Raw genomic sequence first — 143479 nt, 5'->3', positions numbered from 1 at the left:
TGCTAACTCTGTCTGAAAATTTCCTCTTTTTTGATCTTGTCTTTTGATTTCTCATTTCTGAAAAGTCAGACAGCGGTGTGACTCATTTTCACACATCTCTTTTGTTGCCACCGAGGTTATTGCTGGGGCTCAGTGCCTGCACCAACACCAGTCCCGGTGGCTTTGCTTTTAAATTTTCTTTCTTGGGGGCCAGGCCCTGGCGCACCTGGTTAAGTGCTCACATTCTAGTGCTCAGGGACCCAGGTTCAAGTCCCTGGTCCCTACCTGCAGGGGGGAAGCTTCATGAGCGTTGAAGCAGGACTGTAGGTGTCTTTTTGTCTCTTTCCCTTTCTATCTCCTCCTCCCCTCTCAGTGTCTCTCTAGCTCTCTCTCTTTTAATTTTTTTTATTTATAAAAAGGAAACAACAAAACCACAGGACAAGAGGGGTACAACTTCACACAATTCCCACCACCAGACCTCCATATCCCATCCTCTCCCCTGATAGCTTTCCTATTCTTTAACCTTCTGGGAGCATGGACCCAGGGTCATTGTGGGATGCAGAAGGTGGAAGGTTTGGCTTCTATAACTGCTTCCCCGCTGAACATGGGCGTTGACAGGTCGATTCATACTCCCAGTCTGTCTCTCTCTTTCCCTAGTGGGGTGGGGCTCTGGGGAAGCGGAGCTCCAGGACACATTGGTGAGGTTGTCTGTCCAGGGAAGTCTGGTCAGCATCCTGCTAGGATCTGGAACCTGGTGGCTAAAAAGAGAGTTAACATACAAAGCCAAACAAATTATTGACCCATCATGGACCTAAAGGCTGGAATAGTGCAGATGAAGTAAGATTCCCAAACAGATTTTATGGGCCTAGAATTCAAATAAATCTCTCTCTTTTTTAAAAAAAGATTTTTAAAAATTTATTTATTAGTGAGAAAAATAGGAGGAGAGAGAGAAAGAACCAAACATCACTCTGGTACATGTACTGCCGGGGATCAAACTCATGACCTCATGCTTGAGAGTCCTATGCTTTATTGTGCCACCTCTCAAGCCGCCACAATATCTCTCTATGTCTATCCAATAAGAAAGAATAAATAAAATAAAATGTCTTTCTTTTCTGACAGAAACAAAGATAAATGGATGTTGGAGAAACTTCCCCTCTGCAGGTGGAGACTGGGAGCTTCCCCTCTGCAGGTGGAGACTGGGAGCTTGAACCCAGGTCTTTGTGTGCGGTAACATGTGTATTCTACCGGGTGTGCCACCCTTCCCAGCTGGGTGAAAATGCACATTTCACAAGGGTTTATGAAATCTGCCTTCTTGCTGAGAAATACTTCTCAAATGGCTAAGCCTGAGAATAACATTTCTAAATCAGTGCTTGATGACCAGCCCCCGTGACAGACTTCACATGACGGTGTGCGCACAGCTGCAATGTAGAGCTTTCAGAGCATGGAGCTGGATGCACAGAGGGAATCAGTGTGTGCTGAAACCACCAAGGCACCTGGCTCCAGTGCCGGCCTCCCCCACCAAGCTGCTATGTCACTCGGGAACATACGTCCCACCCCTCAACCTAAGCCCTTTCTCTGTCAAAGGTCGCTGCCAAGCTAACTAGAAGTCCCACTCAGGGCCTGGGTGGTAATGCATGGGTTAAGTTCACATGGCCCAAAGCAGAAGGACCAGCATAAGGATCCTGGTTCAAGCCTCTGGCTCCCCACCTGCAGGGGAGTCACTTCACAAGCAGTGAAGCAGGTCTGCAGGTGTCTATCTGTCTCTCCCCCTCTCTGTCTTCCTCTCCTCTCTCCATTTCTCACTGTCCTATCCAACAAGAACAACAATAACAACTACAACAAGGGCAACAAAATGGGAAAAATGGCCTCAAGGAGCAGTGGATTCAAAGTGCAGGCACTGAGCCCCAGCAATAACCCTGGAGGCAAAAAAGAAGAAGGAGGAGGAGGAGAAGGAGGAGAGAAGAAGAAGAAGAAGGAGAAGGAGAAGGAGAAGAAGAAGAAAAAGAAGTCCCTCTCTTCTTGAGTGCCCGTACTCTCCTGGTTCCAGAGAGGGCCATATGGAAGAGAGCGCAGGACAGCTAGGGAGATCAGGACACATTTGGAGAAAGAAAAAAGAAAACAAGGGGAAAGGAAAATTCCAAGGACAAAGAAGGCCAAATGAATTCATTCAGAACCGCAGAACATGAAGCATCAAAATGCCTTAAAATAAGGGAAACCGAGAGCCAGGAAGTGGTGCACTGAATAAAAACTAAATTTGCAGGGGTGGGACCCGGGGCTTGAACCTGGGTCTTTGTCCAGCCCCTCTTTCTTTTCCTATCTCCCCTCCCCCCTGAATTTCTCTTTGTCTGTACCCAAAATAAATAAATAAAAATTCTGTTAAGTCTCTTCTAAAGAAAGAATGAAATGGACCAGCAAGCGTGCAGTCCTGATTCTGAAGCCCTGGTATCACATGTGCCAGAGTGACGTTCTGCTCTGATTCCCTCTCCCTCTCTCACTAATAAATAAAACTTAACAAAATCAAGGATTTCCTGGGGAGGTGGGTCAGAGGTTGAGTGCATTTGCATATGAGGCCCTGAGTTCAATCACTGGAGACATAAGAAGAAGAGGAGGAGGAGGAGGAAGAAGAAGAAGGAAAAGGAGAAGGAGGAGGAGGAGGAGAAGAAGAAGGAGAAGAAGACATTAAGAATGGCAGAAAAGGGGGAGTTGGCCGATAGCGCAGCAGGTTAAGCGCAGGTGGCCCAAAGCGCAAGGACTGGTGTAATGACCCTGGTTCGAGGCCCCGGCTCCCCACCTGCAGGGGAGCCGCTTCATAGGCAGTGAAGCAGGTCTGCAGGTGCCTATCTTTCTCTCCTCCTGTCTTCCCCTCCTCTCTCCATTTCTTTCTGTCCTATCCAACAACAACAACATCAATAACAATAATAACTACAATAATAAAACAATAAGGGCAACAAAAGGGAATAAATAATATATTTTTTAAAATTGACAGAAAAGTGGCCCCTCCCTTTTTATCTCATTTAAAAGAGTGTAAGGGTGATCAGGAAATCACTCACCTGGAAAAACATGTGCCTTGCCATGAGCAAGTTCAAACAACCAAGTTTAAACCCTGGCACCACACAGGAATACCATGTGAGTGAGCTTTCCCCATTTGAAATAAAATAATATAAGCTAATTTTTTAACTAGGTTTTTCTAAGGAACAGTGATATTGCCCAAGAAGAAGATCTGGCATAGCAAAAAAAAAAAAAAGAAAAAGAAAAGAAAAAAAGTGGGGGGTTGGGTAAAAGAAAAGAAGCAGATGGAACGACAAAGACCAACCACGCGGCGCTGCAGCAGCAAGCCGGAAGCAAAAGAAGGAATTGGGTGACTTGTATTTCTCTGGCATTAGGATGGAAGCTTCAGAAGCCAGTCCAACTTACTTCTTGAGGATTTTGCAAGTCTAATGGACAAGAGAACTGGTCTGGAGTACTTTAACTCGGGCCTGCCAGTTGGTTAAATCCAACACACAGTGATTATTGAGTAAGTGGTTGTGGGGCTATGTGTAAGCTTGATAGAGCTTAGGAAGAACTCCCCCCATCCTTGGATGGAGGTCTGAGAAGATGCCCTCTTGTTAGTCTCTCTCAACCGAGATGAGCAAAGGGGAGAAACTGTCTCTCAGACTAAGTTCTTCCCTTCTTGACTCTCAAGCCCACAGAAACCTCAATACCCCTTTCCATTAACTGCAGGCCACATGGCCGCCTACTTTAAGATTCACTTACCCAAAGTTCACCTCACCTTCTGATCACAGAGGAGAACACACCTTATCACACACTTCATCACACACCTCAGACCCCAGACAAGAGAAATTCCAAACTATATGGCCTTTTGATATTCATCTCTCTGTCTCACCCTACTGGTTTAACCACTATGCTTCTCTCAAATACCTTTGGATAATTACGTTGTTTGTGTCATGGAGAATAACTGTCTTGTATCTCATCAATTCCTGTCATACCAGCCCCCTACCATATGGGCAAGCTGACCTTTAAGAAACCTGTAATTTATGACATGTTTGAAGTATGTTCTTTGTTTGGTTTTCTATTTAAACTCTTGCCCATCTGCTAATAAAGGAGATTTTGAGAACACATCATTTTCTCCTCAGTGTCTCTGCTTCGTTTCATCCCTTGAGTGAGTGAGAGAGAACCGGTCGGTCGCCATCCTGCTGGAGATCACCCCACCAGAAAGCCAACAAGTGGTTCTTTTAAAAAGATATATCTGTAATTTTTTATGTTTATTTCTTTTCCCTTTTGTTGTCCTTGTTGTTGTTTTTGTTGTTGTTGCTGTAGTTGTTGTTGTTACTGATGTCGTCGTTGTTGTTAGGACAGAGAGAAATGGAGAGAGGAGTGGAAGACAGAGAGGGGGAGAGAAAGATAGACACCTGCAGACCTGCTTCATTGCCTGTGAAGCGGCTCCCCTGCAAGTGGAGAGCCAGGAGCTCAAACCGGGATCCTTACTCAGTCCTTGCACTTTTGCGCCATGTGCACTTAACCCGTTGTGCTACTGCCTGACTCCCTTAAAAGGATATTTTATTGTGTGCAAGGACTCAGGTTCAAGTCCCTGATTCCTACCTGCAGGGGGAAAGCTTCAGAAGTGGTGAGGCAAGGTTGTAGATGTCTCTCTCCTTATCTATCGGGCCCCCTCCCCTCTAAATTTCTCTCTGTCTCTTATCTAAAAATAAATAAACATTTAAAATATTTTATTTATTTATTGAACAGACAGAGAAATAGAAAGGGAAGCGGAAGATAGAGATGGAGAAAGAGAGTCATCTGCAGACCTGCTTCAGCATTCCTGAAGCTTCCTTTCTGTGGGTGCAGACTGGGGCCTTGAACTATATTTGGGTCTGTAACTGTACATTGTAATGTGTATGCTTAACTGAGTAAGCTACTGTCTGGCCTTGCCTTGCCTTGCCTTGCCTTTCCCCCCCCCCTTTGCCCTTCCCCTTCCCCTCCCCTACTCCTTCCCTTTCCTTTGCTTCTTAACCCTCCCAACTAAAAAAAAGTAAACAGTGCTTTTAAAATTATTATTATTATTACCACCAAGGCAATCCCTGGGACCTGGTGCCAGCACTATGAATCCACTGCTCCCGGTGGCCATTTGTTCCCTCTTTACTTTGTTGTTGTTCTCTCTTTCTGTTTTATTGGATATGATAGAGAGAAATTGAAAGGGAAGAGGAGATAGAAAGTGGGAGAGAGGGGCGTCCAGCGGTAGCACAAGCGCACATGGTGCAAAGCGCAAGGACCAAAGTAAGGATCCCGGTTCGAGCCTCTGGCTCCCCACCTACAGGGGAGTCGCTTCACAAGTGGTGAAGCAGGTCTGCAGGTGTCTATCTTTCTCTCCCCCTCTCTGTCTCCCTCCTCTATTTCTCTCTGTCCTATCTGACGACAACAACATCAATGGCAATAACAATAATAAGGACAATAAAGGTAACAACAAAAAAAGGGAAAATATGGCCTCCAGGAGCAGTGGATTCATGGTGCAGGCACCGAGCCCCAGCAATAACCCTGGAGGAAAAAAAAAAAAGAGGGAGAGAAAGTTAGACACCTGCAGACCAGCTTCACAGCTCAAGAACTGTTCCCCCTAGAGGTGGAGAGCAGGGACTTGAACCCAGGCCCTTGTGCATGGTAATATGTGTGCTTAACTGGGTGCACCACAACCCACCCTGCTAAACAGTGCTTTTATTTTTTATTTAAAGATTTATTTATTGATGAGAAGGATAGGAGGAGAGAGAGAAAGAACCAGACATCACTCTGGTACATGTGCTGCTGACGATTGAACTCAGGACCTCATGCTTGAGAGTCTAATGCTTTATCCACTGCACCACCTCCCGTGGACAACCTGTGGCAGGACCATTCTGGAACGAAGCAGTCAACATTGTGCCTCAGGGCTTAGAGAGAAGACTCCTGCCCGACTCCCTCCAGCCAGGACATTGTCCAGGCCAGGACAGTGTTAGCTCATGGACCCCTGGCTCCCATGACAACGCGGCCCTGTTGGGATGCTGGATGAGTAGCTTATTTTGATCCTCTTGGTTGGCCAGTGACACCACAACACAAACAGAAGGAGCAGCTCTAAAAGACACCGTCACTCCGCAGAGATGGAGGAAGCTTCTATTTTGGGCTTTTCTCCCCATCCTCACTTCAGTCCTCTTCATCTTACTTGTGGGGCTCAGAGTAGAAGTTACCCAGCTGGAACTTCCCCTTGACCCTTCGGGGGTCAGCAAATGCCTGTGTGCTCTGTCTCCTCACAGTTCATGACCCTAAGTGGGAACAATTGTATGAATAGACCTTCAGTGCTTGTGCTCAGTCTTGCGCAGAATGGAAACTAAAAATATTGTCTATTATTCCATGTGTTTCCCTCTGGGGATGGGTTTCCCGGTCCTTCTGAAGAATAGCAAATCTTCCTGGAACAGACCTTCCCACTGGGGGAGAAGGACCCCCAGAAAACCACAGCCCACTTGAGGGCCGGGAAAACTGAACGTCTGTCTGGTAATGGAAACATCCTATAAAAAGTTATAGACAGACTCCATGGGACAGGTTCCAAGTCAGAATCGTGAGTCTCAGAAGTGGGGAGAGCATGTTAAGAAGAGTCTGGGCTGTGTTCCTGGGACACGCTGTGCTCAGTCTCCCTTCCTGCCGCGAGAGACTAGACCTCTGGTGGCTTTGAGGGTATTGACCTTTCAAGAACAACTTCTTCTTAAATCAACTCTCACAGGTTGAGTTGTGTCCCTGAAAAAGATATATCACCAGGGTTTTTGCTTTGCTTTGCTTTGCTTTGCTTTGCTTTGAATAAATACAGCTTTGTTTGGAAATGGTGGCTTTGCAAATAGAATCGAGTTACATGAGGTCACACTGGGTCCCTGATCCAAAGGCTGATGTCTTTGTAGGAAGAAGAAAATTTGCATGTAGATACTTATTTATTATTATTATTGTTATTGTTATTATTATTATTTTTACCAGAGCACTGCTCATCTCTGGCTTATGGTGATATGGGGGATTGAACCTGGGGCTTTGGAGCCTCAGGCATGAGAGTCTCTTTGCATAACCATTATACTCTCCCCCCCCCCATCCCAGAATCTTATTTATTTATTATCTTGATTCTTTCCGGGGCTTAACTGTCCCAGACTGATTTTTTTTTTTAATCAGATAGAGACAGAGGCAGAGATGGGGTGGGAGGGGGAACCCCCAGCATCAAAGCTTCAGTTCAAACCTGGGTCACACACCTGACAGCGCAGTGCATGGCCCAGTGAGCTCTTTCACTGGCCTTTGGACCCACAGACCCTTAGGGAGCCTTGTGGCAGTGAGCAGGCGCTGGTAGTGGTGATGCCGCTACAAGCCTGAAGCAACCAGGGTCTCTGGCTGCCGCCCGGAGCTGGAAGCAGCAGGGAGGACTTCCTGGGAGAAATTTCCTCCAGAGGGAACTTGGCTGTGCTGACATCTCACTGTTGGACTTGGGATTCTCAGGAAGGTGAGAGAATGCACCTTGCTTTTAGTACTATACATACATATATACATGTACATGTACATATACATATATATGTATATATACATATATTCCCTTTTGTTGCCCTTGTTTTATTATTGTAGTTATTATTGTTGTTATTGATGTTGTCATCGTTGTTGGATAGGACAGAGAGAAATGGAGAGAGGAGGGGAAGACAGAGAGGGAGAGAAAGACAGAGACCTGTAGACCTGCTTCACCACCTGTGAAGTGACGCCCCTACAGTTGGGGAGCTGGGGGCTCGAACTGGGATCCTTAACGCCGGTCCTTGTGCTTTGCGCCACTTACGCTTAACCCACTGTGCTACAGCCCGAGTCCCACTATTATTTTTTTTCTCCAGGATTATCACTGGGGCTCGGTGTCACGAGTTCATTGCTCCTGGCGGCCAATTTTTTCCTCATTTTACTGGGTAGGACAGAGAAAAATTGAGAGGAGAAGTGAAGATAGAGAGGGTGAGAGAAAAGTAGACACCTGCAGAGCTGCCTCACTGCTTGTGAAGAGACCCCCCTGCAGGTGGGGAGCTGGGGGCTCAAAGTGGGATCCTTGTGCAGGTCTTTGTGCTACGTACTATGTGCACTTAACCCCGTCTGCCACTGCCCAACCCCTATAATATTTTGTATTTTACATGTTATGTTATTTATTGAATAGAAGCAGACAGAAATCTAGGGGAGAGGAGGAAAGGGAGAGGGAAAGAGAAAGAGAGACACCTGTAGACCTGCCTCACTGCTTGTGAAGAGACCCCCCTGCAGGTGGGGAGCCGGGGGCTCAAAGCGGGATCCTTGTGCAGGTCTTTGTGCTTCATACTATGTGCACTTAAACCGGTCTGCCACTGCCCAACCCCTATAATATTTTATATTTTAAATGTTATTATGTTATTTATTGAATAGAAGCAGACAGAAATCTAGGGGAGAGGAGGAAAGGGAGAGGGAAAGAGAAAGAGAGACACCTGTAGACCTGCCTCACTGCTTGTGAGGTTTGCCCTCTGCTGATAGGGCCTGGGGGCTTGAACCCAGGTCTTTGTGCATTGTGACACATATAGTCTACCAAGTGTTTCAGTCTGGCCCCATGCACCTCTTGTTTTAAGCACCTGGTCTGTGGTGATTTGTTACAACAGCACTGGGGAACAGACACACTGGCCAAATCATCACGTCTCTGTCTCCTCTTTTTATAACATCGTTCATTAACTGACTTGTTTTTTGTTTTGTCTTTTGCTTCTGTGTTTATCGCTGGGGTTGTGTGCTGCACTACAAATCCACTGGTCCTGGAGGCTATCCCCCCTTTTTTTGTTGCCCTTGTTGTTTGTCATTGTTGTTGTAATTATTGTTGTTGTTGTTGGTATTGCTGTCATTGTTGTTGGATAAGACAGAGAGAAATTGGGAGAGGAAGGGACGACAGAGAGGAGAGAAAGACAGACACCTGCAGACCTGCTTCACCTCTTCTAAAGTGACACCCCTGCAGGTGGGGAGCCGGGGGCTCGAACTGGGATCCTTACACTGGCTCTTGCACTTTGCACCATGTGCCCTTAACCTTAACTCGCTGCAGTATCACCCAGTGCCCCCCCCCCCCCCCCCCGTCCACTGAATTGTTTTTAATGCAGCAAATGCACATGCCACCACAGAGCTGCCTCCCTGGTTCCCTCCTTCCCTCCCCTCTCCCTTCACTCTCTCTCTTTCTTCCTTTTCACCAGAGCACTGCTCAGCTCTGGCTAGTGGTGATGCTGTGGATTGAACCTGAGACGATGTCTTTATCATTTCAGTTTTAATTTGAGAGAGAGAGAAAATGTGAAAGAGCAGAGAGAGTGTGTGGGAGAGTGAAAGACCATGGCATTGTCTCTGGAGCTCTCTGGTGTAGTCTCTGATGCCCCCATGTCCTACTGGGACTCAGACACAGACCCTTGGACATGGAAAGTCATGCCCCCTACCAGATGAGCTATGTCCTGCCCCCTTTTATTTTAATCTGTATAAAGTCAGACTAACATGTCTTTGCTCTGAGCAACGTTGAAATTTCTGATGCAAATTCTAATGCAATTATTAACAATTTTTGGTATTACAATGATTATTTGATTACTTACATGTCTCCAGAAGAGAGAGAGAGAGAGAGTGAGAGAATCCAGAGCACTGCTGCAGCACACACACCATGCTAGGGATTGAACCGGGGGGTTTTCACACATGCAAGTTCTGTGCTCTGCCCGATGAACCAATCACTCTAATGATGCCTATTGAGAGCAAGGGAACTTTCTTATGACTGTGTTGGCAAGGGGAGGGACAACATACTGAGTCCGCAAGTCTCTGTGTGGGAGATCCCATCTGGAGATTCTGCTGGGAGAATCCAGGCAACTCCCCCACCCCACCCCCCACACACACCAGTCCCTTGTCAACATCACTATTATTCACTTCTTGCTGCTTCACAAGAAAGCTACAGATTTTTGGCTCTATGAAGGTCGTGATGGAACATCAAAGGTAACATTATTCTCTTTCTCCACCTCCATCATCATCAACATTATTATTATTTTGAAACTAGCTTTCCCTTCCTCAGGGCTTGCTAGTCATATCTTTTTCCCTCGGTCTTTCTTCCCCTTTGAACTTGATAATAATCCTTGTTCTGAGGTTGCCAGTGGACCCACACCTAAGTGAAACTGGTGTTTTTCCTCTGCCCAGGAACCCAGTTTCTTTTTTAAAAATATATTTATTTATTTATTATTTATTCCCTTTTGTTGCCCTTGTTGCTTTATTGTTGTAGTTATTATTGTTGTTGATGTTGTCGTTGTTGGATAGAACAGAGAGAAATGGAGAGAGGAGGGGATGACAGAGAGAGGGAGAGAAAGAAAGACACCTGCAGACCTGCTTCACTGCTTGTAAAGTGATTCCCCTGCAGGTGGGGAGCTGGGGCCTTGAACAGGGATCCTTACACCGGTCCTTGTGCTTTGTGCCAGCTGCGCTTAACCCGCTGCACTACCGCCCGACTCCCAGGAACCCAGTTTCTTTTGATTCGTGCTTGAGCTCACAGCTGCAGCTGAGGAAGATATTTCAGTTGACTGGATCCCCTTGTGAGGCTGTGGAGTTGAGTGTGAACATGCTCCTGGTGCTGCAGGGTTTATTTTATTTTATTTTATTTTATTTATTTTTTGTTAAACGTGAAATCGCCGTCCACCCTGCTGGCCTCACGCCTCCATCTCTCCCACCCACAGTGACTCACACAGAACCTAGGGACCCACAGCCTCTTTGCCTCATCCTCAGTGATAATCTACTTTGGGAGCACCAAAAAAGGGTGTGTTTGGTTTGCTGGAAGGACTACTTTGTCCTGGTGCTGAGGCGGGCAGTGTGTGTGTGTGTGGGGGGTGTGGACTTGTGTGTGTTTACTTTCTGGCTCCACAGCTAATCCTTCTCCAGATTCTCACCAAGATACCCTTTCTTCCTACCCTGGGGAAAAAAGATAAACAGCCCTTTAGCTTGATTTATTTATGATGATTAGTTATTATTATCATTTTGTACACATACATACAACCCTTTGGCTCTGTTCTGGCTGAAGTGTAGACTTTAGATGTTGTTGCCCATTGAGTGCTGTGTTGCTCTGATTGGGTTTTTTTTTTTTTTATGATTAAGAGAAAACTAGTAATTACTGTTCTTGGTCATCTTGCTCACTCAGATCCTGAGTGCTGTTGTGTGTGTGTGTGCTTGGTTTTTTTTTTTTTTTTTTTTTTTTGACCCCAGAAGATATTTATTTGAAAAGATGAAAGGTACATCACCCAAAATGAATTTTGGTCCCTACTCTCAGAGGGGTAAACGGGATGCATTGGATCGACCTTCCCGTGGTGCATCCCGTGAGTACCCATTCATTGGGGAAACTGACGATCCTTCCTAGCCGACTGAATCCACATGGATCCCAGTCACTTTCAAAGCCAGCAACAAGCTCCTGACAGCTTTCAAGCTGTTGGTCCTGCTCTTTGAGTCCACCCTGTCCAACGTTTGACGTCTCGTCGTGCAATCTGGTCTCCTACGCCTACACTGAACTTCTCTGTTCCAGACTCTTGGAAACAGAGCTGGTAGTCAGCTGAGGTAAAGAACAAACACCTCATCACAGACCCCTGTGAGCACCAACCCGGCTTTGACCTAGCACGTTATGACTGGGCCCTCCTCAATCGCTATCGAACAGGCCATGGCCGGTGCGCCGCTATGTTCCATCGCTGGGGAGCCAGAGACGACCCGAACTGCCCCTGCGGCTCCAGACAGACTATGACCCACATAGTCAACGACTGCCACCTCTCCAGATTCAAAGGAGGTCTCGAAACTTTACATCAGGCTCAACCTGACGCTGTTGACTGGCTACGGAAGAAGGGCAAACGCTAGAAGGAGAAGAAGAGGGGTAAACGGTAGGGGTGGGGATGATGACCAGAGGGCTCTGAATTTCAGTTCCATCAGGACTGGAAACGTTTGTCACCAGGAATCTTGTTTTTGTACCATCACTGAAAGAGAAGAGAATCAGGAAAACCCCAGAGGAAGCCAGGCATGGTTCCTCCTATCTGCACTGTGGCCTTCAGAAGCCAAGTGAGGGAAGGGAAATGAAGAGATTCTCCTTGGTGCAGAAGCCGGCACAGCACACCGTGAGGAAGGAGGTGAGCGCCCACGTTAGCACCGCCCAGCCGGGCCACACAGAGGTCTTAGATAACTGTTGTTTTATTTGGCATGGTCCAGCTTGACTGAGGGGTTGTTTTGTTTTTTATTTTCCCCCTTCTAGAATGTCTTGTTCTTCTCATCCTTATAACTTCAAAATCTTGGACCTGGAGAGGGCATACAAGGGTGTGTGTGCATGTTGGTGGTCTGGGAAGTCCCCGTGGTAACAGGCGCTCCTGTCCCTGGGTGCTGTTTTCGGCAAGCAGCAAACTGGTTGTTTCAGATGAGATTGATGACGGACTGAATTTTCCCTCTGTTTTCCTCTGTTAATAAAATATTTACAGGGCGTCGGGCGGTAGTGCAGCAGGTTAAGTGCAGGTGGTGCAAAGCACAAGGACCAGAGTAAGGATCCCGGTTCGAGCCCCCGGCTCTCCACCTGCAGGGGAGTCACTTCACAGGCGGTGAAGCAGGTCTGCAGGTGTCTGTCTTTCTCCACCCTCTCTGTCTTCCCCTCCTCTCTCCATTTCTCTCTGTCCTATCCAACAACGATGACATCAACAACAACAATAATAACTACAACAAGGGCAACAAAAGGGAATAAATAATTAAATAAGTAAAAATTAAAAAATATATATTTACAATATGTCTCTGAAATGATTTTTTTGGAGGGGTAGTGTGTCCCTGGGGTTTCACTGTTTAAAGTCTCTCTTTCTCTCTTTCTTTCACTCACTCTTTCTTTCTTTCTTAGTCCAGAAAGAAATTGAGAGAGATGGGGAAAGAGAGATACTCATAGTACTGCTCCACTGATTATGACCTCCCGCAGGTGGGGACTAGGGACTTGAACCTATGTCCTTGTGATTGGTAGAGTGTGTGCTGTACTGGGTGCACCACTGCCAAGCCCCTCAGGCGTGTTGTTGAAAGGCTATGTGTGACTGCATTCAGGGCCAGCTTGCATAATCCAGGATAAGATCACGACTCATATTTGTGAAGATGCTTTTCCATGTAAGGTAATATTTATAGGGTCTAGCATTCTATTATAGGATTTATGAGTTCTAGGGTTAGGGCCTGATGTCTTCAAGGACTGTTGTCAGCTGGAATTTAGACTGTTCTTTGCTAAAGTGCCAGCTAGCCCCCCCAGCCCCGGCCCCCAGCAGGCAGGCAGGCAGGCAGTCATAGGGCTGAGGACTTGATTTCACCCCTTTACTCTTCTCCACTCAGGGAGGGGTAGAATGCAGTAAAGCTTCTCTATTTGGGCTCTCAGAATATTCTGAGTGAGAACTTCCAGTTTCAGGACTGGTATTATAACAGCATCATTGAGACAATAAGACTTTCATGCCCGAGGTCCCAGAGATCACAAGTTCAATCCCTGGCACCACCACATGCCAGAGTTGAGCAGTGCTCTGGGCTCTCTCTCTGTCTCTCTCTCTCTGTCTCTCTCTCTCTGTCTCTCTCTCTCTGTCTCTCTCTGTCTCTCTGTCTTTGTCTCTCTCTGTGTCTTTCTGTCTCTCTCTCTCTCTCTGTCTCTCTCATAAAATCAAACAAATAAATATTTCAAAGAGAGAAGAAGAAGGCAAAAGAGAGAAGGAAAGAGAGGGATGGGGAATTAACTCCCTGGGAGAATGCATTACACCACCCAGCTTCAAGCCCGGCTTCCACCACACTGGGGAGGCTTTGGTATTGTGGTCTCTTTCCCTTTCTGCCTCTTTGCTCTTTCTAAGAAAAAAAAAAGAAAGAGAGAAAGGAGAAATGAAAATTACCAGTTTCCTCATTTCTCTCTCTCCAGTTGAGTGTCTGTCTCCTGCCTGTGTCCAGTGCTCCTCTTAGTTTGTCTGATGGATATACCTTCCCGGAGGCTGAAGCCCACCCACTGCCTCCCCAAGAACTTGCTACTGGGCATGAAACTGTTGGCTCAGGAGGTGGGGGCGAACTTGGGTGTGGGGAATGAATGAATAGCACTCCTGAAGCACCTCCTGGGACATCTGTAACCCCAGCATCAGTGAATCAAGAATCCTTCCTGACTTGACTTTCACTCCCAGGGCTCCGCAGTAACCGGGAACAGCTCTTTCTTCTGAGTCATTTCAGATGAATGGTGCTATCCTTGAATGTGCTGTTTCCAGTCTCTAAATTTATCTCTCTTTTTTGGAAGGAGGGAGAGTTGCTAGGGCCTTATGCTGGCGAGGCATGTGGCCTAACACCAAGCTACAGCCTCAGCCCTGGCGATTGATCTCTTTGTTGTTGTTACTTGTTGGTTTTATTGCCACCAGGGTTATTTCTGGCATTCGGTGTCAGACTACAAATTCACTGCTTCTAGATGCCATTTCTTCCTCCTCCTCCTCCTCTGTTTTCCCTCCTCCACTTCCTTCCCCAACTCCTCCTTGTTTCTTTCTATTTTTGGATGTGAGGGCAATGTAGTTGCTGCGACATCTGTCACCCCACTGATTGCCAAGGTTGATTTGGCTGATCTGGCTGGGTAGGTGAATGTCCTGTTCCTCCTTCATGGCTCCATGTGCGTCCCTCCTGAAGCTGTGCGCTGGGTCGAAGAAGCCAGCCCGGTAGAGACAGACCAGTCTTAATGAGGGTATATGAGTAGCTGTGCTCTCCTGCTAGGACCTCCAAACAAGCTCTCTGGTTTTTTTGTTTGTTTGTTTTGCCACCAGGGTTATTGCTTGGTGCACCAGAGTTAGAGCTCGGTGCCTGCACCATGAATCCACTGCTCCTGGAGGCCATTTTTTCCCTTTAGTTACCCTGGTTGTTTTACCATTGTTATGGTTATTATTATCGTTGTTATTGATGTTGTTGTTGTTGGATAGAACAAGAGAAATGGAGAGAGGAGGGGAAGACAGAGAGGGGGAGAGATAGACACCTACAGACCTGCTTCACTGCCTGTGAAGTGACTCCCCTGCAGGTGGGGAGCCGGGGGCTCGAACTGGGATCCTTCCGCTGGCCCTTGTGCTTTGCGCCACGTGCACTTAACCCACTGCGCTACCGCCCGACCCCCACAAGCTCTCTGTTTTATCTGATAGGACAGAAAGAAATTGAGAAGAGAAAGGGACCAGAGAAGAGAGACACAGAGCCACACCTGCAGACTTGCTTCACCACACATGAGTGTCCTCCATGCCAGTGGGAAACAGGCCTTGAATCCAGGTCCCTGAGCTTGGTCATGTGTACATTCAGTCAGGTGCACCACCACCTGCCTCCCTGAGATTGATCTCTTAAAATAAAAAGTGTGTGTGTGTGTGTGTGTGTGTGTGTGTGTGTGTGTGTGTGTATCAGCTATGTAATAGTGAACTAGAGAATCACAGGGAGTCACAGTGGGTGGACACTGCTTATCAGGACTAGGGGGACCAGGGGTAGAGCAGGGGACAGAGCCCCTCTCCATCTGCCTGGAAAGTCCACGGGCAGAGCATAAAGAAGTCATTTGCTCCAGGCTGAGCAGGCCAGGCCTGCAGAACACTGGGCACGGGCAATGCTTCTGGTCCAGAGATTGTCCAGGGGCCAGTCCTGGAAGTCTGCTGTCTTTACTGAGCCAGACAGTAGAGGTGCAATCATGAGACCACCAGGAAAGAAGAGGCCACAGACTAGTCTGTGTCCTTTGAATGTAAGGGCCCTCAGTAAAAAGATTTCTAAGCCACATTTTCCTCCCCATTCAAAACAGAACCCCCCCCTCATTTTTTATTTGTGATTAATAGTGGGTTTTTTAATATTTATTTATTTACTTATTCCCTTTTGTTGCCCTTGTTGTTTACTGTTGTAGTTATTATTGCTGTTATTGATACTGTTGTTGTTGGATAGGACAGAGAGAAATGGAGAAAGGAGAGGACGACAGAGAGGGGGAGATAAAGACAGACACCTGCAGACCTGCTTCACCACTAGTGAAGCGACTCCCCTGCAGGTGGGGAGCCGGAGGCTCGAACCAGGATCCTTAGGCCGGTCCTTGCGCTTTGCGCCACATGTGCTTAACCCGCTGCGCTCCCGCCCGACTCCCGTGCGTTACATGTTTTAAAATTACAGCGTACAGTTTCATACCACACCACCACCAGATTTCTGTGTTTTCACCCTTCCATCTTCCAAAGAGAACCACCGCAGCTCTCACAAGTCTTACAAACAGTTGGCTTGCAAGTTCATACATATCATTTCTCTGGATTCCACACATGAGTGAAACTATCCGGCAGTTTCCCATCTTTTTACTTATTTCTCTAAGCATAATAACCTCCTGTTCCATCCATTTTGTCCCAGAAGACACAGTATCATCTTTTTTGATCGCAGAGTAGTATTTCATGGAATATATATCCCACAACTTCTTGAACCAGTCATCTTTAGATGGGCATTTAGATGGCTTCCAAACTTTGGCTACTGTGAGTGGTGTTGTTGTGAACATAGGGGTGCATATGTCTCTTTGAATTAGTGTTTGAGTGTCCTTTGGATAAATGCCTACGAATGGTAGTGCTGGGTCATAAGGTAATTCCACTATTATTATTATTTTAGTTTTTTTAATATTTATTTTCTCTTTTGTTGCCCTTGTTTTTTTTTATTGTTGTAGTTATTACTGTTGTTGTTATTGGTGTTGTCATTGTTAGATATGACAGAGAAATGGAGAGAGGAGGGGAAGACAGAGAGGGGGAGAGAAAGATAGACACCTGCAGACCTGTTTCACTGCTTGTGAAGCGACTCGTCTAAGAACATTGGTTTTTCGTGTTTGTGAGACCTCCACAAAGAACTTAGGTTGTCTCAAATTATTGTTATTTTTAATATTTTCAGAAGACTTACTTTTTTATTAACAAGAGGGAGAAATAGAGAGAGAGAGAGAGAGAGAGACAGAAGAGCATTCCTCTGGAGCCTGCAATGCTGAGGACTGACTCATGACTTTATGCTTTTAAAGCTCTGGCCACTGCACTACTTCCCAGGTCACTCAAATTATTTTTGATTGCACGGAACAGATTGCTTTTACACCCTCAGTGCCACCTGGGACTGACGCCCTGTGTTGTAGCTTTTGTAAACTTCACCACTGCAATCTAGAGTCCTTAATGATAGTCAAGCAGAGAACAACAGTGAGAAGAAAATAAGAAAAAAACTTGAGAAATAATGCACTTTCTTCTGGCAACTTAAACATCCATACCCACTATATTCTCAAAATAGCAACTGTTTTCTAATGTTGAAATTAGAATTTGGGCCATATGTCAAAACTATGTGTGACTGGGGGTCGGGCAGTAGCACAGCGGGTTAAGTGTACATGGCGTGAAGCACAAAAGACCAGTTTAAGGATCCCAGTTCGAGCCCCCGGCCCCCCACCTGCAGTGGGGTCGCTTCACAAGTGGTGAAGCAGGTCTGCAGGTGTCTATCTTTCTCTCCTGCTCTCTATCTATCTCCCCATCTCTCTCCACTTCTCTCTGTCCTATCCGACAACAATGTCATCAATAACAACAATAATAACTACAACAATAAAAGAATAAGGGCAACAAAAGGGAATAAATAAAACAATCTTTTAAAAAAAACAATAAAGTGATTAAAACCAACAATAATAACAACAACAACAAGGGCAACAAAAGGGAAAATAAAATAATTTAAAATTTTTTTAAATTTAAAAATCTTTTAAAAAAATATGTGTGACCACATTTGCAGTCAGTGTCTGCTTTCCCTTTAGGGGTTTTGTTAAAAAGCTCGGCACACAGAGGTGAAGGGAGCTCACCTAGCAGAGTGCATGCCTTCTGCTATATGAGCCACGGCGTGAGCCCCTGACCATCACATGGGAACTCCTGCGTGGAGGAAGCTCCAGGGGTGGTGGAGCGCTACTATGGTGTCTTTCCTTCTATGTCTCTCTCCCTCTCTAGCTTTCTTCCCCTTCTTTGCCTCACTATCTTTCAAGAGAGAATTTTCTGGGAGCAGTGGAATCATGTACGTATGAATTCCAGCTCTAATCCTAATGGCAAAAAAGGAAGAAATAAAGACTTGACAATGCCCATGTCCAGTGGAGAAGCAATTACAGAAGCCAGAACTCTCACCTTCCGCACCCCATAAAGAATTATGGTCCACACTCCCAGGGGGGTAAAGAATAAGGAAGCTTCCAATGGAGGGGACGGGACACGGAACTCTGGTGGTGGGAACCGTGGGGAATTGTACCCCTTACAATCTTGTTAATCATTACAATCTTGTTACAATCTTACAATCTCACTAATGATTATTAAATTACTAATAAAAATTTTAAAAGAGAGAAAAGAAAAATGAAGGAAGGGAGAGAAAGTAAGAGAAAGAAAGAAAGAAAGAGAGAATGAAAGAAAGAGAAGGGATGGGGAGAAAGAGACACAAAACCCCAATACACAGTGGAACACTGCTCAGTGAAAAGAAATAACAAGGTCTTCTATTTTGCTACAGTCAGATGGAATTTAAAGAAATCATACAAAGTAAAGTGAGCCAAATGGAGGAAGACAGACACCAGGTGACCTCACTCATATATGGGACTTAAGAGACAAAGAAAGGAAAAATTCAGGGTGAAACTTGAATTAGCTGTGGTCTACTGCAGCAAAGCCAACAACTCTAAAGGGAAAGGGGCAGGGGGGCTGAATGGGAGATGGGGACCCAGTGTCCCCTGGTGAGGATGATGACAGTTGGTGGAGGATGACGGGTGCTGAGTCTCATGGGGTGACTTCACACGGAGATAAGAAACTGTACCCCTGTGACAACAATCTCCCCAATAGTTATTTGATAAAAATAACTGAAAAGTGGTCCAGGAGGTGGAGCAGTAGATAGAGCACTGGACTCTCAAGTATGAGGTCCTAAGTTCAACCCCTAGCAGCACATATACCAGCATGATGTCTGGATCTTTATCTCCTCCTATCTTTCTCATAACTAACTAACTAACTAACTAAATAAATAAATAAATAAGTAAAATCTTTTAAAAAATAATTGGGGTAGGGATAGATAGCATAATGGTTATGCAAAGAGACTCTCATACCTGAGGCTCCAAAGTCCCAGGTTCAATCCCCTGCACTGCCATAAGCCAAAGCTGAGCAGTGCTCTGGTAAAAACTTTCTTTAATGTTGTAGGGGCCAAACTTGAACCTGGGTCATATGCATGGCCCCTACAACATTAAAGAAAGTTTTGGTGCTGTGGTTTCTTTCATTTCCTCTCTTTCTCTTTGCCCTTCTGTTTCATTCTATCAGAAAAAAAAGTCAGCATGGAGCAGTAAAGCCCAGGAATCAACAAAAGAATCAAACCCTTGTAGAGGTCTACAAATGAAAAGTAAGTATTTATTTCTCAGTAGTCAATAGTGGTTTACAAGATTAGAAGATTACAGGGTACAGCGCAACAAAGCATCCACCGCCAAAGCCCTGTGTCCCCACCTTCCTAGTGATAACCACCATAGTTGTCAACTTGTTTAGAACTTTTTTAAATTATTTATTTATTTTCCCTTTTGTTGCTTTTGTTGTAGTCATTATTGTTGTTGTCGTCGTTGTTGGATAGGACAGAGAGAAATGGAGAGAGGAGGGGAAGACAGAGAGGGGGAGAGAAAGAGAGACACCTGCAGACTTACCTCACCGCTTGCAGGAGCCGGGGCTTGAACCGGGTTCCTTACTCCGGTCCTTGCCATTCGTGCTTAACCCACTGCGCTACTGCCCGACTCCCTTGTTTAGAACTTTTAAAAAGTTATCTTTATTGAGGTAATGCTGTATATTGAGGTAAGGCTCTGTAGGGGTGTCGCTTCACACTTTTCCATGATGTGTACTTCCACACTATACTCACCACCTCCCACCACTCCCCACATAAGTCTGTGGGGTTCTCTCCTCTTTCTGTTTGATGATCTGGATTCTGTAGCGCTTGTTTGTATTTGACTTTGTGTGCCAGAATCATTTTTCTCAAACTATCTTTTTTTTCCCCTTTAATTGAAAAGTAAATGCATAACAGAAAGGAAGGGAGAGACAGCTGGCTTTAGACAAACATGAAATTATTACTGTAAGAGGCTAATTATCTTCTTGCTGGAAGGCGAAAGATTAGCTGGAAGAACATATTTTAATTGTTCATATATACACACACAAAAGAATTACTAAAGCTGGTTCAAATAATAACATGAGTCTTTGACAATTTTGTTGGACTGTATAATTAAAAACTCAATACTTATTAACACAAAAAAAATTTAAAAAAATAAATACTTATTAACCTCACCTCAGCTCCCCAAAGTACAGAAATGAAGAAGATATTTATCCTTTGAACAAAGTAGTCTCTCTTAGATCAATGTGACAGTCTCATGAGGAACTGTCCCTTTTCTGATTCTATGATACTTCTCAAATGAACAATCTTATATATGTTAAAGTGCTCTCCAAAAGTCACTACCATTTCCAATTGTCCTTGACGAAGCTGCGTAAGGCGGGTACCACACAGCTCTTGACACACGTCCATGAGTGACTGATTGCTGACTCGTCAAGTGTAAAACTTTACTTCAGAGTATCTCAGACCTTTTACCTTTAGACCTTTAACCGCATGACTGCTGACATAAGAAATTGGTAACTTCTTGAAGAGAGCGGAATGTACTTTAAAAAACAAAACAAAACATGTGGTCCAGGAAGTGGCATAGTGGATAAAGCGCTTGACTCTCAAGCATGAGGTCCTGAGTTCAAGCCCCAGCAGCACATGTACCAGAGTGATGTCTGGTTCTCTCTCTCCTCCTTCCTCATCAATAAAAAATAAAAAAAAAAAAAATAACCACTATCGGCATCCTGGGAGGTGGCAGTGGAGGAAGTGTTGGATTTGCAAGCATGAGGTCCTGAGTTCTACTTCTGGTACTGCATGTACCAGAGAGATGCTCTGGCTTTCTCTCTTGCTCTCTTTCTCATCAATCATTTTAATCATAAAAAAATCAAATTTATAAAATGCAATAATTTGTTTAGGAGATTTTTCATGTACAGAAACAAGAATGAAGAAAATTCCTGGGGCCAAGTAGAGTGCATATGTGACAATGTGCAAGGACCAAGGTTTGAGTCCCTGGTCCCCTAACTGCAAAGCGGAAGCTTCATGAGAGTTGAAGCAGGGCTGTATGTGCCTGTCTTTTCTCCCTCCCCTTCTCTCCCTTGCTCTCAACTTCTCTCTGTTTCTATATTAACTAAATAAAATGTATTTTTTAAAAAGAAAATCTTAAAGAAAGTTCACATAGACAATATTCAGAACTTTGAACAAGTAGACAGGAAATTACATTCAGTCAAATTTTACTAGTGTGTAATTAGACCCCAACATGTCCAAGACAAACAATAAACCTGACACTAAAGGTGAAATTGGTACTCAGAGGGGAGTTGGGCTGTAGTGCAGCGGGTTAAGCGCAGGTGGCACAAAGCACAAGGACTGGCATAAGGATCCCGGTTTGAACCCCGGCTCCCCACCTGCAGGGGAGTCGCTTCACAGGCAGTGAAGCAGGTCTGCAGGTGTCTATCTTTCTCTCCCCCTCTCTGTCTTCCCCTCCTCTCTCCGTTTCTCTCTGTCCTATCCAACAACGACAACTACAACAATAAAACAACAAGGGCAACAAAAGGGAATAAATAAATAAAATATTTAAAAAAAAGAAATTGGTATTCAGAGTTGAGTCACCCACCTTTATAATTTGTGGACTTAACTATGAGGACACACTTATTTTCATTGGTTTCAGACTGCAGGAACTCTCAGTGACTATCTCTTAGCAGACAAAAAGAGAGTAAGTTGACTGAGAGCACACTGAACTTGCTAGAACCCTTAGTACATATACTTGACTTAGATTTCTAACTTTGTTTAATTTGATTTGTAGGACAGAGAGAAACTGAGAGGTAAGAGGGGTTAGAGAGCGAGAAAGAGACAAACACCCGCAGCACTGCTTCACCACTTGTAAAGCTTTTACTTGGCAGGTGGGTGCTGGGGACTTGATTCTGGGCCCGTGTGCTAGTAATATGTTCACCCAGCCAGGTGTGCCACTGTCCAGGCCCCATATACCTGACTTAATATAAAGGATGTCATACATGCTCCAACCACCAGGGTATTCTAATAGGCAGCCAGGATTGGAACCATGGATCTAAAACACCAGGGGGAAGTTTCAGTCAATTAATCAATCATTTCAGAATAGTGACAATCGCATTGTTTTCTTTACATCTGAGATGGGAGATAGCATAGTGGTTATACAGAGAGACCTTCATGTCTGAGATACTGAGGTAGCAAAGATTCTAGGTTTAAGCTACTGTACCACCAGAAGCCAGAGTTTATCAGTGCTCTGGGACAAACAAATAATAATAATAATAATAAACACCTTAAATCACTAAAACAAAATACTTGTTTTCTTTATATCTGGCAATGTGATTCATTTTTAAAATGCAACGCACTGCAGAACACGCTTTGTAGGACTTTCTCATTACCTATTCACTTTTTTTTTTTTGCTAAAAAAAGTTAGCATATGGTTGAATTCAATGATACATCTGCAATTGATGACTCCAAAGGCTCTCCTTATCCATTTTCCCCCCAGAGCACTGCACAACTCTGGTTTATGGTGATGCCCTGGAATTGAACCTTGGAGCCTCAGGCATCAAAGTCTTTTTTTTTTTCCTCCTCCAGGGTTATTGCTGGGCTCGGTGCCTGCACCATGAATCCACCGCTCCTGGAGGCCATTTTTTCCCCCCTTTTGTTGCTCTTTTGTTGTAGCTTCGTTGTGGTTATTATTATTGCCCTTATTGACGCAATTCGTTGTTGGATAGGACAGAGAGAAATGGAGAGAGGGAGGGGAAGACAGAGAAGGGGAGAGAAAGACAGACACCTGCAGACCTGCTTCACCGCCTGTGAAGCGACTCCCCTGCAGGTGGGGAGCTGGGGGCTCGAACCGGGATCCTTACGCCGGTCCCTGCGCTTTGCGTCACATGCGCTTAACCCACTGCGCCACCGCCCGACCCCCGGCATCAAAGTCTTTTGCATGACCACCATCTCCCCAGCCCAAATCTTCTTTGTCCAAGTTTCATCCTAAGAATGTATATATACAGTAATCATTTCTCTTGACCTTTATGTTGAGGTTTAGGGCGGCTCAGAAGCCACAGTGTTTCTCAGATATTCCAGGACATTCTGTCATCATCAGACTTTCTGCACTATAGAAATTCAAAGAGAAATCAGTGTGGGCTGGAATAAGTAGTAGCGTGACGTTCCTTCCTTTTGTGTGTGTGTGTTCTCTCACTTTTATCTAAACAGAAGGTGAAAAGCACTGTTTTTTCTTGTCGTTTCCTGAAGGCGCCAGAGAACCCAGGAGGGAGATAGAGCAGATCCACTGATTTCTGAAACTGGGAATGTAATTAAAGGTCATTTGACTCAAGGACCATCTGAAACTTAGATCACACACCTGGAAGAGGGAGGACTGATGTCCAGACTCCATTCTATTCACCAGTGCTTTCGAGCTAGACAGCTCAGAGGTGCTGGGGAGAGGCTGCCCAGCCATCCTTGTCTAAATGCATCTCTCCCATGTCATTAGCTTTTTGATGACTTCTCAGGCCCTCCCTGCTTACTTGGGGACAACCGAAACTTCTGAACTCTGCTCCCTTGCTCCTTGCTAGTCGGAGTCCGGTGCAGCTAATGGTGTATATTTCCCACTACTGCAAGCTCCTTGTTGATATGCATTTATTGCATGCTTGCTGCTGGCAAACGTCCCATGGCTGTAAAGAGTGAAACAGAAAGTGCCCCGCTCTGCGGGGAGCTGGCTAGAGCCGCAAACTCCCCCCCCCCCAATCAGGACGAGGAGTGGCACTGCCTGGCAGGCTTCCCTCACGCTCTGCTGCCAGCTCAGCCGGAAGGAGGGCTTCCGGGGCTGGATGCAGGACTTTTGCCAGGGCTGGGAGGGGGGGAGTAAAGATATCCCCATCCCCACCCTCATAGGAAGCGAGGCCCCCCAGTGCTGCAACCCGCGCCCCGAAGCAGGCTTCCATGTTAGCCCAGCCAGGCCCGGGCTCAGCCCCGGCCACCGCCGGAGGGAAGGCTGGAGGGGCCGGGAGGGTAGCTGGGGAAGAGCGGGAGCTGGAGAAAAGGGAGGAGGCAGGGCCTAGCGAAAGGAGCCGCGAGGAGAAAGCGGCGGGAAAAGGGAGGGAAAGGGGCGAGAGGTGGAGGGAGGGAGAAGCTAGGGGGTGGAGCCTTAAGGGGGCGGGGTCTGATGAGCAGGGCGGGGCCAGGTCCAGGCAACATCCCGGCAGGGGCGGGGTCAGCAGGGGGTGGAGCCGGGAGGGTCCGGAGGAGGAACCGCAGTGGTGGATCGTGCGGGCTCTGTGGGTGGAGCCGAGCGGTGGGCGGAGCAGGAGACCCCGAGGCGAGGGTACACCCGACCTGAGCGGAACAGGAAGGGGGCGGAGCCTGCGGGTGGGGCGGAGCCAGAATGGAGGTAGGTGGCTTCGGAGTGGAGCCGGCAAGGGGGCGTGGCCAGGAGGGGGCGGAGCCGGGGAGCGGACCGGGAGGCCGCGGCCGCCGCCTGGACTCGTTCTCCTCCCGCCGCGGGCGATCCCTCAGCTGCTGCTCCGCGGCGCTGTCCCTGCGGGTCCGATCGCCGCCGCGCGGGCTGTGGCGGCGCCGACCGAGGAGATCGCGCCCCGCGGGCCGCCGCCGGGGCCGGGGTCTCGGGCAGGCTCGGGCAGGCTCGGGCGCGGCCGGCATGGAGCTCTTCCAAGCCAAGGACCACTACATCCTGCAGCAGGGCGAGCGCGCGCTGTGGTGCAGCCGGCGCGACGGCGGCTTCCAGCTCCGGCCGGGTGAGGTGGGCGGGCGGGCGGGCGGGCCCCTCGGTGCGGCCCTCGGCCGGGCGGGACGGGCGGCTGTCAGGCTCGGGACCCGGCGCCCGCCTCGCTCCCGCCCTGGCTGCGCGGGGACAAAGGGCCGCCCGGCCTCCCCCCCCCCAAAGTCCCAGCGGACGCGCCGCCCCCCACCCCACCCCCACCCCCACCCCCACCCAAGGCCTCTGACACCCCGAGGGTCCCGGGTTCCAATCCTCGTCTCCGAAGCCATCGCGCCCTTTCGGTGGCAGGTCCCGCCGGAGGAGCTTCGCTCTGTCATCTTTGCCCCCTTTTTATCAGTATTTCAGATTTTTATTGTTGCATATGAGACAGAGGGAAGAAGCCTGGACACCCCCTCCGACTCCTGCAAGGCTTGGGGATCGAACTGGCAGCCCCAAGCCTGCAAGTCCTGCGCCCCACCCTCTGAGCTACCTGCCCTGCTTCCTGCTTCCGTATTATTATTATTACTACTATTATTATATTATGTGTTTGTACTCTGGGGCTTTGGCTGTTGCTGTGCTGGGCATGGAAACTGGGGAGGGGGGGTGGCCTGTCACTTGCAAAGCCCTGCACTCCACCAGCCCAGCCATCTGCCCTGCTGCCTGCATCCTTATTATTATTATGCTTTTGTGTTTGTACTTGTGAGCTCCGGCTGGTGCTGGTGCTGGTGCTGGTGCTGGTGCTGGTGCTGGTGCTGGGCATGGAAGCTGGGGGTGAGGGGAGGGGAAACTTGTGTCGCTTGCAAGCCCTGCACACCACCAGCCCAGCCGCCTCCCACCGCCTGGCCCGGGTCCCGTGGCGGGTGCTCCATTCCAAGCCTGCAGGGCTTCGGTCTTGTGGCGGTGGGCACGTGGGTGCCAGGTCAGCTGCGCAGGGATGCCCCGAAATGCAGCAATTCAGGGGTGTTGGGAAAACTAGTCGAGGGTGGATTTTTTTTTTTTTTTTTTTTGCCAGTTTCCTGCCCCTCAGAGAGCTGACAGTCTGGGATCTGTGTGATAACCACCACCACCCCCAAGTTGAGGTTGCCAGTGTTTTTTCCTAATCATCTCAGAGATCTTTCCCGTGAGAAGTGAGATAAATTATTTCAGGAACTACCCAGACATTTCAAATGTATAGTTCATGTATATATTTTACAAAGAAGATTTACCAGATAGGCAGTGAAAAAGAAGGAAAGGTCAAAATAAGCTTTTCTTATCACATCAGTTACCCTAAATAGGAAGAATGATATCCAAGGACCTGACTCCTTATTTTATTATTATTATTATTATTTTAAAGATTTTATTTATTCATGACAAATGATAGGAGAGAGAGCAAGAAACAGACCTCACTCTGGTACATGTGCTGCTGGGGACTGAACTCAAGACCTCATGCTTGAGAATCCAGTGTCTTATCCACTGAGCCACCTCTCAGGCCACTTATTTTACTATTTACAGCCACTTGACAGAGCAGATGATGGCATCATCCTCTTTATTAGATGAGAAGACTGGTGTGAAAGCTTGAGTCACTCAAGAGGTTACAGAGAGTAGACTTGACCCCCAGAACACTCCCTGGCAGGTCTGTTTTTAAGAATTATTATTATTACTAGTCACTGTTGTTATCACTGGGGCTTGGTGCCTGCATGATGGGTCTACTGTTCCCAGTGATCATTATTTTCTTCTTTCTGACAGAGAGAGAGAGAGAGGAAGAGAGACACTCGCAGCACTGCTTCACTGCTTGTGAAGCTTCCCCCACTGCAGGTGGGAACGGGGGATTTGAACCCAGGTCCTTGCACATAGTAATGTGTTGCACTACTGGCTACACCACCCCCCAGACTCTCACTGGTTTTGTTTGTTTTTAGCATAGACCTTAGGGGGGAAATGTGTGTGTGCCATAAAGAGAGAGAGAGACTAGAGCACCACTCAACTCTGGCATGTGGTGGCATTGGGCATTGAACTTGGGACCTCAGTGATGCAAACCTGTGCTCTAGTGCTGAGCTTTCTTGTTCCTTGATTTGCTTGAACAGTGATGGAGAACTTGATCTCTGGGTATACTTATTATTATGCTTTCTTTCCTCTGCTTATAATGGAGGAGAAGTGACTGCACACAGACAGGATTCTTGATGACCCTTGGTCAAAAGACTTTGTAGAAAGGCGAATTCTGACTACTTCCCAGTCTTTTCTCTTTGGTTTTTCCTGTTTTGACCCTTTCATTTCTCAGGCTCTGCTTCCCATCTTTTAATCCCAACTCCCTCAAAGCTAGGTGAGGCTTCAAGTGCAACTTGAAGAAAGGTAGATTGCAGATGTCCCTAGCTATGAGAGAGACTTCTCTAGATTCCAAAATCTTAACTGTGAGAACTGGAGATCTTTGTCTCAATGGACAGAACACTTTTCGGCAGCTGTGAAATGAGGATTGGGCATTTTCAGTCCTTGTGTTGGGTTGTTGGAAAAGTCATAATACGACTTGCATAGAAAACTAGGGGAGGGGATGGGATACGGAGCTCTGGTGGTGGGAATTATAGCCCTCTTATCCTATGGTCTTGTCAGTGTTTCCATTTTATAAATAAATACATTAAAATTTAAAAAGAAAAGAAAACCAGAAAACTATGTCATGGCTTTTTTCTGGCAACCCAGTATATAATGAGCTTTTTGTTTTTAAACTTTAAAAAAAGTCGAATTATCTTTATTTATTTATTGGATAGACACAGCCAGAAATTGAGAGGGTAGGGGAGACAGACAGGGAGAGAGACACCTGAAACCCTGCTTCACCACTCGAAAAGCTTTCCACCTGCAGGTGGAGACTGGGGGCTTGAACCTGAGTCCTTGCTCATTGTAACATGTGCGCTCCACCAGGTACACACGCCACCATCGGCCCCAATGAGCATGTTTTTTTAAACAATCCCAGTTTATTCACTGCTTGTTTAGTATATATCTTGGGGGACAGTAATTGACAAGGTTCATGATAAATACTCAGGGAATGGCCTGGGAAAAAGGTGCAGTGTTGGACCCTCAAGCTTGAGGTCCTGTGTTCAAGCCCTGGTAATGTACCGGAATGATGCTTGATATCTCTCTCTCTCTCTCTCTTGCTCTCCCTATCATTTTATTATGTTAATAAATAAATAAATAAACATAAGACTCTGGGGCAAGGGTGTTCAGGTCCTGGAACTTGATGGTGGGGGGTTAGAGTGTTATGTGGAAAACTGAGAAATGTCCCACATGTACCAATGACTGTATTTTACTGTCAACTGTAAACCATTAATCCCCCAATAAAGAAAGAACAAACAAATAAACAAACAAATCTAAAACCAAAACCAGAGCAAGCAAACAAACAAACCCAAAACCACTTGGGGAATCTCTACCTGGACGGGGAATTGAGGCGTCTGTCTGTCCCCGGGCTGACCTTGTTCCTCCATTTTGAGGGCTGCTCTCTCCTTTCCCTCAGTCCCTAAGATTGGAAGAGATGAAACAAACTGGTAGAATTAACTTCCTGATATGAAGCCAAGTCCCAGAGTCCTGAGGAGGAGAGGATTGTAAGTGAATTATTTTCACTTCTGTTTGGTTTGTGTACATCTCTTGCACACGGGAGGTAGTACGTCCTAAAGGTCGGAAGGGGTTAAATTGCTCCGCTCGTGGGAAATCAGCTCTTCCTGGGCGCACTCTGACCTGATCCTGGACAGCTGTCTAAACCAGTTCCTCAGAGCTCAAGAAGCTCAGATGAACTACAGTCTGACTCCATCAAGGGATATACACAGGATAACCTGGGCCTCCAGTTGGGATTAACTTTGTGGCTTCTGTTACTGTTTATATATCCAAAGTCCAGATCAGAAGGCAAATTAACACCCTCCACACACACTGAATAAAATGGCTTGTAGTCTTTACAGTGAAATTTACCTCACTTCTCAAGATATGATAAACCACAGTTTAAAGCTGACCAGAATTAATAGCCTTTTTAAAAAATATATATACTTTATTTATTTTTTTATTGGACAGAAACAGAAAATTGAGAGGGAAGTGGGAGAGAGAGATGGAGAGAGTCAGAGAGATACCTGCAGTACTGCTGGTATCTCTGGTGAAACTTTCCCCCTGCAGGTGGGGGTCTGGGGCTTGAACCTGGATCCTTGTGCATTGTAACATATGTGGTCAACCAGGTGCACAGCTCCCAGCCCCAGGATACTGTTATTAAACAGTAATTCTTAGGCAGAGGAGGTAAGCAGCATAATGGTTATGCAAAGAGATTCTCATGCTTGAAGCTCTGAAGTCTCAGGTTCAACCCCCATATCACCACAAGCCTGTGCATGTTAGTGCGTGTCTGCACGTGTCTGCGTGTGAGTGCCGAGTTCTGTCTGTGTGTGTTAGTGTGTGTCTCTGGGTGTCTGCATGGGAGTGCCTGAATTCCTCTCTCCCTCCCTTCTTAGTTTCTTTCTGGCTTTTTACAATAAATGAACAAATAAGTAAATAAAAATAACAGTCTCTTTCCAGCCCTACTTCTTTTTATTTATTTATTTATTTTCCCTTTTTTGCCCTTGTTTTTTTCTTTTGTTTTGTTTTGTTGTTGTAATTATTGTTGTTATTGATGTTGTCATTATTGGATAGGACAGAGAGAAATGGAGAGAGAAGACAGAGAGGGGGAGAGAAAGACAGACACCTGCAGACCTGCTTCACCACCTGTGAAGCGACCTCCCTGCAGGTGGGGAGCCGGGGCCTCGAACTGGGGTCATTAACCCGTCCTTGTGCTTTGCGCCACGTGCACTTAACCAGCTGCAGCTACCGCCTGACTCCCTCCAGCTCTACTTCTATAAATGGAATCACTAAAAAGTCTCTTCCTTTGACTGACCTTGGCTTTGCAAGCCAGTCTTACTGTTGTCTGTGATGATAGGCATTTAAAAATCTTTGATGCTTCATGTTTTCGGCTATTCAACTGAGTAGATTGCTGAGCTTTGCTTGAGTCCTTTTCTTTCCCAAAGGGCAATATTAGAATACTAGGGAGAAAAAAAACAAACAAAATAGTAAAAGGCCTACAGGTGCTGTGGTTGCTCTGTTGGCCCCTATCCTTATCTTTTCAGGGCCTTCTCCACTTGGTGCTCACTCTGACGATGTCCTTGACTGCCTCCTGCTCGTCTATTTCTTTCTCTTTCTCCTCTTCCAGTCCACAGTGCATGCCCTCAGGCAGGATTTCTGAATGTCGAGGATGCAGAAGGCATTTTCTCGGTTGAACTGAGTTGAATAAATCCAAGTTGTCTCTCAGTAATAATCGTTGCCATAAAAATAGGATGCTGTGTTATGCTTATTACTCATTTTAGGCCTTGTTTTGAGTTTGTTTTTTTTTCTAATTGGGGTAGAAAATCTCCATCCAGCTGGATGAGGAAATAAGAAGAAGGAGCAGTGCCTTTCTGCTGGGCTGATGTTTTTCTCTTTGAGCATCCCTCCCTCCATCTGTAGGCTAACTCTTCTTCATTGTCTTTAATACTATTTACATTTTCTCTAAGATTTCTTCCTAGTTTAATATTTGAATATTGCTATTTTTCTACTGTTTCCATTTCCTTTTCTTTCTTACTCCCCCCCACCCCGCCCCAAGAATAGCTAGTCAGTGTTCGAACATAGCTCTGTTTTTTTGGTGAATATACGTGCCTATTGCAAGGTGATGGCTGCCAGAGAAAAATATGGAGTTTCATTTTATTGCCTACCAGGGAAAATGACGAAGCAGCATGTAAACATTCAGTCATCTCCTGAGCGTGAGTTTTCCTCTCTGAGACTAGGATTTGTAGTTTAGAAGCTTAACAAGGAACATGATACAGTCCACCACTGGGGAAGGGTGACACGGTTTTATCTCCCCAGTCTGAAAACTGCTTCTTGTGGCCCCTGTGGCTTTATCCGATACAACGGTGTTAACAGGATTTACTGTTGGAGAGTGTGCTTCCTTCTGACATAGAGCCACCACCACAAGATGACATGCATGTGTCATGCGCATAACTTCCTTGCATTCCTAAACTGTGTGTGAAGAGATGATGCTGTGAGTGAAGTGGATGTGAGCACGTTTTAGGGACTGTGGCTAGCAGGGAGAAGTCACGGAAACACGGAGGGTCCCTGTTCTTAAAGTTACTTTTGATGTTAAAATTATTTTGAGTATGTCATAGAGATTTTTGTTTCTCCTCCTCCTCCGTCATCATCTTCTTCCTCCTCCTCCTTTTCTTCTCCTCCTCTTCCTCCTCCTTCCTAAAGTTAATTAAAAAAAAAAAAAAGCTCTGGCTTATTAGTGGTGCAGGGAATTGAACCTGGGACTTTGGAGCCTCAGGCATGAGAATCACTTTGCATAACCATTATGCTATCTAACCCTACCCAAGTTAATTTATTTTTTTAAACAAAAGATCATAGTTATGAAATTCAAGTCCACATTGAACTTTTCCATAAGTTAGTTGGGGGGGGGGGAGTCTTTCTTTTTTGAGGAATTCTATAAAACTTACATTTAGAGTTTTGTCTTACCCAATAACATTTTTTCAAAACTATGTTTTATTTATTTGACAAGTCAGAAATTGAGAGAAATGTGGTGGGTAGAAAGGGAGAGAGAAAAAACGCCTACAGCTCTGCTTCACCACTTGTGAAGCTTCCCCCATGCAGGTGGGGGCAAAGGGCTTGAACCTGGGTCCTTGTACATGCTAATATGTGTGCTCTGCCAGCTGTGTCACCTCCTGGTCCCCCAGTAACATTCTATGTAAAAGTCATGCTTGCTAGAAACTCACCAATCACCATGACCAAATATAGTTAGGCATTACAATAATTCATTTGTTTTTTCTGAATCAGATGCTGTTCTAAACTCGGCATTTGTATCATTTCTTTTTTTTTTTTTTTTTAGGTTTTTAAAGAATATTTATTTATTCCCTTTTGTTGCCCTTGTTGTTTCATTGTTGTTGGACAGGACAGAGAGAAATCTCGAGGGGAGGGGAAGACAGGGGGAGAGAAAGATAGACACCTGCAGACCTGCTTCAATGCTTGTGAAGTGACTCCCCTGCAGGTGGGGACCCGGGGGCTCGAACCAGGATCCTTACGCCCGTCCTTGCGTTTAACCTGATACGCTACTGCCTGACTCCCTGTGTCATTTCTTTCTAATTTCTTTTACTTCATTTTTTGCCACTATGGTTATTGCTGGGGCTTGATGCCTGTGCGACTACTTCATAGCTCGCAACAGCCTGCAGTTTGCTTATTTGATAAAGGGTAAGAGAGAGGGAGAGAGACAGAGAGAAGGAGAAACAGCCGTAGCACTGCTCCACTGCTTGTGAAGGTTCCCCCCTTGCTGGCCAGAATCAGGAGCTTGAATCTGGGTCTTTATCTATTTATTATTATTATTAACTTTATTCTTGTTATTATTATTTTCGAATGTTTATTTTCTCTTTTGTTGCCCTTGTTTTTTGTTGCTGTTGTAGTTATTATTGTTACTGATGTTGTCATTGTTGGACAGGACAGAGAGAAATGGAGAGAGGAGGGGAAGACAGAAAAGGGGAGAGAAACTTAGACACCTGCAGACCTGCTTCACCGCCTATGAGGTGACTCCCCTGCAGGTGGGGAGCCAGGGGCTCAAACCGGGATCCTTCAGCCGGTCCTTGTGCTTCGTGCCACGTGCGCTTAACCCACTACACTACCGCCAACCCCCTATTATTATTATTTTTTACCACAGTCCTACTCAACTCTGGCTTATGGTGATGCAGGGGATTGAACCTGGGACCGTGGAGCCTCTGGCATGAGAGTCTTTTTGCCTCCCCACATGCTATCCCTTGCCCATGCTACTCTACCTGGTGAGCCACTCCCTGGCCTAGGTGTTAGATCTGTTTCCTTTCCTCACAGGGAAGCTCAGGAGAAGGGGCCTGTCACTGTGCTCCTCTTAATAGCTGAGGCGACTGAGGCACAGAGAAGGAATACTAGTACTACTGGGCTCACAGAGTAGAAGTCGAGATTCACAATTCTAATTTTTATATTTTTTTCTTTAAAGATTGTATTTATTTATTAATGAAAAAGATAGAAGAGGAAGAAAGAAGGAACCAGACATCACTCCGGTACCCGTGCTGCTGGTGATTGAACTTGGGACCTCATGCTTGAGAGCCCAATGCTTTATCCACTGCACCACCTACCAGACCACAGGATTCTAATTAAAAAAAATTTTTTTTTAACTTTATCTTACCTGATAGAACAAAGAGAAATTGAGAGGGGAGGGGGAGACAAATGAGGGAGAGAGAAACAGAGACAGGGAGACACCCGCAGCCCCCTGCTTCACCAGTCGTGGAGCTTTCCCCCTGCAGGTGGAGACCAAGGGTTTGAACCTGGGTCCTTGTGCACTGTAATGCGTACATTCAGCCAGGTGCGCCACCGCCCCGTCCCCAGGATTCTAATTTCCTATGTGAGTCTACAGCCAACGCCTCCTCAATTTTAACAAGAATGTTTTAAAAACCTCCTACCAATTCTTGACTTCTGAGTTCCGGGGCTGATATTTTACAGGTTCAATTCGGAGTGTATCTTTGGCTGTCACCGTCAGAGCAGAGAAGCCCAGGCAGAGAACAGCATTCATTACCTCTCAGATGCCAAGGTCCTGGGGCCGAGGGAGAATCTCTACAGAATGTAAATGCAGATCACGGGACTGCTAGTGTGTTCTGTGCCCCTACACCTGCCTTGACTCCTTTCTTGCAAAATTAGTTATACGGTTACAGGGACTATCGTTAAGAGGATGGACTCAGTTTACCGGGCGTTTCAAGTGTATTCCGAGCAGCTGTAGTTTGCGGGAGGGAATGGATACAGCCTAGATCTCTGAGTGGTAGCATTGATAGGAGCTGGATGGGAATGATTTCAGCCAGTGAGGAGCAACCTGAAGCTTTCCCCTGTCTAGCTTTGCAAACGTCCTAGATCTAGTTTCATAGACATCCTTTCAGGACACAGAAAGCCAGGAGTCAACGGAGGAGGAGCAAAAGTCTTCAGGGTGACACGTTCAAAGAGCGGAGGCACCTTTGTGTCATCAGTGGCTTCAGCATAGTTTGTGTTCCCATCAGGCCACAGCTGGCAGAAGCCAGGACTCTCCAAAGGCCTTCGAAGGTGCTAGAATATTGTTATTATTTTTTTCTGCTGTTTCCATTTCCTTTTCTTTCTTACTCGCACCCCGCCCCCACTCCCCTAAGAATAGCGAATCATTTGTGATCATACATAGCTCTGCTCTTTTGGTGATTGCTACCAGAGAAAAATAAGTATTTTCATTTTATAATTCACAGACATTTTTTTTCTCTCTTTCCCCAACTGGCTCTTAGCCAAAGAAAGGGTGTGTTGCTTGTTGTTTTGGTCCTTCTGATTTGTGACAAACTGTTCTATAATAACATTTGTGTATAGAGGGAGTTGGGCGGTAGCGCAGCAGGTTAAGCACACGTGGTACAAAGAGAAAGGACCGGCGTAAGGATCCTGGTTCAAGCCCCCGGCTCCCCACCTGCAGGGGAGTCGCTTCACAAGTGTTGAAGCAGGTCTGCAGGTGTCTATCTTTCTCTTCCCCTCTCTGTCATCCCCTCCTCTCTCCATTTCTCTCTGTCCTCTGCAACAACGACATCAATAATAATAACAACAACAATAATAACTACAACAATAAAAAACAAGGGCAACAAATAACAAGGGAATAAATAAATTTTTTAAATTGCGTATAGGTTCTAGGCTAGAGGAAAACTAAACTAGTTTGGTTAGACTTGATTTGAGTCTTTTTTCTCTGAGCCTTTGTACAATCTCTGTGTGCTTATTTTATTCTTTACTATTTTTTACAACTTTATTTACTGAATTTGATAGAATAGAGAGAAATTGTGAGGGTGGGGGGATAGAGAGGGAGAATGAGTGATACCTGCAGTCCTGCTTCACCACTTGTGAAGTTTCCTCCGACCCGACAGCAGGTGGGGACCAGTGGCTAGAACCCAGGTCCTTACGCATCATAACGTGTACACTTAACCAGGTGCTCCACCATCCAGCTCCATGTTTATTTTATTATTTATTCATATTAATTACTGTTATTATTATTTTTTTTTACCAGCACACTGCACAGTTCTTGCTTATGGTGGTGCTGGGGGTTGAACTTGGCACCTAGACATGAAAGGTTTCTTTTGAATAACCATTATACTATCTCCCCCCCGCCCTGTGTGTGTATGTTTTCATGTAGCATCTTTACAAGCTTTGTTTCTGTCTTTATTCTGTTCCTGCTCAAGCACGTCTTAAATCGTAACCTTTTCAAGTATAGCCTTACAGGCTCAAGTCTGAGAAGTACCAACAATGTCACAGAACCTCTCACAAGTAATTAATTATTTGCTCGCTGGCCAGAGTCATAAGCATTATGTGTCTCCACTGACCATGATTGAGCTGGGAACTTTTGGATCAGAATATGTCTTAACAAAATAGAGAAATAATGCCCCCCCCCTTTTTTTTTATTCCCAGCAGCTGTTAATAATAGATCAAGTGGTAATATATAAATAGTATTTTTAAGTGAGGATAAACACTGAGCACGGAGCATAATTGCACTGTCACAAGAAGCGCTGGTGGAGTCTTGTGTGTGCAGCGTCAGGAAGACTCTTGCTTTGGTTGCTGTGAGACCCTTCAGAGAACCACCTGCGCTCATTCACAAAACAGCTCCCCGTCTTGCTAACTGCCTTTGGGACGACTGACTGGCTGAGAGAAACCCATGTTGATTTTAAGCGGACATCTCTTGGCATTATTCTTCTAAGTGTCACTTTATTTTAATGTCAGGGACCTGTGCTGTTTCCTGTCACACTGGGCCGTGGGTTTATTTGTTTCCCAGCGCTTTGGTCTGTTTCTTGGGTGATGCATTATAAACTTACTATCTAGCAGGGTTTACTAGGTCTTGTTTGAACTGTTGTTGTTTTTTTTTTTAAAGGTATTGGGATTTCTTTTTCCTTTTTTTGCCTCCAGGGTTATCACTGGGGCTCAGTGCCGGCACTGCGAATCCACTGCTGCTGGCAGCCATTTTTTATTTTTATTGGCTAGGACAGAGAGAAATTGAGAGAGGAGGGAGAGATGATAGATAGATAGATAGATAGATAGATAGATAGATAGATAGATAGGTGGAGAAAGAAACTTGTTGACCTGCTTTACGGCTTGTGATGCGACCTCCCCCGCCCCCCCGCAGGTGGAGAGGCAGGGACTCGAACCAGGATCCTTACTCGGGTCCTTGCGCTTAACCTGGTACACTCACCGCCTGCACCCCCATTCCTGTCTTAATAGGAACATTCAGAATTTTAAAAAACATTTTTCCCCTTTTATTTCCTGTGAAATGATGAAGTTTCACATGAGGGGAAGAGGGCGAGAGACCAGAGCATCACACTGGCACAGGTGGTCCTGGGGATTGAACCAGGAAACTCAGGCAGGCAGATCTGGCATTCCACCAGCTTCACTACCTCCCTGACTACTAGGAATTCTTATTTAAAAATAGAGAGACTAGGGGCTGGTTGGTGGCGCACCAGCACACATATTACAATGCACAAGGACCCAGGTTCAAGCCCCCAGTCCCCTCCTGCAGGGGGAAAGCTTTGCGAGAGGTAAAGCAATGCTTCAGGTGTCTCAGTCTCCTCTTTATCTCCTACTTCGCTCTTGATTTCTGACTATTTCTATCAAATAAAGAAAGATAACTTTCTTTTTAAAAAATATTTATTTATTTATTCCGTTTTGTTGCCCTTGTTGTTTTATTGTTGTAGTTATTATTGTTGTTGTTATTGATGTTGTCGTTGTTGGATAGGACAGAGAGAAATGGAGAGAGGAGGGGAAGACAGAGAGGGAGAGAAAGAGAGACACCTGCAGACCTGCTTCACCATCTGTGAAACGACTCCCCTGCAGATGGGGAGCCGGGGGCTCGAACCGGTATCCTTCTGCCGGTCCTTGCGCTTTGCACCACCTGTGCTTAACCTACTGCGCTACCGCCCGACTCCCGAAAGATAACTTTCTAAAAAAATATTTTAAAATCCACTTTCTTAAGTAAAGTAGGGAAGAAAAAAATTTAAAAGCATACACTTAGGAAAAAAAAAAAAGATTTATGTGGTCCAGGAGGTGGTGCAGTAGATAAAGCATTGGACTCTCATGCTTGAAGTCCTGAGTTCAATCCCCAGCAGCACATGTACCAGAGTGATATCTGGTTCTTTCTCTCTCTCCTCCTGTCTTTCTCATGAATAAAGAAATAAAATCTTAAAAAAAAAAAGATTTATTAGCTCACTTACATAGTGAGTCTGGTTTGTTGTTGCTGTTGTTGTTGTTGTTATTGTTTTACCAGAGCACTGTTCAGCGCTGGCTTATGGTGACGCAGGGGACTGAACCTGGGGCTTTGGAGCCTCAGGCACAAGAGTCTGCTTGCACAAACATTATGCTGTCTACACGCAGAGAGTGTGTCTGCTATGTTATGCATGTGACCCAGGTTCAAGCCTAGTCCCCAGCTCAATGGGGGGAAGCTTTGGGGCTATGCTACCTTTTTTTCTGTTTGTCTCTATTTGAAAAAGACCCCTGGAGTGGTGAAGCCCCAGTGACAACAGAAACAAATAAATTCATCAATAACAAACGATTTATTTCATGAGAAGGACAAAGAGGTACCAAAAATTTAGTGCCATGAATCCAGCCCAGGGCCCCAGCCTGAGCCACCTCCCCAGTCACAAGTCTACAAGTCTTGAGACCCATTTCTTTCTCGACCTTTTCTCTCATCTTTCAAATATTCTTCAGGTGCATTGTGGAAATGCATTTCTTTATACAAGGTCTGGCCCACTTTTATGCCAACTCCCTGGGCTATGGGCTCTCCACGCCCTTTATGGTGCTTTTAGTACACCAAAGAGTTGAGATAGCACGGATTTCTGCTTTTGTTGTTGTTGTTGTTGTTATTGATGTGTCGTCATTGTCAGATAGGACAGAGAGAAATGGAGAGAGGAGGGGAAGACAGGGAAGGGGAGAGAAAGATAGACACCTGCAGACCTGCTTCACCGCCTGTGAAGTGACTCCCTGGCAGGTGGGGACCTGGGGGCTCGAACCGGGATCCTTAACGCTTTGCTCCACCTGCGCTTAACCCGCTGCGCTACCCGGACCTCCTCTTTGAAGCAGATTGCTCTGCTAAAGGAACCAAGTGACCAGTGCAGATTCTGCCCAGCCACCTATTGTCTCTCATGCCAGCTCAACCGGGTTGTACATGAGACTCATCTGAGAAGGATGTGCAAAGTACCCACACCAGGGCCCCGCCCAGTCAGTTGAGTCAGGCTCCCTGCGGAGTGGGACCTCGGCCCAGTGTTTTAGTAAACTCCTGGATGCCAAGAGCAGCCATTGATTGAGCTGGCCTTTGCACTGGGAAAACACCGGCTGCTATGGATAGAACTTCCCTCTTCAGCTTGCCTAGGTGCTGAGACATCATTACCATGTGTGAGTTCAAAGGACCGAGTATCCGAGTTTGCATTTATAAGATGCCACCTGAATCAAATGATTCTGTAACCCGTTTTTCCTGGCCTCATTAAATCCTGCGACTTAGAGCGGGAAGCAGCTAACAGTCGGGACTTTGATTCTCTCATTCTCGCTCATCTATTTGACATCCAGCATTGAGTCTTTTCAGAGCAGTGATAATCCTTTGTCTTCGGCAGGAAATGAAACTTCAGTCTGATTATTTATGCATACCCCAGCACTTTGGTTTTTTAAAAGGCAAATGCGGCCAGCGACCCCTAAACTTCAGCAGCTGTGCAAAGCCCAGGCGTGAACCCTGAGAATGAATGACTCATGCTCTATGCAGGCGGGCGGTACTTAATCACTTGTTTGCCATGCACCCGGAAAGGAGGGTACATGAAAATAGAAGTCATGTACTGCCAAAGGGATCTGATGTAAGAGTGAAGATGTTGATCTAGTGGGTCAAACAACTGAGCTTGTCACAAAATGCTCATGTTTTTTGAGAGTATGTTACTTTAATCATTTCACTAAAAGTTGACATTGCTTCTAAAATGCTGTAATTTTATTCCCCACACCCTGAAAAAAAAAAGGTGTCTCTTTCTTATTTCATGAGAGGTAGAGGAGAAAGAGAGACAGAGACAGAAAGATCTGAAGCCCTCACTGCAACCCATCACTACGTGGGTCTTCAAGCAGCCTGGGAGGTGGCACAGTGGATTAAGTGTTAGACCCGCAAGCATGAGGTCCTGGATTTGATCCCTGGCATCACATGTGCCAGAGTGATGCTCTCTCTCTGGTTCTCTCTCTTTCTTTCTCAAATAAATAAATAATTTTTACAAAGTGTGTTAGGGCAGGTGGTGGTGCCGCCCAGTTGAGTGCACATTACAGTTGAGTGCACATTACCGTGCACAAGGACCTGGATCTGAGCCCTGTTCTCCACCTGCAGGTGTCTCTCCTAGGTGAGGGGGTAAGGACTTAGGTGAGGGGGTAAGGCATATTGGACGGCTCCCGCGTTCTGTTTTCTGTAGCTGGAAGGATAGTGTCACCCTTCTGAAAGTCCCACACAGATATCAAGCGAGAGTATTACATCTGAGAACATTTGGTGGCGAGACTCTGAGTGTTAGGAATATGTTAGGCAGAGCTGGGAATGGCAAACTGTATTTTGATTTTAGCAAGCTGTGTGGAGCCTTGGACAGTCACTATCCTTGAGCCAGACCTCAGGTTCTTAATTGCAATAGCAAATCTTTCTGATGAGACCCCATACACAGGACCTGACTTCAGACTGCCCGCTGTTCTGTGTCCCATGGCCACTCACCCCTTGTTCAGCACTCGGGAGCCTTCTGTGTCTCAGGCACACATGAAATAAGATGAGGCGAGGTGTCAGGTCAGGCTTCCTGTTCTCAACCAGCTTCCTGTTTAGTCACGGTGGCAGCAGTCGGTACCTGTGGGCATTCAGCCTAAATAAGGCGTCATGATGAAAGTTTTGAGTGAGGGGTCAGAGAGCCTGAGAGTTTGTCGGGTGGGTGGAGAGGGGAATGTGTCAGGGAACACTAGAGGGCCTTGTGCTGAGTGTGGCATGTAAGGCAGGCAGCGGTGGGTGGGAACAGCATTCCAGACCCTGCTGTGAGCAGTGAGGGAAGGGCAGTGTGCTGGGTGGGGCAGCAGGGACAGGGTGGCCGCTCTGACCAGGTGTGCGCTCTGACCAGGTGTGCGCTCTGACCAGCCTTCCCAAGGAATCTGAACTTTGCTTCCATGGCTTAGGAAGTAGGAGTAAATAATAAGGTCAGTTGGGTTAGCAATGTTTATATTTATCCCCCCCTTTTTTAAAAAAACCTGGTATTTCTCTTTTCTATACTAATATTTGACAAGTGAGATGTTAGAGCAAAGAATGTTATCTGAAATAAAGTATATCCTGATGTGCAGAGCAGTTTACCAGAAATGTAGAATGATCCTCCATTTGTTTCTGCCTGACTACATTTATATATATATATATATATATATATATATATATATATATATATATATATATCCAGGGAGGTAGCTTAATAGTTATGCCAACAGACTCATGCTGAGGTTCTAAGACTCCAGGTTCAACCCCCCATACCACCATAAGCCAGAGCTGAGCAATGCTTTGGTAAAACAAAAACAAGCAAACAAACAAAAATAAAAAACACCATAAGTGACCATCCACACAGCTCATGTGGATAATGCACGTGCTTTGCCATACTGAAAAACAGGTTCGAGCCCAGCCCCCTACTGCACTGGAGGGAGCTTCAGCCTGTGGAATCTTCCCTGATCTCTATCTCTGTCTCATTACCTGAAAAATTCATCACGAACAGTGAAGGCCCAAGGGTGACAAGAGAAAAAAAATAAAAGAATTAAAAATGGTTGGGCTAGGGGAGTCGGGCAGTAGCGCAGCAGGTTAAGCGCCAGTGGTGCAAAGTGCAAGGACCAGTGTAAGGATCCCGGTTTGATCCCCCAGGCCCCCCACCTCTCTGTCTTCCCCTCCTCTCTCCATTTCTTTCTGTCCTGTCCAACAACGACGACATCAATAACAACAATAATAACTACAAGGGCAACAAAAGGAAATAAATAAATAAATAAATAAATATTTTTTTAAATGGTTGGGCTGTCAGAAAAGCCATGGTGCATTTTTGCATAGAAGGACATAGAAAAATACACTATGACTTTTTCAACAACCCAATATATAGTGCAGATATTAAGAAGGAAAATGTTGAGAATTCATGTAAACCGTGATAAGTTTACATAGTAAGTCATCTCTCAGAAACTATTAGGCTCTGACTAGGAGAGTACTCACCTGGTGGGGCACCATGCCTCCTGAGCTGGAGTGGTGACACCTCTCTCTCTCTCTCTCTCTCTGGCTTGCTTGTTTACCAAAGACCTACACAGCTCTGGTTTATGCAGGTGCTGGGGATTAAACCTGCCTCAGGCCGGGAAGTCATTTTGCATAACTATTATACATTCTCCCTGACCCACTCTCACTTTTTTTTTAAACAAAAGTACTGTTTGATTAAGTAATAAAAAATTAGCATAGCAAGTTGAACAAAATCACTTACAAGGTTGACATACTGAGCCCTCATGCCAAAGTCAGACAGCGTATTCACATGTCTGAGGTCCACAATAGGAACTTAAGATCATGGGAGTCGGGCAGTAGCGCAGCGGGTTAAGCGCACGCGGCACAAAGTGCCAGGACCAGCGTAAGGATCACGGTTGGAGCCCTGGCTCCCCACCTGCAGGGAGGTCACTTCATAAGCAGTGAAACAGGTCTGCAGGCGTCTCTTTTTCTCTCCCCCCTCTACCTCCCCTCTTCTCTCCATTTCTCTCTGTTCTATCCAACAACAACAACATCAATAATAACTACAACAATAAAACAACAAGGGCAGCAAAAGGGAATAATAAATAAATATATTTTTAAAAAATCACGGCCTGGCGAACACACACATTGAGTTGTATATATGCATATGTGTATATACACTGGGAGCAAGTTTCACAAAAACAACTCTCCTTACCCAATGCAGTTTTTTATTTACAAAATTATAATATAATAGAGGTCTAATTCCATATGGTTCCCCCCCACCAGAGCTCTGTCCTCATCCCCTCCAGTGGAAATGGGTAGTATTCTCATGGTCACAGATATGGACTGACTATCTCTATCTCTATCTATTGGGGGGGCATTTTTTTCTGTGTTCCTGCCTTCACTTCCTAAGTCACACCTATACCTATTAGCACTCCCGACTGTCCTTTTCTTCTCTTTTCTCTGATAAGGGAAACCACACCTGGCTTCTTCTGTTATTATCCAGATTCGCTTCCCTTTCTGTGATGGTACAAAAACAAGATTGTTGGTGACAAACCCAAAGGTCCTGGTGGAACTGGGATTCAGAGCCCTGACCTTTGGAAGTATGGACCAAAATTCTTTTTGGGGTGCAGAAGGTTGGAGTTTTGGCTTCTGTAATTGTTTCTCCGCTGGACATGGACATTGGCAGGCCGATCCATACCCCAGCCTCTTTCTATCTTTCTCTAGTGGGGTGGGGCCCAGTGCAGTTTTTCTGTTTCTCTATTCTGTTTCATTGCTGTTAATGCTGGTGGCATCATATGAAGTTGATTCCATGCCTGACTAATAACACCCTTAAGTGCTTTTCAAGTACACAACACACAGTCCCTTAACATGCTCTATCCTGGACCCCTCTGCCCGGCTCCTGCTGCTCCCTGTTCCTCTGTTCCTGCTAAAGCAGAGAGGCCTGACCTCCACGGTCACTGAGTCAAGGTCTTCCAGTACTTTCTCTGCTGCTCGTCTCCATTTCTCTATCTAGCCTTGCATCTCTTTTTCCTGACTAGAAAAAAGAAAAAAAAAATCTTGGTGTCCTTCCTTTCTGAGGTTACGCCTATCAATTTGGTTTCTTCAGCTTCTTTTTTTTTCCTTTTAATTTTTTTTTTTAAGATTTTGGCCTTTTACATTTTTCTTTTATTACTGTGATAGAGACAGAGAGAAATTGGGCAAAAAGGGGAGAGAGACTGGGAAAGAGAGAGTGAGAGAGTGGGAAAGAGAGAGATAACCTGCTGTACCGCTTCACTGCTTGTGTTCTGGAATGGCTGATGTGCTCGCAAGGTTCTACATGCCAGAAATTCCAAAAGGTGGCACTACGGAATTCTCAGCTGCCGTCTTCTCCAGCTGGGGTCGCACTCTGCTTGTTGTTTCAGCCTCATTCTTTCTCTTTGCCCGCGTCTGCCTCTCCCCCCCTCCTCACCTCCCGCTATCCCCCGGGAGAGAGCAGACGTGTCACTGTCATCTTTCAGCCACTCTTCTCTGGTCCTTTGAGCTGTCTCATGTTCCTCTCCGCCTTCACCCACTGCCAGCCCCTCTCACCAAGCTAGCTCTGTGCCCATTCAAGCCAGGACACTTGCAGTGAGGATCTAGCCCCTCCCCCACCCCGCCCCGCCCCCCCATCTCTCCCTCTCTTCCGTATGTCAGCCAGTCTGGCTCTGTCTTTCTGCCCTGCCACTATCTCCAGGAAGCACAGACTGCTCTGCTCTTCGGGTCCCTCCACCCTTTGGTGCCAGTTCACTTTTCCCACCCTTATCAGTTCCAGTCCCTGCCCTACCCATGGATGTTCGGTTCTAGAGTGTTTGCTCTTTTATTTTATTTATGTATTAAAGAGCGAGATAAAGAGCGAGAAGCAGAGAGGGAAAGCCCACAGCATCAAAGCTTCCTCCAATGTGGTGGGGCCAGTCTTGAACCTGTGCCTTGCACAAGGCAAAACAGGCACATTATCCAAGTGAGCTGTCCTGCAGGCCCTACTCTTTGATTTGTATCACATCCAGCGCCTGGTTCCTGGCAGGTATGTGATAAGCGGCTCTCTGGAAGGGGTAGATTCCAGACATAGTCTTTCTTGTACGTTCTTTCCGTGATTTTTCTTCCTGCTTTTCCTATGCTTGAAGTTCACTTTTTATTTATTGATTGATTTACTTTCCCTTTTGTTGCCCTTGTTGTTTTTCATTGTTGTTGTAGTTATTCTTGTTGTTATTGATGTCATCGTTGTTGGATAGGACAGAGAGAAATGGAGAGAGGAGGGGAAGACAGAGAGGAGGAGAGAAAGATAGACACCTGCAGACCTGCTTCACCGCCTGTGAAGCGACTCCCCTGCAGGTGGGGAGCCGGGGCTCGAACCGGGATCCTTATGCTGGTCCTTGTGTTTTGCGCCACCTGCGCTTAACCCGCTGCGCTACAGCCCGACTCCCTTTTTTTTTTCTTTTAATCTTTTTTTCCCTGTATCTTTTTTATCTGGTGTTGGTACTGGGGACTGAACCTGGATCCTATCGTGCCTCAGGCAACAGCGTGAGTTGTGTAAGCTTGGTGCTATTTCCCGATCCTTTTCCTCCATATTTCTGGAGCTCGTGTGATACTTATCCAGGAGAATCTTCTAGCTATAGTAGTTTATCTGAGGTCAGGAGGTCAGGATGAGAGTTAGAGGCAGCTGGAACTCTTCTGACCAAAGTTCTCTCAGTGTCCCTTGATTTGTCTGATAACAGGAACTCTGCTTCCCTCTCTAGAAAGAAATCAGGGTGTCTTTTTCTCGAAGTAGCACATGAATTCCAGTGGAATTAGCTTTTTTTTCTTCCTCTTTTCTTTTCTCTTTCTTTCTTTCTTTCTTTTTTTTTTTATAAAAAGACTTTTTAAAATTTAGTTTATTATTTTAATGAGAAAGTGTAAATACAGAGGGAGGGAGAGAGATACCAGAACACTGCTCAGTTCTGGCATATGGTGAGGCTGGGGATTGAACCTGGGACCTCAGAGCCTCAGGCTTGAAATGCTTTTGCACAACCATTATGCTGTCTCCCCAGCCCCTCTTTCTTTCTTTCTTTTTTTATTACAGAGAGTGGCGTGGGAGATGATGTAGTGGCCTTAGTGTTGAATGTAAAAATGAGATTCTCATGGTCTGGGAGGTGGAGCAGTGATAAAGCATCGGACTCTCAAGCATGAGGTCCTGAGTTCAATTCCTGGCAGCACATGTACCAGAGTGATGTCTGTCTGGTTCTTTCTCTCTCCTCCTATCTTTCTCATGAATACATAAATAAAATCTTAAAGAGAGAGAGAGAGAGAGAGAGAGAGATCCCAGGTTCAATCTTTGGCACTACCTTGCCAGAGTGGTACTCTGGTTCTCTCTGTCTGCGTGTTTCTTTCTTGTGTTAATAAGTAAATATTTTTTAAAAATCATAGAGGGTGAATAAAAACTCACTGATATTGGATAAGGACCATTTTAAGTATAAACATGAAAAAAATATAAAAATTATGTTAAAATCCTTGTATAACCTGGAGCTGGGAGGTTGCTTGCCCTGTAGAGCACTCACTTGCCTATTTATGAGGACCAGGGTTCAAGTCCTGGCTCCCTCATGGGGGGGGTGCTGTGTTGCTGGGAGAAGTTCCAATACCGTGGTATCTCTCCCTCTCACCCTGTCTCTCTATTGGGATGAAAATATGACCCGCAAGCAGTGAAATTGTGTGTGTGTGTCCCTGGCACCATACACATACACTCACACACACTTAGAACTTCTTGGGGGCAGGGTAGATAGCATAATGGTTATACAAAGACACTAAGACCTGAGGCTCCAAAGTCCCAAATTCAGTCCCCTGCACCAGCATAAGCCAGAGCTGAACAGCGCTCTGGTTAAAAAAAAAAAAAAGAAGGGGCCGAGTGGTGGCGCTCCTAGATGAGCACATGTGTTACAATGCACAAGGACCCGGGTTCGAGCCCCCGGTCCCCACCTGCAGCGGGAGAGTTTTGCAAGTGGTGAAGCAGGGCTGCGGGTGTCTCTCTGTCTCTCTCCCTATCATCCCCTTCTCTCTCAATTTCTGGCTGTCTCTATCCAATAAAGAAAGAAAGAAAAAAAATTTAAAAAGAAAAACAGAAAAGAAAAAGAACATCTCCCTGAGTGCTAGGGTGGGAAGCGATGTTTCCAGTTCTTTTTTTTCTTTTAAATACACATGACTTTCAGATATAAACAGTATCCTGTTTTGAGTCTTAGTTTGCTAAGAGTTTTTGTCTGTTTGAATTATAAGTAGTTTTGGATGTTTACCAAATGTGTTTTCCACCATAAGACTTTCCCTCTTTGTATTCTTACCTTTTTGATCGTGGTACTTTTGTAAAATGACCTTGGATTCAGTTCGCTAATATTTGGTTTGCGATTCTACATCTATGTTCAAAAGTAAAACGACCATATAGGCTTTTGTTTGTTTCTCCAATTTTATTGACATATAATATATCTCAATTTTATTGAGATATAATTGATATATACGTACATTTTAGGTGTACAACATGATTTGCTACACGGATTCATCACCTCAAATAAGTAGGTTTGTTTCTTTTTGTAACTGTGGTGTAACAACTCTCTTTAAAATTGTAAAATCTGTAATCACGTTGTTAACTATAGTCACTTTACTGGGCATTAGGTTCCCAGAGTTTATTCATCTTTTAACTGATAGTTTATATCTTTTGCCCCATTATCTCCCTGTTTGCCTTGCACTTCCAGTCTCTGGCAGCCACCAGTCCACTCTTTCTTTCTTTCTTTTTTTAATATTTATTTATTCTCTTTTGTTGCCTTTGTTTCTTTTTTTAAAATTTATTTCTTTATTGGGGAATTTTTTTTAAATTTATTTCTTTATTGGGGAATTAATGTTTTACATTCAACAGTAAATACAATAGTTTGTACATGCATAACATTCCCCAGATTCCCATTTAACAATACAACCCCCACTATGTCATTTATCATCCTTCATGGACCTGTATTCTCCCCACCCACCCACCCCAGAGTCTTTTACTTTGGTGAAATATGCCAATTCCAGTTCAGGTTCTACTTGTGTTTTCTTTTCTGGTCTTGTTTTCAACTTCTGCCTGAGAGTGAGATCATCCCATATTCATCCTTCTGTTTCTGACTTATTTCACTCAACATGATTTTTTCAAGGTCCATCCAAGATCAGCTTCTTCTTCTTCTAGCGTTTGCCTTCTTTCGTAGCCAGTCAACAGTGTCAGGTTGAGCCTGATGTAAAGTTTCGAGACCTCCTTTGAATCTGCTGAAAACGGTGAAGTCAACATTTTTTACAGCTGAGTAGTATTCCATTGTGTATATATACCACAACTTGCTCAGCCACTCATCTGTTGTTGGACACCTGGGTTGCTTCCAGGTTTTGGCTATTACAAATTGTGCTGCTAAGAACATATGTGTACACAGATCTTTTTGGATGGGTGTGTTGGGTTCCTTAGGATATATCCTCAGAAGAGGAATTGCAGGGTCATAGCGTAGGTCCATTTCTAGCCTTCTGAGAGTTCTCCAGACTGCTCTTCACAGGAGGTGGTCCCATTGACATTCCCACCAGCAGTGCAGGAGGGTTCCTTTGACCCCACAACCTCTCCAGCATTTGCTGCTGTTACCTTTTCTGATGTATGACATTCTCACCGGAGTGAAGTGATATCTCATTGTTGTCTTTATTTGCATTTCTCTGACAATCAGAGACTTGGAGCATTTTTTCATGTGTTTCTCGGCCTTTTGGATCTCTTCTGTGGTGAATATTCTGTCCAAGTCCTCCCCCCATTTTTGGATGGGGTTATTTGTTGTCTTGTTGTTGAGTCTGGCAAGCTCTTTATATATGTTGGTTATTAAACGCTTATCTGATGTATGGCATGTAAAGATCTTTTCCCATTCTGTGAGGGGTCTCTTGGTTTGGGTAGTGGTTTCTTTTGCTGTGAAGAAGCTTTTTAATTTGATGTAGTCCCATAGGTTTATACTTGCCTTAGTCTTCTTTGTAATTGGATTCGTTTCATTGAAAATGTCTTTAAAATTTATGTGGAAAAGAGTCCTGCCAATATTTTCCTCTAAGTATTTGATAGTTTGTGGTCTAACATCCAAGTCCTTGATCCACTTGGAATTTACTTTTGTATTTGGTGAAATACAGTGATTCAGTTTCATTCTTCTGCATGTTTCAAGCCATTGTTTCCAACACCATTTGTTGAAGAGACTCTGCTTTCCCCATGTAATAGTCTGGGCCCGTTTGTCAAAGATTAGATGTACATAGGTGTGGGGCCTCATTTCTGGGCTCTCAATTCTATTCCACTGGTCAGTGTGTCTATACATGTTCCAATAACAAGCAGTTTTGATGACAGTGGCCCTATAGTACAGTTTGAGATCTGGGAGTGTGATGCCTCCAGTTCTGTTCTTTTTTCTCAAGACTGTTTTGGCAATTCTAGGTCTTTTCTGGTTCCAGATAAACATATGTAGCATTTTTTCTATTTTCCAAAAAAATGTGCTTGGGATCTTGATGGGGATAGCATTAAATTTGTAGATGGCTCTGGGTAATATATTCATTTTGATGATGTTAATTCTTCCAACCCATGAACATGGAATATCTTTCCACTTCTTTGTGTCTTTTTCAATTTCTTTAAGTAGTGACTCATAATTTTCAGTATACAAGTCTTTCACTTCTTTGGTTAGGTTTACTCCTAGATATTTTATTATTTTTATTGCTATAGTAAAAGGAATTGATTTCTGGATTTCAATTTCTTCTAACTTAGTGTTTGCATAGAGGAATGCCACTGACTTTTGAATGTTAATTTTATAGCCTGACACCTTACTGTATTGCCTGATGATTTCCAAAAGCTTCTTGCTGGATTCCTTAGGTTTTTCCATGTATACTATCATGTCATCTGCAAATAAGGAGAGTTTGACTTCTTCTCTTCCAATCTGTATGCCTTGAATTCCTTGCTCCTGCCTGATTGCTATGGCAAGAACTTCCAACACTGTGTTGAATAGTAATGGTGATAGTGGGCAGCCCTGTCTAGTACCGGATCTGAGTGGAAATGCTTCCAGTTTTTCACCATTGAGTATGATGTTGGCTGTAGGTTTGCTATATATAGACCCCACTATCTTGAGGAATTTTCCATCTATTCCCATTTTTTGTAGTGTTTTGATCATAAAGGGATGTTGTATTTTGTCAAAGGCTGTCTCTGCATCTATTGATATGACCATGTGGTTTTTGGTCTTGCTTTTGTTGATGTGGTGGATCACACTGATTGATTTACGTATATTAAACCAACCTTGCATGCCTGGGATAAACCCCACTTGGTCATGATGAACAATCTTTTTGATATACTGCTGTATCCGGTTGGCTAGAATTGTGTTCAATATTTTTGCATCTATGTTCATCAGAGATATTGGTCTGTAGTTTTATTTTTTGGTTGTGTCCCTGTCTGCTTTTGGTATCAGGGTGATATTGGCTTCATAGAAGCTGGCAGGGAGTATTCCAGTGTCTTCAATCTTCTGGAAGACTTTTAAAAGTAGAGGTATTAGTTCTTCTTTGAAGGTTTTGTAGAATTCATTTGTAAAGGGAGTCGGGAGGTAGCGCAGCAGTTAAGCACAGGTGGCACAAAGCACAAGGACCGGCATAAGGGTCTCGGTTCAAGCCCCTGGCTCTCCACCTGCAGGGGAGTCGCTTCACAAGCGGTGAAGCAGGTCTGCAGGTGTCTATGTTTCTCTCTCCCTGTCTCCCCCTCCTCTCTGCATTTCTCTCTGTCCTATCCAACAACGAAGGCATCAGTAACAACAACGATAATGACTACAACAATAAAACAACAAGGGCAAAAATAAATAAATAAATAAATAAATAAATATTTTTTTAAAAAAAGAATTCATTTGTAAAACCATCTGGCCCAGGACTTTTATTTTTTGGGGAGATTTTTGGTAACTGTTTCAATTTCATTAGCTGTGATGGGCCTGCTCATGTTATCCACTTCCTCTTTACTTAGTTTTGGAAGTTGGTAGGTATCTAGGAAATCGTCCATTTCTTCCAGGTTCTCTAGCTTGGTGGCATATAGTTGTTCATAGAAGCCTTGCATGGTATGTTGAATTTCTGCGGTGTCTGTTGTGATATCTCCTCTTTCATTTACTATTCGATTTATTTGCGTCTTCTCCCTTTTTTGTTTTGTGAGTCTAGCTAAAGGTTTGTCGATTTTGTTTACTCTTTCAAAGAACCAACATTTACTTTCGTTGATCTTTTGTATGGTTTTCCTATTTTCAGTGTTATTTATTTCTGCCCTAACTTTAGTGATTTCTGTCCTTCTGGTTGCTTTAGGGTTCCTTTGTTGTTCTTCTTCTAGGTCTTTAAGATGTGCATCAGGTTGTTTATTTGTGCTTTTTCTTGTTTCCTAATGTGTGCTTGTATAGCTATGAACTTCCCTCTTAGGACTGCTTTAACTGTGTCCCAAATATTTTGATAGCTTGTGTCTTCATTTTCATTGAACTCTCGAAACATTTTGATTTCTTCCTTGATTTCCTCTTTGACCCAGAAGTTGTTAAGAAGTGTGCTGTTGAGCTTCCACATTTTGGTACTGTTACTAATCTTTTGTTGATTGTTAAGTGTTAGTTTAATTCCACTGTGGTCTGAGAAGATGCTTGGGATGATTTCAATGCTCTTGAATTGGCTGATGCTGTCTTTGTTTCCTAACATATGGTTTATCCTTGAGAATGACCCATGTGGATTTGAGTAAAATGTGTATTCCAGTTTCTTGGGATGAATGACTCTGAAAATGTCCAATAGTTCTAGTTTATCTATCTCTTTATTTAGCTCCCTTATGTCTTTATTAATTTTTTGCCTGGATGATCTGTCAAGTTGAGAGAGTGGGGTGTTGAAGTCCCCTACTATGATTGTGTTACTGTTAATATATTGCTGTAGCTCTTTCAGTAGAAGTTTGATGTATTTAGATGGCTTCTCATTGGGTGCATAGATGTTGATAATTGTTAAGTCCTCTTGATTGACTGATCCTCTGAGCATTAAGTAGTGTCCATTCCTATCTTTTTAATCTTATCTATTTTAAATTCTATCATGTCAGATATGAGAATAGCTGTTCCTGCCCTTTTTTGTGGGCCATTGGCTTGTATGATAGTTTTCCATCCTTTCACTTTAAGTCTGTGTTTGTCTTGTTGAGTTAGGTGAGTTTCCTGTAGACAACATATTGTTGGGTTGTGTTTTCTGATCCATCTTCCTACTCTGTGTCTTTTAATAGGTGAATTCAGGCCATTGACATTTATTGATATCAAAGATTGAAGATATTTTAACGCCATTCTTGTAGAGTTTTAGAGTGTTTTGATATATGTCCTATTTGTGGTGGTCTGGTTGTTTATAGGAGACCTTTCAGAACTTCTTTCAGGGCAGGCTTGGTGATGGTTGCTTCCTTCAACTGTTGCTTGTCTGAGAAGGTTTTGATGCTTCCATCTAGTCTGAATGACAGTCTAGCAGGATATAGTATTCTTGGCTGAAAGCCTTTCTCATTGAGCACTCGATAGATATCTTGCCATTCTCTTCTGGCCTGTAGTGTTTGTATGGAGAAGTCTGCTGCTAATCTTATGGGTTTTCCTTTGTAGGTGACTCTTTGCTTTTCTCTTGCAGCCTTCAGGATCCTTTCTTTATCCTTATTCCTTTCCATTCTAAGTATGATATGTCTTGGTGTCTTTAGGTCTGGGTTAATTCTGTTTGGGACCATCTGGGCTTCTTGAATCTTTATGTCTTTGATGTTGTCTAGACCAGAGAAATTTTCAGCTATTATGGCCTGGAAAATGCTTTCTTCCTCTCTTTCTCTTCCTTCCTCTGGTATGCCAATAATGCGTATATTGTTTCTTTTGAAGTCATCCTATAGGATTCTGTTGTTGTTTTCAGCATCTCTTAATCTCTTTTTGAGATCTCTTACTTCTTTTTTAGTTGTCTCTAATTCATCCTCAATCTTGCTAATTCTGTCTTCAGCCTCATTGATTCTATTCTCTCTGCCCTCTACTGCTTTCTGGAGTTCATCTATTTTGTTGCCCTGCTCTGATACTGTTTTAGCGTGTTCAGCTAGTTGCATTCTTAGCTCAGCGATTTCAGCTTTCAGCTCTCTAATAACCATGAGATAATTAGTATTTTCTTCCATATTTTCATTTGTTGGTCCTGCATTTCTGATTACAATTTTTTCAAATTCTTTACTCACTCCTGTTATTATTTCCTTAGCTAATGTTTGGATGTTGAACTCGTTGTTTTGTTCTTCACCCTCTGGAGGACTTTTAGCTGGACTCTTGTCCTGGTTCGATTCTCCAATATTTTTTCTTGTTGCTTTAACCATTTTATATATTATGTTATGAGTTCCCTTTATCAGTACTTTTCAAATTATTGATCACTGTTGCCTGGATTGAATTGTGTCTAAGTAAGTTAATTTAAGGGTTCACAGTGGTAGAAGTCGAAACTTTACATCAGGCTCAACCTGATGCTGTTGACTGGCTACGGAAGAAGGGCAAACGCTAGAAGAAGAAGAGTAGTTTCAATCCCTGAGTTGGAGCTCAGTGGTTTAAAAGCCTCTCTTTTTTTTTTCTTCCCTGTAGGCTATGGGAGCCTGAGGGCTTTTAAACTATCAGTAGGCTTCTTAGCTTAATCAGTGACTCCTGACCAAGAGATAAAGCAGGGTGTGGCAGAGACAATCCAGTGGTTATGCAAAGAGACTTTCACAGCCCCTCAGCTATGCCACTGAGGTATAGGTCTTCTCCTGAGTTTCCCCGGTTAGATCTCTGTCCCCTGGTGTCCCTCCCTGTTGCTGCTCCAGATTCTGAGGGTAGTAGCAATGGAGACTCAGAGTTGCACTTGGTGAGTCTCTGGGGAGTCCTCTCCTCCCTTCAGCTGTCCCCTTGTTGGTGGAGCAGATTGGAGGTGGTGTCTCAATTGATAAACTGCTGAACTGTTAGCAGTCACTTAATCTCTCCTTAGGCTCCTCTCTCCTCTCTGTCACCAGCCACATGTGTTTGTACTCACTGGTGATTTACTGGGTTCCTGTGGTCATTCTAGTCCTGTCTTGTTTAGGTCCCGGGTGGTATCCTTTGGTATTCCTAGTTGATGGAGGAGAGGAGAGGAGAGGAGAGGAGAGGAGAGGAGAGGAGAGGAGAGGAGAGGAGAGGAGAGGAGAGGAGAGAAAGCGCTCTGCTGCTCGTAGCTCCGCCTCCGGAAGTCTTTCCAGTTCTTGTATGTGCCAAGAAATGAACCCAGAGCTCTGTGTATGCACAGAACTGCTGACCTGCCTCCTAACTCAATCTGTAGCCCATTACTTCTTTACGGAGAGACCCAGAGAGGGAGAAACAATGATGGAGAGAAACAGGCACAAAGCACCACATGGAACAACCCCTGACCTCAAGCTCCATGCTGTCCACGACGCTCTGCTGTGGTGCCAGGTATTGAACCCAGGCCCTCACGCGTGGAGCAAGTGCTCTACCCCCTGAGCCACTTAAGCTGTTTTTGTTTGTTTTTGCCTCTAGGGTTATCACTGGGGCTCCATCTGCACGGAGAATCCACTGCTCCTGGAGGCCTTTTTTTTTTTTCCTGATTTTTTTGGATAGAACAGAGAAATTGAGAGAGGAGGGAAAGATCCAGAGGGGGAGAGAAAGACAGACACCTGCAGACCTGCTTCACTGATTGTGAAACGCCCCCCCCCCCCCCCCCCGCAGGTGGGGGCGCGGGGGCTCCGACCCTGATCCTTATGTGGGTCCTTGTGCTTCGCACCACATGCGGTTAACCTGGTGCACCGCCGCCCGGCCACCCCCCACCCCTACTCCCACCCCCAAGTGCCCCATGTACGTTTTCAGTTTTTCACAGCCCTGCCTTTATAGTGGGAGTACAGCTTATTTAAAGTGTAAGTACTGTCTTGCCGGCTAGTTCCAGAGGGAGGCGATGTGGCAGCATGGTGCCGAGCAGAGGCTGATTGGGATGCCTGGCACAGTAGGCTCTCAATAAACAGAAATTGTTCTTCCTGATTTTGCCATGAAAGTCACATAAAGGATCAGACACTTAGAGGAAAATATTGACAGAACTCTTTTCCACGTAAATTTTAAAGACATCTTCAATGAAACAAATCCAAATCTATGGGACTACATCAAATTAAAAGCTTTTGCACAGCAAAAGAAACCACTACCCAAACCAAGAGACCCCTCACAGAATGGGAGAAGATCTTTACATGCCATATATCAGACAAGAGTTTAATGACCAAAATATATAAAGAGCTTGCCAAATCCAACAACAAGAAAACTAATGACCCCATCCAAAAATATGGAGAGGACAGGGACAGAATATTCACCACAGAAGAGATCCAAAAGGCCGAGAAACACATGAAAAAATGCTCCAAGTCTCTGGTTGTCAGACAACAATGAGATACCACTTTACTCCTGTGAGAATGTCAGACATCAGAAAAGGTAACAGCAACAAATGCTGGAGAGGGTGTGGGGTCAAAGGAACCCTCCTGCACTGCTGGTGGGAATGTCAATTGGTCCAACCTCTGTGGAGAACAGTCTGGAGAACTCTCAGAAGGCTAGAAATGGACCTACCCTATGACCCTGTAATTACTCTCCTGGGAATATATCCTAAGGAACCCAACACACCCATCCAAAAAGATCTGTGTACACATATGTTCTTAGCAGCACAATTTGTAATAGCCAAAACCTGGAAGCAACCCAGGTGTCCAACAACAGATGAGTGGCTGAGCAAGTTGTGGTCTATATACACAATGGAATACTACTCAGCTGTAAAACATGTTGACTTCACCGTTTTCAGCTGATCTTGGATGGACCTTGAAAAATTCATGTTGAGTGAAATAAGTCAGAAACAGAAGGATGAATATGGGATGATCTCACTCTCAGGCAGAAGTTGAAAAACAAGATCAGAAGAGAAAACTCAAGTAGAACCTGAACTGGAACTGGTGTTTTGCACCAAAGTAAAAGACTCTGGTGTGGGTTGCGGGGGGGTTGGGAGAATACAGGTCCAGAAAGAGTGACAGAGGACCCAGTAGGAGCTGTATTGTTATATGAAAAACTGGGAAATGTTATGCATATATAAACTATTGTCTTTATTGTCGAATGTAAAACATTAATTCCCCAATAAAGAAATTAAAATAAATAAAGAAAGAAAGAAAACTTAAAAAAGAAAAAAAAAAGTCACATAAAGGAACAACTGCCCCTGTGTCCTTGGTAGGAGCTCCTTGAGGAAAGGGTATTTCCCAGACTGTAAGCTCACTACAGTAGTTTCTGGAACATGGGGTGGGGGTGGGGAGTCTCTCCCTCCCTCCCTCATCTCCCCTGTAGTGTGCCAGCCTCTCTCCTCCGCTGCTAGGGCCACAGTGCCCCCTCTCATCTGAGAAGAGTTTCAGAATCTCACTTCTCTCCCTACATCTGTCCTCTTAGCAGACTTAATTCAGCCCTCAGATTTTTTTTTTCCATTGGATAGGACAGAGAGAAATTGAGAGAGGAGAGGAAGATAGGGAGAGAGAAAGATAGATACCTGCAGATCTGCTTCACCGCTTATGAAGCAACCCCCCTGCAGGTGGGGAGCTGGGGGATCCAACCGGGATCCTTGCATGGGTCTTTGTGTTTCATACTATGTGCGCTTAACCTGGTGCCCACTGCCAGGCCCCCCAGCCCTCAGACTGAATGCTACTTCACATTGCTTCTTAGTCACATGTTCAGGTCCGGGTGTTTCCAACTGATATATTTTGGGGATGCAGATCTGTTTTTAATAAACTGCTAAAGGTGCTTATGATGTCTTCTGAGGAATATTTTTTCATGACTCCTCATTTTCTTTTAGCTACTGACCTGCTTCTTGCCTGGAATCCTATTTGCTTGGGGCTGGTAGAAGGTGTTATTGGCAAGATTCAACTTCACTCAGGTATGTTTCTGTAGATTCCTTAAGGTTGTCAAATTGAGTGTGACATTCTCTCGTGTTTACTTCTGTGAAGACAGATGTAGATTCTGATTCCTTTGCCTTAAGTTTGGGTCTTCATGAAGTGGGTATGTGTCCACATAAGTTTCATGAAGTAAGTGTAAAACTTTAAAGAAAGGGAGATAGAACATTGCACTCCTTTCTTTCTCTTTAAAAATCCTAGCGTGACAGGTCTATTCTTACCCTGTTTTCGTGAAATTTCCACGCTGTTTTCCACAGGGGCTGCACCAGTTCACATTCCTGCCCACAGGACACACTGCGCAGCCTCCCCAGCATTTACTGGTCCTGGTCTCTGTAACACCAGCCATTCTTGGTTTTATAAAATGACATTTTCTGGGGCCGGGTGGTGGCACGCCTGGCTGAGTGCATGCATCATCATGTGCAAGGATTCAGGTTTGAGCCCTCAGTCCCCATCTGTAAAGGGAAAGCTTCATGAGCAGTGGAGCAGTGCTACAGATATCTGTCTGTCTCTCCCTCTCTACCCCCTTCCCTCTCAATTTCTCTCTGTCTCTGATGAAAAAAATAAGTTAATTAATAAAAGATATTTTTTAAAAATAACATATTCGGTTGGGGGTGGATAGCATAATGGTTATGCAAAGAAACTCTAATGCCTGAGGCTCCAAATTCTAAGGTTCGATCCCCTGCACCACCATTAGCCAGAACTGAGCCGTGCTCTGGTAAAATAGTAATAATAACAAAATAATAACATTTCCTTGGGGCCAGGTGGTGGTGTATCTACCTGGTTGAGCACATGTATAACAGTGCACATGGATCTGGGTTCAAGCCCGCAGTCCCTACCTGCAGGGGGAATGCTTCACAACTGGTGAAGCAGTATTGTGGGTCTCTCTCTCTCTCTCCCTCTCACCATCTCCCACTTCCCTCTTGATTTCTCTCTGTCTCCAAGATAAATAAAATACAAAATAGCATTTCTTCATTAAAATCAATTAATGTTTTCTTGAATGTCTGCTGCGTGTCAGGAGTTGAGGTAGTCGATAGGACCCAATAGGGAACATATACGGACCAGTTCCCACCTTCATGGAACTTAGAACTGAGAAGGGATGACAGACAGAAAGTGTTAACTGTGGGAAGTGCTCTGACTTCAAGAGAGAGGATGGTAGAAGGAGTCTGGAATGGTTGGTCCATGGCTGGTGCACGTGGGGTCAGCTGTCTAGTCCCAATACAGTCAGCTCTGGCCGTGGAAGGGTACGGGTCTCTTAGTATGGCCGTGGAAGGGTACGGGTCTCTTAGTAGGTCCCTCCCGGGAGCCCTGTCCCGAGCAGGCAGACTGACAGAAGAGTGGTTCACTTGGCAGGGATTAGTGGAAGTTTTGTTAGGTATTTGCATAGAGGGGTTCTATGTAAATAGGCAGAAAGTCCTAATAATGCATATGTAAATTATTTCCTTCTTTCTTTGATTCATTCATTCATTCATTTGTTTGTTTATTTTTTCCTGACCACCTCTAAGCTCTGGCTTATGGTGGTGCTGGAAATTGAACCTGGGACCTTTGGTGCCTCCAGCATGAAAGACATTTTACATAACCACTAGACTATCTCACCCCAGCTGTAAGTGAAGTATTTCAAGTACTATATTTCAACATCTAGCTTTTATTTTTTTTTCCTTTGGTATAAATTTTAATGTTAATTGCAATCTTTGGGAGACTTTACCATTATTACTGTGTGCCATTTGAGGTATGGTTACCTATGTAGCTTGCCCTTTTTTTGTGTGTGTGTCTTTTTTATAAAATTTTTATTTCTTTATTGGGGAATTAATGTTTTACATTTTCAACAGTAGCCCCACCCTTTTTCCCCCTTTTTTATTTAATTTTTTAAAATATTTATTTAATTTATTTATTCCCTTTTGTTGCCCTTGTTGTTTTATTGTCATTGTTGTTGGATAGGACAGAGAGAAATGGAGAGAGGAGGGGAAGACAGAGAGGGGGAGAGAAAGACAGACACCTGCAGACCTGCTTCACCGCTCGTGAAGCGCCCGCCCCTGCAGGTGGGGAGCCGGGGGCTCCAACGGGGGTCCTCCATCAGGTCCTTGAGCTTTGCACCATGTGGCTTAACCCGCTGCGCTATGGCCCGACCCCGACCAGTGTCTTTAGAGCCCCATTGTGCTTTTCTTTAAGGGCTTATTTTTTCTTTCTTTCCTTAAGAGAACCTAATGTGGCCGCCAGGCAGTGGTGTGCCAGCTTGAGGGCACACATTGCCAAGTGCAAGGACCCAGGTTCGAAGCCCTGCTCCCCACCTGCAGGGGGAAGCTTCACGAGTGGTGAAGGAGGTTTGCAGGTTTCTCTCTCTGTCCCTCTCTCTCTGTTACTCCCTCCCTTCTCAATTTCTCTCTGTTCTATCAATTAAAATAGAAAGGAAGACAACATCAATAACGACAATAATAATAACCACAACAACGATAAAACAACCAGGGCAACAAAAGGGAAAAAAATAGCCTCCGGGAGCAGTGGATTCATGGTGCAGGCATCGAGCCCCAACAATTACCCTGGAGACAAAAAAAGATAGAAAGGAAGAAAAAAAAGGGGGGGGGGTGACTGCTGGGAGTGATGGATTCATAGTGCCAGCACCGAGCCCCATCGATAACCGTGGTGAGAGAGAGAGAGAGAGAGAGAGAGAATCTAACATTCAAAATCATTACCTTCAGTACATATACACCACTAGACACTGTCATTATGGCTCATACCTGAGGGGATTGTGTATAAATACTGATAGTAGTATGCTGCCAGTGTTTTTTCTTTTTCTTTTTTTAGTATTTTATTTATTTTATTTTTGAGAGAGATGCAGAGAGAGAGAGACACAGAAAGAAGCACTAGATCACTGCTCAGCTCTGGTTTATGGTGGTGCAGGGAACTGAACCTGGGATTTTGGAGCCTCGAGCATAAGAATCTGTTTGCATAACCATTATGCTATCTCCCCTGCCCTGGTGTTTTTCTTTTCACTTCCCCCTCACTTCAGCTTTATATTTTTGAGATTTATCATGACTGATCTATGGAAGTTTAATTCCTTGTTTTCACATTCATAAGACTATCCTAATTTGGGCTTTGTCCTGTCATTGGGTAATTTTCTTACTTTTGTTTGCTATTAGAAATAACTAGCAAGAACATTATTGTATATTGTATCTTTGGCAGGTTTTGTTATTTTTACCAGAGCACTGCTCAGCTCTAGTTTATAGTGATGCTGGGGATTGAACCTGGACTCTCTGGTGCTTTGGGTATGAGAGTCTGTTGTACTTCCACTTGTCCTATCTCCTTGGCCCTGGTTTTTTATTGTATTTTCTTACTTTTATGAAAGAAACAGACAGCGGACCAGAGAATGGCCCAGCGCAGCTCTGTCACATGGTGGTAGTCGGGATTGAATCTGGGGCCTCTAGGACCTCAGGTACACGAGTCCTGTATTCAATCCCTGAGCTCTCCAGCCACCCCTTTGGGGGTTTCTTTATTCTTTTCAAAGAGAAGAACAAAGCATTTAGACCCTGTAACCATGGCAAGTACTAAGGTAATACTCTCCTCCCTGTCTACATTCACATACATAGACTTGTAATTCATTTATATGCTGACAGGATAATTTCACAGCTCGGTGTCTGAGCTGAGATTCATTTTCTGTAATTTAATAGAAGCATCTGAAGCTTTGAGTTCTCTTTTTTCAATTCCAGTCACATCTTGAAGCAGCAAATAAATCACTGGATTCAGTCAAGAGACCTGGATGCGAGCTTTATTCATTAGCTCTGAGGAACAGGGAAATCACTGAACATGCTTCATTCATCTGCTGTGGAACAAGCCGCTCCAGAGCTAATGCCTTAAACCAGAAATCCATGTATCATGTCTGCCAGGCCTATGGCTTGATTAAGCAGCCCATCAACTTTTCTCTTGTGTTGGTGGCAACACTCGTGCTGCATTTTTGCCTGGGTGTGTCTGTTTTCCTGCATTTGGCAGCTCTCTCCTTGTAGATCAGCTCTCAAGACCCCTCTCCAGGTTCCCTCCTTCTCTCTCTCTTGGTATTCTGAGCATCCTTTCAGGTGGAGGCTGGGGACAGAGGACAGTTCCTGATGTGTGTGGGCTTGCTTGGCTCTGCGACATCACTGAGGTGGCTCACACTTCAGTGAGCACAGGGAAGTCATATAACCAAGCCCAGAGCCAACGTGGGCTGGGCCTCCCAGGGGAGAAGAGTATGCCTGCCGTCTGGCTCACGGCAGCCACAGTTTCCCTGTGCCCTTGATCATCTCTAAAAAAGAAAAAAGGAATAAAAGTCTCAAATGAGATAATATCTCTGAAGGTGACTAATAAGTTTTCAGTCATTGTTGTATCAGAACTCATCTGATTGCAAATACAAACCTATCCTTTTATGCAAAAACAACATTCAGTATTCTCTTTCCAACTTCAGTCACATTTCCACATTTCCCCAAGAGCAAAACTAGTTTCTTTTTTCAGTGTCATATACTGAACCCACAAACGTACATACATCCTTATAAGGAGCCCAAGGAGCCAAAAACAAGAGGTAGATATGGTATAAGATCCAATATTACTTTTTTTTTCTTAAACTATTTAAAAATTTTTATTTATTTATTGAATAGGGACAAAGAGAAATTGAGAAAGGAGGGGGAGATAGTGAGGGAGAGAGACAGAGAGACCTATAGCCCTACTCCACTACTTGTGAAGCTTTCCCCCTGCAGGTGGGGACCAGGGGCTTGAACCTGCATCCTTGCGCACTGTAATATGTGCACTTAACCAGGTGTGCTACCACCTGGCCCCCAATATTACTTTTTTAAAAAAAAAAATTTATTTATTCCCTTTTGTTGCCCTTGTTGTTTTATTATTGTTGGATAGGACAGAGAGAAATGAAGAGAGGAGGGGAAGACAGAAAGACAGACACTTGCATTCCTGCTTCACCGCCTGTGAAGTGACTCCCCTGCAGGTGGGGAGCCAGGGGCTCGAACCGGGATCCTTATGCTGGTCCTTGCACTTTGCACCACGTGCGCTTAATCCGCTGCACTACCGCCCAACTCCCTACTTTTTTCTTTTTTAAATTGCCACCAGGCCTATCAGTGGGCCTAGGTTATCAGTGGGTACTTTGAATCCACCACTCCCGGTGATCCCTGCAGACCTACCTACTTCACTGCTTGTGGAGTATCCTGCTCGAGGTAGGAGTGGGGCTCAAACCCAGGTTCTTGTGCCTGGTGTCGTGTGCACTCAGCCAGATGCACCACCTCCTGCCCTCCCCCCCAGTATTACTTTTTCTTTGGGGAGGGGCAGGTGGTTTCTGCCCATCACTTCTGCCTCCTCATTTTTCTCTCAATGGCTTTCTCTGTTTCTGTGTTTGTGGGACGACATGTCTGCTCTTACATGGTGTCCTGTACCCTCCAACCAACCAACCTCTGCTACTCCTACAAACATTGAGATTGATTCATCACCAAGCGCTGAGTGCTAACACCAGATCAGACCCCTGGGAACGAAGTGCGAATGGCCCAGCCTGGACCGAGGACCTTCCTGGCCAAGGGTTCTGGATTGGAAGAGGAGTGGTGAGAGCAGGAGGGATTGGATCTGGAAGTGACAACCCAGAAGTCACCCCTGGTCAGCAGTGTAGAAATACAATTAAGGGGTCGGGCGTTGGTACACCAGGTTAAGTGCACACAGTATGAGGTGCGAGGATCCACCAAGGATCACAGTTCGAGCTCCCTGCTCCCCACCTGCAGGGAGGTACCTTCACAAGCAGTGAAGCAGGTCTACAGGTGTCTCTCTTGTTTCTTTTTTTTTTTAATGTATTATTTATTTATTCCCTTTTGTTGCCCTTGTTGTTTTACTGTTGTAGTTATTATTGATGTCGTTATTGTTGGATAGGACAGAGAGAAATGGAGAGAGGTAGGGGCACATCTGGTTGAGCACACATGTTACAATGCGCAAATACCCAGGTTTGAGCCCCCGATCCCCACCTGCAGGGGGAAGACTTTGCAAGTAGTGAAGCAGGGCTGCAGGTGTCTCTCTGTCTCTTTCCCTCTCTGTCTCCCCCTCCCTCTTGACTTCTGGCTATCTCTATCCAATAAATAAATAAAGATAATATGAAAAAAATTAAAAAAGAAATGGAGAGAGGAAGAGAAGATGGGGGTGGGGGAGAGTGTTGTTAAAATTTTCGGACGGCTCTGGCCGGCCGGGCTGGCTTCACGGGCGGGTAACAGAGACGCGGAGACAACGGCTGGGCAGGGAAGCTGTATTTCTTTATTCAGGAACAACGATTCATAAACTAAGACAAACTAATCACCAAACAGAACTCTGCTGTCTCTTTGCGGCGGTGCAAGCACTTTTTCTTTTACTCTGGAACTCAGGAACTCTCCAACTCTGGAACTCAGGAACCCAGGAACTCTCCAACTCTGGCACTCTTGAACTCAGGAACCCTCTCCCTTACTCTCGAACTCAGAAACTCTCGAACTCATGAACTCAGGAACCCAAGCAGGCCCGCGAAATTAACAGGACTGATCCAATTCTCTTGGCGGGGGAGGGCTAGGACAAACCAATGTAAAGCATACGACAATTCCCCCTTTTCTTTTTAACTAAATGACTATAGTATCAAGGGTGTGGGGTGAACAGAAACCTATATCGTACAGGCATTTTTTTTTAAAAAAGAAACTGGCACAAACTAAACTTTATCAGCTTAAAAAAAACATTTCTTGCCTCTGGGGGGCGTACTTTCTTTGACGGGCATTTGCATGGGGGTGGGGAACAGCCTAGAGTCCCACAGGCAGCTGGCTGCAACTTACTTACTATGAAACAAAACTTGTTATTAGCATATCTACTGCAAGATCCAACGTTTCTAATAGAGAAGGAATTTGAGACTTTTACATATCAACAACGTCTTTTAACCTTTTGTTACACCCATTCAAGATGGAGACACACCCTAGGTGTGGGCCGGAGAGGAAACCTCAGGCATGAGAATAATTAGCATAGCCATTGTGCGATCTACCATTTCTAATAGAGAAGGTAGTGTTTTACATATCAACAAGTCTATTTAACCTTTTGTTTAGACCAACTTAGTTAAAATATATTGATTGTTAACTAATTTTTACCTCAGACTTTAAATGTAAGTTAATTTTTATCTTTATGAGAATTACGTTGAAAACCTTTTTCATTTAACTTTGACTAGTAAGAATTTAGCCTTAAAGCTACTGTTTACCAAACTTTAAACATACAGATAAACATGGTCATTAATACACAAGGAGAGAAACCTTTGTTACGAAGACATGTCATTTTAAACACGAATTTAAATCTGTACTGTCTTAGTGGTTGGGGGGGGGTCACCATTCGGAGGTGGCTTCCTGCGCAGCTCCATTCCCGAGCAGCTCCACTTCTAGGAATTGCAGGTTGCGATCTCTGCACAAATCTCTGCGTACTCCAGCTTGTCTGCCTTCAGACCGGACCGGCGGCTGGAGATCTCGTGTGCCCAGTTTCGGCAGGGAGCCCGGGGGTCTGGGAGGCCCGGGATGGTTCCAGAATTCATAGCAAGAGGGCAGGCAGGCCATCTTTGCAGAAGGCGTGAGCCTAGGTGCCCAGGGGTGGTGGCCATGATAGGCCGCCGCGGCCCTGCCCCATGGCCCTACCATGTCTGCTGCCCTGTTCGCAGTGGCCGAGAAGCGTGGAGGGATCACGCGTCCAGTGCCCTGTGCCATGCAGTGGAGAGCCGGCTCCTGTGGGCTGGCCTCGGGCTCTTGCGTGTTGGCCTCGGGCTCTTGTGTGTTGGCCTCGGGCTCCAGGGGCTCTTGTGTGCTGGCTTCGGCCTCCTGCGGGCTGTGGGGCTGCGGGGCTGCGGGGCTGCGGGCGCGGTGCGCGGGGTTGTCTGGGCGCAGCCGGCTGGCTGGCTGTTTAACCAGGTGGAAACAGCAGCTCCGCGCCTTGCCTCCCGCCCGCTGGCTCTTCCCGCTGGCTGTTCTGAGTTCGCCCGAGCGAGTGGAAACCACAGAGTGGTCCAGAGATAAATGTTCCAGAAACAGCAAAACAGTCTCGTGAAGAAAGAGCAGAGGCCTTTGGAGATCTCTTCACAAGCAGAAGAGAAGGCCATAGTGCATAGGTAGCCAAATTGTCTTTACTTATCTGAGAGATGCGCAGGTCAGGTCCACGTGGGCGCCACTTGTTGTTAAAATTCGGAGGCTCTGGCCGGGCTGGTCTAGCTTCACAGGCGGGTAACAGAGACACGGAGACAACGGCTGGGCAGGGAAGCTGTATTTCTTTATTCAGGAACAACGATTCATAAACTAAGACAAACTAATCACCAAACAGAACTCCGCTGTCTCTTTGTGGCGGCGCAAGCACTCTCTCTTTTTCTCTTAAACTCAAGAACCCAGGAACTCTGTCTCTCTGGCACTCTCTCTTACTCTGTAACCCTGAAACTCTCGAACTCAGGAACTCAGGAACTCTGTCTAACTCAGGAACTCAGGAACTCTCGGACTCAGGAACCCTCTCCCAGGGTTCCTTGGGGCGAGGCCAAGCAGGCCCGGGAAATTAATTGGACTGATCCAATTCTCTTGGCGGGGGAGGGCTAGGACAAACCAATGTAAAGCATACGACAGGAGAGAAAGATAGACAGCTGCAGACCTGCTTCACCACTTTGCAAAGAGGAGGGGGTGGGAGAAAGCCTGTTAGGAGCAGTGGATTTGTAGTGCTGGCCCAAGCCCCAGTGATAATGCTGGAGACAAAAAGAGAGAGAGAGAGGAGAGAGAGAGAAAGAAAGAAAGAAAGAAAGAAAGAAAGAAAGAAAGAAAGAAAGAAAGAAAGGGAAAGGAAAAGAAGGAAGGAAGGAAGGAAGGAAGGAAGGTGTTAGCGAGCATAAATCAAACCACCATCCACTGTAAGGAAGCAAAGATGTTTATTGACGAATTGCAATCCGGGCCGAGATGGTGACTGGTGTTAGTCTACCAAGCTCGGCCCCGAACAGGGCTCAAACAATACAATTTATAGGAATTCAGACTACACTCAGGGAGGGGGAGCACATCACCTTATCAATCTACATCCAATAACAGGCTATAGCAAACACAAGATCCAATCATTTCAAACTTTAGCAAAAGCATGATCCATTCAAAGCAAAGCGCGGGCTATTTTCAAATATAGTAAGATCACACAACCAATAGAATTCAACCAGGCAGGGTCGCCACATCCCCCTGCCATCTGCTATGACCACCCATCTGGTGGGCTGCATACCACAAAGTCAGTTCAAAGGTCCTGATAAGGCTTATCCCCATGTGGGGTCCTTTGAACAATGGGTGGCCTTAACTGATTAGGTCCTGCTTATTCAAGGGGGAAGGGGCAAGGAATTTTACACCTCATACTACAAGCAACTCATACTAAAAGCACTTAACAAACAACTGCATAAAAAGGGAATTTCAAGGCTACTGCCTTTTACAGAAGGAAGGAAATTAATAGACTTGGGGAGATAGCATAATGGTGAAACCAGAAGACATTCATGCCAGGGGTATCAGAGGCCCCATGTTTGATCCCCAGCACCACCGTAAGCCAGAGCTGAGCAGTACTCTGGTGGAAAGAAAAACCAAAAACCCAAAACAGTGGTTGAGCTGTGATACAGTGGAAGGATGGTCGTGGGGAGGTGAAACTATGCTTAACTCCTATCATGAGCCTCCTTTTTTAAAAAGTAAATTTTCATTTGTTTACAGTGTATAACTCCATGCCACACTCACCACCAGAGTTCTGTGTCCCTGTCCTCCCACTGCCCAAAGAGAACCACCAGAGTTCCATGAGCCTCCTTTTACATCCACTTTCCCTCCCTGCACTGTTTCTCTTTCTTTGGAACCAAAACAAGCTGTTGGCAGGCTCTGGAGAGGAGAGGACGGGGATGGCACCTGTTCCATAGGGGGGTTGGAAGAGGGCCAGGTGGTGAATAGAACTGGACAGAGGAAGGAAGGAAGGAAGGAAGGAAGGAAGGAAGGAAGGAAGGAAGGGCAGGGAAAGCATCGTGATTTTCTGTCTCCTAATCCCTCTGTATCTTAGGGATCCCTTGTCAACTCACTTCTAAAGTTTGACTTTTTAGGAAGGGACTGGAAGCAAAGGAAAGTCTTTCCTGAGCCCCTTGCCTTATCCTGGCTTCTCTGCCAGGCTCTTGACTCTGGCCACACTGGCAGCCTAGCAGCCTAGCAGATGGACAGGGGCTGTGTCCATCCATGGTGTGTCAGTGATAACAGATTCTTCGGGCATGCCTCCCACGGAACATTCATCTTCTGGGGAAGAGGACGAGGGGAATAAGTTGTCTGGACTTTCTCACTCTTGTTTCTCCCTGCTGACTCTCTACATATGAAGGAATCTCTGGTCTCTCCCAGTGAGATGGGAACGGAGATGTATTTGAACAGATGTCACTGACAGTGAAAAAAAAAAATGGTGTGGGTGAGCCATGCCACTGTTTCTGATCGGCGCTGAATTCAGGAGTATAAACTGTCGTGACTTGGGGTTGGTCTCAACTTGAGGGCTGGTGTGACAAATGCCTCAAGCTGGCTGGTTTAAACAGCAGATGGGGGTGGGGGGGTGGGTAGCTAGCATAATGGTTATGCGGAGACACTGTGCCTGAGGCTCCAATGTCCCAGGTTCAATCCACCAACCCCCCACACCACTATAAACTAGAGCTGAATAGTACTCTGATTTAAAAAAAAAAAAAAGGGAAGAAAACAGATAGGTTTTTTGTTGTTTTTTTTTTAATTCAGGGACAGTGAGTTACAGCACCTTTGTTTACGCATGTTACACAGGCATGGCTCTCAGTTTCGCATAGTGTACGTCTGCTATATACTCCTATTCCCTGAAAGGACTCCAAATCCTCTCTCTCCCTAGAACCCCGACCCCCTTCTTTGGTACAGTATTATCCCCCCATTCTCCCACCCCAAGTCCACGTTTCATCTTGTGTTCTGCCTTTCGGAGGTAGAATATAAATGGGAACTCAAACATCAGCAACAAAAGGAACAAACATCTAGGGAAAGAGAAGGCAGAAAGGACAGAGTGATTTGACAAATGTTGGTGAGCCAAGGCCAGCTACCAAAAACTCTACCAGAAACAGCTACCAGAAACTCTAAACTCTGAGTCTTTCCCCCGCCCCGCAACTCATCAAGGTGTCAGCAGGGCCCGTCTTTCCGTGGCATGTAGGTGGCCAGCTTTTCATTTGTATTTAAAACTTCTACAGATTTCCTCTTCGAAGGCAGTTATATTGGATGAAGGCCCACGGGATAGTATAATGGTTACACAGAGAGGTTTCAGGTTCAATCCTTAGCACCGCTATAAGCCAGAGCAGTGTTCGAGTTTATATATACCCTTCAAAGTGGGAAGCTATACACAGTAATGTTTTAGTATTATCAGTATTATTATCAGTAGCATTAATGAAGAATCTGCTTTCTAATATGTCTCTCTTCAAAATGCATGGCGGAGGGCTTTCATTTTACTTTTTAAAAAATATTTATTTATTATTTATTCCCTTTTGTTGCCCTTGTTGTTTTATTGTTGTAGTTATGATTGATGTCATCGTTGTTGGATAGCACAGAGAGAAATGGAGAGAGGAGGGGAAGACAGAGAGAGAGAGGGGGAGAGAAAGACAGACACCTGCAGACCTGCTTCACCGCCTGGGAAGCGACTCCCCTGCAGGTGGAGAGCCGGGGGCTCGAACCGGGATCTTTACACTGATCCTTGGGCTTTGCGCCATGTGCGCTTAACCCACTGCGCTACCATCCAACTCGTTCATTTTACTTTTTTCTTTAATCACTTTAGTGGCGAAGTGTTGCTTGGCCAGCCTGTGGTTGTCACAGAGAAACAGTTTGACGTCTCCCCAGAGAGGTGTTAGCACAGCTCACAGGGTGTTCACATACTTGTCCTCTTTGGTGGTGGAGGAATTTTATAGTATTACTTAGTTGTGGTAGCCTCTGTCGAGCATTGCCCTTCTGTTTAGCAAGCTCTGCCAAAAAATTAGTCTGCTAACCCCAGTGCCAAATACAAAACAAAACAAACAAAAATAAAACCTATTTAGAACCATTAGTCTATCTTTAGAAAGCCCAATGCCCAGACAGTTTCAGGCAGACAGTAGGCAGGTATATGTGGTGCATTTGAAACAACTTGAGTGCATCTGACTTCGGTTTAATCAGCTAGGATTTATTAATATGAGAGACAGAAAGGAGGAGGGGAGGGACATGTGTGTACTAAACAGATGAAAGAAAAACTCCCTGGAGAAACAACATTAAAAAAGATCTGTTGTAGGGGGTCGGGCGGTAAGCACAGCGGGTTAAGCGCAGGTGGCACAAAGCGCAAGGACCCATGGAAGGATCCCGGTTCAAGCCTCAGCTCCCCACCTTCAGGGGGGTCGTTTCACAGGTGGTGAAGCAGGTCTGCAGGTGTCTGTCTTTCTCTCCCCCTCTCTGTCTTCCCCTCCTCTCTCCATTTCTCTCTGGCCTATCCAACAATAATAACAATACTAATAACAACAACGATAACAAGTTCAACAAAAGGGGAAAAATCATAAAAAGATCTGTTGTAGTGTCCAGGAGGAAGTAGGGAAGAGAGAAAAAATTTCTATGTAAACTATAATTACACATTAGTTTTTTAAAATGAATTGTATTTATTTTTTATTTTAATTTTTTTAAAGACTTTATTTATTTATGAGAAAGATAGGAGGAGAGAGAAAGAACCAGACATCACTCTGGCACATGTGCTGCCGGGGATTGAACTCGGGACCTCATGCTTGAAAGTCCGATGCTTTACCACTGCGCCACCTCCCGGACCACTTCATTTTAATTTTTTATTTAATGTATTTATAAAATAAAAAATAGAAAATACCGACAGAACCATAGAATAAGATGGGCAAAATTCCACACATATTTCCCACCACCAGGGTTCCATATCCCATCCCCTGCACTGGGCTGGAAGTTTTCCTGTTCTTTTTTTTTTTTTTTTCCTTTTTTGCTGCCCTTGTTGTTTGTGTGGTTATTATTATTGTTGTTGTTGTTACCAGATAGGACAGAGAGAAATGGAGAAAGGAGGGGAAGACAGGAAATAGGAAGAGAAAGATAGACACCTGCAGACCTGCTTCACCACTTTGAAGCGACCCCCCCTGCAGGTGGGGAGCTGGGGGCTTGAACCGGGATCCTTACGCGAGTCCTCGAGTTTCCTGCCATGTGTGCTTAACCTGCTGCGCTACAGCCCGACCCCCAGCTTTCCTGTTCTCTCTCTCTGGAGTATGAACCCAGAATCAAAAAGAAAAAAAAAAAAAAAAAAAGCTCTGACTTCTGTAATTGCTTCTCCGCTGAACATGGGTGTTGACAGAATAAATTTTATTTTAATGAAGGGGGAGAGAGAGAGAGAGATTCAGATTCAGAGAGAAAGACACAGAAAGACCAGAGCACTGCTCAGCTCTGTTGTCTAGTGGTACTGGGGATTGATCCTGGGAATTTCAGGCATAAAAGGCTTTTGTAGAGCCCTTATGCTGTCTCCCAAGTTTCCACATTAGTTTTTCACTTTCCACATTTTGTTTGTCTCCTTCCACCTTCCACCCCATCTGGATGACAAGCCCCAAGACGACAGGGGCGGTGTCATTTGCTCTCTGCTCCTGCGTCCTTCTGTGCTGAATCAGAGCAGGAATCAGTCAGAGTCCTCGGTGAATATGCACTAAACTAGTGTGTGGGGGATGCCTTCTGTGTGCCAAGGCTTCCCCTCAGTGCTGGGGGGGGGGGGGTGCCTGGTAAATAGATCCCCAGAGACGGACCTTAACTCCTCAGCCACAGTGTTTTTCATTTGACTGCAAATGATACGAGAGAACAACAGAGAGGCCCCACTGGTGTGGTTGAGGGTCCTTGATGGAGAGTGTCCCAGAGGACATTTAGTGTCTGAATTGAGGCCTGGAGAAATGAGGTAGAAACCCTGAGGAAAGGGGTAGGGCGGGGGGCGAGGGGGAGAGAGAAGAGACGGTTCTTGGCCTCATAAGCTGCTTTCCCCATCCATCGATGTGCTTCCTCTGTTTTCTGTGTAAAGTATCTTCCTTCCCACCCAAGGATTGCTCTCAGCTGGAGACTGGCTCACAGAAGCACCTTAAATTAGAATCGGTTTTGAGGCTTGAGAAGAGGATAAGCTCAGTTAGAGATAAAAAGTTTATCTAAGTTAAAAAGACAGAGAAGTATGTTGTCCACAGAATATTTAGAAATAGGCTGGAGAGAACATTTTCTTTCTTTTTTTTTTTTAATTTATTTTATTTATTTATTCTCTTTTGTTGCCCTTGTTGTTTTATTGTTGTAGTTATTATTGTTGTTGTCGTTGTTGGATAGGACAGAGAGAAATGGAGAGAGGAGGGGAAGACAGAGAGGGGGAGAGAAAGATAGACACCTGCAGACCTGCTTCACCACCTGTGAAGCGACTCCCCTGCAGGTGGGGAGCCGGGGTTTGAACCGGGATCCTTATGCCGGTCCTTGTGCTTTGCGCCACCTGCGCTTAACCCGCTGCGCTACAGCCCGACTCCCTGGAGAGAACATTTTCAGAAAGCTCCAGCATTTGGGCAGCAGAAGCCCTCGGTTCAGTAACTGAGTAGGTTGCCAGTCAGTACCGAGCAGCCGCGGACCCGATTCCTTCAAAGCATCTTACTCGTCAGAAGCATCCTCACCACCTGCTCCCCCTTCACTCTGAGCAAGCGCCAAGCCTTCTCGGCCTTGGGAATGGTGTGCAGTGCATGTGGATCATTTTTGCAAAGTGTGATTTTAGCCTCTGCCTGTGAAGAGACAACCTTACTGCATGAATGGCATGAAATGCTTGCAACATCTTGGTGTGGAGTGAAGTGAGTGTCTTTAGCACTGCCTTCGTACTTTTGCTAAAAAGCTGTTAGGAGCCCTTCTGCCCAAGTCCTCTGGGGAAGGGGAGAGGAGCTGGCGGGGCCCAGTGCTTCTGTTGAAGTGTATTTCTGTCCAGCTACCGCGGGAGAGGAGGGACTTGCTGTCTGCTGACAAGTCCCTCTAGAAGCATGTTGGGGATGTGTGATGGTCCTGCAGCACTGTTACTTACAGTTATTGAGTGTGGTTCTGGAGACGCAACTCACTGGGAGGCCATGTGCCTTGCCACGCTGTGGCCCAGGTTCAAGGCCTGCCACCACATGGGAGTGCCATGGCACTGAGGTAAGCTCCACTGCTGTTCTCTCCCCTCCCTTCTGAAAAGAAAAGGGCCTGGTATAGTGAAATCACACATGTACAAAGCCTCATCCCCCCCCCCCAGTAATGAAATTATTGAGTTTTATACTTTTTTAAAAAAAAATTATTTATTCCCTTTTGTTGCCCTTGTTGTTTTGTTGTTGTAGTTATTATTGTTGCTGTTGATGTCGTCGTTGTTGGATAGGCCAGAGAGAAATGGGAGAGAGGAGGGGAAGACAGAGAGGGGAAGAGAAAGACAGACACCTGCAGACCTGCTTCACTGCTTGTGAAGCGACTACCCTGCAGGTGGGGAACCGGAGGCTCGATCCGGGATCCTTACTCCATTCCTTGTGCTTTGCGCCACCTGCCCGTAACCCGCTGTGCTGCTGCCCAACTCCCAAAGTTTTATACTTTTTAAAAAATATTTATTTATTCCATTAGCGAAAGATAAAAACAGGTTTGGGGTATGGATCCACCTGCCAATGGTCATGTCCAGCAGAGAAGCAATTACAGACGCCAGACCTCCCACCTTCTGCACCCCTTAAAGAATTTTGGTCCATCCAACAACAAGGGCAACAAAATGGGAAAAATGGCCTCCAGGAGCAGTGGATTCATAGTGCAGGCACCGAGCCCCAGTGATAACCCTAGAGGCAAAAAAAAAAAAAAGAAAAAAAATTAAAAATTAAAAAAAAAAAAGAATTTTGGTCCATATTCCCAGAGGGGGATCAATGTTAGGGGAAGATGACCAGAGGATTGCAAACCCCAATTCCATCAGGACCTGGAGAGAGATGAAGAAAAAAAGAAGACATTCAGAAGTAGTAATAGGTGTAGATGTGACTTAGAAAGGAAGACAGGACCATAGGAGAAATGGGCAAAAATATAGATAGGTAGGTAGGTAGACAGACAGACAGACAGACAAGAAAATTATAGAAATAATAGTTGGGCTGGGGAGACAGCATAATGGTTATGCAAGGAGACTCTCATGCCTGAGGCTCCAAGGTCCCAGGTTCAATCCCCAGCACCACCATGAGCCAGAGCTGAGCAATGCTCTGGTCTCTCTTCCCTCTCTCTATATCTCTCATTAAAATAAATCAATAAATAAAATATATTTTAAAAAAGAAATAATAGTCAACCCACATCTATGACCTTGAGAGGACCACTAAAGTTTCCAGTGGAGGGAGTGGAGACACAGAACTCTGGTGGTGGGATAGGTATGGATTGTTCCCCTGTTACCTTGTAATTTTGTAAAGCAGTGTTAAGTCACTAATAAAATTTTTAAATATGTTTATTTATTAATGGCAGAGGTGGGAAGAAAGAGAACAAGTGTAGAGTATCACTCTGGCACATGTGATGCTGGGAAGCCAACTCGAGGCCTCACGTTTGAGAGTCCGTAGCGTCCACTGTGCTCCACCTCGCAAGACACTTGATTTGTCTGTTTACAGTAGGTGAATTCTATGGTAATGAGTCATATCTCTTTACGGCCACTAAAACATGCGATCCAAGAGATAGTTTATGCGGGAGCACTACTTGTCACTACTTCTTATTTTATCTTAATTTGAAAGTGAAGCTGGGCTAACAAAATACTTCAGTTAAATAATGTATTTCTTCGCCACATGAGTGAGCCAGGTTCGAGTCTGTCCTCTATCACATTAAAAGAAGCTTAAGTGTGGTGGTTTCTTTCTCCCCCCCCCCCCCACCTTTCTGTTTCTCTAAGACATAATACTTATACTAAAGTTTTCTCTGGCTCAGGAGTAGAGGCACTTGCCTTGCAAGTATGAGGTACCAGAGTTTAGTCCCAGTACCGAAAATACCAGAGTAATGTTCTTGTTCCCTCCGCTCCCCTCCCATACTCTCAGTACGTAAATCAACTTTTTTTGCCTCTAGTTGCTAAGCTTGGTGCCGGCACTACAAACCCACTGCTTCTGGCGCCCTCCCCCTTTTTTTTTCCTTTTCATTCGATAGAACAGAAAGAAATTGAGAGTGTGGTCCGGGAGGTGGTGCAGCGGATAAAGCACTGGACTCTCAAGCATGAGGTCGCAAGTTTGATCCCTGGCAGCATATGTACCAGAGTGATGGCTGGTGCTCTCTCTCTCTCTCTGTGTCTCTCTCTCCTCCTATCCTCATTAATAAATAAAATCTAATAAAAAAAGAAAGAAAGAAAGAAAGAAATTGAGGGGGAGAGTGTTGTTTTCGATGGGTTAGCTTGTTTTCGCCGGGCTGGCTTCACAGGCGGGCAACAGACGACCAGGGACTCATGGCTGGGTTGTAGGCAGTATCTCTTTATTCATGCAGGACGCAGCACAATCTAAGACGAGTTAAGCTAAACTCAAGGTACAGTACAGTACTCTAAAACTCACAATGCTGTCTTTATATATACTTCCCAAGTAGGGTGGAAACAGGATGTGACATAGAGAAGGTGGAGAGAAAAGTGACTGGTGACAATCAGAGTGTGACAAGGAGAGGATCAGGGTGTGACAAGGAGAGGGGGTGGAGCAAAAACATATCATGAAACAGTGGGGATTGAACCAATGCCCTGGAGGGAGGGTAGTGCTTGTTAACAGCGGTTATGTAAATAGAATAGTGTTAAGCAGGGGGGATTTAAACCAAATGAAACAGAAGGGGTCTCATGCATACCAACAGGAGAGAAAGGTAGACACGTGCAGACCTGCTTCACTACTTGTGAAGCGGAGCCCCTGAAGGTGGGGAATGTGGGCTCCAATCCAGGTCCTTACGCTTATCTTTGTGCTTAGTACTATGTGCGCTTAACCGGCTGCACCACCACCCAGCGCCAGTAAATAAACATTTTTTAAAGTTAAATCTATCTATCTCTTGGTAACTTTTTTTTTAATTAAATTTTTTTTATATATTTATTTTATTTATTTATTCCCTTTTGTTGCCCTTGTTGTTTTATTGTTGTAGTTATTATTGTTGTTGTCGTTGTTGGATAGGACAGAGAGAAATGGAGAGAGGGAGGGGAAGACAGAGATGAGGAGAGAAAGATAGACACCTGCAGACCTGCTTCACTGCCTGTGAAGCGACTCCCCTGCAGGTGGGGAGCCGGGGTTCGAACCGGGATCCTTATGCCGGTCCTTGTGCTTTGTGCCACCTGCGCTTAGCCCACTGCACTACAGCCCGACTCCCTCTTGGTAACTTTTACAGGTGACTTTTAAAAAAAATTTTTTTTATTTATTCCCTTTCGTTGCCCTTGTTTTATTGTTGTAGTTATTACTGTTGTTGTTATTGATGTCGTCGTTATTGGATAGGACAGAGAGAAATGGGGAGACGAGGGGAAGACAGAGAGGTGGAGAAAAAGACAGACACCTGCTGACCTGCTTCACCGCCTGTGAAGCGACTCCCCTGCAGGTGGGGAGCCGGGGGCTTGAACCAGGATTCTTCCACCAGTCCTTGCGCTTTGCACCACGTGCGCTTAACCCGCTGCGCTACTGCCCGACTCCCAAATTTTTTTTTCATGTACTGAACTTGTATTGAGGGAAGCATCCTAGAGAAGCAGCATTAATCATGAGAGTGTCTCTACCCAGATCAAAATCATGTAGAATGTAATCCAAAGTCAGTCTATATTCACTTTGTCATTCACGAAGATCTCAGAAGTACTACTTTAGAGGGAAGATTTTCATCAGGTTCCTGGCTAACCCTTCAAAGATCTTCACTGCGTGGCCCAGGTTTGAGCCCAGCCCCTACAACACTGAAGGAACGTTTGGTGCTTTGGTGTCTCTCTCTTGTTTGTCTTTCGTTTTTAAATTTATCATCTTTATTTATTTTAATTAATTAATTATTATTATTACTACTACTATTTTTTGACCAGAGCACTGTTTAGCTCTGGCTTCTGGCAGCATAGGGGATTGAACCTGGGACTCGAGAACCTCAGCCGTGAGAGTCTCTTTGCATAGATAGCCATTATGCCATCCCCCACCCTTCTTGTCTGCCTCTCTATCTGAAAAGGTCACTGTGGAGCAGTGAAGCCTGGATGATGACAAAACAATCAAAGGTTCTCACTGTAGCTTCGCTGGCCAATTCTACGAATAACTCTGAGTCCTGGAAGCAGGTGGCTCCTCCCGAGGCTCCTGCAGCCCTGCTGCATCACTCCAAAGCTTCCCTCCTACAGGTGGGGACCAGGGGCTCGAACCCCGGTCCTTGCGCACCATAATACATGCGCTCACTGCTCCTTTTGGCCTCTCCTTTTACTCTCTCCCCAGGCTCCTTGGTGCCAGCTAGCCTTTACTGCCTCCTGTCTTTGCTCTCTTCAGTCTGTCTCGTCTCTGGATGCTTCGGAAATGCTTCCCTCGTCCATCATTTGAGCTGTCTCCTTGGTGCTGGTGGTCCCAGCTCGCTGGCAGGAGTAGAGCTTGAACGTGAGCCATGGTAGTGCCCTTGGTTCTCGAGCTCTGCTGAAGGGTCGTGGGCAAGCCGGCTTCTTCCTCAGCACATCTCCGGAGCAGGGGTTTCTGTCTGCAGAGTCGCTCAGCTTGCCCTGAGGCTGTTCCACCATTATTGCATTTCCTGTTAAAAACCCACTTGCTCTTTTTTAAAGTTTCACCTCACGGGAGAGCAAGGCCTGAGTACTATTCCAGCGTATGTGGGGTACGAAGTGCTAGTGGTGGAATCCAACACTTCATGTCTGCAAGTCCTGCACTGAGCCACTGCCTGGGCTACAAAGCTCATTCGTTATTATTTACCTATTTCTTTAAAATGTATTTTTTTATTTTGGGTAGAGACAGAAATTAAAAAAAATTTTTTTTAATTAATTAATTTTCCCTTTTGTTGCCCTTGTTTTTTATTGTTGTGGTAATTGTTGTTACTGATGTCGTCATTGTTAGATAGGACAGGGAGATATGAAGAGAGGAGGGGAAGACAGAGGGGGGAGAGAAAGATAGACACCTGCAGACCTGCTTCACCGCCTGTGAAGCAACTTCCCTGTAGGTGGGGAGCCGGGCTCGAACCGGGATTCTTAGCTGATCTTTGTACTTCACGCCACCTGTGCTTAACCCACTGTGCTACCGCCTGACGCCCTAAATTTTTTTTTAATCTTTATTTATTTGATAGAGACAGCTAGAAATCAAGAGGGAAGAGGGTGATAGAGAGGGAGAGAGACAGAGAGACACCTGCAGCCCTGCTTCACCACTCCAAAGCTTTCCCCCTGCAGGTGGGACCAGGGGCTCGAACCCGGGTCCTTGCACATCGTAATACATGTGCTCAACCAGGTGCGCCACCACCCAGCCCTAGAGACAGAAATTAAGAAGGAAGGGAGAAGAAGAGAAGGAGAAATAGAGACACCTGCAGTACTGTTTTACTGTTGTAAAGCTTCCCCCATGCAGGTTCAGGAATATGGGCTTACTAGTTATGTGAAGCTTGGCCCTTATACATGACCAGTTTCACCTTTTCATTCATTCAGACAGGGAGCGACACCATAGCACCTGGCCCATGGTTGCAAGGTATACACCCAGTGAGCTGTCTCATCAATTCTCTTTTGTTCTTAAATCCCAGTTGTTCCCATGGTCATTCCCATGGCAGTGACAGTAAAACTTTTTTAGCATCAGAAAGGTAAAAGAATTGGTGGGCTTTTCCTTCCATTCTCTCTCTTTCTCCCTCTCCCTCTCTTCACACCAAGAAAAGAATTATTACTACAAGAGTGGTTGCGTATTTGGGTCAGTTATAAGGTGTTTTCTCTGCAGTAACTCCTCACTACATATCATTGATAGGTTCTTGGAAACTCAGACTTTAAGTGAGATGACAGAGAATCAGACTAACCTCATCAGAAACAAGTTGATATAAGTAAGAGTTAAGTTCCTATGCTACACATCTGGTCACACACAAAAATATATACATATATATGTATCACCAGGCATCTCAGAAACATTGATTTTGTCTTCATTTGTTTTTATTTTATCGTTTTAAGGAGTTTATTTATTTATGAACACAAACAGAAGGGGGAGAGAGAACCGGAACATGACTCTGGCACATGGGATGCTGGGGTTTGAACTTAGGACCTCATGCCTATAAGTCTAGCACCCTACTCACTTCATCACCTCCTGGCCCCCATGCGTTCATTTATTCTGCACTCCACTTATCCTAGTTTAGGGTCTGGGGTGTCTTGCCCTGGGCAGGTTACACTTCTATCACACGCACACCCACACTCACTCAGGAGAGGACAGTGTATACATCAGCTGAGCCTCAGGTGCAGGTCTTTGGGATATGGGAGCATACCTGCAAGCCTGGGCAAACCCCCACAGCCACGGGGTGACCGTGTGAGTGTAACCAGACCATGTAATCACTGTGCAGTGTCGGGTGAAATCAAGTGACTCAAGTACCTGCAGTATTCACCCCCCCCTTTATATTCTTCTCAAACTCTTTTTCTTCTTACTTTAAAATGATTACAATCGACTTACTAGGTCTTCCTGTGTTTATAGATTCTTGATACATATAATCAGTTCTCACATACTAAGATGTGTCGCCCAGAGAAGAATGTGACTTGGTGTTTGTGACTTGGTTTTCAGATTTGTTACACCTGTGGGCTTGGATTCCTTTATGTAGAAACCTGTCACCGCCCACTTTGATGATATACTATGTCAACTGTCAAAGCAGTAATTTACCATCATGATTATAAACCTGTGTTATGAATAAAACCCCCACATATACGAGTTTTGATAGGTAGGAAAGTATGTGATAAGGTTTTCAATAAACACACAAGACACATCTTAGCACTATAGGGGCTTAGAGATCTTCTTTGCCCAATAGGACTTTATAAACAACACTAGTTTTCAAAGACTATTAGAGTTATTTTGTTGAATATAATAGACTTCTTCATTTTATGGCAGGCCATTGTTAGGGACTTAAATCTGTCTGAAGCTTCCTAGGCAAGAGTGAATATGACTAATTGCACCGTTTATTACATTTGAAATGGAGCCTGTTGAAAGTGCTTCTTGCCCCAGATGCTCATTTTTTTAAATCTTTTTAAAAACATTTATTTATTTATTCCCTTTTGTTGCCTTTGTAGTAGTTATTATTGTTGTTGTTATTGATGTCATCGTTGTTAGATAGGACAGAGAGAAATGGAAAGAGGAGGGGAAGACAGAGGGGGAGAGAAAGACAGACATCTGCAGACCTGCTTCACCACCTGTGAGGCAACGCCCCTGCAGGTGGGGAGCTGGGGGCTCAAACCGGGATCCTTGGGATCCTTACGTCTAACCCGCTGCGCTACCGCCTGACTCCCCCTAGATGCTCATCTTATGAGTCATTGTCAATTTTCTATAAACCCAGACTTCAGATACATCAGTTGTCCACAGAGCCAAGAGTCAAACACTGGGTACCTACTATATTTGGAAGGTAAACACATAAATAGTTGCTTCTTGAGTCACTGAGAGCATTCAAAGTCCAATGTGATGTACTTTGTAGGTACCAGATACCAAACAGGAGAACTCAGCAGACGTGCAGTGGCAGTGGAGCTTATAATTCCACTTAGCCGGAAACATACCAGTCTACTCAGGGTTGTGTTAGGCTGTTACCAGTAAGGAAGAAAGCATTTCTCTTCATGGAATTTAAAATTAGCACTGATCTCATTTATTTTTTTATTGGTATATGAGAGAACTGTAGGTGGCCTGGGAGGTGGTGTGGTGAACAGAAGGTTTGACTCAAGCATGATGTCCTGAGTTTAATCCCTGGTACTCCATGTGCCAGAGTGATGTTTTGCTTCTCCCCCCCCCTTCCCCCCTACATCTCTCTCTCTCTCTCTCTCTCTCTCTCTTGCTAATAAATAAATCTTTACATAATGGGACTTTAGTTTTATCTGTGATGTTTACATTTTAATGAGTGTGGTCATGGCTTTCTTAGCTAATTCTGACATAATAATGATGGAAACATTTGCTAAATATTCCACTGTTGGATGGACTACTTCTCTTTCATGTTGGTGACATTGTCAGGAAACATAGATGAAATACTTATTGTGGATGAGGTCACAAGGAGGAGGAAAATACTTTTTTTTTTCAATAGAATGGATGTCTTGATGCCACAGTGGCTTGTCCCCTTACTGTGTGAGGCTAGCTATTTAATCTTTTCCAGGGCTTTTGATTTTTACTTGCCCTGCTGGTCCTGCTTTTCAAGATAATCACTTCCTAATAAGTTTTCTTATCTTGGTGTGGAAGTCCGACTCCTTGGTCTCTCTTCCCCAAGGAGCCAGTTTACAAAGCTGACTTTCCTTGTTGTGATTTGTTTTAAGAGCTCGGGAAGTATCGTTAGGACCCGACTAAACTAAATAACCTTTGACTCTTGGTCTTGCTGTGGTCTCACTGTGTCTTCACACTCACTGTGACCACTTGAATCGAGCTGATAGATCGTCAGTTTCCCGTGGGTGGAATACATGAGTACACCCATCCACCCTAAGACTTTAAAAAGTTTGTTACCAGGAGTTGGGCTGTAGCACAGCGGGTTAAGCGCAGGTGGTGCAAAGCGCAAGGGCCAGTGTAAGGATCCTGGTTCAAGTCCCTGGCTCCCCACCTGCAGCGGAGTCGCTTCACAAGCGGTGAAGCAGGTCTGCAGGTGTCTGTCTCTCTCTCCCCCTCTCTGTCTTCCCCTCCTCTCTCCATTTCTCTCTGTCCTATCCAACAACAATAAAACAAGGGCAACAAAAGGGAATAAATAAATAAAATAAAATAAGTTTTTTTTAAAAGTTTGTTACCAGGCTAGCAAAATAGCTCACTTGGATAGTGCACTGCTTTGCCGTGTGCACAGCCCAGGTCTGAGCCTCACTGCCTTAAAGGAAACTTTAGTGCTGCTCTTTCTCTCTCTTCCTCCTTCCTTCTTTGCCTTTTCTGTCTCAAAAAAGTAAATTGCAGTGATGCGACACATTTACATTTTTCATGTCTTCAAAATGCAAACTATGAAAATATATTTGGATCATTTAATCTTGTGACTAGCATGCACATTCTTATCAGGCTTTGGGGCTTCATGATGGAGGATAAGAGAGAAAGAGAGAGACAGCACAGCACAGCACAGCACAGCACAGCATGGCCCAGCATGGCCCAGGCCAGCTCAGGAATCTTCCCCTCTCCTCACAGTGCTGCTGTGTGCCGGACAGGGGCTCGAACCTGTGTCCTTGTGCATGGCAAGGTGTCTGTCTCCTGGCAGCCCCCTTGTGTGAGTTTTTGCTGTTGTGTTCTATTTCAGTTAAGGCATACTTAACTGAAGAATACTTACACTTGGTGCCCTGCTTGTCTACTGACTACTTGGAGTTTTGACAAGTTGTGACGGTGGTGATGGGAACACAGCACCGCAGCTTCAAGCTTCTCCTCTCGCGTCACCACTGCTGCACCCCTGCCTGCAGGGGGTGGGCACTAGACTGGCGTTTGCATACACGCACGTGTTGTGACTGATTTCCTCTGTCTCCACTACAGTACAATAAGTAGTACATGCTGAATAGACATTAAAAAATATATTAAAATGCTCTGCATGATTCAGAGCATTATGACATTATGCTCTCTAAAGATGGCTGACAAGCCCCTACCAGTAGTTATTATGTCTGAAATGCCGGAAAGGAATGTTTCCTCATTTCTTGACAAATTCATTTCTTTTTTTTTTTTTGAATATCTTTATTTATTTATTGGATAGAGACAGCCAGAAACTGAGAAGGAAGGGGGTGGTAGAGATGGGAGAGAGACAGAGAGATAAATTCATTTCTTGACCAGGTTTTAGGACGGATAGACTCTGGTGACTAAGGGAGGACTTCCTGTACAGAGTAGCAATCGCTATTATTGCCTACAGGGCTTGCCGTTTTTCTGTTTTTCTGGTGTTCTGTTTTTTTTTCAGAGTCAGTGGTTACCTGTACCCAATTCAAAAATATCACTTCTTTCCAAGGTGATAATTTTAATGTAGATTATTTAATCCTTAGAGCTACTCTCTATATATAAAGTAGACAGTTGGGGTGGAGGGCAGATAGCATAATGGTTATGCAAATGGACCCTCACGCCTGAGGCTTCAGAGTCCCAGGTTCAATCCCCTGCACCACCATAACCCAGAGCTGAACAGTGCTGTGGTAAAACAAAAAACAAATAGGGAGTCGGGCGGTAGCGCAGCGGGTTAAGTACAGGTGGCACAAAGCACAGGGACCGGCGTAAGGATCCTGGTTCGAGTCCCCTGGCTCCCCACCTGCAGGGGGGGGTTGCTTCACAAGCGTTGAAGCAGGTCTTCAGGTGTCTATCTTTCTCTCCCTCTCTGTCTTCTCCTCTCTCCATTTCTCTCTGTCCTATCCAACAACCACGACAACAATAGTAACTACAATAATAAAACAAGGGCAACAAAAGGGAATACATACATAAATAAATATTTAAATAAATAAATAAATATAAAGTAGACTGTTCTGTCCTACTTTATAAATGAGAAAAACAAGAATTAGAACATTTTTGCTGTGCTCTAGAGTACATAATGTCATAGAGCTGAAGCTTGAGTCCGAGTTCTTACCTCAGAACGTTGAAGCTTCTCTGAAAAAGGAAGACGGACATTTACAAAATTAGTCTCAACTCTCTGAGGTCTCTTGAATTATGTCTTCTCAGATTCAGCCTTCCAGCACAACTCCTCAGGTATGCTTTGAACTTTACAGTCTACAGAATTTTTACTTTGTTTAAAGAGGTGTTGTTTTCGCCGGGCTATGTTGTTTTCGCCAGGCTAGCTTCACGGGCGGGTAACAGACGACCAGGGACTCATGGTTGAGCTGTAGGCAGTATCTCTTTATTCATGCAGGATGCAGCACAATCTATACCAAGCTAAGCTAAACTAAAGGTACTGTAAAACTCACAATGCTGTCTTTATATATACTTGCCAAGTAGGGTGGAAACAGGATGTGACATAGAGAGGGTGGAGAGAAAAGTGACTGGTGAAAATCAGAGTGTGCCAAGGAGAGGATCAGGGTGTGACAAGGAGGGGGCGGAGCAGGTGAGAATCCTATCACTGAACCACCAATGCCCTGGAGGGAGGGTGGTGCTTGTTAACAGTGGTTATGTAAATAGAATGCAGTGGTTATGTAAATAGAATAGTGTTAAGCAGGGAGGATTTAAACCAAATGAAACAGAAGGGGTCCCATGCATACCAACAAAGAGGCACCTCCGTTTTTCACATTTGATCAAATGAGTAGTTAGCTGAACCCTAAAGACATGCTTATTGTAGTTTGTTGGCTGGATTTTAGTAGTGGCGATGCCCACATTTTTGCAAGAAAAGAGGACTTACTGTTTTCCCAGATGAGTTTATAACCAGGGCAAGTCCTCCATATTTGAAAGTTAAATCTTCTATATTGTCAATACGATAACATTCTCTGCTTTATTGGAAAGATTTACTCTGTTTAATTGTCTGCTTGTTGTCATTACTGTCATATATTGAAATCACAATTCACAATGTTCACATGTAATGAAGAAAGCGGACTGCAATAAGAAGACAGGAGCTAGGAAGAAGGCTCCCCAGTGTGGGATTAATGCTCAGCTACGAACACTGGAGATCACTCACTGAGAAACAGATTTGTTTTCTTCAATACCCAGAAAAGCCGCAAATCTCTTTGTGTATATCAGTGTATATAGGCTTTTATTGTGTAATCATTTGGTTCCATTAAAATTGGAAGCCTGCTGTCAAAGAGAGGGAGAAGGAGAGAGAGAGAGAGAGCCGTGCTAAGGATTCTCTCTTTTTAAAAAATTTTATTGATTTATTTTCCCTTTTGTTGCCCTTGTTCTCTTTTTATTGTTGCTGTAGTTTGTTAGCGAGCAAAATCAAACCACCATCCACTGCAAGGAAGCAAAAGATGTTTATTCACGAATTCGAATCCGGGCCGAGAGGTAACTGACAGCAGTCCACCAGCTCGACCCTGAACAAGGCTTAAACCACACAATTTATAGGATTCTAGAGTACATTCTGGGTGGGGAATATGCAAAACTAGAATTCTGTCACACACTCAATAGCATTTTACAGAAAACGCAGGATCCAGTCATTTCAGACATTGAAACACCCTAAGCAGCCTATAAGAATTGTCTAATTTCAAGCCTTTATGCAAAATAGGGTCACCACACTTTCTCGTTGTCTGCCAAGACCACCTGGCTATCAGCTCCCTCGACCTTGAGCAAGTGGTTGGGTCTCAAGGACTTGGTTAGGCTAGCTATTCTCTTTAAGACAAACAACAGGTGGCTTACATCTTGGGGTGTGGGTTTTGTCTAGCCTCTTTTTTCATAAATGAGAGGTGCAGGAATTTTCCACTGCAGGCAGAAAAGCAACTATACTTATAACTCATGCTTAAAATTTTACTTAAAGCAATTCTAGAGTTGCTGCTTCTAACATAGTTGTCGTTGCTATTGATGTCACTGTTGTTGGATAGGACAGAGAGAAATGGCTAAGGGTTCTCTTTACCCAGCGTTGGGATTCATTGTTTTTTTTTTTTTTTAATTTTTTAAATTTTTTCCCTTTTGTTGCCCTTGTTGTTTTATTGTTGTAGTTATTATTGTTGTTGTCGTTGTTGGATAGGACAGAGAGAAATGGAGAGAGGAGGGGAAGACAGAGAGGAGGAGAGAAAGATAGACACCTACAGACCTGCTTCACCGCCTGTGAAGCGACTCCCCTGCAGGTGGGGAGCCGGGGTTCGAACCGGGATCCTTATGCCGGTCTTTGTGCTTTGCGCCACCTGCGCTTAGCCCGCTGTACTACAGCCCGACTCCCGGGATTCATTGTGTTACGTGCTTGCTTACGTGTTGGGCTATTCTGTGCTTGGTAACCTCTACCCACGCCAGGCATCCTTCGCACCATGATAGGTTCTTGGTTAATGTTTATTGATAATGAATAACGAAATGGGCTGTAAAAGCCTTGAAACTTTGTAGGAAATTCCCACCCTGCTTTATAAAGAGTTGCGCAACACTTCCAGACTTTTGCATTCATGAAGTGCTTTTGCTTAAAGCACATCTTCGGAACCGTGTTCCTAAAATGAGTGTGGGTTAACAGATGGGGAAAATTGATACACTGTACATTTCTTTTTATCATGAGTTATTATTAGATACAGACAGAGAGAAATTGAGAGGGGAAGGGAAACAGAGAGGGAGAGAGACAGACAGATGCCTGCAGCCCTGCTTTACCATTTGTTAAGCTTCCCCCTGCAGGTGGGGACCAGGGACTTAAACCTGGGTCCTTGTGCACTATAATGTGTGCGCTTAGCCAGGTGCGCCACTGCCTAGTCCCTACATTTCTCTTAAAGTGTTTTTCATATATATATATATATATATATACACACACACACACATATATATATATTCCCTTTTGTTGCCTTTGTTGTGTTATTGTTGTTGGATAGGACAGAGAGAAATGGAGAGAGGAGGGGAAGACAGAGGGGGAGAGAAAGATAAGACACCTGCAGACCTGTTTCACCACTTGTGAAGCAGCTCCCCTGCAGGTGAGGAGCCGGGGGCTGGAATCCTGATCCTTACGCCGGTCCTTGCGCTTCGTGCCACGTGTGCTTAACCCGCTGCGCTACCGCCCGACTCCCTAAAGTGTTTTTCAAGGGTGCCAGGTGGTGGCACACCCGGTTGAACACCTCAGCATGCACGAGGACCCAGGTTCACACCCCTGGAACCACCTGTAGGGGGAAAGCTTCGTGAGTGGTGAAGTAGGACCACAGGTGTCTGTTTTTCTCTCCTTCTTTATCTTCCCTTTCCCTCTCAAGTTCTCTGACTTTAACTCAATAAAATAAAAATAAATAAAATATTTTCAAGTGTTTTATATGGGGAAATATATTTCCATTATGTTATTTTTCTATAATAAGCTAGTGCTAAACCACTACTTGTATTATATATTTTTTCTTGCTCATGAGATAATATTTTCTTCAAGGGTGCAATTTTATTAACCAAAAAGTTGGTTTTCATGCTGTCTTACATAGACTGTTTCTCATTTAATTTAAAATCTGGTGAGAAGTGCAAGTTTGGGTTGGAGAAGTCAGTATTGGACCTCTAAGTCTTTTTCTTTCAGTAATTCTCACTTGTATTAAAGATGTCTTTCATTGGCTTTACAACCCCCCACCTGCACCTCCCCGGTTTCAGGATACGCACTGTTTAGTTCCTGGTATACACACAAGTAGTTTTGGAATTGCTAATCCACACTCTCTGAAAAACATTTTCACTAGCAAAGTACAATATTGCCATAGTTCTTTTTTTGTCTTCATCCTTACAAAATAGTATCTTCCAAAGTTATTTCTATTAGTTTCTTCTTACCTACCTTCTATAGGATAGTTACATTGTTCGCTTGTAACAGACTTGAGCTACTACTTTTGAGTCACTGTTTATATTTTATTTTGAATTCTCACACATTCTAGTTGATTGGACCTCTTTATTTCTGAGAAGGCATAAGATGTGAGGCATCGCCATGATTCTGAGTCAGAACCACATAAAAAGGTGTCCCCTGATGTGGTCCAGGAGGTAGCATGGTGGATAAAGCATTGGATTCTCAAGCATGAAGTCCCGGGTTCGATCCTCGGCAGCGCATGTACCAGAGTGATGTCTGGTTCTTTCTCCCCTCCTATCTCCTTCATGAATAAATAAATAAATTCTTTGGGAGTTGGGTGGTAGTGCAGCAGGTTAAGCACACGTGGTGCAAAGCACAGGGACCGGCGTAAAGATCCCGGTTCGAGCCCCTGGCTCCCTACCTGCAAGGGAATCACTTCACAAGCGGTGGAGCAGGTCTGCAGGTGTCTATCTTTCTCTCCCCCTCTCTGTCTTCCTCATCTTTCTTCATTTCTCTCTGTCCTATCCAGCAACGATGACATCTCAATAACAACAAGGCATAAAAAAACAAGGGCAACAAAAGGAAATAAATAAATAAATAAATAATTTTTTTAAAAACCTATTTTAAAAAAAATAAATAAATTCTTTAAAAAAAAAAAAGGTGTCCCCTGAGAGCTGGTCTGTCCCTTTATCCCACCTGTGCCTTCCTGCTTCTCCCATCCATTCCCATCTATTCCCATAGGTGATCAGTCTAGTCACTCAGTTTTAATGCCTCTTTCTTTTGTACAAATAAGCAAAGCAACAGCCATGTGTTGCTTAACCCTGTTTCCACCAGCAGTGGACTGGACATAGCTCAGAGGTGCCTGGGCTGTATCACCCAGGCTTGTGGAACTTGTTTGAATAACCGCCCCATAACATGTTAACCCCACCGCTGACTGACACATAACTGCTTGCATGTATTTTCTTTTTTTTTTAATCTTATTATATATATATGTATATGTTTATTTATTTATTTTCCCTTTTGTTGCCCTTGTTGTTTTTTAGTATTATTATAATTATTGTTGTTATTGATGTCGTCGTTGGATAGGACAGAGAGAAATGGAGAGAGGAAGGGAAGACAGAGAGGGGGAGAGAAAGACAGACACCTACAGACCTGCATCACCGCCTGTGAAGCGACTCCTTCTGCAGGTGGGGAGCCGGGGGCTCGAACTGGGAGCCTTACGCCCGTCCTTGCGCTCTGCGCCACATGCGCTTAACCCGCTGCGCTACCGCCCAACTCCCCATGCATCTTTTTTCATAGAACACTTCTAGTTCTTTTTACAGCTGCACAGTATTCCATGCATGGATGTGCCATGGCTTATTTAACCACTTCTTCTAGTCTGGTAGTCAAGTTGTTGTCCCTCCCCCCCCCCCCCAGTACTTTGCAGTTGCAGCTTGCTGCAGTGGTCTATCTGGATATCTTTACTTTTGTGCTGCTGAAGTGTATCTTCAGAGTAAATTCACAAGAGTAGGATCGCTAAGGTGCAGGTGAGTGCACCTTGTTTTATTATTAGGTTATCATGAACTTTCTCTCCAGAAAAGCTCTATCTATTGTATTCCCAATAGCACTCTTTGAGAATGCTTCTATCCCCACAGCCTTGCCAGCTAATGTGCTCACTTATTTATTTATTTATTTATTTATTTGCCACCGTGGGACTGCTCCCAGAAGCCACTCCCTCCCTTTTTTTTCCTTTTCTTTTGTTTTATTTTTTGATAGGACAGAGAGAAACTGAAATGGAGGAGGGAGATAAAGAGGGTGGATGGAGAGATACCTGCATAACTTGTCTCACCACTTGTGAAGCTTCTCCATCCAGCTGGGAACTGGGGACTCAAACCTGGGTCCTTGCACATGTTAACATGTGTGCTCAACCAGGTGCGCCACCACCTGGCCCTCTGCCAGGCTGTCTTATTTTCCTTAATCCTGATGGATGAGTATATGGCGTCACATGGTATTTCTTTTTCTTTGTAAGTTTTTGGTACTAGCTTTATTTATTTCTAATTTTTTCGTATTATCTTTATTTATTTGTTGGATAGAGGTAGCCAGAAATTGAGGAAGATGGGGCAGAAATAGAGTGGGAGAGGGACACAAAGACACCTGCAGTACTGCTTCACCACTTGCAAAGCTTTCCCTCTGCAGTTGGGGACTGGGGGCTCAAACCCCGGTCCTTGCACATTGTAACATGTACACTCAACCAGGTGCGCCACCTTCCAGCTCCTTAGATATTTATTTATTGGATAGAGACAGCCAGAAATTGAGAGAAAGGGAAAGAGACAGACACCTGCAGCACTGCTTCACCACTTATGAAGCTTTCCCCCTGTAGATGGGGACTGGGGGCTTGAACCTGGGTCCTTGAACATTGTAATATGTGTGCTGAACCAGGTGCGCCACCACCCAGCACCCCACTTGATATTTCTTTAATTTTGTGTGAGATGGAATTTCTTTCGACATGTAGAAAGGCCGTTTTTTATTTCTTTGCAGAATGATTTAATTAAAAGTTTATATTTCAGGGAGTCAGGTGGTGGCACAGCAGGTTAAGCGCACATGGCACGAAGCGCAAGGACCGGCATAAGGATCCTGGTTTGAGCCCCCGGCTCCCCACCTGCAGGGGAGTCGCTTCACAGGCAGTGAAGCAGGTCTGCAGGTGTCTGTCTTTCTCTTCCCCTCTCTGTCTTCCCCTCCTCTCTCCATTTCTCTCTGTCCTATACAGCCACAACGACAGCAGTAACAACAACAATAAAAAACAACAAGGGCAACAAAAGGGAAAATAAGTAAGTAAATATCAAGGTTTATATCTAATGTACACTGTGATTACTCACCTTCTGTTTCCCCACAGAGCAGAGGGCTCACACATAGCTCTCAGCTTCTAATAGGACTTTTCTCTTTCAGATCTTCCATGGTGGCTTATTCTAGTTCGCCAGAAGGCAGTGGTGGGCAAGCTTCCAGGAGATCATGAAGTCTGTAAAGTCACCAAAATTGTTGTGCTGTCACTTTCTGAAATGGAACCTCAGGATCTTGAGCTAGAGGTAAAGCAGGAAAAGAAACTTGTGGGAATTTTGTGGACCATTGATCTACAAATAATGGTGAACGTACTTGGTTAACAATTGATCAGAATCGTGTGACCTTAGAGCTGGACACTATGTTTAAAGTAACTTAATGCTGTGGTTTCCAAACTTCATTGTAGTAGCGGAACATCTCTTTCAAAATCTATGAAATCCAGGGTCCAGGAGATAACTCACCCCGTAGAGCACATACCTTGCCGTGCACTAGGACCTGGGTATAAGCCAGACACTTCACAGGAGCACCATGCATGGCACCAAGGAGATACCTCATAGACAGTGTCTCTCCTTCTCTCTGTCTCTCACTCTCTTTCTGAGACTGTAAGAAAACAAAAAAATAAAATGAAAATATTCCTAGTAACAGCAGAATCATGTAGGCACAAAGCCTTGATGATAAAAAGAAGAAAAAAGAAAAAAATATATGTGAAATCCAGTATATGAAGACTCATGAAATCTGAGCAGCTTTGGTTGAGGTGGTGATGGGATAAGAGGCCCTTCCCACTTGGCCTTTCCTGGAAAGCCACCTCTGTTTGCTGGGAGGCCTAGGATTCTGTGCAGTACAGTCCGGACATTCCTGACTTAAGCAGGGAGGTGGAGGAATCAAGCTGTAAGGTTTAACCTTTACTGTGTAGCCTGTTTTATACGTCTATCACTTTGGTAATTTATAAGTATTTTAGAAGAGAGCAAGCCTCTCTCTCTCTCTCTCTCTCTCTCTCTCTGTGTGTGTGTGTGTGTGTGTGTGTGTGTGTGTGTGTGTGTTCAAACCTATAAGTAGCAGCTTGAGGCCAAAATAAAGAACTTGCCCAGAGGTAGTGTTTGTCACTACACAGGGCCACTGCTTGGGGAAGAGGAAGTCCACCAATGCACTGGGGCTCATGTCTGTGTGGAGACATGACATCTCTCAACCATAGTCCTGACCTTTTTTAAATCCCTCTGGCTTGTCCCTGGTAGACCCTGAAGGTTACATGGATCATTATATTTAATGCCTCTGACCAGGTGGGCATTATTATCATCAGTGCTGTACATGTGAAGACAGGATTCCTGCTAGGGTCAAGTCACGGGGCTGGAGAGTGGTGGGGCCCAGACCCAGACTCATGCCGTGTGGCCCTGTGCCACTCTCCTGAGCTGTTTCCCTGTGACCTGAAAAGTAGGTGACAGATAACATGGCACCTACCACTCCACAACTCAGCACATTTTTCCATGCCAAGTTCTTCTCTGATAGAGACAGAGATAAACTGATAAAGGAGGCGGATGAAGAGGAGGAAGAAGAAAGAACTGCAGCACTGCATTACCAATTTCTTCCTCCCTTCTTTCCTTCCTTCCTTCCTTCCTCTCTTTCTTTCTTTCTTTCTTTCTTTCTTTCTTTCTTTCTTTCTTTCTTTCTTTCTTTCTTACTGCACATTCCCACTAGTAATGCTTCCCCCCTGCAGGTGAGAACCAGGGGCATCAGATTTTTATGTCCCATCAACATTGCACTTGCTGGAGGGCTGCTCTGGCTTTTCTCTCTTCTCTTCCTCTTCCCTCTTCTTCTTCGCTGCTTGATGTGAAACTCTCTCTCTCTCTCTCTCTCTCTCTCATATGTAGAAAATAAATCTTTAATTTTTTTTCTTAAGCAAAACTGTTTTGTACCTCTTCTGTTTTTGTGCTTGGAGTCCTTGAGTGTTGTCGTGGACAGAAAGTCACTGCTCACTTTCACAGCAGAAAGGAACTCCCTCCCACCCACCCGCACGCGCCCCAGACTTCCTAGTATTCTCACTGACCTCAGGTTTCCCAGGGTCTCCTCTGTCTTCCATAATTGGAGCCAAAGCAATTTTATTTCAGAATCTGGCATGAATAGGACTCCTAATGTTCTAACCTCAACTGTCTTTTTAATCTTGATTCCATGTTCCATCTACCTATATAACCTGCTGTTTTAAAGCCGATGGCAATGGTTTTTTTGTGTTGGGACCATTTCAGGTATCAGCAAATCAATTTTTGAGTATTTTCTTCACCCCCACTAGAAGGCCTGTATGCACCCCTCACTCCACTCCCTATTGCTTCCATCCTAAATAGTCCTTACAGTGGTTTCTGTCTCTTTAAATTTGCCTGTTCTGAACATTCCTGACACAATTTGTGACCGGTGTTTCCTTAGCACAATGCCTTCAGGATTCGTGCCTGTGGTGCTGAGTTTCAGTACCTCATTCCACTGTATGGCCATACCACTCATGATCTTGATATCTGGGTTGTTTCATTTTAGGGCTGTTACGAATAATTCAGTTAAAACTTTTTTTTTTTTGCCTCCAGGATTATTGCTGGGGCTGGGTGCCTGCACTAAGAAATCCACTGCTCATGGAGGCTATTTTTTCTTTTCCCTTTTATTGTCCCTTGTTGTTATTGTTCTTATTGCTGTCGTTGTTGTTGGATAGGACAGAGAGAAATCGAGAGGGGAGGGGAACACAGGGAGGGAGAGAGAAAGACAGACACTTGCAGACCTACATCACTGCTCATGAAGCAACTCCCTGCAGGTGGGGAGCCGGGGGCTGAAACTGAGATCCTTATGCCAGTCTCTGTGCTTTACACCATGTACACTTAACCCTCTGCGCCCCTCACGAATAATTAAGTTATGAACATTTGTGTCTACACTTCTGTTGGACATTTGTTTTCTTTGGGGGTGTCTACCAAGGAATGGGGTTGCTAGGTCACATGGTAATCCCATGTTTAACTGCTTGTAGAACTCTGAGACTCTTCCAAAGTAGGATTCCATTTAAAAATGGCAGATACAGAGCATGAAGACTGTAGGGTTCAAATAAATGAAAACACAGATGCTTGTGCTTGTGAAAAGACACTGTTTAAAGTTTTATCGGCTTGTGTTCCGTGTCCTCGTATCTTATTTGCTGTATCCCATTGCATTAGTCGAGAACGGGTTGATTCTCCATAGTTTTCCATTAGATAGCTGTTTAAATTTTTAGCTACGATGGACAGAGATAGAAACCTAACTTTTAAAGTAAAAATGTTACTTTCTCTTTTTTCTTCTGAGAGAGCTTCATTATTATCATCGTTATTGTTAGTGAGAGGGAGCAGAGCACTGCTCAGCTCTGTGGTGCTGAGGACTGAGCCTCATGCTTCAAAGCCCAGGCATGAAAGTCTTTTCATAACCATTATGCTGTCTCCTCAGTCTTTCTCTGTTGTGTTGAGGGCCTGAGCACACACTACACAGCACTGGCTGGGCCTTAGGACGAGGAAAGGAGACCCCACTGTGTGTTCTAATCTGAAGAGCTCTGTCAATACAAAGGATCCCAGGACTGGAGAAGGGTGGAGGTCCCTAAGAAGGAATTTTCTCTCTGCCTATTTCTTAGTAGGACTGAATGTAAATGTTTAAAAAACATTTCCCCTTCTAAAGTAATTATAACTATGAAAGATTCGGAAGCCTTTGTGGAAAAAGTTTGCTTATAAGTCATTCTAAACTTCTCTTTAGAATAATCAGTTTCAAACCGTGGGTTTGCACTGTGCTATCCAGATCACAGTCTTGATCTGCAACCTCTGTGGCCATAATCATTTTAGAATTCAGGTGTACATGAATTTTCCACAAGACTCTTTCGTATATATATATATTTTTGTAACCCCAGTGGGTCCTTACTCTACAGTATAGTCTTAATTTTTCTGAACAACTCAAGTTTGATCCCTGGCCTCACATGGATCAGAGTAATGCTGTGGTTCTCTTCCAAATAAATAAATAAATAAATAAATAATTTGGAGGTGGGGGTAGATAGCATAATGGTTCTGCAAAGAAACTCTCATGCCTGAGGCTCTGAAGTCCCAGGTTCAAATCCCCCGTTCCGCCATAAGCCAGAGCTGGGCAGGGCACTGGTGTTTCTCTCTGTGTCTTTCTCTGCATCTGTCTCAAAATAAATAAATAAATACTTTGAATAAATAAATACTTTCAAAAGTGTTTTTTGTCTGGAGGAAGTTAACTTGGTGTTGTTGGTAGGATGATAAATCTTCAGTGCAGGGGCCAGGCAGTGGTGCACCTGGGTAAGGACACACACTGAATGTAAGCCCCTTCTCCTTACCTTCGCAAGTGGTGAAGCAGAACTGCAGGTCTGTAGAATCTGTCTCTCTCCCTCTCTGTCTCCTCCCTCCATTTCCCTCTGTCTCTGTCCAATATTAAGTACAAATAAATAAATCTTCAGTGTCCACCCTTCATTGCATTGAGTGATAACCTTGTAGGTCGGCAGGAGCAATGTAGAATTGTAAGCATGTTGTGAAACACGTGTGGATGGAGGTTTTATTTTTAACTTCCTTTTTTGCTTATTTATTTGTCTTAATTTTTCAAATTGCCACCAGGGTTATTAATTTCCTTTTTTTTTTGTTTTCTATTTGATAAGACAGAGAGAAATTGAGAGGGAAGGGGGAGACAGAGGGGGAAAGAGAAACAGACACCTGCAGCACTGCTTCACTGATTGTGAAGCACCCCCCTCCTGCAGGTGGGGAGTTGGGCTTGAACCAGGTCCTTGCACATAACATTTGTACTCAACCAGGTGTGTCACCACCAGACCCCATGCACACTCAGCCGTGTGTGCTGCCCCTCCCCCTCATGAATAGAGTTTTTGGGGTCCAGGTGGTGGCGCACCTGATTGAGTGCACATATTACAGTGCGCAAGGATCCGGGTTCAAGCCCCCAATCCCCACCTGCAGGGGGAAAGCTTTGCGAGTAGTAAAGCAGGGCTGCAGGTGTCTCTCTGTCTTTCTCCCCCTCTGCCATTCCCTTCCTTCTTGATTTCTGGCTGTCTCTATCCAATAAATAAAGATAATAAAAAAATTAAAAAGTGAATAGAGTTTTTGGTAATAATTATAGAGATACTGAACTCAGCTGACGATTATGATAAGACTCCTAATCTGAATTTCCCACTTCTAAATCATAAGGTCTCCTGTTTATATTCTTTGTCCTCGATTGTAGTATCCAAGTCTTTCAAAACCACTGCTATGTTTTTTTGTTTTTGTTTTTGTTTTTTTGCCTCCAGGGTTATTACTGGGGCTCAGTGCCTGCACTACGAATCCACTGCTCCTGGAAGCTATCTTTTTCCTTTTGTTGCCTTGTTGTTTATCATTGTTGTTATTGTTGGATAGGACAGAGAGAAATGAGAGAGAAGAGGAAGACAGAGAGGGGGAGAGAAAGGTAGACACCTGCAGACCTGCTTCACCTCTTGTGAAGTGACTCCCCCTTGCAGATGGGGAGCTGGGAGCTGGAACTGGGATCCTTACGCCGGTCCTTGCACTTTGCACCATGTGCGCTTAATCTGCTGTGCTACCACCCGGCCCCCCACTGCTATGTTTTCTAATACCAGCTGATCCTTTTGCTGACTCTTGAAGTTTACAGCAAGGAATGAGCAGTAACACTGTCACACTCCTCGTTGAACATTTTGACAAGCAGATCTTAATAACAATTTCTTTCTTTTCCTAATGATTTAGCTCTGTAAGAAGCATCATTTTGGAATTAACAAACCAGAGAAGATTGTACCATCTCCTGATGATTCCAAGTTTCTGTTGAAGACCTTTACGCATATTAAATCCAATGTGTCTGTTCCTAATAAAAAGAAAGTAAGTGCTTAAGTGATATTCATCTCTGATTAGCTTTAAATTGAGAGATAATTTCCCTGCCAGTAAACTTCTTTCTTTTTTTTCCCAGTTTTTTTTTATTATTGTTGTTATTATTGGTGCCGTCGTTATTAGATAGGGCAGAGAGAAATGGAAAGAGAAGGGGAAGACAGAGGGAGAGAGAAAGATAGACACCTGCAGACCTGCTTTACCACCTGTGAAGCAACTCCCCTGCATGTGGGGAGCCGGGGGCTCGAACCGGGGTCCTTATGCTGGTCCTTGTGTTTGGCGCCACGTGCGCTTAACCCACTGCGCTACCGCCCGGCTCCCCAGTAAATTTATTTCTGAACCACTTGTCATGTTACAGCGCTCCGTCTGCATGTGCCCGGGAGTTAGAGTTGTGTACTGTCCACACATGCCTTACATTGAATGCCGGTCGTAATAGATCTGTTTCTCACAGGTCAAAGAAAGCAGAGAAAAGGAGAAGCTAGAGAGAAGGTTACTTGAGGAGCTGCTGAAAATGTTCATGGACTCGGAATCCTTTTACTATAGCCTGACCTATGACCTCACCAACTCAGTGCAAAGGCAAAGCGCTGCAGAGAAGGACCTCTGGCCGCTCTGGCAGAAGGTACTGTCACCACTCAGAGGAGGGCTTGCCCTCGGGACAGCTTATCAGCCCTGTTGGCTTCTGCGGGAAACTGAAGCAATGTGTTCTGAACTCTCTAATCTCTAACTTTTCTCTCTTTTTTTCCCCCCAGGTGGATGATCGCTTTTTTTGGAATAAATATATGATACATGATCTCATTGAGATTGGTGTGAGTAGTTGTTTTGAAAATATCCTAAATAGTTATAGTTATCAAGCAACTATTTTTAATTGTCTTTACAATATGTTAAAAAATTGACCGTAATACTACCCCCCTCTGGAATAAGGGCTGTTTAGCTTGAGAAAAATCAAGGCACAGTGTTAAGGCAGTTCATGAGTGCACCTCATAGCCACATCCTGTCTTTCTAGCAGGTTCCCGTAGGCTAGTAATCACTGAAGGCAGTGGAACTAACATCCACTGTGGTCCTATAAAAGAGCTGTTTTGTTTACCAATGGAAGTGTTGAATCCTGGGAGTCGGTTCATGATGCCACTTAACTGTCTTACTTCCTCATCGGGGACTTGGAGTACAGAGATCTCTTAAAGGACACTCAAGGGGCCGGGTGGCACAGCGGGTTAAGCGCACATGGAACAAAGCACAAGGACAGGTGTAAGGATCGCGGTTTGAGCCCCTGGCTCCCCATCTGCAGGAGCCGGGGTGCTTCACAAGCAGTGAAGCAGGTCTGTAGGTGTCTTTCTCTCCCCCCTCCAATTCTCTCTCGATTTTTCTCTGTCCTATCCAACAACGACAGTAATAACAGCAACAACGATAAACACCAAGGGCAACAAAAGGGAACAAATAGCTTCACGGAGCAGTGGATTAGTAGCACAGGCACTGAGTCCCAGTAATAACCCTGGAGGCAAAATAAATAAATAAAATAAAAAGACAGTGTTGTCAGTTTGATTCTAGGGAGAGAGAATATGTTAAGATTCTTGCTTGAGGGTGGAGGGTAGATAGCATAAAGGTTATGCAAACAGACTCTCATGCCTGAGGCTTTTGAAGTCCCAGGTTCAATCCCCTGCACCACCATAAGCCAGAGCTGTGCTCTGGTAAAAAAAAAAAAAAAAAGATTCTTGCTTGAATACAGATTCTTCTAGTTGGATAGTTACTTTTTTCCTGCTTCCTCATTCCCTTTGAACTAGGCCATAAATTACTGTGTATGGTCAATCTGAAACCCACGGCAAATATCCTAGCTTTGTTTGGCTGCCCCCCACACCCCACCCCTGCCCAGAGGTGCTTGTTATCCAGCCTTAGAAAAAAAGGCTTAAGGGGGCTGGGTGGTAGCACAGTGGGTTAAGCACACATGGCCCAAGGACCGGCATAAGGATCTCGGTTCGAGCACCTGGGTCCCCGCCTGCAGGGGTGTCACTTCACAGGCAGTAAAGCAGGTCTGCAGGTGTTTATCTTTCTCTCCCCCTCTCTGTCTTGCCCTCCTCTCTCCATTTCTCTCTGTCCTATCCAACAGCAACAGCTATAACAACAATAACAGTAAAAACAGCAACAAGGGCAACAAAAGTGGGGAAAATGGCCTCCAGGAGCAGAGCTTTCGTAGTAGTACAGGCACCAAGCCCCAGCAATAACCCTGGAGGCAAAAAGAGAAAAAAAGGTTTACCTATGCATTGTAAGCTCATGACCAGATCCTATACGGTAACTTCTCAGCTTAGGTCAAACACCTGATGGGTCAAGATTTAACTCTGCATTGTGTGTATGACTTAATGGTTGCCTCTACCTTCTCTCTGAACTTTGGGTATACCTGTCCACTTGTACCCTCCAATAAGCAACTTGTCCAGGAGGCTTCTCTCAGAGCTGCTTGTATGTGCTTCCTTCCTCTCCTCGCACAGCACCCTCATCACCAGGTCCCCAGGGGCGGCCTGGTCCCCGCCACCAATGGCCAGGGAGGCGGAGAGCTACAGGACAACCCACAAGTTTTGCGGGTTTTGTTTGTTTGTTTGTTTGTTTGTTTTTTAAAGATTTTATTTATTCATGAGAAAGAGGAGAGAGAGAGAGAAAGAACCAGCCATCACTCTGGGACATGTGCTGCCCGGGATTGAACTCGGGACCTCATGCTTGAGAGTCCAGTGCTTTATCCACTGTGCCACCTCCTAGGCCACAAGTTTTGCAGTTTTTGTTAGAACAAATATATATATATATGGAATAGTGAAGAGAATAATTAATTAAAGCAGATAGATATTTTATGATTTTTCAACTCTGATAATCTAAGATCCTCTCTGTAAGCCCTATAAAACAGAACTGTATAAAGACCTGGAAGTGTGGTTATGAAATAAAACTGACGGATGCTGAGATGAAGGCTAGGTACAATTATGGAAATATGAAAGAGTTATTGAGAGCAGCTCTGGGGGGCTTTTTTGACTAAATAATAAATTTTATGTATTTACCTATTTTGTAGGACAGAGCAATTGTGAGGGGAAGAGTAGGTGAAGAGGGAGTGAGAAGAGAGACACCTGCAGCCCTGCTTCACCATTCATGAAGCTTTCCCCTTGCAGGTGGGGTCGTGAGGCTTGAACCTGTATTCTCGGGCACTGTAATGAGTGCTCCTCTGGGTGCACCAAGCCCAGCCCCTTTCTTTTTATCTTTAATCCTTTAACATACCTGTGTGGAATCAACTGAGAAATCTAATTACTCTTAGTCTGAAAGACCCAAAAGTTGAAATTTAACTTCAGTTAATTCCCTTCTAATTATGCTGTATGACATTTTAAGATATTTATGGAAATACCGGTTTTGTTGTTCACTTACCACTTGGATTCTAGCTTGGTGAAGCAAGCTTATATTTAAACCAGAAAAAAGGTGGACCCTTGTTTTCATGATAAAGTAACCAGAGTTGGTTATGTTTTATTAAAAGACCTACTATGATTGGAAGTCAAAAATCAGCCTGCAAGTGGAGCCAGGCAGTGGCACACCTGTTTAAGCGCACACAGTACAGTGCACAAGGACCCGGGTGCAAGACCATGGTCCCCACCTGCAGGGGGAAAGCTTCATGAAAGGTGAAACAGGATTGCAGGTGTCTCTCTGTCTCTCTCCCTCTGTATCTCCTCTCAACTTCTGCCTCTATCCAATAATAAATAAATAAATAAATGCTTAAAAAATCAACCTTCAGCTTTATTGCTTTTTAGCAACAAGAATAATCACTAACATTTATTAAATGCTTATTACAAGGCAGGATAAATGCTTCTACATTTTACTCTGTAACCTTCACAGCAGCGCTGCAAGGTGGTAGTTTTTCCTCTTATGACAAAACAGGAAGGCCAGGCAGGGCGAGTTTACTGCCTGAGTTAGTGGTGGAGCCTGGGACAATACATTTGACATGCCGGGTCCCTCTTAGACAGTTCCTTTTGAATGATCTCTGTAAAGAAACGGGAGGATTCTCCCTCCCCTGCCTTCCCTTCTCCACTCCTTGCTCCTTAGTGTTCTCGGATGAGCAGGAAATAGGGTGAAATAGTGAAAGAGGTCTGTGTGTAACAAGCTGACGAATGTGTGCTAGCTAGCTCCTGTTGGCATTGAATAGAAACAGCACGATGTTCATATTGTTTTCAGACGCCGGATGTGGACTTTTGGATTATCCCCATTATCCAAGGCTTTGTGCAGATCGAGGAGCTTGTGGTTAATTACAGTGAGTCATCCGACGATGAGAAGAGTAGCCCAGAGACTCCCCCTCAGGATTCCACCTGTGTCGATGACATCCACCCACGATTCCTCGTGGCTCTCATTTCCCGCAGAAGCCGGCACAGAGCTGGTGAGTGGAGGGCGGGCGTGAGATGCACATCACACTGAGGTGGGCGCAGAGAGCCTCAAAGGCGTCCACGTGCTGACGACCATAATGGGTCTGGAAACACAGTTGGTTTCAAAGCACTCCGCGGCTTTCTAATGTAATTTGGGGCCGGTTTTTGGAGAAAAGTGAATGTTAGTAAACAGAGGACAGAAAAATGGTAGATAAATAGAGAAGAAAAGAAAGTTGCATCCCCACTGACAGCCTGTGGGAGGCCTTCGTCAGTCCTTGCAACTTTAGGAAAGCCTGTCTTTACCAGTTCGCAAGACCTATCTTAGCTTCTGCTGTTAAGAACCAATGATACACTCATGATGGAGGGGAAGTTGATACCATTCTGCCTGGCAGCTTGCACAGTCGGTCCCCGAGACTATCCCAGAAGACATACATTTGATTAAAAAGCATAATCCAGTCAGAACAGATTAAAATTTTTTTTCTTTGATCTTATGTGGAAAGTGAAAGTTACAATCTTGGAATTCTGGGTTGTTTTTTTTCTTCCCTCCAGGGTTATTGCTGGGCTCAGTGCCTGCACCATGAATCCAGTGCTCCTGGAGGCCATTTTTTCCCCTTTTTGTTGCCCTTGTTGTTGTAGCCTCATTGTGGTTATTATTATTGCCATTGTTGATGTTGTTTGTTGTTGGATAGGACAGAGAGAAATGGAGAGACGAGGGGAAGACAGAGAGGGGGAGAGAAAGATAGACACCTGCAGACCTACTTCACCGCCTGTGAAGCGACTCCCCTGCAGGTGGGGAGCCGGGGGCTCAAACCGGGATCCTTATGCTAGTCCCTGCACTTTGCGCCACATGCACCTAACCAACCCACTGCGCCACCACCCGACCCCCTAAAAAATTTTTTTTTTAATTTTTTGATTGCTACCAGGATGTGGCTTGGTGTCCACATGATAAATCCACCACTCCCAGCAGCCATTTTTCCCTTTTTTTTTTTTTAATTTGCCCTTTGGCATGGGCTCTTTTATATATATATATATTTTTTTTCCCTTTTGTTGCTCTTGTTGTTTTATATTGTTATTATTGATATCGTCTTTGTTAAATAGGACAGAGAGAAATGGAGAGAGGAGGGGAAGACTGAGAGGGGGAGAGAAAGATAGACACCTGCAGACCTGCTTTACCGCCTATGAAGTGACTCCCCTACAGGTGGGGAGCCAGAGCCTTGAACTGGGATCCTTACACAGGGTCCTTGCTCTTCTTGCCACCTGCGCTTAACCAGCTATACTGCCGCCTGACTCCCTATTTTTTCCTTTTTTCCCCCCTCTCTCTCCTTCAATTTTATTTGATAGGACAGAGAGAGGTTGAGAGAAGAGGGGGAGGTAGAGAGGGAAAGAAAAAGAGAGACCTTGGGAGTTGGGCAGTAGTGCAGCAGGTTAAGCGCAGGTGGCGCAAAGCGCAAGGACCGGCATAAAGATCCCGGTTCGAGCCCCCAGCTCCCCACCTGTAGGGGGGTCGCTTCACAGGCGATGAACTGGGTCTGCAGGTGTCTTATCTTTCTCTCCCCCTCTGTCTTCCCCTCCTCTCTCCATTTCTCTCTGTCCTATCCAACAACAACAATAATAACTACAACAACAATAAAACAAGGGCAACAAAAGGGAAAATAAAGAATAAAAAAAAAAAAAGTAAAAAGAGAGACCTGCAGACCTGCTTCACTTTTGAAGCTTCTGCCCTGCAGGTGGGGAACAAGGGCTTGAACCTGGATTCTTGTACAGGGTAATGTGTGCTTAACCAGTGCGTTTAGCCAGCTGCACCACCGCTCAGCCTCCCAGATAAAAATGTTAGATGGCGGGAGTCGGGCTGTAGCGCAGCGGGTTAAGCGCAGGTGGCGCAAAGCACAAGGACCGGCATAAGGATCCTGGTTCGAACCCCGGCTCCCCACCTGCAGGGGAGTCGCTTCACAGCCGGTGAAGCAGGTCTGCAGGTGTCTATCTTTATCTCCTCCTCTCTGTCTTCCCCTCCTCTCTCCATTTCTCTCTGTCCTATCCAACAACAACAACAACAATAATAACTACAACAATAAAACAACAAGGGCAACAAAAGGGAATAAATAAATAAAATAAATATTAAAAAAAAAAAAATGTTAGATGTCGGGAGTCGTGTAGTAGAGCAGTGCGAGGACCAGCATAAGGATCCCGGTTCAAGCTCCCCACAGGCGGTGAAGCAGGTCTGCAGGTGTCTACCTTTCTCTCCCCTCTCTCTGTCTTCCCCTCCTGTCTCTATTTCCCTCTGTCCTATCCAACAACGATGACAGAAATAACAACAACAATAATAACCACAACAACAACAACAACAAAGGGTAACAAAAGGGAAAAAAAAAAATATATATATATATTAAGTTTGATGTCGGGTGGCTGCGGTGATTTTTCTTTCAGGAATGCGATATAAACGGAGAGGAGTAGATAAGAACGGAAACGTGGCCAATTACGTGGAGACGGAGCAGCTGATCCACGTGCACAACCACACCCTGTCGTTCGTCCAGACCCGCGGCTCCGTGCCCGTCTTTTGGAGTCAGGTCGGGTATCGCTATAACCCAAGGCCTCGGCTGGACAAAAGTAAGCACGTCAGTTACTCGGTTTGCAAGTGAAGGTTTCAGACAGCACTTTCTCAAAAAATATTAGCTAGTTAGAAGCTTGGGCTTATATTGCCAGGGACTCCATTCAAAATAATAACTAACTCAGAGAGTGAAATACAATAGAAAGTGATATAATAGCCACGAGAGGGGCATGGTTATATAAGTTAATAAGAAAAGGATAAAATCATTTAACAATGCAACGCCAACAGAAAAGTAGAACAGCCCTTGTTTCTCAGATTTTCATTGACTGTTTTTACAGCCAGGGTTTCACTGGGGCTCCACGCCTACACTACCCTGCCATTCCCTACAGATCCTTTCTTCCACCGATAGAGTGACAGAAGTAGAGAAGGAAAGACACCACTCCTCTATGTGCGGGTTTCTTTTTGCATGGCGCCCCCTAGTGGTATCTAGGGACTCGAACCCAGCCCTTGTTCATGGTAAAGTGTGTGCTCCATTGGGCTCACTGTCTCCCCACCACCGTAAATGGCTTTTGGAAAGAATCTTTTTATCACATGCACAACTGTAGAAGAAGATAAATGTTTTGTGATATTTGCAGTATCAGGAGATGGCCTAACAGGTTGGCACCTGCAAGACAGAGACTCCTTTACACAGATGTCTTACTGTGGAAGGTTTGTTGTTCTAAATGGTGACCGTTTAATTTCTTCCAACATTGTAGCTTTAGCATGGGAGTATCTGAGTTATGCCACACTAAATAGATTACTGAGTGTGATTGGTTTTAAAAACGGGTCATAGGCTAGTGCTCTTTTTCAGCTAAATTTCTACTTGTGAGAATTCAGTAAAATGTCAGCTTTTTAATATCCTGGCTCAGAGAGGTATTTATTCTTTTACTGTAAACCACCTGAAACTTTTTTCTGAAAACTATGCTGGGTGCATAAAAATTAATATAATTCACAACTTGCACTATTACTGTGTTTTGGTTTAGGCTAGCTGGGGGGAAACAATCACATCTTTGACTTAGCATTCATTTTTACAATCCTAGTTTTATACCATCTTGGTTACATTTGGGCTGCCAGTGAATCATTTAAAAGTAGTAGTAAAGATGGGATAGACACTAATTTCTCTCTTGAACATGGGAAGGAAAAATAGATTTTGTATCACTTCTTTGTAGGTGAAAAGGAAACTGTTGCCTATTTCTGTGCCCATTTCGAAGAACAACTGAAAATTTACAAAAAACAGGTGGGCTTTGGTCTGTAGCAATGAAAATGTTCTGCTTATTTAGTAATGATTGTCTCTGTTTCTTTAAATTTCATGAAAATAATGTAACACTCATAATTAAGCAAGACGGTGTTTATCAGGAAGTTAAAGGACACATAAGCTAAGATTATTTTTAATAATCTTTAAGAGTTGTCATTGAATCTACTCCTTTAGATTGTGTCAGGATATGAATTTGGTCTGTGGTCAGTTATAAGCCTAGTCAGTGTCTAGAGAAAGGTTGCCTTCATTGCCACATGTAATTCTAGCTCTCGGGGACTTAGTTAATGTGTATCTTCAGTTATCCTTATTCTCTGCTCACCTTGACTGTTATGCTCACATAGTCCTGCGTGGGACTGGGCTCACAGAAGTCACTCGAGAACTATTAGGTCAAGTACAGGTTCACTGAATTAAGGACCAGGTTTCAGATTCCAGTTTAAAGTGTATCTGTCACTAATTTATCAGCATAACACCGTTTAGCGGTGACCACCCTGGACATGCAGTGCAATGTTCTTTTTTTTTCTTGATTGGGAGGGATTAATGGTTTACAGTCGACAGTAAAATATAATAGTTTGTAACATTTCTTAGCTTTCTGTATAACAATTCAACCCCCTCTAGGTCCTCCTCTCCCATCATGTTCCAGGACCTACCCCCACCCCAGAGACTTTTTTAAAAATTTCTTTATTGGGGGGATTAATGGTTTACAGGTGACAGTAAAATATAATAGTTTGGACATGCCTAACAGTTCTCAGTTTTCCACATAACAATTCAGTGTATGGAGTTAAGGATTATTGAACAACGCAAAAGAAAGCCTGACTAGATATAGAAGGTAGTGTACTTCTAGATGAATGAATGAGTTTCAGTTGTCTCAAAACTAACATTTAAATTTTCATGTGTTCCCAAAGAAAGTTTCTGTAGGAAAATAAAAAGCTGACCTTCTGATTGAAAAAGCCAGAAATCATACATTGATGGAGGAAGCATATGTTGATTGATAAAGACATTTTAAATGGTCTTATAAGTCAAAATAAAATATGCCTATGTCATTAGCCCACTAATTTTGCTTTTAGATTTATAGCAAATATGTCCTACATATATATACAGAAGTCAATTCCAGGTAGACATCAATTAAATGTGAAAAGCTAAACAATAGATCTTTTTGATGAAAAATAGAGGACTTTTTTTTTTAACCCTGGATCTTAAGTAGGACTTAGCATTAACCACAGGGAATACATTTGACTTAGCTTATCTTTGACTTTTATTGAAACATTTACTTATTAAAACTATTGCATTAACCAGAAAGAAAAAAACTATTGCATTATAAATGTTGTATTGTTGTTTTGCCTCCAGGGTTATTGCTGGGGCCGGCACAATGAATCCACTACTCCTAGAGGCCTTTTTTTTTTTTTTTTTTTCCCATTTTTTGTTGTTGTTGCATAGGACAGAGAAAAATTGGGAGAGGAGGGGAAGACAGAGACTGGGAGAAAAAGATAGACACCTGGGGGTCGGATGGTAGTGCAGCAGGTTAAAAGCATGTGGCGCAGAGTGCAAGGACCAGCGTAGGGATCCCGGTTCGAGCCCCTGGCTCCCCACCTGCAGGGGAGTCGCTTTACAGGTGGTGAAGCAGGTCTGCAGGTATCTATCTTTCTCTCCCCCTCTCTGTCTTCCCCTCCTCTCTCAATTTCTCTGTCTTATCCAACAACAAACGACATCAATAACAACAACAATAACCACAACAAGGCTACAACAGCAAAGGCAATAAAAGGGAGGGAAAATGGCCTCCAGGAGCAGTAGATTCATGGTGCAGTGAGCCTCAGCAATAACCCTGGAGGCAAAAAAAAAGATAGACACCTGCAGACCTGTTCAACCACTTGTGAAGTGACCCTCCTGCAGGTGGGGAGCCGGGGAATTGAACCTGGATCCTTGGCTGGTCCCTGCGTGGCCCCTGCATTATAAATGTTTTAAATGTAAAATGGTATAAATATTATTTCTTAAAGCTTTAAAAAAAATTTTCCAACATAAAAAAAAAACATAATCTAAAAGAAAACTGGTCAGGAGAATTTACCATGTAAGCAAAAAAAGGGGGGGCAGTCGGACGGTAGCATAGCGGGTTAAGTGCACATGGCGCAAAGCGTAGGGATCCCAGCTCGAGCCCCCGGCTCTCCACCTGTAGGGGGCTATCCTATCCAACAACAGCAGCTGTCACAACAATAACAATAAAAACAACAACAAGGGCAACAAGATGGGGGGAAAAAATGGCCTCCAGGAGCAGTGAATTTGTAATGCAGGCACCGAGCCCCAGCAATAACCCTGGAGGCAAAAAAAAAAGCTATACAAAGGACCAGTAAGCATGAAAAGGTTCTGTACTTCGTTAACCATCATGAAATTGCACATTAAAAGCACCACTCACACACCAGAATGACTAGAATAAAAGGCGGGATGCCAAGTTTTGCCAAGGATGTGGAAGTACTGGAAGGGTGATACAAAAAGGTCCCAGTTCTCCCTGGGACAAGTGTGTTCAGTCAAGGATTCATGTACAGAACATTCTTGGGTAGCATAAAAGCAACCCACCTGTTTTTCAGCATCTAAAGTGTGTTAAATGCAAATGCTTGAAAATGATGAGTTAAAGCTAGATCTGTTAGGCACTAACTTAGAAAGATTTAAAAATCTCATAGTGGAGCCAGGTGGTGGCACACTTGGTTAAGCGCACACATTACAGTGTGCAAGGATCCAGGTTCAGGACCCTGGTCCCCACCTGCAGGGGGGAAAGCTTCACGAGTGGTGAAGCAGGGCTTGCAGGTGTCTCTCTGTCTCTCTCCCTCTCTATCTTGCCCTCTCAATTTCTCTCTGTCTCAATGCAATAATAAATAAATAAAACATTTTAAAAAAGAAAAAAAAAATCTCACAAAGATAGCCAACATTTAGATGTCCAGCAGTCATATGAAAAAAAAAAAAAAGCTCAAAGTCACTGAGTATCCAAGAAATGCAGATCAAGACAACAATGAGATACCACCATACACCTGTGAGAATGTCATATTAAAAAGAGCAGAAACAGGGAGTCGGGCTGTAGCGCAGCGGGTTAAGTGCAGGTGGCGCAAAGCACAAGGACCGGCATAAGGATCCCGGTTCGAGCCCCTGGCTCCCCACCTGCAGGGGAGTCGCTTCACAGGCGGTGAAGCAGGTCTGCAGGTGTCTGTCTTTCTCTCCTCCTCTCTGTCTTCCCCTCCCTCTCTCCATTTTTCTCTGTCCTATCCAACAACGACAACAACAATAATAACTACAACAATAAAACAACAAGGGCAACAAAAGGGAAAAAATAAATAAAATAAATATTAAAAAAAATAGCAGAAACAGCAAGTACTGGTGAGAATGTGGGTGAAAAGGAGCCTTCTACACTACTTTTGGGAATATAAATTGGTACATCCCCTTTGGAAATACTAAGAATGGAATAAAAAATTTAAAAATGGGGTCCTGCTGGTGGCTCACCTGGTTAAGCACACAAGGACCCAGGTTTGAGCCTCTGCTCCCCACCTATGGGAAGTTGCTTCATGAGTGGCAAACTAGGTCTGCAGGTGTCTGTCTGTCTCTATCTCTAGCTCCATCCCCTCTCAATTTCTCTCTGCCCTATCAAGTATGATAGAAAGAAAGCGAGGGGTGGGGCGGGGAATGATCTCTAGGGAGCAGTGGATTCCTAGTGTTGGCACCGAGCAACTAAAAAAAATTTAAAAAATGGATATCCCACATGATCCAGCAGATCCTCTTCTAGCTTTCTATCCATAGAACACAAAAACACACATCTGGAGAGATCTCTGCCCGCCTATGTTAGTGGCAGTGCTATTTGTTTTTCTATTTATTTATTTTCCCTTGTTTTTTATTGTTGTGGTGGTTGATGTCGTCGTTGTTGGATAGGACAGAGAGACATGGAGAAAGGAGGGGGAGAGAAAGACAGACACCTGCAGACCTGCTTCACCACTTGTAAAGCGACTCCCCTGCAGGTGGGGAGTCGGGCTCAAACCAGGATCCTTATGCCGGTCCTTGGGCTTTGCGCCACATGTACTTAACCTGCTGCGCCACCGCCCGACAGCTTGCAGTGCTATTTGTAATAGCCGAAAATTGGAAACAACCCAAATGCTCAGCAGCAGATAAGTGGTTAAGAAAGTTTGGTGTATATCCTCTCTGCTCTGTGAAATGAAGAAGTCTTCTTCTCTACAAAGTGAATAGAACTTGAGGGCGTCGTGTCAAGTGAATAAGCCAGAGGAGAAAGACAAATGCCAGATGAACTCACTCACAGGTGGGACTGGAGAAACAAAGAGCAGACACAGAGTGAAGCTTTCATTTAAAATTGTCATGTGCTGGGAGCCGGGCGGTAGTGCAGTGGGTAAGCGCATGTGGTGCGGAGCACAAGGACCAGCATAAGAAGGATCCCGGTTCGAGTCCCGGCTCCCCACCTGCAGGGGAGTCGCTTCACAGGCGGTGAAGCAGGTCTGCGGGTGTCTGTCTTTCTCTCCCCCTCTCTGTCTTCCCCTCCTCTCTCCGTTTCTCTTTGTCCTATCCAACAATGACAACATTAACAACAACAACAATAATAACTACAACAATGAAAAAACAACAAAACAACAAGGGCAATGAAAGGAAATAAAAAAAAAAAAACCTGTGATCTGTTGCAGCGGATCCAAGGACTTAAAGTGGGTGCGGGGGGAGGCAGGAGGTCCTTAGAAAGAGGGATGGGGACCCAGTAAGGAGCCTTCTCCTTTAGTGGAGGACATGTTGGGTGTTGTGTGCTGACATCTGTCATAGTGACACACGAAACTGATGAACTGATGATAACAACAGTCTTATAAATCAACATTTCCCCAGAAAAGGGATTTAAAAAAAAAAATCCCATAAAGCAAAATGTGCCTTTTACACATATGTAATCCTCAGCCCCGTGTATAAGCTGTCACGCTATGGTTGGCATGTTTACATGGGGCTTCAATGTGTGGGCTGAGGGTACTCGTGAAGAACACGATTAGAATCACCTCCAGGCCCCAGGCAGTGTCGCACCTGGTCAAGCATGTGTACAAGGACCCGGGTCAGAGTCCGCACTCCCCACCTGCGGGGGGGATTCTTCACAAGAAGTAAAGTAGGTCTGCAGGTACCTGTCTTTCTCTCTCTCCCTAGCCCCTCTCAGTTTCTCTCTGCCTTATCAAATAAAATAGGAAGAAGAGGAAAAAAAAAGCCACCAGGAGCGGTGAATTCCTAATGCTGGCACTGAGCCTCCCAGAGATAACTCTGGAGGCAAAAAAAAAAAAATGTCACCTCCAGGGAAGTAAGTCTTTTTGTGTTCAGGAAAGACCTCAACACATTATCCACATTTTAATTACTTTGGAGCCATGAATAAATTCACATATCAACAACACGTGTAGTTAGCCTCACAGAGAAACCGTAGTCTCAGTGCAGCACACATAATCGGGAAATTCACACAATACTGCGGTGTGTCAGGGAAGCAGCAGCCCCATGCCCTCATCTGTCTTCCCTGCATGTGCACATCAGCTCTGCTGTCTTAGCTGACAACTCCCGGCAGGGTCCCCTCAGGGTCCCCTCAGCCACTCTCACCCCCTGCAGAACTGCTGAGTGGTGGCCCACGGTGGCCTGACTCAGTCGTGGTGTCACCAGGCTGGCTCCTGCCAGTGATTGGTCTAGACGTGGGTCTGTGTGTGTTCATTGGCAATTTGGCCAGTGAGGCGGAGGGGTGGAGGGTTCTGCTGGGAAGCATCTGGTAGAGCTTCTGCTGGCCTGATAAAGAGATGCAGACGCTGGCAGTCTCTCTACGCTGGTTCTGTCTGGATGGGACGTGCTCCTACTGCAGTTCTGTCAAGACGGAGAATGAATGGAGCTGAGAACTGAGCAACATGCTGAGGATGGCGCAACAAAAAGGTGGAAGGAACTGTCATCCCCTGTGCTTTTGGAGAGACTTTGGGTTTAAGCAGCAGCCGCCAGGCATTCTGCATGGAGATCTGAGTGGATTTGTCATTTGCAGCAAAAGCATCTTGATGTACACGCATACCAACAGGCACACGTGCAAAATCTACATCAAGAGAAGGCTGCACTGTGCGCCTTTTTCATTTAGTGGCTCACAGCTGTTATTTAATCATGTCTTCACTGGTGGATCTTTAGGATATAGTTGTTTTTAAAAATTATAATAGGGAGGTAGTGCAGCAGGTTAAGTGCATGTGGCGCAAAGCGCAAGGACCAGCTTAAAGATCCGGGTTCGAGCCCCCGGCTCCCCACCTGTAGAGAAGTCGCTTCACAGGTGGTGAAGCAGGTCTGCAGGTGTCTATCTTTCTCTCCCCCTCTCTGTCTTCCCCTCTTCTCTCCATTTCTCTCTGTCCTAGCCAACAACGACATCAATAACAACAATAATAACTACAACAATAAAACAAGGGCAACAAAAGGGAAAACAAAATAATGAGATAGTTTTTTGTTGTTTTTTTCTGCCTCCAAGGTTGTCACTGGGCTTGGTGGCTGTATCACAAACCCACTGTTCCTGGAGGCCATCTTTTTTCAATTGTTGTTGCTGCTGCTGTTGTTGGATAGGACAGAGAGAAATTGAGAGAGGACAGGAAGACAGAGAGGGGGGAGAGAAAGATAGACACCTGTAGACCTGCTTCACCGCTTGTAAAGTGACTCCCCTGCAGGGGGGGAGCAGGGGGCTCAAACTGGGATCCTTGTGCAGGTCCTTGTACTTCGCATTATGTGAGCTTAACCTAGTGCACTACCACTTGGCCCCTGAGATAGTTGGTTTTCATAGAAAAAATTAAACCTTATTGTTTTTAATGTCAAGCCACCAGGAAAATATATCACAGCCTTGAAACAGCAAACAAGTGGACTATATTGTAATTCAGATGTTAAGTTGGAAAAATACAGAGAGAGAGAGAGAGAGAGAGAGAGAGATCCTTATCAAAATGACAAAGAGCCAGCGCAGGGACAGGGGCTCAGGGCGCCATGGCAGAGGAGGACTCTCCCTTCTGTCGCTCTAATACAGTCACAGCTTTTGTTGTGGTAATTATTAAAACTCTCCAGAAAGCAGTTCTTATTGGATACTTTATTGCTTAACAGAACAGATCTTAGAACTGAAATGGCTGGGGAGTCGGGCAGTAGCGCAGCAGGTTAAGCGCACATGGCGCGAAGCGCAAGGACCAGCTTAAGGATCCTGGTTCGAGCTCCCCACCTGCAGGGGAGTCGCTTCACAGGCAGTGAAGCAGGTCTGCAGGTGTCTGTCTCCCCCTCTCTGTCTTCCCCTCCTCTCTCCATTTCTCTCTGTCCTATCTAACAAGGACGACATCAATAACTACAAAAAAAAAGGGGGGGCAACAAAAGGGAAAATAAATAAATATTTTAAAAAATTAAAAGAACTGAAATGGCTGGATCAAGCTTGGGCAACTTTCAAGTTAATACTTAGCACTCAGCTGCTCCCCAAGGGGTCACACCAGTTTACACTTTCAGCAAAGAAGTCAGTGCCCATTTCCGCATCTGTTCCTCAGAGCTGTCACTGCTTAGCATCGCGCTTTTGTCTGTGAATAGATAAAAGGGAGGTTTCTAAACACACATGTAGGGCTGGCAAAAATAGTCCCTTTGTATAGTGTGCTGTTTTACCACTTGAACCTGGCCTCCACTGCATAGAAAGAAACTTTGGTTCTGTGGTCTCTTTCACTCTTTCTCTCAGCATCTCTCTCTCTCTCTCTCTGTCTGTCTGTCTGTCTGTCTGTCTGTCTCCAGGGTTATCACTGGGGTTCGGTGTCTGCACTACGAATCCACTGCTCCTGAATGTCATTGTTCCCATTTTTGTTGCCCTTGTTATTGTTGGATAGGACAGAGAGAAATGGAGAGAGGAGGAGAGAAAGACAGACACCTGCAGACCTGCTTCACTGCCTGTGAGGCGACTCCCCTGCAGATGGAGCCGGTGCCTCCTTACACAGGTCCTTGCACTTAGCGCCATGGTGCTTAATTTGCTGCACTACTGCCTCCCCTCCCCCCCCCCGTCTCTAAAAAAAATAAATAAATAAAAATATCCCATTTCGAGCCCCGGCTCCCCACCTGCAGGGGAGTCGCTTCACAAGAGGTGAAGCAGGTCTGCAGGTGCCTCTCTTTCTCTCCCCCTCTCTGTCTTCCTCATCTCTCTCCATTTCTCTCTGTCCTATCCAACAACAACATCAATAAAACAAGAGCAACAAAAGGGAATAAATAAAATATTAAAAAATAATAATAATAATACACATTTACATGATTACCAAAAAAAACTAATTTCATGGGTTTTTTTTGGCTATTTGCATATCTACAATTATGAGTTTCCTCTGTATCTTTTTACCCACCATTTACTTAGTCAATTTATAGCACTCTTCATATACTAAAACATAACAGTAAAAGGCCAGTGTCTTGCTATGGCAGTGTTGTGATATAAATCAAGTAGCGCGCTGTGCTGAAGTTTATTGCCCCAAGTAATCGATCATACTTTTGCTTATACTGTCATTTAGTACAAAATGTACTCAGATTATTGACTTATTTATTTTAATGGGAGAAAAAGATACAGAGGGAGAGATCAGAGCACAGCTCAACTCTGGCTTATGGTGATGTTGGGGATTGAACTTGGGACCTGGATGTCTCAGGTATGAGATTCTCTTGCATAACAATTATGCTATCTCCCAAGCCCTATTTATTTATTATGGAGGGGGAGGGGTTGGGTGAGAAGGAAGAGGAGGAGGAGGAGGAGGAGAAATCCAGAGCACCAGAGCATCACTCTAGCACATGCAATGCCAGGGACTGCACTTGGGACCTATACTCCAGTCTCCATTTATTCACTGTACTACTTCCTGGGCCTGCACTACAAAATCCACTGCTCCTGGAAGCTGTTTTTTCCCATGTTGTTGTTGTTGTTGTTGTTGTGATTGGATAGGACAGAGAGAAATTGAGAGAGGAGGATGAAGACAGAGAGGGGGAGAGAAAGACACCTGCTTCACAGCTAGTGAAGCAACCTCCCTGCAAGCGAGGAGCTGGGGGTTCGAACCAGGATCCTTACTCTAGTCCTTGTGCTTTGCACCATGTGTGCTTAACCCACTGCACTGCCTCCCGACCCCAAGCCTCATGCTTTTAAATCCAACAGTCTAACCACTATAGAGTCTCTCACCATGCTAGTGTGTGTGTGTGTGTGTGTGTGTGTGTGTGTGTGTGTGTGTGTAATTTTTTACTATCTTTATTTATCTATTGGATAGAGACAGCCAAAAATCGAGAGGAAAGGGGTAATAGAAAGGGAGAGAGACAGAGAGACGCCTGCAGCACTGTTTCACCACTCCCAAAGCTTTCCCATTGCAGGTGGGGAGCAGGGTTTGCACACTATAACATATGCGCTCAACCAGGTGTGCCACCACCCGGCACACACTGTTTTATGTTTTAAAACACTTTTTCTCTAGGACTCGGGAGGTGACAGCAGATGAAACATGTGCTTTGCATGTATGAGAAGTTCTGTTTCTAGTCTATATGTGTGAAGTACCACACAGAAACAAACAGAACAGGCTGGGAGATAGCATAGTGGTTATCTGAAAGACTCATAGCTGAGCTCTGAGGTCACAGGTTCGATCCCCAGTACCACCATAAGCCAAAGCTGAGCAGTGTTCTGCCCTTTATCTCTGGGTCTCATCATGATAAAAAAATACATCTAGGGAGTCGGGCGGTAGCACAGCGGGTTAAGCGCACGTGGTGCGAAGCGCAAGGACCGGCGTAAGGATCCCGGTTCCAGCCTCCAGCTTCCCACCTGCAGGGGAGTTGCTTCACAAGCAGTTAAGCAGGTGTCTGTCTTTCTCTCCCCAACTCTGTCTTCCCCTCCTCTCTCCATTTCTCTCTGTCCTATCTGGATTCTGGGTTCGAGCCCCCGTCCCCACCTACAGGGGGAAAGCTTTGTGAGTGGTGAAGCAGGGCTGCAGGTGTCTCTCTGTCTCTCTCCCTCTCTATCACCCCTTCCTCCTCAATTTCTAGATGTATCTATTCAATAAATAAATAGAGACAATAAAAAAGAAAAAGAAGGGTGAGGATAAATAACAATGATTGTGCTAAGAGACTCTCATGCCTGAGGCTCTGAAGTCCCAGGTTCAACCCTCCTCACCATAAACCAGAGTTGAGCAGTGCTCTGGTTAAAAAAAAAAAGGAGGAGAAGGAGAAGAAGAAGAAGAAGAAAGAGAAGAAGAAGAAGAAGAAGAAGAAGAAGAAGAAGAAGAAGAAGAAGAAGAAGAAGAAGAAAGCATAGTAAATGCCAGAGTAGTTCTCTGTACTTTCTCTCTCATAAACACACAAGTTAAGTTCTTTTAAAATATAATTCTATCCTTTTATAGATTTATTTTTTAAATTCCTTGTCATTTTTAATTTGATGGGACAGAATATTGTGAAGGGAGGGATGAGAGAGAAACTTGCAGCACTGTTTCACCCCTCGTGAAACTTCCCCAAATGTTTCACAAAATCATATGGTTGCAATGATTGCTGTATTTCAAATCCTGGCTGTAATAAGTATCTGTTTTTATTATGTATTTTGACGATTACAAAAATATAGTATATAAAAATGCTAGTCGTGTCACTGGTGTAAACAGTTCTTATAAACCTAGATGTAATACATAATCTATTTTTAGGGGGGAAATTGAGGCTTGAATGAATTAATTTCTTAACATGACTAAAGTATTTTTGTAAAGTGGTGATTCCCTGGTAAATAAGTTTAAAATCACAGAATTCTTCTAGCTGAGTAAGCTGAACTTTGCCTTCCTTTACCCGCACAGGTGATTATTAACTTGGTAGACCAAGCTGGGAGAGAGAAAGTCATTGGAGATGCTTACCTCAAACAAGTGCTACTCTTCAACAATGCACTGCTCACCTACGTCTCCTTTGACTTCCACGAGCACTGGTAAGATCGCTGGCGAGATGCGACCCCTCAGCCCCCACTTGTGGTAGACGTTGCACAGGAACTTTCGTTTCTCTTCTCTCTAATAGGAAAAAAATGTTTTCTTCCCTTCCTCCTAGTCAGGAAATGAGTGTTACTTGTTTACCTAATTTCAGTTTTCCTTTAAAAAAAAAAAAAGAAAGAAAGAAAAGATTTCTTTATTAGGGATAGTGAGAGAGAAGGAAAGAGCTAGCTAGAGCCTCACTCCGGTACATACAGAGTCAGGAATTGAACTCAAGACTTCATGCTTGAGAGTCCAGTGCTTTATCTACTACACTACCTCTCATGCTGCCAGTTTTTATTTTCATAGGAGTTGTATGTGTTTTGAAATTTTTTGATTCATTTTATTTATTTATTGGATGGAGACAGCCAGAAATCCAGAGGGTAGGGGGAGATAGAAAGGGAGAAAGAAAGAGAGACACCTGCAGCACTGCTTCACCACTCACAGAGCTTTCCCCCTGCAGGTGGGGGACCAGGGGCTCAAACCTGGGTCCTTGTGCATTGTAACATGTGCGCCCAACCAGGCGCGCCACCACCTGGCCCCCAGTGTTAAAACTTTTTTTTTTAATTATATTTATTTACTTGTTAGAGACAGTCAGATATCGACAGGGGAGGGGGAGACAGAGAAGAAGAGAGACAAGAGAGACACCTGCAGACCTGCTTCACCACTCGTGAAGCTTTCCCCCTGCAGGGGAGCACAGGGGGCTTGAACCCGGGTCCTTGCACATTGCAACATGTGCACTCAACCGGGTGTGCCACCCAGTCTGGCCTGTGTTAAAACTTTTTAAAGTTTTCCTGTTCTATTTAGTCATTCTTTTCCAAAATGGGACTTGGAGTTTCATTCCTTCATCATTCAGATAAATTAGAACTTCCGCAGGCTGGGAGATGGGTTTTTGGGTCAAGTGTGTGCTTCACCACGCCTGAAGCCCTGGGTTTGATTCCCCACTACCACACAGAAATGCCCTGCCCAGGAGTTCAGTGAATGGTGGAACACTGCTGTGGTGTCATCCTGGCTTTGTCACGACTTGGTTTAATGTATGTTGATATTGAAAAACTGGTAAAGAGGGAGTCGGGCGGTAGCGCAGCAGGTGGCGCAAAACGCAAGGACCGGCATAAGGATCCCGGTTCGAGCCCCTGGCTCCCCACCTGCAGGGGAGTCGCTTCACAGGCGGTGAAGCAGCTCTGCAGGTGTCTATCTTTCTCTCCCTCTCTCTGTCTTCCCCTCCTCTCTCCATTTCTCTCTGTCCTATCCAACAACAACGACATCAATAATAACTACAACAATAAAACAACAAGGGCAATAAAAGGGAATAAATAAATAAAAAGAAAGAAGCTTCTGATACCTGTGATGTAGTTCAATGTATTTAAAAGTATATTCTCTTTGAGAATACTGATTAGTTATAAACATTTGCATAATTTCCTAGTAGTATTAACCCTGTGCACTTAAAGTTTTCTTCAAATTTTCCAAGCTATTTTAAATGCCATGCTTTTTTAAAGCTAGTATTGGAAAAAAAAAAAAAAAAAAAACAACCAAAACACAAATTAATTTTTTTCTCTTTCTTTTGGCATTCATCTTAGCCGAGGAATGAAGTTTGAGAATGTGCAAACACTAACAGATGCAATTCACGACATCATTCTTGACATGAAGTGGTGTTGGTAAGCATTTCACAAGAAGCAGTTTGACACACTCTTGGTATGTGTACTGTTTTCTGTCTGCTTTCAGAAATCATCCAAAGCATTTTTCTTCCTGTTTTGCTTTCCATATTTCCTCCTCGCCTAATGGAGTGTTGCCTTGAGCAGGAAATGGACTGAAGTGCTCAGCGACTTGTTTCGTCCCTTCATGGCTCAGAGCACGGCCTACATTTCTTTCCCACCAACACTAACGGGGGGAGGAAGACTTGGCTTCTGCTTTCAGGCATTTCAAAATCACGCGGGAAAGAAGATGATTTCCTGACCATAGGAAGCAGATGTAGGAAGAAAAAAACTGGTGTAAAGCACAGGAGAGGATATTCAGTCAGACTCTAAGGCCACAGTGGCCAGAAGAACTTAAAATAAGCAAGGCAGGGAGTTGGGCGGTAGCGCAGTGGGTTAAGCGCACGTGACTCCAAGCGCGAGGACCAGCATAAGAATCCCTGTTCCAGCTCCCCACCTGCTGCAGGGGAGTCGCTTCACAGGCGGTGAAGCTGGTCTGCAGGTATCTATCTTTCTCTCCTCCTCTCTGTCTTCCCCTCCTCTCTCCATTTCTCTCTGTCCTATCCCAACAATGACGACATCAACAACAACAATAATAACTACAACAATCCAACAACAAGGACAACAAAAGAGAATAAATAAATTAATTTAAAAAAATAAGTAAGGCAGTGGTCTGGGAGGTGGCGCAGTAGATAAAGCATTGGATTCTCAACCATGAGGTCCTGAGTTCGATCACCGGCAGCACATGTACCAGAATGAAGTCTGGTTCTTTCTCTCCTCCTATCTTTCTCATGAATAAATAAATAAATACTTAAAAAATAATAATAATAATAATAATAAATAAGCAAGGCAGGCTGCCTGCCTCCCCCACAGGTGGCAAAGTGAAATAGCCTGACCAGCTAGTACAGACGCATTTCTTTTTGGAGTCAGAAAGGAGGGCAGGCTAAGTGAAATGTGTGAAAAGGAAGAACTTGGGTTTAGTCAGCACTGCCTCATATTTGTACAACTTGGGGCAAGTGCCTGTTTCTGTGCTTCAGTCTTTTCCCTTCAGTATAGGATAACGATACCTTTCCTTGCCCAGATTTTGTGTCAGTGATCAGTAACGCTCACAAAGGACTCAGTGAAGCCTGCCCCACCACAGTGTGCTGAGCAGCTTGATGTTATTCTGTTCTAAAGAATTATGTTGGGAGTCAGGCGGTAGCGCAGTGGGTTAAGCACAGGTGGCGCAAAGCGCAAGGACCAGAGTAAGGATCCTGGTTCGAGCCCCAGGCTCCCCACCTGCAGGGGAGTCACTTCACAGGCAGTGAAGCAGGTCTGCAGGTGTCTGTCTTTCTCTCCCCCTCTGTGTCTTCCCCTCTTCTCTCCATTTCTCTCTGTCCTATCCAACAATAACAACAACAATAATAACTGCAACAATAAAAAAACAAGAGCAACAAAAGGGAATAAATAAATAAAAATTAAAAAAAAAGAATTACGGTTTTTTAGAAAAAAAATTTTCTTTCTATTTTATTTGATAGGATAGAAGGATATTGGGGGGAGGGGGGAACCAGAGGGGGCGAGAGACAGACACCTGCAGATCACTCCTTGTGAAGCTTCCTCCCTGCAGGTGGGGACTGGGGGCTTCAACCTGGGTCCTTGTCCTTACACATTGCAATGCGTGCACTTAATGGGGTAGCCATTGCCTGGCCCTTATTCTTTATTTTTATTTATTTGTTTTAGATAGAGACACAGTGAAATTGAGAGGGGAGGGAAGAGAGAGATGCCTGCTGCATTGCCTTACCACTCAGAAAGCCTCCCTCATGCAGGTGGGGACCAGGGGCTTGAACCAGGGTCCATGTGCTTTGCAACATGTACAGTCGACCAGATATGTCACCGCCCAGCCCCCACGATTTATGTCTTGTTTAAAGGACTTCCTAAAGTGTTTCGTATTTTCAGATGTGTCTTGCTACCTCTGAACAGGGTGGACCAAGCTGGGCTGATATGTAAACAAGAGGGTGTTTTCCGAGTGAACTGCATGGACTGCCTCGATCGAACCAACGTGGTCCAAGCAGCCATTGCTCGAGTGGTCATGGAGCAGCAGGTAATCTGTGGTCTCTAGGTTACGGACATTTGTTGTTGTTGTTTTAAGACTTGTTTGCTAGGGTGGAGAGATGGCATAATGGTATGCAAAAGACTTTCATGCCTGAGGTTCAGAAGTTCCAAGTTCAATCCCTCATACCACCATAAGCCAGAGCTCAGCAGAGAGAGAGAGAGAGACTGATTCATGAGAGAATTAGAGCACCACCCTGGCATCTGCAATGCGGGGGATCAAACTCTAGATTCCCTAGGTAAGAGCCCAGTGCTTTATTCACTATGCCACCTCCTAGGCTGCGTATTTATTTTCAGCTTGTTTCCTTGGATTTCGACAAATAGTCAAATTTTTTTATCTGTAGAGTATTTATAACACACAGACATCTTTGTTGTATAGAAACATGGAATGCAAATTTTAGCAGAAATAATTTATGTGACATCTTTCTAAGTGTTCATTAAAAAAGTGTGTGTGGTGTGTGTGTGTGCGTGTGTGTGTGTGTGTGTGTTTGTGTGTGTGGTGTTTGTGTGTGTGTGTGTGTGCGTGTGTGTGTGGTGTTTGTGTGTGCATGTATGTGGTGTGTATGGTGGGGGGGGTGTGTGTGGTGTGTGTGCGCGTGTGTGTGCACGCGCGTGTGTGGTGTGTGTGGGGTGTGTGTGTGCATGTGTGTGGTGTGCGTGTGTGCTTGTGTGTGTGGTGTGCGTGTGTGTGTGTGTTTCGAGCTGGGAGGTAGTCTGCCCAATAGAGTGTAGCTGGAGCCCCAGATACAGCCATGTGGGGCACCAGGAACTCCGTGGGGAAGCTCCAGGCATGGTGGAGCAGTGCCATGGTGACAAAGTGATGACATCTTGCAAGGCCCCAGTATCACCAAAAAAAAAAAAGAAGGCTCGTGGTCTGGGAGGTGGCGCAGTGGATAAAGCACTGGACTCTCAAGCGTGAGGTCCGGAGTTCAAGCCCCGGCAGCACATGTACCAGAGTGATGTCTGGTTCTTTCTCTCTCTCCTCCTATCTTTCTCATCAATAAATAAATTTAAAAATCTTTAAAAAAAAAAAAAAGGCTCAATACTTTAAGATGTGGCACTGTATGGTCATTTACATTTTTTAAACTTTTTTGTTTTTTAGATTTTATACTTTTTTATCTTTATTTACTGGATAGAGACAGAAATCAAGAGGGGAGAGGGTGATAGAGAGGGAGAGAGACAGAGAGACACCTGCAGCCCTGCTTCACCTCATGTGAACCTTTCCCCCAGCAGGTGGGGACCAGGGGCTTGAACCCAGATCCTTGTGTACTATAGTGTATGCACTTAACTAGATGTGCCACCGCCAGGCCCCACACTAACAGTTATGGCCCGACTACTGCTGGTATTACTGTGATTCGCAGATGCAGGATGTTGAGTTCCATTTCATAGGCGGATTGAAAACAGACGGGCATAGTCACGTGAGCCCAGACACTGCAAAGCATATCCCAGCCTTCCTTTATTCAGCAATAGCCCTTCAACAAGGTTGGATCGCCAACGGTACTGGGTTTTGAAGAACTCTGCAAACATTTCTTTCACTTCAAGAACCTACATTGCTTATGAACGTGCTTCCTTTGCCGTCTGTACATCATGCTCCGAAGTCCTAGATTTCTAGCTAACCCACTACACTGTCCATTGCAGCTGAAAAAATTAGGTGTGCTGCCCCCGGAGCAGCCGCTGCCAGTGAAGTGCAACCGGCTCTACCAGATCATGTGGGCCAACAACGGGGACGCCATTAGCAGGCAGTACGCGGGGACAGCTGCTCTGAAGGTGGGTACAGGCAGACGCGTGTGGGGGTCATTCTCTGAGACGAGGAACATGGTTTATTTTATTTATTTGTTTGTTTTATTTTGCCTCGAGTCACTGGGGCTCGGAGCTGGCAATATGAATCCATTGCTTCTGGTCGCCTTTTTTTTTTTTTCCAATTCAATAGGACAGAGTGAAATTGAGGGTAGAGAGAGAGAAGATACAGAGCTGCTCGTGAGGTATTCTCCCTGCAGGTGGGGAGCCAAGACTCGAACCCAGGTCCTTGGGTGTAGTACTATGTGCACTTAATCAGCGGGCTACTGCCAAGCCCCGTAAAAGACAAGGTTTAAACCCATGTTTCTGAGAGAGGCAAGTGGAGGACTACAAGTGGTTAAGTCTGTGCGGTTGACTTTTTTCTGGAGTCTGATGACAGATAATTGCTAAAGAATATGGAGAGAGATCGAGAGAGAGAGAGAGAATACTGTTAGCCATAAAAAGAAGGACATTTTACCATTCACAATGACACAAGTGAACCTTGATAGCACTATGTTAAGTGAAATATGCGAGATAAAGGAAGAATTAACTGCCTGATCTCACTTCTCTGAAGCTGAACTCCTAGAAACAGAGTAGGTCTGTGCTTACCTCTGAAGCTGAACTCCTAGAAACAGAGTAGGTCTGTGCTTACCAGGTCAAAAGGTATAAACTTTCGCTTACAAGATGAATACATTCTGGGAGTCTTAGATTTGGCATGGTGAATTTTAGTTTAAAATTCGGTACTGTATAGTTGAAAGCTGACAGGAGAGATCTTAAGTGTTCTCATCACACACCTCACTATGTGAGGTGATAGACAGCAAACTGTTATCTGTACAGTGCGAACTTTTGCAATGCGCAAGGAAAAACCAAAGTTCTTTTCTGATTTTCCTTTGATACAGCATTTGTGTCAGTCTCTTCCATTCTAGATTTCGTCAAAGGTCTAACTAATTGGTGACATATTCTTCCCTAAATTGTCAATTTCAGGACAAGACCTTTTTTGTTTGTTTAAGAATTTATTTATTTATTCATGAGAAAGATAAGAGGGGAGAAAGAACCAGATATCACTCTGGTACATGTGCTGCTGGGGATTGAACTCAAGACCTCATGCTTGAGAAATCAGTGTGCCACCTCCCTGACCACTCAGGATAAGCCCTTTTTCTGGGATTATGTTAGATAGAAATAGTAGGGACTAGGGTAGAGTGATAGCATAAAGGTTATGCAAAGGGACTCTCCGGCCTCAAGCTCCACAGTCCCAGGTTCAATCCCACACCACCATAAGCCAGAGCTCAGCAGTGCTATGGTAAAAAATAAATAAGTACATATCTTTAAAAAAAAAAAAAAGAAAGAAAGAAAGAGAGAGAAAGAAATAGTGGGAACTGGGCGGGAAGAAAGATATTTTGCTTTTCTTGTCTTTAAGATGCTACATCTCTACAAAATTCTCTGACAGTTTTGTGGAAAAACAAGGGAAACACTTTTATTGTATTTATTTCCACCAGTGTATTGCTGGCGTTCAGTACCTGCATAAGTCCACTGCTCCCAGGTGTGGCTCACCCCACTTTTTTTCTTTCTGACAGAAACAGAGATAAAGGGGGAGAGAAATAACACAAAATGCCAAGAGTGACTTTACTTTAAACTACCATCTAACTGTGAAGTGTTTATGCCAAAAACAGCATGACTATTTACCAATATTTGGACCGAAGTCAAACCCTAGTAGATATTGTAACTACATGATGAAAATGTATAGAATTTCAATCTTGGGGGCCCGGGCAGTGGTGTACCCAATTAAGCACAGATATTACCACACACAAGGTTCAAACCCTTGATCCTGCCTATGTGGGGATGCTTCATGAGTGGTGAAGCAGATGTGCAGGTGTCTGTCTTTCGTTCTCCCTCTCTGTCTCCCCTTCCTCCCTCAATTTCTGTCTGTCCTATCAAATAAAGTAGAAAAGGGAGGTGGGGGAAATAACTGCCTAAAACGATGGATTCAGTCCTGGCACTGAGCTCCAGTGATAATCCTGGTGGCAAGAAAAAAAAGAAAAGAAAAAGAAAAAAAGGAAGAACATTTCAATCTTGAATTGAAACCCTCCATTGATTTTGGGGGCATTTTTTTTTATAACAAGGAAACACTGACAAAAATGATAACTTGGTACAACTCCACACAATCCCCACACCAGAACTCTGTGCCCCTCCCCTCCCCTGATAGCTTCCCTATTCTTTAGCCCTCTGGGAGTATGGACACAGGATCATTGTGGGGTGCAGAAGGTGGAAGGTCTGGCTTCTGTAATTGCTTCTCCACTGAACATGGGTGTTGGCAGGTTGATCCATACTCCCAGCCTGTCTCTCTCTTTCCCTAGTGGGGCAGGGATCTGGGGAAGCAGGACTCCAAGACACATGGTGGAGTCCTTTGCCCAAGGAAGTTGGGTTGGCATCATGGTATCATCTGGAACCTGGTGGCCTCTCCCAAGACTCCCAGGTTGAAAGCAGCTTCCTTGCAGAGCTCACTGCAGGTGTTGTCTCCAAGCCGTCATCTTGACTCTGTCCCTGGGAGAATTCTTATACTTGAAGAAGTTATCAAAAGGGGCCAGGCAGTAGCACACCAGGTTAAGTGCACATAGTATGAAGTGTGAAACCTGCACAAGGATCCCGGTTCGAACCTCTGGCTCCCCACCTGCAGAGAGGTTACTTCACAAGCAGTAAAGCAAGTCTGCAGGTATCTATCTTTCTCTCCCCCTCTCTGTCTCCCCTCCCCTCTCAATTTCTCGCTGTCTTATCCAATAAAACTGAAAAAAGTGACCGCCAGGAGCAGTGGATTCATAGTGAGCCCCACTGAGCCCCAACAATAACCCTGGAGGCAAAAAAAAAAGATAAAAAAAAAGATGAAATTATCAAAATAACCTTTTCCTTCACAGGGTGACTTTACAAGGACAGGAGAAAGGAAGTTAGCAGGCGTCATGAAAGATGGAGTTAACTCAGCGAATCGATACTACCTAAATCGGTTTAAAGATGCTTATAGACAAGCTGTTATAGGTAAGGAACAGAAATACTTTTTCGAGGCCGGGTGGTGTCGCACTTGGTTGAGCCTACACATTACAGTGCGCAAGGACCCGGGTTCAAGTCCCTAGTCCCTACCTGCAGGGGGAAAGCTTCACAAGTGGTGAAGCAGGGCTGCGGTTGTCTGTCTCTCTCCCTCTCAATATCCCCCTTCCTCTCAATTTCTGGCTGTCTCTATCCAATAAATAAAGAAAATTTAAAAAAAGAAGTTTAAAAAAAAAAAGAAATACTTTTTCTAAACATGTTATTCTTCTGTGACATAGTTACAAAAAGCAGTATTTATAGTTGCACCTTATAGTTGCGCAACCTTATCCAATATCCAAACGCAACCTTATAGTTGCGTTTCTGTATTTAACGTGTTACCTAATAAATTAGACTTATAACTTGGACTTGAAACTTTTTTTTTTTTCCACCAGAGCACTGCTCAGCTCTGGCTTATGGTGGTGCAGGGGATTGAACCTGGGAATTGAGAGGGCCTCAGGCACAAGAGTCTGTTTGCATAACCATTGTGCTATCTACCCCTGCCCAGACTTAAAACTTTTAAAACTATGTATTTATTTATGAAAGGGGGGAGAGAAGAAAAGAGAGCATCATTCTGTCATATGCAGAACTGACAGTCAAAACCAAGTCCTCATGATGATAAAGCCAGCACCGGAGCCACTGTACCACATCTCTGGCTGTAAGGTTAGATTTTATAAGAAGAGCAGACACTTATCTCATTATTGGTATTTCTCAGATGGCTGTTCATGCAACAAAATGTAGGGCTGAGGCTCCTGGAAAAGGAGTAAAGTAACCAAAACCTCAGCAAACAGAAAACTCCACCTTCTGTTTATTTTTTCATTACTCAAGGCTGAGGTGATAGCCTAATAAGATTTTTTTTTTTTTTGCCTCCAGGGTTATTGCTGGGGCTTGGTGCTGGTGCTATGAATCCACTGCTCCTGGAGGCCATTTTTTCCATTTAAACTGGATAGGACAGAGAGAAATTGAGAGAGGAGGGAAAGAGAGAGAGAGGAAGAGAAAGATAGCTGCAGCCCAGCTTCACCACTTGGGAAGCAAACGCCCCTGCAAGTGGGTAGCTGGGGGCTCGAACCGGGATCTTTGTGCGGGTCCTTGCCTTTCGTACTATGTGCGCTTAGTACCAGGTGCACTGTCACCCAGCCCCCATGAGATGATTTTATTTCCTTGAATGGCACTTATCAGATGTTCTTGTTGTAGAAAAACACACCATTTGTTCCTGTAACATGACTTAACGAGATTAGGTTATCAGATTTAGAGATTATCCTGCGCAGCTATTTATTGTCTTTGTTGTGAAGAGAAAGTGGGGTGTGGGCTTAATGCCTTGGTGTATTTTTAATTTAATTTTGCATTGCAATGAAAGTGTTACCTAATAGGATTAAAGTAAATGTAGATTTTTCTATATTAAATTAAATGAAAGAGCTTTGAGCTCTGTGACTATTCCTCCAGTCCTTTTTATTAGCCTAACAATTATGCCTGAAATCATGGAATCTAGCTAGGTTGGTGAAAGATTTGAGAAATCTCATGCTAGAGATTTTGGTCCAGGGACCAGGTGGTGGCACACCCAGTTGAGCACATACATCACTGTGATCAAGGACCCGAATTAAAGCCCCTGGACCCTTCCGGGCTAGTTTCACGGGCGGGAGACAGAGATGACCAGGGACTCATGGCTGAGCTGAGAAAGCAGTTCAATCTTTATTGACGAGCGGGGATGCGGCTCAGCAAACTAATCTAATCTAATCACAACTCATTTCTGTCTTGCATCTCTCTCCTCTGGTGGAAGAGTCAGGAACAAGGAAGTACGTATGATAGGGGGCAGGGAGAAGAAAGAAGCGAACCAGCAATGATGAAACCAAATGTCCCAGAGGCGGGGGTGGGGTGGGGGTGGTAGACCAAACCAATATCCCAGAGGCAGGGTATGCCCAGCCGACAGTGGACGTGCAAACAGAACACATAGCAAGCAACACAAGCGAACCCAATGTGATGATAAAATCAGAAGGTCTCACAAGCAGAATCCAGAAGCAGACCGACAGGACCCCACTTGCAGAAGAGCAGCTTCTTTCTCCCCCTCTTTTCCTCTCCTCCTCACTCAATTTTTCTGTCCTAGCAAATGAAAATGAGGAAATAATGACCACTAGAAGTAGTGGATTCTTCCTGTAGGCACCGAGCCCCAGAGATAACAATGCCATTAAAAATAAAGATGTTTGAAAGTCAGGCGGTAGCGCAGCGGTTAAGCGCAGGTGGCTCAAAGCACAAGGACCGGCGTAAGGATCCCGGTTGAAGCCCCTGGCTCCCCACCTGCAGGGGCGTCGCTTCACAAGCAGTGAAGCAGGTCTGCAGGTGTCTCTGTCTTTCTCTCTCCCTTGTGTCTTCCCCTCCTCACTCCATTTCTCTCTGTCCTATCCAACAACAAAGATATCAAGAACAACAATAATAAAAACTACAAAAATAAAACAACAAGGGCAACAAAAGGAAATAAATAAATATTTCAAAAATAATAATAATAAAGATGTTTGAGTGGCCATGCGGTGGCACACCTGGTTGAGTGCAAACATTATCATGCACAAGGACCCAGGTTCGAGCCCCTGCTACCCACCTGTGGGGAAGGGAAGCTTCACGAGTAGTGAAGCAGGTCTGTAGGTGTCTCCTCTCTCCCCTCTTTATCTCCTCTTCCCGTCTCAATATTTCTCTGTCCTATCTAATAAAAAAAAAAAAAGGAAGAAGGAAAAAAGGAAAGAAAGAGAGAGAGAGAGAAAATGGCTGCCAGAGTCAGTATATTCATAGTGCTAGCATTGATCCTCTGTGAGAACCCTGATGTCAACAAATTTAAAAAAAGAAAGAAAAGCTTGGTCCATTTGCAACAGGTAGGGCGCGCTCTGACTGGAAAAGTGGGTCTCAGCACTTTACTAGAGGCGAAAGAAGATGCCTGTCTTTTGCTGGTTGCTCTATGGCTGTTTGTCATTGAGGACGCTGGCCTGTTGCTCTCTCAGGTCACCACCCAGAGCAGCAGCTCCTCCTCACCCTGCAGCCGGGTCTCTTCAAGGTTGAGAGAGAGGCAAGCAGCGTTCTGTGCGCACTGCTTCCCCAGGCAGACGGGTGACTGTCAGGTCTTTCCCACAAGCCTCTTCTAGTCCCACTATTCCAGATAGCTATGGTAAATGGGGCTTCAGTGATCTGCGAAAGCTTGAATGGCATGCCATGCCTTGTCATTTTATTACTTTGTTTTTCCTGTGACTTCGGTAGGAATTTGTTTCCAGAATATAGTCTTCCTTTTTATTGGGGGGTGGAGGGGTGTCAAAGGGGAATGGGGCACCACTGGGGCTTCATTGCTCCGGGCTGAATTATTTTCATTATAATTTATTTTATAGAAACAGCCAGAAATTGAGAGGAAGGTGGAGATAGAGTGGGAGGGAGACAGAGAGACACCTGCAGCCCTGCTTCACCACTCGTGAAGCTTTCCCCCTGCAGGTGGGGACCAGGGGCTTGAACCTGGGTCCTTGCACACTGTAATGTGTGTGTTTAACCAGGAGTGCCACCACCCGGCCTCCCGGGCTGGTTTTTTCACATAGAAATAACAGCAGTGGGTAAAGACACAATAGCACTGAAAGTTACCCTCATGTAGTAATACTCTCAAGTGCTGTACTGGGACTTAAACATAGGTTGTGTGCATGGCAGAGGCCACCCCCAGGTGAGCCACCACCTGGTCCCCCTTAGTGAACTCTTTTTTTTCTTTCCCTCCAGGGTTATCACTGGGGCTCAGTGCCTGCACTGTGAATCTACTTCTCCTGTGGCTGGTTTTTTGATTTGTTGGATAGGACAGAGAAATTGAGAGAGGAGGGGAAGTTAGAGAGGGAGAGAGAAAGATAGACACCTGCAGACCTGCTTCACTGCTTGTGAAGCATTCCCCCTGAAAGTGGGGAGCCAGAGGATCAAATTGGGATCCTTGTGCTTAGTACTATGTCTGCTTTACGCAATGCACCACCACCTGCCCGCCCCCCCACCCCCACTTGTGAACTCTTAATTTGCAACCAAGGCATAATTAAAATGATTGTCTCCTGTCCTGTGGGTTGTGTTTTTAGTTCCATGGCCATTAACCCCTTTTTTGTTTTTGTTTTTGTTTTTGTTTTACCAGAGCACTAGTCAGCTCTGGTTTATGGTGATGTGGGGGATAGAATTGGAGACTTAGGAGCCTCAGGGAGTTGGGTGGTAGCGCAGTGGGTAAGCACACATGGTGCAAAGCACAAGGACCAGCGTAAGGAGCCTCAGCCATGAGAGCCACTTTGCATAAGCATTATGCTATGTACTCCCATCCCCATTACCCCTTAAAACAAAAAAACTTTATATTTTTATCTTTTTTTGTTGCTTATAATTTTGGCATCATTTTTTAAAGACATACTCAGTCCAAAGTCACAAAGATTTATGTGGGTGAAATACACTCATTACTTTGTTTGAGGCTGTTGGTCCAATCCCTGGTACCACACGGGAGTGCCACGGACAGCACCAAAGGGATATCCATGGATGGTGGAGCAGTGCTGTGGTGTCTCTGCTCTCTCAGCACCATGGACAGCACCAAGGGAGCTTCCGTGGATGGTGGAGCAGTGCTGTGCTGTCTCTCCTCTCAGCACCATGGACAGCGCAAGAGGGCCTTCCATGGATGGTGGAGCAGAGCTGTGGTCTTTCTGCCTAGTCCTCTCTCTCTCTTCCCCTACCATTTATTTATTTATTTATTTTAATATTTATTTATTCCCTTTTGGTGCCCTTGTTGTTTTATTGTTGTAGTTATTATTGCTGTTATTGATGTTGTCATTGTTGGATAGGACAGAAAGAAATGGAGAGAGGAGGGGAAGACAGAGAGGGGGAGAGAAAGATAGACACCTGCAGACCTGCTTCACCGCTTGTGAAGCGACTCCCCTGCAGGTGGGGAGCCGGGTGCTCAAACCGGGATCCTTACGCCAGTTCTTATGCTTTATGCCATGTGTCCTTAACCCACTGCACTACTGCCCACCTCCCTATTTCTTTTAAGTATAGAAAAAACAATAGAAGGGCTTGGGCAGTGGCCCATCCAGTTGAGTGTGCATGTTACCAGGAGCCTCCAGTTCCCACCTGCAGGGGGAAAGCTTCGTGAGTGGTGAAGCAGGTCCACAGTTATCTTTCCCTCTCTGTCTTAGCCTCCTCTCTCAGTTTTCCTGTCCTATCAAATAACAGGAAAAAATTAACTAAAAATAATATTTTAAGTTTAAAAAGAGCAAAAATGGGTAGGGGTAGGTAGCATAATGGTTATGCAAAGAGACTCTCATCCCAGGCTCAATCCCCTGGACCACCATAAGCTAAAGCTGAGCAGTGCTGGTGGGTTTGTTGATTTTGTTTTTATATTTTCTCTCTCTCTTTCTCAAAGTACATTTGTAAAGTAAGGTAGTAACAGAGGGATGGCAATATAGCTCACTTAGTGCACTCGCCTGAGGTTTAAGCCTGGCCCCCTCCACACTGAAGGAAGATTCAGTGCTGTTTCCTCTCTCCCTCGCTCTTTCTCTGCCTCTCTGTCTCTGTCTTACAGAAAAAAAAAAAAAGTAGTGATAGATATTAATACTTTCTACTCTAGATTTGATGCAAGGCATTCCAGTGACAGAAGATCTTTATTCCATATTTACCAAGGAGAAAGAACATGAAGCTTTGCATAAGGAAAATCAGAGAAGCCACCAGGAGCTCATTAACCAGCTCTTACAAAGTTACATGAAGTTACTGCTGCTCGATGATGAGAAATTCCACGGGGGCTGGGCCCTCATTGACTGCGACCCCAGGTGAGTTGGGATGATTTTCTGGTGATGTCGTAACAGCTTTCTGCTGTTGTCAGTTCTGACATTGGCAGTTTCCTACAATGCTGACGGCTTGGCAGTTTTTCACCAGCAGTGGAGCAATGCTGCAGCTGTCTCTCTCCCTCGCTCTCTTGCTTTTCACCCTCTATCCATAAAAAAAGGTGACCAGGAGTGGTGGAGACCCCTCGTGAGCCCCACTGATAATGCTGGTGGCAAACAAAGTAATAGGGCTGTGAACTAGAGTACATACTCGGTCCCCTGTGGTCACTGCTCCCCCAGACTCCCAGCTTCATCCAGGGCATGCACCCCCCGGGCCTGAGGTCATCTGGCCACAGGCAGGGCTTTGGTCTGAGTGACAGTTGCCCCCCCCCCCCAATCCCTGGCCCAGGGACTCTAATCCTGCTTGGCCGATGGCGGCAGAGGAGGTGGGTGACTCAATTCAGGGTGTGCTTCACAGGTATGGGGGATTCGCAGGGGTTGAGAGGATCTTAGCCAGTTGCCAGGGCCCTGAGATTAGACACGTCACCAAGGCGACGTTGGCGGCTGGACCTTCATGCACCATCTCCAGACCCTTAGGACAGCAGGCAGACATCAGAGTAATACAACCCTCTACTGCCTTTGGACAGAATCTCTGAGGTATCCAGACTTCACCCCGGGTCAGGATTTTGTGATAAAGAGACAGAGCCTGAAATACAAGCCTCACAGTATTTATTATTCAAGAGAATGTACCCTGTAGACAAATAACAAATAAAACATACTTCGCAAGCATAAATGCAAAGGTAACAGTCAGTAGGGTTTTCCAATAACAAGTATCAGGAAGCTGGGGGTCAGAAACCTCTTACCACAGCAGGTAGACAAGCACAACGAACAGAAAGTTGAGCACCGAGATGGCGATGACGCAGGCCTAGAAGCCGCTGTCCACGGGGAACAACACCACGAGCTGCCACGCGAAGAAGAGCGTCCCCCGGACCTTGCTGATGAGCCCAGTACAGCAGGCCGGTCCGCACCGGGGTCAGCGTGAAGGTCCAGCCGTGATCGTCGCCTTGGTGATGCCCGCCAGCACCGCTCCTGTCTGCCCACTGCCGCACTGGCAGGCTGTGGGCGCACATGCCCCAGGCTGCCACATGGGAGCATCCTGCAAAGCGCAACTGCTCTCCCTCTCTTCCACCTGCTGTCTAAAACAACAACTACTACTACTACTAGCGTTTGCCCTTCTTCCGTAGCCAGTCAACAGCGTCAGGTTGAGCCTGATGTCAACAATCCACAAGAAGTGGTGGAACCATGCAGGCAAGAAGCCCCCGGAGTTGCCGAAAACAAACCAAAAACCAAAAGCCCCAGCCAGGTTATTAAGACTAATAATGTTATGCAATATTCAGTTTTTTTAAAAGACTGAATTGAGAGCCTAGGTGTCGGCTCACCCAGATGGGAACACACATCACCATGCACAAGGACCTGGCTCCAGCTCCCTTCCGCCCCTGCAGGGGAAGCTTCTCAAGCAGAGAAACGAAACTTCCGGAGGCGTGGCCGCGGGGTAGCAGGAACTCAGAGTCGTTCCCGTTAAACCGGGGAAAAAAGTAAAATAAGACAAGAAAAAGGCATCGAAACCTCTACAGACTACAACCGGGGCTCCCTAGCCACAGGTGGGTGCAGGCGCGTAGCCGGAGTGGGGGGTGAGGGGGAAAGAGAGAGAGAGAGAGAGAGAGTGGGGGGCAAGGGGGAAAGAGAGAGAGACTCCCGGACACAGCTGCTCCTGGCAGCCGCGCCATCTTGGACGGTACTCAGCAGATCTTGGCTTCCAGGGAAGTTTCTAGGTGCTGGACGCTGACTTCGGGGGGCATCATCAGACTGTACTCATGAGCAGTAAGGGGCGCCCACCACTCCCTGCCCCCTGGCAGATCTGGGGGAAAGCTGATGAGAGCTGTTGATAAAGCCGCGTGGCCAGCCAGATGTGCCATATCTGAGTGACCAGAAGGGAACAAGTCAGCCCCCCCGCCGCCCCCAACACTGTCAAGCTCCAGAGGTCAGAGAATGGCCCCAAACACGGCGCCGAATCTCTATTCTACCCTTCCTCCCAGGCATGCAGTCTGCCCGGCAAAGCGCCGTATAGCTCCTCCTGCCCTCCTCGCACCTTCTTCTTCTCCTTCTCCTTCTCCTTCTCCTTCTCCTTCTCCTCCTTCTCCTCCTTCTCCTCCTTCTCCTCCTCCTCCTTCTCCTCCTTCTCCTCCTCCTCCTCCTCCTCCTTCTCCTCCTTCTCCTTCTCCTCCTTCTCCTTCTCCTTCTCCTTCTCCTTCTTCTTCTTCTTCTTTTTCTTCTTCTTCTTCTTCTACTTCTAGCATTTGCCCTTCTTCCGTAGCCAGTCAACAGCGTCAGGTTGAGCCTGATGTAAAGTTTCGAGACCTCCTTTGAATCTGGAGAGGTGGCAGTCGTTGACTATGTGGGTCATAGTCTGTCTGGAGCCGCAGGGGCAGTTCGGGTCGTCTCTGGCTCCCCAGCGAGGGAACATAGCGGCGCCCAACCACAGCGCCACCTGTTGGCTCAACTGTAGAGAGCACATTAGGGGTTGACGCCGGCTGGGCGCTTGAGAAGCCACGTTAAGGGGCTTGAAGACCTGGGACCGAGCCCCCACTCCCCACCTGTAGGACAAAGCATTGCAGGTGGTAAAGCAGGTCTACAGTCTCTCTCTCTCCCCCTCAACCCCCCCCCACTTCCTCTCTGCCCTAGCTAGTAAAAAAAAAAAAGAAAAGAAAAAGGGAAAACAGGGAGTCGGGCGGTGGCGCAGCGGGTTAAGCGCACGTGGCGCAAAGCGCAGGGACCGGTGTAAGGATCCCGGTTTGAGCCCCCGGCTCCCCACCTGCAGGGGAGTCGCTTCACAGGTGGTGAAGCAGGTCTGCAGGTGTCTGTCTTTCTCTCCCCCCTCTCTCTGTCTTCCCCTCCTCTCTCCATTTCTCTCTGTCCTATCCAACAACAAAGCAACGTCACAATGACAATAATAACCGCAACAAGGCTGCAACAACAAGGGCAACAAAAGGGGGGGGGGAATGGCCTCCAGGAGCGGTGGATTCATGGTGCAGGCACCGAGCCCAGCAATAACCCTGGAGGGAAAAAAAAAAAGAGAATGGGAAAACAGCTGCTAGGAATGGTGGATTTGTTGTGTAGGTACCAGCGACAACTCTGGTGACAGGGAAAAGAAAGTTTGGGGCCAGGTGGTGGTGCACCTGATTGAGCGCGCCTATCACCACTCGCAAGGACCTGGGTTCGAGCCCCCAGTCCCCACCTGCAGGGGGAAAGCTTTACCAGTAGTGAAGTAGGGCTGCAAGTGTCTCCCTCTCTGCCACCCCTTCCCTCTTGATTTCTGGCTGTCTCTATCCAATAAAGAAAGATAGTAAAAAAAAATTAGGGGGTCAGGCGGTAGCGCAGCAGATTAAGCACACGTGGTGCAAAGCGCAAGGGCCAGTGTAAGGATCCTGGTTCGAGCCCCTGGCTCCCCCACTGCAGGGGAGTCACTTCACAGGCGGTAAAGCAGGTCTGCAGGTGTCTTTCTCTTCCCCCCGTCTTCCTCTCCTCTCTCGATTTCTCTCTGTCCTATCCAACAACAAACATCATAAACAGCAACAATAATAACCACAACAAAGCTACAACAACAAGGGCAACAAAAGAGGAAGAAAAAAAACTGGCCTCCAGGAGCTGTGGATTCATGGTGTAGGCACTGAGCCCCAGCAATAACCCTGGAGGCAAGAAAAAAAAATTAAAGAAAAGAAAAAAGTTTGAATGCATGAATCTAAAAGCTCAGAACTGCCAGCTGCTACATTTTCCTTCAAATATGAGAGAGATGCGAAGATCTTCTCAAATGTACGGAAGCTCTAACAATTTGCCATCACTTCCTGCCTTGAAATAATCACTGATAAGGAGCCTCAGATGAAATGCAGCAGAAGAGGAACGCCAAGTAACTGAGGTGAGCAGTGGTAGTAAAGGGAAGAGCTAAATCAAGCAGTACAGCAAAGGTTTTGTTTTAATATTTTATTTATGATCGGATAGAGACAGAAATTGAAAGGGGAGGAGGAGATAGGGAGACAGACACCTGCAGCTCTGCTTCACCACTTGTGAAGCTTTTCCTCTGCAGGTGGGGACCGTGTTGTATGCTTTACATTGGGTAGTTCTCCCCCACCAAGAGAATTGCATCAATCCTGTTAATTTCGCGGCCCGCTTGGCCCTGCCCCTAGGAAACCCGCCAGAGTTCCAGAGTTGAAGAGTTCCTGAGTTCCAGAGAGAGAGTTGGAGGGTTCCTGAGTTGGAGAGTAAGAGGGAGTGCTTGTGCCGCCGCAAAGAGACAGCAACAGGACCGGGGGCTTGAACCTGGCTCCTTGTGCACTGTAATGTGAGCCCTTAACCAGGTGCGCCACCACCTGGCTCCAGCAGCAACGTTATTTTTATTCTGTATTTAGACAAGCTGGGGGTGTGCTCAGGGTGTATGGCTGTAGACTTATTCTGTATTTAAATATTGTATAATGATTTGGATTAGTGATTTAATTTTGATTTACAAGATTTCAAATAATAGGGGTGTAATTCCATAATATTCCCACACTCAAGTTTTGTGTTCTTATCCCCTCTGTGGGAAACTGCAGTATTTCTCCCATGGTCACAGATATGGGTTGACTTTATAGCTATATATGACTATATATATATATATATATATATATCCCTTTTTTGGCCTGTCTTTTCCTACATTCCTGCCTTCACCTCCTTTCTAAGTCACACCTATACCTGTTACTACTTTCGAGCATCCTGCCTTTTTTCCTCTTTTCTCTCAGATCAGAGAAACAATACCTGGCTTCCTCTGGTGTTTTCTAGACTTGCTTCCCCAATACTGTATATTCATACTCATACTTTAGATATTTAGGATGTATTTTATAGGGGTATATTCATATGATATATTGAATAATATGTATCATAATATGCTTTGTAATATAAAATACATATTAGGCCTATGGACCTCCACCCCCCCCCCCCGCCGCAGATTGAATGACAGATCAAAAACATGTCAAAAGATTGAAGTCCTGAGAATGGGAGAGACGCCACTTAAACCGTCTGCCAGCGGGCCACCCCTGGATGCAGTTCTCCGCAGCGAGGGTGGGGGCAGTGTGTGCGGCCCCCGTGAACGATGGTGGGTTGGCTCCAGTGTCTGTTTGAGGGCTCTCCCCACCGTGGTAGATAAAGCAGGGTGTCTCCCAACCCCCTGCACTTCTTCTAGCGTTTGCCCTTCTTCCGTAGCCAGTCAACAGCGTCAGGTTGAGCCTGATGTCAAGTTTCGAGACCTCCTTTGAATCTGGAGAGGTGGCAGTCGTTGACTATGTGGGTCATAGTCTGTCTGGAGCCGCAGGGGCAGTTCGGGTCGTCTCTGGCTCCCCAGCGATGGAACATAGCGGCGCACCGGCCATGGCCTGTTCGATAGCGATTGAGGAGGGCCCGATCATAACGTGCTAGGTCAGAGCCGGGTTGACGCTTGCAGGGGTCTGTGATGAGGTGTTTGTTCTTTACCTCAGCTGACTGCCAGCTCTGTTTCCAAGAGACTGGAACAGAGAAGTTCAGTGTAGGCGTAGGGGACCAGACTGGGTGACGAGACGTCAAGCGTTGGACAGGGTGGGTGAAGATATCCGCGTATATTGGCAGGTCCGGTCGAGCGTAGACGTGGGAAATGAGCTTAGATGATGCCGCATCCCGACGAATATCTGGCGGGGCGATGTTGCTAAGAACTGGCAGCCATGGAACCGGGGTGGAACGGATGGTTCCAGAAATGATCCTCATGGAGGAATGTAATTTGGAATCGACCAAGTGGACATGGGGGCTACGGAACCATCCTGGGGCACAGTATTCTGCAGTGGAATAGCATAATGCCAGAGAGGATGAATTATTCTGCACTGAAATAGCTCCACTGCAGAATTCTATTGAAGGTGAATATTCAGAGACTGGAAGTGACCGGGCAGTGCCTTGGCCCCGCAGGTAGGGGTTCACCCCATCTCTAGCTCCGTGAAGCGCCGCAGTTCCGGTACCCAGACCACCGGATTCTCCGGCTGCTAGGCGACCGGCTGCGCATGCGCACTGGCCTGCCGCTGCGGCTCTGCTGCAGGCTGACCACTTCTCGCGGTAACTGAGCCGGGCATGCGCGCTAGGAGGCTGGCGCGCTAGGAGGCTGGCGCGGCGGCGGCAGCATGGATCGCTCCCACCCGGGCAGAGGCCGCGGGCGCCGCAGGCCGGAGCTTCGCAGCCATCGATTCCACCCGGGCGCGATGCCGCGGGCGCCCAGGGCCTCGCCGGCCGCCCAGCCGGCCCCCAGAGCGGGCGCGAGCAAGGCGGCGCCGGGCGGCTGGAGCTTCGCGCTGAGCCCGGCGCTGCGGACCGGCCTGCTGTACGCGGGCGTCCTCGTCAAGGTCCCGGTGACGCTCTTCTTCGCCTGCCAGCTCGTGGTGTTCCCGGTGCTGCTGGGCCTGTCCGCCGAGGACAGCAGCTTCTACGCCTGCGTCGTCGCCATCTCGGTGCTCAACTTGCTGTTCGTCGCGTTCGTCTACCTGCTGTGGCACGAAGCCCGCCCTGGGCCGCCGCCGCCGCCGGCCGACGAGGAGTAGAGCCGGGCCGGCCGCTGCCCCGGGGTCTCCGCCCTGGGAGGGCTCCCCCACGCACGGGGTGGGGCGGGGTGTCTGTCTGTCTGTCTGTCTGTCCGTGTCTGTGTGTCTGAAATGCCCGGGGCCCCGCTGCCCCCGCGCCATCGCCGCCCATCGAATCTGAACCGCCCCGGGGGCCCAGAGCCTCGCTCCCCGCCATGGACAAGCCCCGGGTGCGAGTCGGAGCGGGTGCGGGCGCCGCCACCCCCGGCCCGGGCTTCATGGCCTCCCCCCACCCGCGCCGAAAAGCGAGCCCCAGACCAAAACCCTGCTAGGAGAGTGCCCCCCGCCGCCCGCCTCCGGACGGGAGAAGGTGAGTGGCGGGAGGCCGGCGCGGGGCCATCGCCGCCATCGCCCTCCGCTGCCCCCATCGGCTCCCCCTCATCTGGTCGTCTTCCCCCCGCGCCATGAGCATGCAGTGCGGAGGGGTGTCGCCTTTAGGCAGGGGGACGGGTCTCGTGCGCGAGTCTAGGTCGCTAGTGTGCCTGCCACGCGGCTTCCGTAGCTGTACTGTTATTGTCGTCGCCGTCCTTGTCATCAGAGACGCAAGTCGAGGGGGGAGGGGGAGGTAGGGAGAGAGGCATCGCAGCCCTGCCTGGCCGCCCAGGGCCTTGAACCCAGATGGCGGCGCCTGCTAGGTGTCCGTCTCTCAGCGTACTCACTCACCGCCAGCTCCAGCCGTCGTGTCCCGGGTGTGTCTGCTCGGAGCGGGCGGCTAATTCTCCCCCTTCCCTGTCCGCAGCCTCATGGACGCCACTCACAGGGACGTGGAGGTGCTCCTGCTGCTGTCCAACGCCGCCTACTACATCGCCTAGTACGTGACTCCCGCAGCTTCCTTTCCTGGTGCGGGGTGTATTGATCATTATCTCCTCTGTCACTCACAAAGCAACCGTTTCAATATGCGTGTCTAACCCACCGGGTAAGGTTGAAGTTGGGTGGGTTTTGTGTTGTGTGAGTCGTCCTCAGACGGAGGATGCGTGCTCATTGAGAAAGAGCACCAGCGCGTCATGGCGGGGCTCCAACTCCCGACCTCGCTTAAGAATCCAGCGAGGGGAGCCCGGCGGTGGCAGAAAGCACAAGGACCAACATAAGTTCAAGCCCCGGCTCCCCATCTGCAGGGGAGTCGCTTCACAGGTGGTGATACAGGTCTGCAGGTGTCTGTCTTTCTCTCCCCCCTCTGTCTTCCCCCTCCTCTCTCCATTTCTCTCTGTCCTATCCAATAACGACGACAGCAATAATAATAATGATAAACAACAAGGGCAAGAAAAGGGGAAAAAATAGCCTCGAGGAGCGGTGGATTCATAGTGCAGGCACCAAGTCCCAGCGGTAGCCTGGAGGCAAAAAAATAATAAATAAAAGGAAAAAATCAAATAATCCAATGTCATGTTCACTGCCATGTCCTGGGCTCTTTTAACTGCATAGTAATTACTAATGCTATACCTGAGATACATTGCTAACTACGATAATCCTGTTTTTTACTCTTTCTCTTCAGTTACGATGATGAAATTGACAAAGTAAACCAGTATCAAAGGCTTAGTCTAGAAGACCTGGAAAAAATAGAAATAGGTATGTCATCACATGGTAAACAAGCCGGAAAGCAAGCACGGAGGGTCAGGTTAATCAAGTAGCCTCTAAGACCAGAAAGAGTGACGTCCCTGCCATCACTTAGAGATCAATGATGGATACATTCTATAACAGTTACAGTCCTCCTCTTTTTTACTTTATAAGATCAATGTAAGGCTCAAGGAATAGCTGATAATTAGGACAAAAAGAAGGTGGGGGGAGTCAGCATAATGGTTATGCAGAGTCTCTTGAGGCCTGAGGCTCCAGAGTCCCAGATTCAATCCTCTGCACCACCATAAGCCAGAGCCGAGCAGTGCAGTGATTTAAAAAAGAAATTTTAACTTTATATTCTCAGTATTTTCTGTGCTCCCCTTTAGATTATGAGAAAAGTGCTATATAGAAGCCCAAGACATAGGAGAGCACAGGGTGTATGCGTGAAGACCTGGGTTCGAGCTACCCAGCCATTCACAGGGGAAGCTCAGGAAGGGGGTGGATATTTTCAGGTCCTGGTGCTTGGTGGTGGTGAAGGACCTAGGCTGGAGAGGAAAGAGCTTTGCAGGAGACTGAGAACATTTTATACGTGTACCAACTACTATATTTATTATAAACCCCTTAATTCCCCCAATTGAAAAAGTTTTTTTTTTACTAAGAGAGGGGAAAAAAAAAAAAAAAACAACCATTACGTAACTGAAGAATGCGTGTTATCTCAGAAGAGTAAAAAGAACAAGTCCCGTGAACGGTGTCTCACACATCTTCATCTGCATCTCTAGGTCCTGAGCCCACTCTCTTCGGAAAGCCGAAGTTCTCCTGCATGCGACTGCACTACAGGCATCAAGAAGCCAGCGGCTATTTCCACACACTGAGAGCTGCCACGCGCAGTCCGGACGAGGACGGCAAAGGTAAGGCAGAGGCAGCTGCTCCGTGACTCGTCCGCCAAAATGGGTTGAGGGGCGTATATGCTGTCCCTGGCCGACGCTCCAGGGGGATTAACCTTGAGCTCTGAGACCTTGAATTGCAGCTTTATTCCCCGCACCACAGCAGGGGATTATCTGAACTGACTCAATTTGGGGCACGGGAAGCAATGATGGAATTTTTTATTTAGCCACGTGGGTGTCGCGTTTCCCTACACCTCAGACTGTGGGCAGGGACCTTCTCTTGTTCATTCACGGTTAGTGCCTGGATAAAGCACACTGTTCGGGCAAACGAGACTTAGCATAACCTTCAGCTCTGATTAACTTGGTTCTCTACTCTGTTAAGACTTACTTTACGGGAGTCAGGTGGTAGTGCAGCGGGGTAAGCGCAGGTGGCACAAAGCGCAAGGACTGGTGACCGGCTGCGTAAGGATCCCGGTTCGAGCCCCCGGCTCCCCACCTGCAGGGGAGTCGCTTCACAGGCGATGAAGCAGGTCTGCAGGTGTCTGTCTCTCTCCCCCTCTCTGTCTTCCCCTCCTCTCTCCATTTCTCTCTGTCCTATCCAGTGACGACAACAATAACAACTACAACAATAAAACAAGGGAAACAAAAAGGGAAGAAGTAAATAAACTTTTTTTTTAAAAAAAAAAGACTTACTTTAGGATATTTGGAATTAATAGAGGGATTTGCAGCAAACGGGTTTTCTATCTAGTTTTAAGACCACAAACTTCATGTCAGGTTCTGGGCTAGAATTACAAATCTTCAGCATGTTGTTGGGGCTCCAGCTGTCGTGTTTGCGTTTCAGACACCCTTCAGTGCATTGCAGAGATGCTGCAGATCACCAAGCAAGCTATGGGGTTGGATGTGCTGATAGTTGAAAAAAAACTCGAGAGGTGAGTCGTCTTTGATTCTTCCCTCACCAGTAAAGACATCAGCATCCAGAGTTTTACACAACATTATGTGGCATGTTCTTTAGAAGGACTTGTCAAATTTCTAGGGTTCAGAAAGCTTTTCGTTTCATTTACGGTCACAAATGATATATTCAAAACTCATGAATAGGAGCTGGGCGTGGTGCCACCTGGTAGAGTGGACATGTTACCGTGTTCAAGGACCCAGGTTCAGCCCGCCCCACCTCCCCCAAGTCGTCCTGCAGGGGGAGAACCGTACAAATGGTGAAGCAGTGCTGCAGGTTATCTTCCTCCCTCCCTGCTTCCCCTCCTTCCTTCTTAGTTTTTCTCTGTCAAAAAGAAAAAAGGTGGAGGTAAATATCATAATGGTTAGTCCCAGGTTCAGTCCCCTGCCCCACCATAAGCCAGAGCTGAGCATGACTGGCAAAAAACAAACAAACAAAAAAACACCATGAATATGCTCATGAGAGGAGCATTTATCCAGAGAAAGTAAAAGTAGAGAGCTAATTAAACACTAGAGTTTTGCATGTGGGCCGAGGATATTCCACTGCTGAGCAAGTCTCGTGGCCCACGTTCCAGTAGCAAAGAGCCGTCTGTTAGACAGAGGAAGATCCTGTTCAGTGTTACCAGTAACCACTGTGTCGGGACTCCAGCGGCCCCCATTCCTATGTGATCACGACTGCAAAGGGCACTAAAAGACTAGTTCTCATAAACATCTCGTCTTTTCAAATAAATTCAGCCAACCCACAGGTAGCCTAGAGATGGAACTCCCCCAGTTACCTGTCCCTTACTCCAGCCAAACTGGAATGGGTGTGGGCAGCTCAGTCCAAGGTGTGGAAGTTTTCAGCACTCATGGTAAGAAAGATGGAAATTATTGTTGGTGGAATCGAGGCCTTACAAATGGAATGTCACTGCTGGTTCACTTTTTCGTGTGTGTGTGTGTGTGTGTGTGTGTGTGTGTGTGTGTGTGTGTGTGTGTGTGAGAGAGAGAGAGAGAGAGATAGATGGAGAGAGACAGACCCCATTTAGATCTCAGGTAAACTGAACACTGTCCCCAGCTGGCAGCCACTTGTGGCTGTGGAGCCTTTGAAATGTGCCAAGCCTGAATTTGGGTATGTTGTGATTGTGAAGTACTGTGCATAGCTGTTGCTGAGACTTACTGGGAAGGAGTGAGCTACCTTTCAACTAGAGATATGATTCAACTGCTAGAGCATTGGGCTCCGATTCCTGGTTCAGTTCCCTGCATCAGATGTGCCAGAGTGTGCTCTGGTTTTTCTCTGCTGTCTCACGTGGAACTCTCTTCCATATGTAATCAGTAATATAAATCTTAAAAACAGGTATCTCAAAAAATTGCATTAATCCTCTTTTAATACCATGATCAATCCATAGTGTTTTGACAGCGTGATCTACCCATAGTGTTTTACCAGTTAGTAACGCACTGCCTTCATGAAGTTGGAACTGACTTCAATTAGTTTTCACTTCTACTAATTGCAACCAGTAGACTGGATCCCATAGTGAATCCCATCTCTCTCTCTCCTGATTTATAGGAAAAGCAGTAAACCTCATGAAGATATCATTGGCATCCGATCACAAAACCAAGGGTCTCTAGCCCAAGGCAAAAAATTTTTAATGAGCAAATTTTCATCTCTAAATCAAAAAGTGAAACAGACCAAATCCAATGTAAACATCAGTAATCTACGAAAGCTAGGGAACTTCACAAAGCCTGAAGTGAAAGTTAACTTTCTCAAGCCAAACTTAAAAGTGAATCTTTGGAAATCAGATAGCAGTCTTGAAACCATGGAAAGCACAGGTGTGATGGATAATAAAGTGCAAGCAGAGTCTGAAGGGGAAACGTCTTCCGATAACGACTCGTACCACTCCGACGACTTCCTCACAAACTCCAAGTCTGACGAAGACAGGCAGCTAGCTAACTCTTTGGAGAGCGTGGTCCCAGTAGACTACGTCCTCCCGAGCTGTGGTATCATAGCTTCGGCACCTCGCTTAGGCAGTCGATCCCAGTCTCTTAGCAGCACTGACGTTAGCGGCCCAGCTCCTTCAGAGATCATGGGCGCTCGTGGAAGTGGGCTTGGAAAGAGTTCTGACTCTCCTCTGACAAAAAGTCCTTCGGCCGACAGCATAAGCGTATTGACTGGCTTTGCCAAGCCTGTGGACGTCTACTGCCACCGATTTGTACAGGACGCACAAAACAAAATGACCCAGCAGCTCTCGGGGGCCAAGTCTGTTTCTCAGCAAGAAAATGAGAGAAACCAAGTGTCCGACGCAGCTTCTGGCCAAGAAACTCCATCAGAATCAGCAGGACAGGTACTTCCGCGGCCATCGCAGTTAGATGTGTCGTCTTCAACTGGCCCACAGTTCTTGTCAGTTGAACCAGCCCTCCCGGCTGTATCTCAAAAGACCCCTGGTTCTGGATCCAGCATGACTGACCCCGAGACAGGGCTTCGTGTAACTCCTTCCCCGTCCGAGAGCAGCAGCAGAGCCGTCTCTCCCTTTGCAAAGATTCGCAGTTCCATGGCCCAGGTCGCTACTATGACCCAGGCGGGATTGACGCAGAGGATAAACTTTGCGGTGGCAAAGGTGCAGAAGAGCCCTGCAGAGCCTGAGATGGCGAACGAAATTCAGCAAAATGAACTGAAAACTATGTTTACGCAGTGTCAAACACGCGTCATTCAGATTTAGCTGTCAGCCCGAGAACCTCCGGTTCTAAGGAAGTCTCACACAGTAGGCGCTTTTAACTTGTCCTGTCTTTGAGTCTAGGGACAACTAATTACGTCTGTCGGGCCTTTAAAAGGAGTCTGAACTTGAGTGTCTCGAGGTTTGGGGAGTAAACGGCAGGAGTGCATAGTCCTAAAATGTATAGATCTGAGTAGCTTACACTACAGAGTAGTTTGTCTCTTGGCAAGTAATAATTTTTTTTTTTTTTTTTTGAATGGGTGAGTAGAGTGTATGAAGTTGACGCATTTAAAAAAATGGGTATGAAGGCAGTTAAGGAATATATACTTTTTGTAATTTGGCTTTATTCTGTCAAGTTCTGTATTGTCTAAAAGGTACATTTTAGTTTTTAGTGACTTGGAAGTGTTAATAGTATGGAAAAACATTTCTAATATAGAGAATTTAGTTCAAATGATCTGACCATTCCCTTTGAAAAGCTCGTTGATACTTCGGTCACTGCAGTCAAATGTCTGCCTATTCAATCTTAATTTTCCCAAAATACTGTCACCTCTTATACCCAGGACTACAAGTGCTGAATACTTGCCAACCATTCAGAAAACCTGGGGCATCAGATGTGGACGTCGGCCCATATTTAATCCTGTTTTCAGGAGTGTAAGTACATTTGTTGGATATAGGTAATTAATTCCCAGTGGAATCTTGAGGTGGCAGTTCTCTCCGGGGGACATTCCTTAACACCTGTAAATTATCACAACTAACTGGTAAAAAAAAAAAATATGAAGCATGGTTGTCCTAAAAAGTGGCTTTTCTGACTATCACCCTAACCGTATGTAGCCAGGGCTTCTGTAAGTCCACAAAACAAGGGAGTTGCACACCTTACTCCAAACAAGTATTGGTTGATGTTATCCTTAAGTGTTACAGTTGAAGTGATTCTCAGCTAACATTGTCTATTGTAACTTGTGTTTCCACTTTTGTCCTAACATTGACAAGTATTTCCACTTTTGTTATTTATTAGTGGTGTCCTTTTTTTTTTTTTTTGAAGTGTAAAATGTTGTGACTATTTAAAATAAAATACCATTGGAATTTAAGTGTTAATGTATACTTAACAATTCCTTGAAAACCATCGTAAGGGGTTTGGTTTTAAATCAGGTTCAAGAATTCATAAATTTGCTATGTAAATGAGTACTCCCAAGTCTTTCTAAATTTCACAATTTTGAATTTTTCATTATAAATATGAAATACATCACAAACCATCAGAATTCAAAACCCAGGGGCCAGTTGGTGGAGTAGACATCACAGTGCACAAGGACCCAGTTCCAAGCCCTTGGTCCCCACCTGCAGGGGAAAAGCTTCTTGTACAAGTGGTGAAGCAGGGTTGCAGGTGTCTGTCTCCTCTCAATTTCTTTTTCTCCAATATATATATATATATGTTTTTCCCTCAGGGTTACTGCTGGGGCTCAGTGCCTGCACCATGAACCCGCTGCTCCTAGAGGCTTTTTCCCCCTCCCCTTTTTGTTGTAGCCTTGTGGTTGTTCTTGTTGTCGTCCTCGTTCGCTGTTGGATACGACAGAGAGAAATGGAGAGAGGAAGGGAAGACAGAGAGGGGGAGAGAAAGACACCTGCAGACCTGCTTCACCACCTGTGAAGCGACTCCCCTGCAGGTGGGGAGCTGGGGCTCGAACTGGGATCCTTCCAACCAGTCTTTGCGCTTAACCGCTGCACTACCGCCCAATCCCCTTCTCCAGTGTTTTTAAAATAAAACCCAAGCACTCCCACCTGCGATGGGGTTGCTTCACAAGCAGTGAAGCAAGTCTACAGATGTCTTATCTTTCTCTCCCCCCTCCTCAATTTCTGTCCTATCCAATATAATAGACTTTCCATCCACTGAAATTGAATGCATTTTTCTCCCCACAAGCAAATTTTCTTGAATATTGAAAATGTTAAGAGCCCCTATATCACAGAAGAAAATAGAGGGCCAGGGTCATGAAAGTGTGCCTCAGGTCCATAGAAATTAGTTCCGGGAGTCGGGCTGTAGCGTAGCGAGTTAAGCGCAGGTGGTGCAAAGCACAAGGACCGGCGTAAGGATCCCGGTTCCAGCCCCCGGCTCCTCACCTGCAGGGAATTCGCTTCACAGGTGGTGAAGCAGGTCTGCAGGTGTCTGTCTTTCTCTCCCCTCTTCTTCCCCTCCTCTCTCCATTTCTCTCTGTCCTATCCAACAATGATGACATCAATAGCTACAACAATAAAACAACAAGGGCAACAAAAAAGGGAATAAATAAGTAAATATTAAAAAAAAAAAAAAAAAGAGAGAAATTAGTCCCAAGACTTCTGAGGGCATGGCCATGGACTAGTGGTGGTTACAGGCCAGCTTACGCTCACATGGCGCGAAGCTCAAGGACACACCAAAGGATCCAGCTCTGGCTCGAGCCCCTGGCTCCCCACCAGCGGAAGGAGAAGTTGGGTCACTACACATCTTTCCAACATCTTCCCCTCCTCTTGATTTCTCTCTGTCCTATCTCACAACAGCAGCAATGACAACTATAATAGCAACTATAAACAAGGACAACTAAAGGGAAAAAATGGCCTCCCGGAACAGAAGATTCGCAGTGTAAGCACCGAGCCCCAGTGATAACCCTGGAGGCCGAGGCCAAAAATAAAAACTAGGAAGAAGAGCAATAATAATCACCTGAAAGTTCAATTTAGGACCAGGATCGCCTCAAAAATTCCCCAAGCCACAGGTTGAGTACAAAGTGTGGCTCGTGGATAGAAAGGCTGAGGGAGAGACGCCTTCCTCGGGAACAGCTAGTGCCGGTCCAGGGGCTTGGCAGCTAAGAAATTAGTTCCAAGATTTTGAAGATGTTTAGTTCTATTTGCTACCTACTTGGGAGTCAGGGCGGTAGCGCAGCGGGTGAAGCGCACGTGTGCAAAGCCCGAGGACCGCCATAAGGATCCTGGTTCGGGCCCCCGGCTCCCCACCTGCAGGGGAGTCGCTTCACAGGCGGTGAAGCAGGTCTGCAGGTGTCTAACTTTCTCTCCCCGTCTTCCCCTCCTCTCTCCATCTTTCTGTCCTATCTAACAACAACGACATCAATTACAACAATAACTACAACAATAAAAAACAAGGGCAACAAAAGGGAAAATAAATATAATAAATAATAATATATAATAATATATAATAGATACCAACTCAAGTTTTCTGGTCATTCAAATAGGACTGGCATGCACTAGCCCAACAAACTTCAATGTCCATGTTTGTGGGCCATTTGTGGGAGTTGGGCGGTATCGCAGCAGGTTAAGCGTTCTACCCCCCCCCCCCCGGTCTCCCCCTCTTCTCTCTGTCCTATCCAACAATGACAACATCAATAACTACAACAATAAAACTACACGTGGTGCAAAGAACAAGGACGGGCATAAGGATCCCGGTTCGAGCCCCCGGCTCCCCACCTGCAGGGGAGTCGCTTCACAGGCGGTGAAGCAGGTCTGCAGGTGTCTTTCTCTCCCTCTCTGTCTTCCCCTCCTCTCTCCATTTCTCTCTGTCCTATCCAACAACAACGACATCAATAATTACAATAATA

The 143479-nt window shown here is 45.4% G+C and overlaps 1 protein-coding gene across 7 annotated transcripts; it reads left to right on the top strand.

The window, feature by feature from the left end:
- Positions 1 to 24523: 24523 nt before the first annotated feature.
- INPP5F (inositol polyphosphate-5-phosphatase F) lies at positions 24524 to 140992 on the top strand. Of its 7 annotated transcripts, XM_060171175.1 has the most exons (21): positions 24587 to 24830; positions 55392 to 55472; positions 87831 to 87967; positions 93449 to 93577; positions 94035 to 94202; positions 94333 to 94389; positions 97769 to 97967; positions 100378 to 100557; positions 101707 to 101774; positions 112583 to 112707; positions 114322 to 114399; positions 116395 to 116515; positions 118162 to 118290; positions 121209 to 121326; positions 126965 to 127163; positions 134577 to 134648; positions 135327 to 135400; positions 136168 to 136296; positions 137114 to 137201; positions 138764 to 139955; positions 140468 to 140992. In XM_060171175.1, exons 1-20 carry the CDS (start codon positions 24734 to 24736, stop codon positions 139911 to 139913), a joined length of 3399 nt encoding a protein of 1132 aa, XP_060027158.1. In that variant the 5' UTR covers positions 24587 to 24733; the 3' UTR covers positions 139914 to 139955; positions 140468 to 140992. The 7 variants fall into 7 exon arrangements, 5 of the variants coding, with proteins under 5 accessions (XP_060027159.1, XP_060027158.1, XP_060027160.1 ...); XM_060171176.1 differs by having other exon boundaries at positions 24524 to 24830; positions 138764 to 140992; XR_009544624.1 differs by lacking the exons at positions 134577 to 134648; positions 135327 to 135400; positions 136168 to 136296; ... (1 more) ...; positions 138764 to 139955; positions 140468 to 140992 and adding exons at positions 128026 to 128351; positions 128425 to 129273.
- The last annotated feature ends 2487 nt before the right edge of the window (positions 140993 to 143479 follow it).

This window comes from Erinaceus europaeus, chromosome 14, assembly GCF_950295315.1.
Source record: "Erinaceus europaeus chromosome 14, mEriEur2.1, whole genome shotgun sequence".
Classification (NCBI taxonomy): Eukaryota; Metazoa; Chordata; class Mammalia; order Eulipotyphla; family Erinaceidae; genus Erinaceus; species Erinaceus europaeus.
This window is presented reverse-complemented; position numbering and strand designations above follow the sequence as displayed.

What these genes read in the sequence shown, in the direction of transcription:
- INPP5F (XM_060171176.1), top strand. Translation starts at nt 24,734, where the DNA reads ATGGAGCTCTTCCAAGCCAAGGACCACTACATCCTGCAGCAGGGCGAG. An exon ending in AAGGCCTCGGCTGGACAAAA is followed by an intron (nt 100,558 to 101,706) that starts GTAAGCACGTCA and finishes ACTTCTTTGTAG; the next exon opens with GTGAAAAGGAAACTGTTGCC. An exon ending in CTCATTGACTGCGACCCCAG is followed by an intron (nt 127,164 to 134,576) that starts GTGAGTTGGGAT and finishes CCCTGTCCGCAG; the next exon opens with CCTCATGGACGCCACTCACA.